Consider the following 144,179-nt stretch of genomic DNA (forward strand, 5'->3'; position numbering starts at 1 on the left):
TACTACTAGTAGGAGTACCAGGAGCCAGTTCTTTTAGGCTTCTAGATTAGTAATCCCGTAACTAATACCTCCGTCCTGGTTTATTGGTCCCTATTGTAATCTGTGTCAAATTTTGATCATAAATTTAACTAATGAAATGTTAGTGCATGTCACATGCACTACTCCATCCATCTAGGTGAGTAAGTCATCTTAGGTTGTGCACCGTGACCAAGGAGGAGAAGAAAACGAGAAACGTTAATGTTTATTTGCTAATTAATAGTATTGCATGCAATGAACTAACCACTACATGTCGTGTCTGATATCTCAAGTCACTAAAAGCATGCACACTCTTTATCTCTTATTGGTTGATATGTCAAGAAACAAGAAACGAGGTAGAAGTTAATGCACCACGCCTAAGTGTTTTGGGATTATTTGGTTCTTGTAAGATGACTTACACACCTAAATGCACCGCGCCTAAGTGTTTTGAGTAACATTTTATCAGTTAAATCTTCGGTCAAAATTTAGCACAAATTACAATGGTGAGGAATAAACCAGGACGGAGTAGTAGTTTAGAAGCCCAAATAAATGAGTGAGGCGCCTTATTGTTACTCTCCACTGTGACTAGTCTTGTGGGAAAAGCTGGGGAAGCCGCCAAAAGAACTGGCCCTAGGAGTAGTAGCTAGCGATGGAGTGTGGGAGATGAACCGGAGAAAGTAAATGCAGAGAGATGAAATGCAAAAAAGACGGAGGGATGTGATGCTTGCTTGTCCGTTTATTTTACCAGGCCATTTATTACTGGGAGTGGTTGGGTTTTGTGATATGACGGCTTTACTGTCGCGCCACGAGCGGGGTGAGAGGTGAGACTCCCGTGCAGCGCCGCCCTCTACACTTGTACTACATCGGTCGTGGTTTATTAGTCCCCCATTGAATTTGACTGAAGATTTAACTGACAAAATGTTAGTGCATGTCAACAAAAACTATATCGTTGGATTCGTATTTGAACATAGTTTTGAATGATATAATTTTAGGTGACATGCATCAGTATTTATCGTACTATATATAATGTTAGTTCAATTTTTGGTCGTACTAATCTATAGTAGTAAGGTGCCCGTGCGTTGCACCGAAGAGTGAAATGCATTGATCGGGGAGTTGTTTAATTTGACAAAGGATGTGGGGGTCATCTCATGTGTAACGGGTATCGATAGGTTTCTTCGGATATTATCTCATCTCTAGAGCTCACAAACATCCGGGTGAAATACATAAAAAGGTATCTTTTGCAAACAAAAGCATTCAACTGTTCATCCTGCATCCAAAACTTGTGAAGAAATAACACTTATTGTGCTTTGCAAGAAATGATCTTTAAGAATTAGTTTTTGAGTATCGATTGTTATACATGTTGGCTAGAGATGACATGGCACTTCTTATAGTCAACAGTTGGCTATACTATTAAGTAATATTAACCATGCCCTTATACACCTAGATGGAGGGATTAAATCAGGATGACTTGCAAGGGGGCAGAGGAGATGTAAGAAATGGCTCATCGTAAGTCTTTCACCAGTACTATAGTAAAAATTCATACATGGAAGATTCTAGACTAAACCATAAATGGATACACTTTTATTCATGCGCGATACTCCAATAGAGCAAGATCATGCATGGAAGTCTCCACATGCTTAGACAATGGATTACATTGAGCGAAGAATAATGATCAACATTTAACTTGATAATGCGTATTTTTTAAGAAGAACAGGGAGGCTCCTCCCCGGTTCCATTTTGTGATATGAAACCCAAAGTGTATTACATCAGCTCACTGAGAGGAGCAGTACAAAGGAAGGACTGCGGCGAAAGCCACTCAAGTTTAACAACAAGCTTACAGAATCAAAAGCGGCAAAGACACGGGCCATAAGCGCCCACACACACACACATTACATGTTTTCTAAGTGCACTTGATAATGCGTATGTCCAGGTGAACCTCCTTGGAGTCCCCATGCACCGAGTCGGCGGGTAAAGGATGGAACAGATGCCATGGGTTTTCCAAGTCCACATTGGCGGGATAGTCCCAGCTCCCCAGAGTCCAAGTCTGTCCGATGAGGCCGGTGTCGCCGCCCACGCGACCCGGAGGGGTAGTAACATTGACCACGCACTCGTACATATGCCTCGTGTCAGTGTAAGTGTTAGCGGCGACCCCCCTGACGCACATTACAGAGACGGGGCAGCGGCCTGCGCGGGCCTCGCCGGTGCCCACGATCAAGAGGAAGACGCTGCCGTCCTCCTCCGAGACTAGCAGGCGGTGGTGATCCTCCAGCGACTCTGGCATGGTGAACCGGTAGCACGTGTCGTACTTGATGTTCTCCGCCAAGGGCCAGCAGTGACCGCTGCATGCATCCGTGAGGTGATGCACCATGTCCGCCGGCGAGCCACAAAACGGCATCGGGCACTCATAGCAGTGGAGGAAGGGCTCCTTGGAGGCATCGACCAGGCCGTCCATGAAACGGGAGTGGCTGTAGGGGACGTTGCGCCAGTTGAATATATGAGCAAGTTACTACGAAATTTAATCCGAATAAGCACAAAATAAATCATGACGGCTATAACAGAGATGAAATTAATCATGTGGACTAGAATAGTAGTAGGATACAAAGTAGAAACATGAATTCTACCACGATTTCGAACAGGAAGGACAGAAACACATATGGTGCAACGGGAGCAGCACCGTTGGCGTTGAGGTTGTCGCCCATGTCGTTGAGGAAGAGGTTGCCGAGGTCGGGGAAGAAGTCGTCGTCGGTGAAGTCCTGGCTGCCAGCAGTCGCGAGAGTGCGCTCCCCAGATTTCAACAGTGCCCGCCGAATGGAGCGCAGGAGGGAGTGGCTGTCGGGGATGTTGCGGCCGCCGAATGGAGCGCAAGAGTAGCACACGAAGCAGTAGATGGTGTCCTTACTAGTACTCCCTAGTCTTTATCTATCTATATCTATATATATCTACTCTTATAGAAAACCGAGTTGGTGATGATGGTATGCCTGCCATCTTGTAATATAGACCATCCGATCTATATCTGACAGATAGAAAGCCAACTATGACAATTTTACAAAAGATACCCGCACCTCTCTCCACATTTACAGATAAGTCCTTACCTCGTGCTCCTCCCTATGTCTCTATCTCTACTACTTTTTTTATAACAAATCGAATAGTGCTGCGCCGTCCGCTGCACGCCCGGCTGAACACGCCTCCTGGCCTCCATCATCACCAGCCGAGTCTTTTATAGGAGTAGGAGTAGAGAAAAAACTGAGTTGGTGATGATGGTGTGTCTTGCAATGCACGGGCGTCTTGCTATTTTTTGCATATAAGTCCAAACACAACGTAGACACGGTCTTTGAGAATGGTTCGTAGTCGTTCCACGATTGGGCATTGAAGTTTGTAACTATTTTAGATTAGAATATACTACTCCTCCGGTGCTAGTAGTAGATCAGAGTCCTACTCTACTACTCTACTCTAGCAAGCTAGGGCCTAGTACTGTAGTAGGTACTGTAGGGAGTACCAGTACTGTGATCTCTCAAGCAAGTGGTCTGGCATCGATATGACCCTACGCAGCTGGTATGTCTCTCGTAAGTCAAGCGGCGTGCTGTAGTCATCATCACCTGTCCACTTCCCGCAGCACATATTCGCTTCTCCATCTTTGTCCGCACATAATCTCGTCCAAGCTTCCATCCCCGCTAAGGCGCCTCCCCCCCTCATCCGAAACCCAAGCACTAAAAACTGCAGAATCGAGCAGCGTCCACCGAAAGAGTAGCTGGAATTCGCTCCCCACAGAGGTAATCAAGCTCATTGTTTCGCGTCTGGACAATCTCAGTACCATGCCGCTCGCTGCGTGCTCGTCGGGGTTGTACCATTTACTCAAAGCCCTCGTGACGGAGCTTCTTAAGCCAGCTCCTTGCTTGTTGATGCCGCCTGATCTTCAGAAACGGCGTGTCACGCAACATAACAATCGTAGGGTGGCGAGCATCAACCCCCTTCAATGCGATCCGATCCCCGACAGCCTTAGCTACATTAATGGTATGTACCGGGTCGGCATGAACACGTCTTGGATGGTGCTCGTCGACGGTCGCGGCAGCTGGATGCTCGTGGAGGTCTACACCCAGCGATTGATCCCCCTTCCTTCGATTAACACTACACTGCTTTGGCACCACAGCCCAGAATACTCGGAATCTTAAAGTAGCCAACATGATACCAAGTTTGATTTGCTCAAGGTTGTAATCTGCCAAGTGCTCACAAGATCTGCGAATTATAAAGATTTCAGGCTAATTGCGTTCTTCAACCGCGGTCTCACATATCTGATAGGTCACTGCGGTAAGTGGATAAATCTGCACGTCCATCACAGGATCATACATCCTCCATGGTTCTGTGATGCCATTGAACACAAGGGCTTCATTTACGTTGTCGACTCCTTCTAGGGCTGGATGCATTGCTGGCCTACTCCAGTCATCGCTACAAATGGATGTTATAGCAGTATGTTACTTTCCTATGATATCATGATGGCTTGCTTATATTACTGTCAACATTTACTGAAAAATATCCATGCTCATAACATGTTGTTCATAAGATTGACTAAATCAAGAGCCCTTTTTTATTTGACTCCAACTTGATATGATGTTGTAGGCCGCCTGGTGTCCCTACCCTTCCTAATCCCGGAACCTTTCAAAGAAAAGTGGCATTTGAGTTGCAGGTGGTTCCTGGCTCGATAAGACGACAGCGAAAGATTGATGATCATTCGCACGCACCGGACGTGTTGTTTAGCGGAATACAATCACAGTCACTGCAAGGTCTTTGAGCAGGATCCTTGCTTCTCTGGGCCTTCAGGAATTTTTGACTGGAGGCTGGTAAGTAGCCGTGGTACACGCTCTCTGTTTGTCGGACTGAATTATCCGATTAACCAGGAGATAACCGATGGCAAGGATCATGATGGCAGTGCGGTTTCGTTCATTAGGCAAAACTGTGTGTACATAGTGTACCATGCATCTCTTCATGCACCATACCCTAATATGTGCCACCGCGCTCTGCAGCCCAAAGTAGGAGAGAGGGTCGCAAGTATCAGACTTCGACCTCCTAGCTGGAGTTTCCCCCGTCAGGCACCCATCTGGTTCAAGCCGTCAGCCAATCTCCACAGCTTAATAAATAGTAATGTCTAACTGAGCCTGTTAGTTAGATGCATACACTTGGTGTAGTAGGATCTTTATTTAGTTCGATGTATACACCTATTCTTTTTTGGTAGCCCTTTTGTAATGATGGTTGATGTTTGGTTTGGAAGAGAGAGCTGCGTCTTCACTCTTCTGGCCTGCTTACTGCTTCTATTGCACCCCCAGCCCTGGTTGCTGCTGCTGCTGCTATTTTCAATGTACAATTAGTAGTATATTTCGTATGTTGGTTGAATAAATGTGTTGTTAGAACGACAAACACAATGTTTTGGAAGTCGTTGCACGGTTCGATCCTTTAGTGCCCCGTACCGTACGTAGCTCATACTATTTTTCGTACGGAACACATTTTCCACCTGTTGATAACATGCAACCCACTGATGAAGGCCCAATAGAGAAGCCCATAATTAACTAGAAGGGAGGCTCTCACATGAATCCAGCACAGGTACATGCTCATGGTCCCCTAAACATAAATAAGTAAATAAATAAATAAAGCTAAATGCTCATGCACCAGTTCTTTGGGAAAATAGGTAGCCCAGTATTTCTTTTCGAAGAATACCCAAGGTAGACCTATTTGTTTTCTCTGAATTACTGGGCTGCAAATCTTTCAAGACGAGGAGGGATGCATTCTGTCCTGGACAAAGAGTATGGTCAATGTTTGTTAGAAGTAATATCAAAAGGGGTTGAAAATTCCAAAAAAATTATAGCAAATGGGATATTTTTTTTTTGAATTTTGTTCTTCACTGATATCTTATACGCATTTCATTGGATTTAACATGACATAGTACTAATTTATTTTTAAATTTGTTTTAGTATGGCTATTTATTTTTGGATTAAGAATATTTCGTTCCCTAGCAAAATTTTCCCACATATTTAGTTAATTTTTTGACCCTAGTACTGACCAGAAAATGGCCGACAATTCCAAAAATCTTTCAAGGCTTTGTCAGTGAACACACGATTCTAGCCGTCGTGCTTCTTCAATCTCTGATCTTCCTGCTCCAGCCGCCTAAACTAGCGCCGGCGGGACTGCCTACTCCCTCCTCTTGCGGCCCGCTGTGATGCTGCGCAGGCTTCCCCGGCCCACCCTACTCCCTCCGCTGGCCTGGCCGCACTTAATCAACTGCCTCCTTATTACGCGAAAAAAATGATTCCTCCCACTGACATCTGGGGTGCACCGGTTGGGAGGATGACCTGTGGGCCTACTATGTTGACGCGTACGCAGGGCTTGTCAACATAGTCAACAAACTATTCTAGCAGCAGTAACGGTTCGATTTGAATCGAATGGTCCTGTTGCTTCTTCAATCGCTGCTCTTCTTGCACCAACCGCCCAAACCAGTGCGGGGGAGACTGCCTGCTCCTGCCTCTAGTGGCCGGTTGTGCTGGCCTTGAGGCCTCATCGCCCCCTACTACTCCCACCGCTAGCCAGGCCCTACGGCGACAGCAGCCTCACACCGCAGCCGAACCAGTGAACCCTCGTACTCCTCTCCGCGTGGGCCTCCACTACCGCGTCTTCCCTGGCTCCACGTCGTCCCCTTCCTAGGCCTCGTTGTCGTCCACCTCCTTGGTGCTCTCGGTGCGGTGTGGTCAATATGGTCAATGACATTCCATCGGAAGAGTACTATACATGGAGAGGCTGACAGCTGGGTCCACGGCCATAGCCCAGTTTTTTTGTGATTTGCCAATTTAGTCGCTTTGTCAGGCCTGTTGGGATGCAAATCTTTCAAGACGAGGAGAGCTTTCATTCGGCTGGCCGAGAAAATGGCCCATCAGTAATGAGAAATGGGTTGTACATTTTTAAAACACATCAAACTGGCAATTAGTTTCAAATATCTTTTTTTTTTCATTTTGAGATTTTAAATTACATTAATTTTTATGCATGGAGAATTTGTTGGATTTTATATTGATATACATTTATTTTTAAAATTAGTTTGAATGTGAGTCGAAATTTCGGGATTAAAAATAGTTCGGACCGCACCGAAATATGCAAAATTTCGTATAAGTTTTTAACCGTGGCCACAATATGGGTTGTAATGCTAACAAAAAGAATATGAGATCCAAAAAAACCTTCAGAATTAACAAATGGGCTGTAAATTATTAGAAATAATGGCAGATGGGTTGTATGCTGTTTTCCATAGATTTGAGGCTTTCCTAAAAAATAGGTTGACGCACAAGCAGTGACTGTTGGATGGCCATCCAACGGCCGTCGTGCTTCCTCAATCTCTGCTCTTCCTGCTCCAGCCGCTCAAACAAGCACCGGCGGGACTGCCTGCTCCCTCCTCCCCGCGGTCGGCTCTGACAGCTCGGGCCCACCAGCTATATCTTTGTACGCAAGGAAGTGCCTCCTTATTACGCACAAAAAAATGAATACTCCCCCTGTTAGTTGGGACCCAGTATAGTGGCAGGCTGACCTGTGGGCCTACTAAGTTGACGGGGATGGAGGGCTTTGCCAACTTAGTCAATATGCATGATTCTAGCTCCAGTGACCGTACGATGTCCATCCAACGGCCGTAGTGCTTCTTCATCCTCTGGTCTTCTTGCTCCAGCCGCCCAAACCAGCGCCGGTCGTGCCTCATGCTCCTGCCTCCCGTGGCCGGATACGATGTGGCGGAGGCCTCACTGCCCCCTACTAGTCCCACCGCTGGCCAGACCATACCTCTATTCACCCACACCCCCTGTTATTCTACGGCGACGGCAGCCTCACACCGTAGCGAACCAGTGAACCCTCGTACTCCTCTACGCATGGGCATACACTGCCGCGTCTTCCCCAGCTCCGCGTCGTCCCCTTCCTAGGCCTCGCCATCATCCACCGCCCTGGTGCTCTCGGCGCGGCGTGGTTAACGTGGTCAAGGAACGGCTTCCATCGGACATGGACTATACGTGGAGAGGCTGACAGCTGGGTCCACGGCCGTAGCAAGGAAGTGCCTCCTTATTACGCGCAAAATAATTATTCCTCCACCTGACAGCGGGGACCCACCGGACGGGCCACCATATTTCATGAAAAAAACGTTTGCCCCCTAACTGTTGGGACCCAGCAGCTACACCTTCGCACGCAAGGAAGTGCGTCCAGGCAAAAAAAAATGATTCGCCCCCCTGACAGTTGGGACCCACCAGCTACATCTTCGCACGCAAGGAAGTGCGTCTGGGCAAAAAAAAAACATTCACCCCCCTTACTGCTACTACCCACTAGCTACATCTTCGCACGCAAGGAAGTGCCTGATAATCGGGACCCACCTGGTCGAAGTGTATGTAGCGTTGTCATTATGGTCGCGAACGTGTACGTACATATATACTGGTGGACGTAGAGGCGCACACGTGTCATAGTAGAGGCGCGCACGTAGCATGTACACGAACGTACAGTGGAAAGGTTGCAAGAAATAAAATACTGCCACGTATGTACATACGGGCAGGGTCTCGAACGCCTACTCGCCCATACGTACATGGCTGGGTCGGAACGGAGAAAAAGCGTCATCGTTGTGTTCATGGGGAGCCAACCGGCTGGGTCAGAACGGAATGCATTGTCGTGTTCATCGGGAGGGCTTGGACGGAATAGGTGATGGAAATGAGGCATGGCGTACCGCACAACAGAGGAAACGGCCTTGTGTTCGACCGGCCGCGTTCGGAACGGGGTCCTGTTGATCGGGAGGGGTGTGGCGTACCGCAAAACAGAGGAAACGGACCTCCTACGGTCGAAACGGGGGCCCTGTTGATCGGGAGGGGTGTGGCGTACCGCAAAACGGAGGAAACGGACCTCCTACGGTCGAAACGGGGGTCCTGTTGATCGGGAGGGGTTTGGCGTACCGCAAAACAAGGAAACGGACCTCCTACGGTCGAAATGGGGGTCCTGTTGATCAGGAGGGGTGTGGCGTATCACAAAATAGACGAAACGGACCTCCTACGGTCGAAACGGGGGTCCTGTTCATCGGGACGGGTGTGGCGTACCGCAAAACGGGACTCCACGGGATACTGTTCATCTCCACAATCGACCTCCTCGAGCCTCCACAGGCTCCTGTTCATCCAGCCTCCACCGCGCGCTACTCCACCGGCTACTGTTCAACCACCCCTCCATCGTCTACTGTTCATCCACCCCTCCACCGTCTACTGTTCATCCAGCCCTCCACACCACAGGGTCCTGTTCAACCACCCCTCCAAGGTCACCCCTCCATCGTCTACTGTTCATCCAGCCCTCCACAGCACGGGGTCCTGTTCATCCACCCCCCCCTCCCCGCAAGGCTCACTGTTCATCCAATCGATCGGCTTCTGTTAGCAGCAGTAGCGAAGGAATCGCTCCATCGGGTTCAGTTAATAGCCTTCGATCGATCACTCGGGTTCAGTAACGCGTAGCCTGCAGTGTAATCGCTCAGGTTCAGTTAGAGCCCAACGCCTCGCTCGGGTTCAGTTAGAGCCAACGCCTCGCACACACGCGCGTACGTGTACGAGAGAAATGCGCATCACTCGGCCCCCGACCTCCCACCGTAACCGGCAACTCCCTGGAATTTTCCTCCCCCTTGCTTCTACCACGGTTTTTTTCGTCATGGACGGCCCAAAGAATGTCATGCAGGTACGTCTCCGGCCCACCCAGCACGAAAAGCCCATTTTCTGTCATAATTTTTTGTCATAGAAGTAGGAGCCCACCACATCTATAATGATACCAGGTTTTGTCACAATTATCGTCATAGAAGTGTCATATGTATGACAGAATTTTTTTTCGTTCGGCCCAAAATGTCACGGATGTGTCTTTTTTTTGTAGTGCTAGCTCAAAGCTCCATTACAAAACTGCTTTGGGAGATTGTTGCTTGGTATGTGACTCCTCCATTGGTCCAATTAGTTTTTGTTCTAGTGCTTTATTCATAGCAAATCCTTGCTGCCTTGGTGACCCTGTTCTTGAGCTTGCATGTTAAATTTATGAGGTTCCAAGTAATTCTAAAGCCTGATGTAGGTTCTAGGCACTTGTAGGAGTAGTTGCTACCATTCTTGTTAAGTTTTATTCACTTTTATTTTGAAGTTACTAAAATTTCAGAAAATTTCAGAAAATGTTAAGGAGGCTTTTAAGGGGCTCTTCTAGCCAAGGCTCTCAGGAGAAACAAGCTAAAGAGAAGGAGAAAGCCAAAAACAATTCTCGTTACACCGGAGGCGGTGAACAATCATCGAGCTCAGGCTTTTACTCCAGAACCAGAACCTGAGCCGGAACCTGAACTAGACCCTTATCGTGCATCATCCGTCCAATGGGATCCATAGATGACTATCCAATGGTATCCTGATTACACCTCTCATTACACCGGGGAGAGTAGCGGCGATCCTTGGTATTAGACCAACTTAGGCCAAAAGCCTAAGCTTGGGGGAGTACATATTTCTCATTGACTTTACATTCATGTTCACACACTAGTCGTCAGTGCTCATACTCTATGTATTATCTATGCTTGGGGGAGTACGTATTTCTCATTCACTTTACATTCATGTATTATCTATGCTAGTATAAATTTATTTTTCTAGTTTTCTTCTTGTGTGTTTCATAAACCTTTATAAAAACCAAAAAAATAGTTAGTTTAATTGCCTTGCCTGTAGTAGAATTAAAATGAAAACCCAAAAAGATTTCTCATTCTTATTTTACTTGTTGGGAGCTTTCCCGTGTAAATAGTTTTATTTTCTTTTCTTTCCATTGGGGGTCGAGAAGACCATATTGAAAATGCTTAGTGGCTCTTATATGCATTATTGTTTATTTAATTTGGAGCCCATATTACTTGTCTTCTCTCTTGAGTTGAATGCTTGCAGATTCAGCTTAGTCCAATGCACGTACACTCTTATTATTATACACATCATTTAGTCATGCAAGTGAAAGGCAATAATGACAATATATGATGGACTTATTGAGATGAGAAAAACTGGTATGAACTCGACCTCTCTTGTTTTTGTAAATATGATGAGTTCATCGTTCCTGAGTCAGCTATTATGAAGTAAACATATTTGCAATGACATTTAGAGATTATAGTTACTTGTGCCATGCTTGATTAGCTATGAGTTATAATGGTTTATATGCGTGCCAACATGCTATTAGAATGATTATGATGTGATATGATGGGATGGTATCCTCCTTTGAATGAATTGAGTGACTCGACTTGGCACATGTTCACGCATGTAGTTGAATCAAATCAACTTAGCCTTCACAATATTTATGTTCATGGTGGATTATATCCTACTCATGCTTGTACTCGGTGTGAATTAATTTTAATGCATGCTTACGACTATTGTCACTCTCTCAGTTGGTCGCTTCCCAGTCTTTTGCTAGCCTTCACTTGTACTAAGTGGGAATACTGCTTGTGCATCCAAACTCCTTAAACCCCAAAGTTGTTCCATATAAGTCCACTATACCTACCTATATGCGGTATTTACCTGCCGTTCCAGGTAAATTTGTATGTGCCAAACTCCAAACCTTCAAATCAAATTCTGTTTTGTATGCTCGAGCAGCTCATGTTACAACTAGGGCTGCCTATATCTTCCATGCTATGTGGGTTATTCTCAAGAGGAGTGGACTCCGCTCCTCATTCACGAGAAAGGGTCGGTAACCGGGATGCCCAGTCCCATGATCCAAAAGATCAAAGCAAATCAAAATAATTAAACAGAACTCCCCCAGGGCAGTTGTATGTTGGAGGCACTCGTTGTTTCGAGCAAGCCATGGATTGATGCTTGTTGGTGGTTGGGGGAGTATAAACCTTTACCATTCTGTTTGGGAACTGCCTATAATGCATGTAGTATGGAAGATACAGCCATCTCATAGATGTTGCATTGACAGCAAAAGTATGCCGCCCAAAATGTTATTCAATCTCTATTTTAAAATCGAGCTCTGGCACCTCTACAAATCCTTGCTTCCCTCTGCGAAGGGCCTATCTATTTACTTTTATGTTGAGTCATCATCCTTCTTATTAAAAGCACCTGCTGGAGAGCACACTGCCATTTGCGTTCATTATTATTGGTTCATATTGTGTATGACTTGACTGGATCTCTTTTACCATGAATTACAATGTTTAGTCAGTCCTTGATCTTTAAAGGTGCTCTGCATTTATCTTTTGCGGTCTCATAAAGGGCTAGCGAGATACCATTTGTTATATCATGTCATGATTGTTTTAAGAAAGTGTTGTCATCTGAGCTTTATTATTATTGCTCGCTAGCTGATTATGCTATTGATATGAGTAATTGTGAGACCCAAGTGTTATTGTGAGTATGGTTAGTTCATAATATTTGCTGAAACTGGAATGTTGGCTTTTCATGTTTACAACAACAAGAGCAAACAGAGTTTGTAAAAGTTTTTCTTTATCACTTTCAGTTTATCAACTGAATTGCTTGAGAACAAGCAAAGGTTTAAGCTTGGGGGAGTTGATACGTCTCCAACGTATCTACTTTCCAAAAACTTTTGCCCTTGTTTTGGACTCTAACTTGCATGATTTGAATGAAACTAACCCGGAATGACGATGTTTTCAGCAGAACCGCCATGATGTTGTTTTATGTGTAGAAAAGAAAATTTCTTGGAATGACTTGCAAATCCACAGAGGCACTTTTTGGAATTTATAAGAATTTCTGGGCGAAAGAAATACACCAGGGGGCCCAGGGCCTATCCACGAGAAAGGGGGCACGCCCCCCTATAGGGCGCGCACCCCTATAGGGCGCGCCCCCTATCTCGTGGCCCCCCTGGACCTCCACCGACCTCAACTCCAACTCTATATCTTCTATCTCGCAGAGAAAAAATCAGAGAGAAAGTTTCATCGCATTTCACGACACGGAGCCGCCCCCAAGCCCTAATCTCTCTCAGGAGGGCTGATCCGGAGTCCGTTCGGGGCTCCGAAGAGGGGGATTCGTCGCCGTCGTCATCATCAACCATCCTTCATCACCAATTTCATGATGCTCACCGCCGTGCGTGAGTAATTCCATCGTAGGCTTGCTGGACGGTGATGGGTTGGATGAGATTTACCATGTAATCAAGTTCGTTTTGTTAGGGATTGATCCCTAGTATCCACTATGTTCTGATATTGATGTTTCTATGACTTTGCTATGCTTAATGCTTGTCACTAGGGCCCGAGTGCCATTATTTCAGATCTGAACCTATTATGTTTTAATCAATATATGTGTGTTCTTGATCCTATCTTGCAAGTCTATAGTCACCTATTATGTGTTATGATCCGACAACCCCGAAGTGACAATAATTGGGACACTTCTCGGTGATGACCGTAGTTTGAGGAGTTCATGTATTCACCATGTGTTAATGCTTTGGTCCGGTTCTCTATTAAAAGGAGGCCTTAATATCCCTTAGTTTCCACTAGGACCCCGCTGCCATGGGAGGGTAGGACAAAAGATGTCGTGCAAGTTCTTTTCCATAAGCACGTATGACTATTTACGGAATACATGCCTACATTACATTGATGAACTGGAGCTAGTTCTATATCACCCTATGTTATAACTATTGCATGAGGAATCGCATCCGACATAATTATCCATCACCGATCCATTGCCTACGAGCTTTTCATATATTGTTCTTCGCTTTTTACTTTTCCATTGCTACTGTTACAACTACTACAAAAACCCAAAAATAGTTATCTTTACTGTTGCTATTGTTACCATTATTATCATACTACTTTGCTACTAAATACCTTGCTGCAGATACTAAGTTAACCAGGTGTGGTTGAATTGACAACTCAACTGCTAATACTCAAGAATATTCTTTGGCTCCCCTTGTGTCGAATCAATAAATTTGGGTTGAATACTGTACCCTTGAAAGCTGTTGAGATCCCCTATACTTGTGGGTTATCAGGCTCTGCAAAAAAAATTCCACATACCACCGTAGAGAGTACAATATTCCACAAATCTAATCTGCTGACAACTTTTCACAGCGTGACATCACGCCACAGCCTGGTTATTATTCGAACCGTTTTTCTCAACCTTCTGCTTCACATATTGCGACGCGTTTCATTGGCACGTCTTGTCGAAGAAGAGACCGTGTCCCCTTATCACGAGATTCTCATCAATACGGGTGTGGGTAACCCAACCGCGCCATCAACACGGCGCTTGGGGAATAAGCGAGTTTACAGGACAAGTGGGGAGGCGCATGGTTTCTACCGCCTTTATAAAGAGATAAGGATTCCCCTTTTTCACCCACGCCTTCTTCCTCCTATGCTCATCCATTCTCCTTCGCTCGAGCTCTAGTGCCCAAGTTTTCACCTTCTCCGCAGAATCATCCCAAGCATGTCTGGAACGGGAGGCAAGTGGATGGTCTCCTCCGTTACGGAGGAGGACATCACGAAGCTTCGGGAGGCCGGATACTTGGCCGCAAACATCGCGCACCGGCTTCCGGCCGAAGGGCAGATCATCCCAACCCCAAAACCCCAGGAGAGGGTAGTGTTCCTCTCTCATTTCGTCCTTGGACTGGGATTCCCCCTCCACCCATTCGTCCGTGGGCTTATGTTCTACTATGGGCTGGACTTCCATGATCTGGCCCCTAACTTCATCCTCAACATCTCGGTGTTTATCGTCGTGTGCGAGGCCTTCCTCCGCATTACGCTCCACTTCGTCCTATGGCTGAAGACCTTCAATGTGAAGTCGAAGGTGGTGGTCGACCAGCAAGCCGAGTGTGGAGGCGCCATGGTGGCCAAGATGCCCAATGTCACCTAGCCCGAAGGCTCCTATCTGAAGACCGTGAAGGGGTGGAGATCGGGGTGGTTCTACATCACCAAGCCGCGCGACACCAACTGGGCGGCGCCCCCCGAATTTTGATCCGGCATCCCCATGCGGATCACCTCCTGGAAAGAGAAGGGCTTCACCTGGGGCTCATCGGTGGAGCTGACCGGAATTCAGACGTGCGTCAAAAATATGATAGGCAAGAAAATCAAGCTTGTTAATGTGGTCCAGGTCATGCTCATCCGCCTGATCCTTACGTGTCAGAGACGGGCTTATAATATGTGGGAGTTCGACCCGGCCAAACACCAGACGCTACGAGAGATCTTCGACATGATGCACGAAGACGTCTGGAAGGTGTTGTTCAAGGCCACCGAGGTACCACCGCCCATAGCTGAAGATCGCGGACTCAGCACAAAGTGCCCCGCCAATCCGGTAAACTTTCTATATTTTGCAAGATGTGTCTTTCCCCAGCGTATTCGCGGGAGTAATCTAAGTCTCCATGCTGATTTGACAGGACTGGGTAGCGATAGCGGACCGGATTGACTATCTAGCTCCACTACCCGAAGATCAAGCACCGCCTCTCTTAACAAAGATATTGTTTTCGGCGCCCTATAAGGTGCCGGAGAAGAAGGCCAAGAAGAAGGTCGCGGGGACGAGGAAAGGTCTCCGGTGCAGGGTTGTATCAGACTCATCGTCCGAAGACACTGATGCCCGCTCCTCCAACAAAGACAAGGAGGAGGAAGAGGAAATCCCCCCTCCAACCGGAGGGGAAAAGAAGAGAAAGGTCGCCCCGTCCGCTGAGGCCGAGGTGTCAAAGAAGGGAAAGACCTTCCTTCCGGACCACTACACCACAGCCACCTACAACGGCGAGGAGTGGTTGCCCAGGGACAAGGCCCTGGCTAAGTGTAACTATTCGGGCACTATAATACTTCCGTTATGTTTTGCTTTATTGCTTCTTATCATGCCGAACATGCATATGCAGTCCATCCAAATCCCACATCGGGGTATCCTCTTCGGATGGGTCTTTGAGCCAGTCGGCGATGAACAACGATTCACTCCTTACAGCCTCCTCCCCCAAGCCCATGGACGACACTGAGGTGTTGTCTCATAGCATACCAGACCAAGGGGAGACAGTTCTGGAGACGCCCCTAGGCGAAATCCCAGCCGCCAGGCACATGGGAGGGAAGACCCCCATGGATTCCGATAACGGGGGCCGCAGCAAGTCTACCCCCCAGCCGGATACTGCTTCGGAACACCCAGTGGTTCCGGATTCAGGCAGGCAGCTTCTCTCTAAGGGGGCGAGCCTCCTGTGCCGATGACCTCTGTCCATCCAGAGGCGTCAAACAACTTGCTGGAAGCGCTTCGAGGCGCTTCCCTTGATGAAGAACACCATACCATCATGGGTACGGTGATCGAGAAGGTCCGGTCTGCCAAAAGCGGATTGACTAAAGCATGCGCCAGCCTCCTAACAGGCTTTGAGGTAAGTAATAAAATTGTAAGAAAATATCATAGTATAGACATTAGACCATAATGCTCTGTTTGGTGTTCGAAAAGAAAGGTCGAACAAAGGATCAAATAACATTCGCAGGAGTCTAACAAAAAATTTCTATGTGAATAAGCAGGCGTCGCTGCTGGCCGCTGCCGCTCATACTGCAGAGGTCTCCGTACTGAAGCTGGACCTGGAGCAGACCGATGGAGAGCTCGGCCTCGTGAAGAGGCAGCTCGAGGAGAACAAAGGTACACAATACCCTGTCTGTATATGTATGAAGAAAAAATGGTTTCTGCTGATGGAAGCTTCATGAACTTTAATATGGGCCACGACTGAAGTAGCTGCCCTTAAGAAGGCACTGACCAAGGCCAAAGACAAAGCGGCCAAGGAATGCACCGAGCGCGAGAAGCAAGAGGCCCGGGTCGAGGAGGTCCAGCAAGAGCTCCAGGATTTTGTCAAAAAATACGAGTCCTTGGAGCATGACTCTAAGATGCAAGAGTCCGATCTTGGTGGGGCCCGCCAGAGCGCGCGAGACGCCAAAGACGAAGCCCAAAGGTCCCTCCAGGGGATTCAGGCGGCCAAGAAGATAGCGGCGGGTAAGGCATTCATTATGCAAAGCAAGCATGTGAAGGAGACTTTCCTTTTACTTACCCGAATTCGGAGCTCTCCAGGAGTGTTCGCAAATCTGCCGCACAGCATATCAGATGTCGCAGAGTTCTACTAGGACGAAGAAGGGAGCTCAACAGAGAAGTTGTTCTGGTCTCAGTACATTGGGACCGAACACCCGACGCCCTTGAGCGACCAGCTGAACCAACTAGTCAAACTGCACAAGGCGGCCGAGCTGGCCACGAAGGACCTCATAGTCCTGCCGAGCCCCTGCACAACAGCTACTTCGTCCTTGTAAAGCGGCTTGTGAGTGTCTGTCCGTGGCTTGAAGTTATAAAGCGGCCAGTTTGCATTGAAGGTGCGTGGATGGCCTTCACCCGCGCAAAAGTGCACTGGGCAAAGATGGATGTCGAGAAGCTGATGACGGAGGGGCCACCGAAGGGCAAGGAGCACCGCCACCACGAAAAGTATTATGACAGTGCCTTGAAGGGCTCCCACCTTGTGGTGGAGCAATGTGCTAAGGATTTAATATTTGAGTGAGTGTACTCATTTGATCCTGTAATATGAAAACAAGTTCATTTGTGCAATATAAGACTTGTTGATTTAAAATTTTACCTTTTGTGCGACCATTTATAAAATCTAAGAGTTGGCCAGTCGTCGTCTTCTGCCCCCATGTAACTAGTACCGTGGTGTTCGGGATAAATCTAAACTCTCTTTATCCAAATTTTTGGTCCTTTAAGGAGGTGTTTAGCGCGATGAACAAGGCAATCGTACTATACAACTTTATCACTCTCACTTAGCCATAGAAGTTCTATAATTCTAAATTTTTGCGTAGCCCCTGGTATTCGGAAGGCCGAACATGGGGAACTATACACACCAAATCGGACAAGGCTGATTCCTCTCCCAAAGCGTTAAAAATCTTTAAGGATTTGGGACCTCTATAACAGCGACCAGCTCTCGGCGCATCATGACAGTCAGTTTTCGGCTTTCTCTACTGAGGTGCTCCTCCGGAAGAACCGGGACACAATCGCAGTAGTTCTCCCTGTGCCACCTTAGCCCATGTAGCGGAACATAAGGCAACAAAACATGGGAGCCGGGCAAACCCAAGTATTGACCCAAGACATGATTCGGAGCTGATGCATATAATGCTATAAGTTCGGGGTGCCGCACGGTCGAAAGTGCTCGGACTTTTCTTGTCGTGTTATGGGGTACACTGAATCCCTGGCGAGCTGAACATACCAAAATGTACGGGTGCAATTTGCAATAAATAAGCAGTAAAGGAAAAAATATAAAGAAATGTAATAATAAGCTGACTCTGTATGTTATTTTCCATTGTTATTTGAATAATATGTCAAGGCGTATGTATACAAGTAGTGGGATAAGCAAAGTAGGACTATTTGACATGTCCTTAACCAAGAGCAAGCTGCATGTGGGTATGTAAAACATGTATAGCGATCGTTATCAGAGACCACATGGGGATTCCCTTATACGTCGAAGCTTCTTGCCTCCTTGGTGTTTCCGTCCTGTGATGGGTCCGATAATCAAATTATCGGAGAGCCTCAAAAAGGACCTGAAAGAAAGAAAACAGTGAAGGTGTACGGGTCCTGGGGCAATTGAGCAGCATTGTGGACCGCATTGTAGCCATGCCTCCGCCTATGCCCACGGTATTTTAAGTGCATAGTTATGTACGCACGGCACAGATTTCACCGCTTGACTGGGACTAGGATAGAGGCCGAATTGCTAGGCGAGCTCTAGACATGCCGGACGATCCTGTTGCAGAGTACTCCAGACTGGCTTGGCGTTGTCCGTGGGCTTTATTGCCGAATTGGAGGTCTGCCTAAGAAGGCTGCTCTGTACTTCTGCTGCGAGGGATGCAGTTTGCTCCTCTGTACGGAGGGAGCGCTCTGTGTTTCCATTGACTGTTATAACCCCGCAAGGTCCGGGCATCTTGAGCTTGAGATAGGTGTAGTGTGGCACTGAATTGAATCGAGCGAATGCGGCTCGTCCCAGTAGTGCATGATAACCACTACGGAAGGGGACGATATCGAAGATTAACTCCTAGCTTCAGAAGTTGTTTGGGGATCCGAAGACTACTTCCAGTGTGATTGAGCCCATGCAACAAGCCTCTACACCTGGTATCACACCTTTAAAGGTGGTTTTGGTGGGTTTGATCCTTGAGGGATCGATGCCCATTTTGCACACTGTATCCTGATAGAGCAGGTTCAGGCTGCTTCCACCGTCCATAAGGACTTGTGTGAGGTGGAATCCATCAATGACGGGGTCAAGGACCAGCGCGCGGCCGAACCGCCATGACGGATACTGGTCGGATGGTCCCTGCGATCGAAGGTGATCAGACAAGAAGACCATGGGTTGAACTTAGGGACGACTGGCTCCATCGCGTAGACGTCCCTTAGTGCACACTTCTATTCCCCCTTGGGAATATGGTCGCGTATATCATATTTACCGTTTTTATATGGGGAGGAAATTTCTTCTATCCTGTGTTTGGCAGCCGGGGCTCCTCATCGTCATCACTGTGCAGCCCCTTTTCCTTGTTTTCGGCATTCAAGTTGTTGGCCTGTTTGAACACCCAACATTCTCTATTGGTGTGGTTGGCTGGTTTATCGGGGGTGCCGTGAATTTGACATGAGCGATCAAGTATGCGGTCCAGACTGGACGGGCCCGGATTGTTTCTTTTCAATGGATTTTTCTGCTGAGCGGACTTAGAGCCGCTGAATCCGGCATTGACGGCCGTGTCTTCAGCATTATCGCCATTGTTGCGACGCTTGTGTCTGTTGCATTGGTGCTTGCCGTTGCTGTCTCTGGCATCTGAGGTGCTAGGATTTCTAGATGTGTTCTTGCTGCGAGCCAGCCAGCTATCCTCGCCCGCACAAAAGCGGGTTATGAGTGTCGTGAGAGTTGCCATGGACTTCGGCTTCTCTTGGCCGAGGTGTCGGGCAACCACTCGTCGCGGATGTTATGCTTAAAGGCCGCTAGGGCTTCAGCATCCGGACAATCGACAATTTGGTTCTTTTTAGTTAGGAACCGAGTCTAGAATTTCCTGGCTGACTCTCCGGGCTATTGGGTAATGTGACTTAAGTCATCAGCATCCGGTGGTCGCACATAAGTGCCTTGGAAGTTATCCAGGAATGCGTCTTCCAGACTCTCCCAAATTCCAATGGAGTTTGCCTGCAAACTATTCAGCCAATGTCGAGCCGGTCCCTTGTGTTTTAGTGGGAGATACTTGATGGCATGTAGATCATCTCCACGGTCCATGTGAATGTGGAGAAGGAAATCTTCTATCCACACTGCCGGGTCTGTAGTCCCATCGTAGGACTCGATATTCATGGGATTAAACCCTTCTGGGAATTCAGGCTCCATTATCTCGTCAATGAAGCATAGGGGGTGTGCGGCGCCTCTATGCCGGGCCACATCAAGGCGCAATTCAACTGAGTCTGGTCTGTTGTATTCGGCCCGGCCAGATTTGTATTTAGTATATCCAGTGTGGTGGTCATCACTACGCATTGGGGCGCGCCCCCGTGATCCGTAGATCGACCTTAACTGTCCTGCTTTGTTTTCCAATTCATCTCGCAGGTCATGCGTGTAGCCCAGGGCCTTCGTGTTTTTTTTCTTTGGCGATGGGGTGCGGGCTGGTGTTCGGGCCGATACGCCGCTTTTCTCGGCCACGAGGTGGCGGGTCAGCCACATCCTGCGCTGGTAGTGTAGGCTCTAGTGCCTCCTCCTCGAGTTGAGGTAACAACCCGCACTTTGCATAACTTTTGGTTGGGCGCTGGAGTCCGTATTCCTCAGCTACCAGGACGTCAGTCCATCTATAAGTTAGCATATCTTGATCAGATTGAAGCTGCTGCTGCTTTTTCTTCAGGCTTTTTGCAGTGGCTATAAGCCGGCGCTAGAAGCGCTCCTGCTCGACGGGATCCTCAGGCATGATGAATTCTTTGTCGCCGAGGCTCACCTCGTCTTCGGAGAGAGGCATGTAATTATTATCCTCTGAGTCTCCATCCAGTGCCTGTTTATCAGGGCTAGCTTGCCCATCCTCCTGTCTGGCTTGCCCGAAGCTTGGCTGGGCGGGATTGTTTTCATCTTTGGCATCATCCGGAGTGCTATTGTCTCTTGTGCCGGTATCGCTATTTTTGCTATGACGGGGCTTAGAGCGGCGCCGCTGACGCCGGTGCTTAGATTGCTTCCCAAGGGGATTATACTCCGTTGCCTCAACCCCATTGCTTTCTTTGGGTGTGTTCACCATATATATATATATCATATGATGAGGCGGCTATCTAGCGCCCTTTGGGCGGTGGTTCCTGTTCTTCTCCGGCATCGTCGTCCATACCGTTGATGTCTTCGGAGTCAAAATCAAGCATGTCGGTTAAGTCGTCGACAGTAGCTATTAAGTGGGTGGTGGGTGGGGAACGAATTTCTTCGTTGTCCAGTTCCCACTCAAGCCGGACATAGTTCGGCCAAGAGTCTCCTGTCAGGGAGAGGGATTTCAACGATTTTTGCATGTCACACAAGGGCGAGTGCTGGAAGATATCCGCAGAGGTAAACTCCATGACCGGTGCGCAATCAGGTTCGATAGGCACAGATGCACGCGGTTCAGAGCCTATGGCCGGAGACGAGTCCAAGGGTCCGATAACACATACCTCATTGGAGGTGAAGTCTGTGTTCGGCTCAATCGTCGCTGAGTGTGCGGCCTCCATGGTGGGGTCCATCCACCCGTCCTTGGATGGCACGATCTGCTCCGGATTAAGAGCCGGGGCAGCTGTAGGTGTGATCTCCTGAACACCGTCTGATGGCAGATCTAAGTCATACTTATCGTGACCGTTCGGCGCACCTGTCATGGGCTCGAATCCGTCGAAGATCAAGTCTCCGCGGATGTCGGCGGTGTAGTTCAGGCTTCCAAACCTGACCTGATGACCAGGGGGGTAGCTATCGATCTGCTCTAGATGGCCAAGCGAGTTGGTCCACAGTGTGAAGCCTCTGAATACGAAGATCTGTCCAGGGAGGAAAACTTCACCTTGGATAGCATCGTTGTCGATGATTGAAGGAGCCATCAAGCCTTACCGCGACAACACAGTGGAACTCTCAATGAAAGCACCAATGTCGGTGGCAAAACGAGCGGATCTAGGGTAGGGGGGTCCCGAACTATGCGTCTAAGGCTAATGGTAACAGGGGGCGTGCCACACAATGTTTACCCAGGTTCGGGCCCTCTCTATGGAGTATTCCAAGAGTTGATCTACCTCGAGATTGTCGAGGCTAAACCCTAGAAGCTAGCCTATGATTATTATTGTTCTTGTCCTACGGACTAAACCCTCCGGTTTATATAGACACCGTAGGGGGCTAGGGTTACACAGAGTCGGTTACAGAGAAGGAAACCTGCATATTCGAATAGCCAATTAGCTTGCCTTCCACGCAAAGGAGAGTCCCACCCGGACACGGGACGAAGTCTTCAATCTTGTATCTTCATAGTCCAACAATCCAACACAAGTACATAGTCCGGCTGTCCGAGGACCCCCTAATCCAGGACTCCCTACTATGTCATGAGCTTGCGTTGGTTTTCCTTGAAGAGGAAAGGGTGATGCAGCAATAGTAGCGTAAGTATTTCCCTCAGTTTTTGAGAACCAAGGTATCAATCCAGTAGGAGGCTCATCAAAAGTCCCATGCACCTACACAAACAAACAAAGAACTCGCAACCAACACAATAAAGGGGTTGTCAATCCCTTGACGGCCACTTGCGAAAGTGAGATCTGATAGAGATAATATGACAAGATAAATATATTTTTGGTATTTTATGATATAGATTGGAAAGGTAAAGATGGAAATAAAAGAAGATTGAAAGCTTATATGATAAAAGATAGACCTGGGGGCCACAGGTTTCACTAGTGGCTTCTCTCAAGATAGCATAAGTATTACGGTGGGTGAACAAATTACTGTCGAGCAATTGATAGAAAAGCGAATAATTATGAGATTATCTAGGCACGATCATGTATATAGGCATCACATCCGTGACAAGTAGACCGACTCCTGCCTACATCTACTACTATTACTCCACACATCAACCGCTATCCATCATGCATCTAGAGTATTAAGTTCATAAAGAACGGAGTAACGCATTAAGAAAGATGATTTGATGTAGAGGGATAAACTCATGCAATATGATATAAACCCCATCTTTTTATCCCCGATGGCAACAATACAATACGTGCCTTGCTACCCCTGTTGTCACTGGGATAGGACACCGCAAGATTGAACCCAAAGCTAAGCACTTCTTCCGTTGCAAGAAAGATCAATCTAGTGGGCCAAACCAAACTGATAATTTGAAGAGACTTGCAAAGATAACTTAATCACACATAAAAGAATTTAGAGGAGGTTCAAATATTTCTCATAGATAAACTTGATCATAAACCCACAATTCATCGGATCTCGACAAACACACCGCAAAAAGAGTTACATCGAATAGATCTCCAAGAAGATCGAGGAGAACATGGTATTGAGATCCAAAAAGAGATAAGAAGCCATCTTGCTAATAACTATGGCTCCGAAGGTCTGTGGTAAACTACTCACAACTCATCGGAGGGTCTATGGTGGTGATGTAGAAGCCCTCCATGGTCGATTACCCCTCCAGCGGAGCGCCGGCGAAGGCTCCAAGATGGGATCTCGTGGATACAGAAGGTTGCGGCGGTGGAATTAGGTTTTCGTGGCTTGTTCTGATGTTCTCGGGGTACGTGGGTATATATAGGATGAAGTAGTACGTCGGTGGCCGCTTGAGGGGCCCACGAGATAGGGGGGCGCGCCCTCCACCCTCGTGGCCTCCTCGACTGCTTCTTGACTTGCACTCCAAGTCCTCTGGATCATGTTCGTTCCAAAAATCACGCTTCCGAAGGTTTCATTCCGTTTGGACTCCGTTTGATATTCCTTTTCTTCGAAACACAGAAATAGGCAAAAAAACAGCAATACGGGCTGGGCCTCCGGTTAGTAGGTTAGTCCCAAAAATGATATAAATGTGTAAAGTAAAGCCCATAAACATCAAAACGGCTAATATAATAGCATGGAACAATAAAAAATTATAGATACATTGGAGACGTATCAAGCATCCCCAAGCTTAATTCCTGCTCCTCCTTGAGTAGGTAAATGATAAAAATAGAATTTTTGATGTGGAATGCTACCTAGCATAATTCTCAATGTAATTTTCTTTATTGTGGCATGAATGTTCAGATCCAAATGATTCAAAATAGAAGTTCATATTGACAGTTGAAATAATAATACTTCAAGCATATTATTCAAAGCAATCATGTCTTCTCAAAATAACATGGCTAAAGAAAGTTATCACACAAAGTATTTAATCATGCACAACCCCGATGACAAGCCAAGCTATTGTTTCATGCTTTAGTAATCTCAAACTTTTTCAACTTTCACGCAATACATGAGCGTGAGCCATGAACATAGCACTATATGTGGAATAGAATGGTGGTTGTGGAGAAGACAAAAAGGAAGAAGATAGTCTCACATCAACTAGGCATATCAACAGGCTATGGAGATGCCCATTAATAGATATCAATGTGAGTGAGTAGGGATTGCCATGCAACGGATGCACTATAGCTATAAATGTATGAAAGCTCAACAAAGGAAACTAAGTGGGTGTGCATCCAACTCGCTTGCTCACAAAGACCTAGGACATTTTGAGGAAGCCCATCATTGGAATATACAAGCCAAGTTCTATAATGAAAAATTCCCACTAGTATATGAAAGTGACAACATAGGAGACTCTCTATCATGAAGATCATGGTGCTACTTTGAAGCACAAGTGTGGTAAAAAGGGTAGTAGCATTGTCCCTTCTCTCTTTTTCTCCCATTTTTAGTTTTTTTCTTTCTTTTTTCTTTTTTTTCTGTTTGTGCCTCCTCTTTTTTTGGCCTTTCTTTTTTTTCTCTTTCTTATTTTTTTAAGTCCGAAGGCTCATCCCGACTTGTGGGGGAATCATAGTCTCCATCATCCTTTCCCCACTGGGACAATGCTCTAATAATGAAGATCATCACACTTTTATTTACTTACAACTCAAGATTACAACTAAATACTTAGAACAAGATATGACTCTATATGAATGCCTCCGGCGGTGTGCCGGATATGCAATGAATCAAGAGCGACATGTATGAAAATTATGAAGGTGGCCTAGCCACAAATATGATGTCAACTACATGATCATGCAAAGAGCAATATGACAATGATGATGCGTGTCATATAAACGGAACGGTGGAAGGTTGCATGGCAATATATCTCGGAATGGCTATGGAAATGCCATAATAGGTAAGTATGGTGGCTGTTTTGAGGAAGGTATATGGTGGGTGTATGGTACCGTCGAAACTTCCGCGGTACAAGAGAGGCAAGCAATGGTGGAAGGGTGAGAGTGCGTATAATCCATGGACTCAACATTAGTCAAAAAGAACTCATGTACTTATTGCAAAAATCTACAAGTCATCAAAAACAAAGCATTACGCGCACGCTCCTAGGGGGATAGATTGGTAGCAAAAGACCATCGCTCGTCCCCGACCGCCACTCATAAGGAAGACAATCATTAAATAAAATTGTGCTCCAACTTCATCACAAAGCAGTTCACCATACGTGCATGCTATGGGAATGACAAATTTCAACACAAGTATTCTTTGAATTCATAATCACCCAACTAGCATCCAATTCACTTCCTATGATAGTTTTTATTATACCCAACTTGGATGCCTACCATTCTAGGACCATTTTTATAACCATAGGAAATACCATGCTGTTCTAAGAGATTCTCAAAATAATATAAGTGAAGCATGAGAGACTAGAAATGTCTACAAAATTAAGCCACCGTCGTGCTCTAAAAGATATAAGTGAAGCACTAGAGCAAGAACTGTCAAGCTCAAAAAATATAAGTGAAGCACATAGCGTATTCTAATAAATTATAATCAAGTGGGCTTCTCCCAAAAGGTGTTTACAGCAAGGATGATTGTGGAAAACTAAAAGAAAAAACTAATATCATACATGACGCTCCAAGCAAAACACATATCATGTGGCGAATAAAAATATAGCTCCAAGTAAAGTTACCAATGAACGAAGACGAAAGAGGGGATGCCTTCCGGGGGCATCCCCGGGCTTAGACTTTTGGCTATTCTTAAATATATTGGGGTTCCATGGGCATCCCCAATCTTAGGATTTTGCCACTCCATATTTCATAGTCCATCAACTCTTTACCCAAAACTTGAAAACTTCACAACACAAAACTCAACAGGAAATCTCATAAGCTCTGTTAGTGAAAGAAAGCAAAACCACCACATAAGGTACTATAATGAACTCATTATTTATTTATATTGGTGTTAAACCTACTGTATTTCAAGTTCTCTTGGTTCATACTACTTAATACTAGCCATAGATTCATCAAAATATGCAAACAACACACAATAAACAGAATCTGTCAAAAACAGAACAGTCTGTAGAAATATGTAACCCTCGAATACTTATGAACTCTAAAAATACTACAAAAATCGGAAGTCCTGGGCAATTTATCTATTGATCTACAGCAAAAATAATCAAGGCAAAAGCACGTTTCTGTGAATTAACAAAACTAATTCCGTGTGTGCAAAGTTTCTGTTTTTCAGCAGAATCAAATTAACTATCACCATAGGTTATCCTATAGGTTCTACTTGGCACAAACACTAATTCAAACATAAAAACACATCTAAACAGAAGTTAGATGCAAAATTTAATACTAAAAAAACAAAAACAAAAAACACAAATAAAATTGGGTTGCGTCCCAACTAGCGCTATCGTTTAACGCCCCTAGCTAGGCATAAAAGCGAAGATAGATCTAAGTAGTGCCACCTTTGGCATCTAATTCATAAGTAGCTCGCATGATAGATTCATAAGGTAATTTAACTTTCTTTCTTGGAAAGTGCTCCATACCTTTCCTTAATGGAAATTGGAATCTAATATTCCCTGCCTTCATATCAATAATCGCGCCAATCGTTCTAAGGAAAGGTCTACCAAGAATAATAGGGCAAGAAAGATTGCAATCTATATCAAGAATGATAAAATCTACGGGTACCAAATTTCTATTTGCAACAATGAGAACATCATTGATTCTTCCCATTAGCTTTTTAATGGTGGAATCCGCAAGGTGCAAATTTAAAGAGCAATCATCAAGATCACGGAAACCTACAATATCACATAAAGTTTTTGGAATCGTGGAAACACTAGCACCCAAATCACATAAAGCATAACACTCATGATCTTTAATGTTAATCTTTATAGTAGGTTCCCACTCATCATTAAGTTTCTAGGTATAGAAACTTCCAACTTAAGTTTTTCATCAAAAGATTGCATCAAGGCATCAACAATATGTTTGGTAAAAGCTTTATTTTGACTATAAGCATGAGGAGAATTCACAACGGAATGCAACAAGGAAATACAACCTTCTAAAGAACAATTATCATAATTAAATTCCTTGAAATCCAAGATAGTGGGTTCAATGCTATTTAAAGTCTTCACCTCTCCAATCCCACTTTTACCAAATTTAGCATCAAGATCTAAAAACTCCGAATCATTGGGACGCCTTTTAACTAAAGTTGAATCATCTCCAGTCCCATCATTATTAAGATTCATATTACAAAACAAAGATCTAATAGGGGACACATCAATAACTTTAAGATCTTCATCATTATTTTCATGGAAACTAGAAGAACACGCCTTTATAAAGCAATCTTTCTTAGCACGCAATCTAGCAGTTCTTTCTTTGCACTCATCAATGGAAATTCTCATAGCTTTGAGAGACTCATTGATATCATGCTTAGGAGGAGTAGATCTACGTTTCAGAGAATCAACATCAAGCGAAAGTCTATCAACATTCCTAGGCAAATCATCAACTTTGAGCAATCTTTGTTCAAGCAAGGCATTAAAATTATTTTGGGAGATCATAAATTCTTCACGCTATTCTCAAAATCAGAGGGCATATTATTAAAATTACCATAAGAATTATTGTAGGAATTTCCATAATCAGAGGAATTACTAGGGAACGGTCTAGTATTAAAGTTTCCTCTATAAGCATTGTTTCCAAAACTATTCCTACCAACAAAATTCACATCCATAGATTCATTATTATTCTCAATCAAAGTAGACAAAGGCATATCATTAGGATCAATAGGAGCACTCTTAGTAGCAAACAATTTCATAAGTTCATCCATGTTCCCACTCAAAACATTAATTTCTTCTATAGCATGCACTTTTTTACTAGTAGATCTTTCGGTGTGCCATTGAGAATAATTAGCCATAATATTATCAAGAAGTTTTGTAGCATCTCCTAAAGTGATTTCCATAAACGTGCCTCCTGCGGCCGAATCTAAAAGATTTCTATAAGAAAAATTCAATCCGGCATAAATTTTTTGTATGATCATCCATAAATTCAAACCATGAGTAGGGCAATTGCGAATCATCAATTTCATTCTTTCCCAAGATTGGGAAACATGCTCATGATCAAGTTGTTTAAAATTCATAATATCGTCCCTAAGAGTGATGATCTTAGCGGCAGGAAAATATTTAGAGATAAAAGCATCTTTGCACTTGTTCCAAGAATCAATACTATTTTTAGGCAAAGACGAAAACCAAACTTTAGCACGATCTCTAAGTGAAAACGGAAATAACTTCAATTTAAGAATATCATTATCCATATCTTTCTTCTTTTGCATCTCACACAAATCAACAAAGTTGTTTCGATGGGTAGCGACATCTTCACTAGGAAGGCCAGCGAATTGATCTTTCATAACAAGATTCAGCAAAGCAGTATTGATTTCACAAGACTCAACATCATTAAGAGCAGCAATCAGAGTACTAAGGAAATCATTATTATTGGTATTGGAGAAATCACACAATTTGGTATTATCTTGCACCATGGCGACAAGTAATCCAACACACAAGCAAACAAAAAGGCAAACAAAAGAGAGAGGAGAAGATTGGGAAAGAGAGGGCGAATAAAACGGTAAGGGTGAAGTGGGGGAGAGGAAAACAAGAGGCAAATGGCAAATAATGTAAATGCGAGGGAGATGAGTTTGTGATGGGTACTTCATATGTCTTGACTTGAGCGAAGACCTCCCCGGCAACGGCGCTAGAAATCCTTCTTACTACATCTTGAGCTTGCGTTGGTTTTCCTTGAAGAGGAAAGGGTGATGCAGCAATAGTAGCATAAGTATTTCCCTCAGTTTTTGAGAACCAAGGTATCAATCTAGTAGGAGGCTCCTCAAAAGACCCACACACCTACAAAAACAAACAAAGAAATCGCAACCAACGCAATAAAGGGGTTATCAATCCCTTCACGGCCACTTGTGAAAGTGAGATCTGATAGAGATAATATGATAAGATAAATATATTTCTGGTATTTTATGATATAAATTGGAAAAGTAAAGATGCAAATAAAACTAGATTGACAGCTTATATGATAAAAGATAGATCCGGGGGCCATAGGTTTCACTAGTGCCTTCTCTCAAGATAGCATAAATATTACGGTGGGTGAACAAATTACTGTCGAGCAATTAATAGAAAAACGAATAATTATGAGATTATCTAGGCATGATCATGTATATAGGCATCACGTCCATGACAAGTAGACCGACTCCTGCTTGCATCTACTACTATTACTCCACACATCGATAGCTATCCAGCATGCATATAGAGTATTAAGTTCATAAGAACAGAGTAACGCATTAGGCAAGATGACATGATGTAGAGGGATAAACTCATGCAATATGATATAAACCCCATCTTTTTATCCTCGATGTCAACAATACAATACGTGCCTTGCTGCCCCTTCTGTCACTGGGAAAGGACACCGCAAGATTGAACCAAAAGCTAAGCACTTCTCCCATTGCAAGAAAGATCAATCTAGTAGGCCAAACCAAACTGATAATTCAAAGAGACTTGCAAAGATAACTTAATCACACATAAAAGAATTCAGAGGAGATTCAAATATTTCTCATAGATAAACTTGATCATAAACCCACAATTCATCGGATCTCGACAAACACACCGCAAAAAGAGTTATGTCGAATAGATCTCCAAGAAGATCGAGGAGAACATGGTATTGAGATCCAAAAAGAGATAAGAAGCCATCTAGCTAATAACTATGGACCCGACGGTCTATGGTAAACTACTCACAACTCATAGGAGGGGCTATGGTGTTGATGTAGAAGACCTCCATGGTCGATTCCCCCTCCGGCGGAGCGCCAGCGAAGGCTCCAAGATGGGATCTCGCAGATACAGAAGGTTAAGATGGTGGAATTAGGTTTTCGTGGCCTGTTCTGATGTTCTCGGGGTACGTGGGTATATATAGGAGGAAGAAGTAGGTCGGTGGCTGCCCGAGGGCCCACGAGATAGGGGGCGCGCCCAGTAGGGTTGAGCGCGCCCTCCACCCTCGTGGCCGCCTTGACTGCTTCTTGACTTGCACTCCAAGTCCTCTGGATCACGTTCGTTCCAAAAATCATGCTCCCGAAGGTTTCATTCCGTTTGGACTCCGTTTGATATTCCTTTTCTTCGAAACACTGAAATAGGCAAAAAAAACAGTAGTACGGGCTGGGCCTCCGGTTAGTAGGTTAGTCCCAAATATGATATAAATGTGTAAAGTAAAGCCCATAAGCATCCAGAACGGTTAATATAATAGCATGGAACAATTAAAAATTATAGATACGTTGCATACGTATCAAGCATCCCCAAGCTTAATTCCTGCACGTCCTTGAGTAGGTAAATGATAAAAACAAAATTTTTGATTTGGAATGCTACCTAGCATAATTCTCAATGTAATTTTCTTTATTGTGGCATGAATGTTCAGATCCAAATGATTCAAAATAAAAGTTCATATGTACATTTGAAATAATAATACTTCAAGCATACTAATCAAAGCAATCATGTCTTCTCAAAATAACATGGCTAAAGAAAGTTATCCCTACAAAATCATATAGTCTAGCTGTTGCTCTATCATCATCACACAAAGTATTTAATCATGCACAACCCCGATGACAAGCCAAGCAATTGTTTCATGATTTAGTAATCTCAAACTTTTTCAACTTTCACGCAATACATGAGCGTGAGCCATGGACATAGCACTATATGTGGAATAGGATGGTGGTTGTGGAGAAGACAAAAAGGAAGAAGATAGTCTCACATCAACTAGGCGTATCAACGGGCTATGGAGATGCCCATTAATAGATATCAATGTGGGTGAGTAGGGATTTCCATGCAATGGATGCACTAGAGCTATAAATGTATGAAAGCTCAACAAAGGAAACTAAGTGGGTGTGCATCCAACTCGCTTGCTCACAATGACCTAGGGCATTTTGAGGAAGCCCATCACTGGAATATACAAGCCAAGTTCTATAATGAAAAATTCCCACTAGTATATGAAAGTGACAACATAGGAAACTCTCTATCATGAAGATCATGGTGCTACTTTGAAGCACAAATGTGGTAACAAGGATAGTAGCATTGTCCCTTCTCTCTTTTTCTCTCATTTTTCTTTTTTTCTTTTTTTTCTTTTTGGGCCTCCACTTTTTTTGGCCTTTCTTTTTTTTCTCTTTCTTATGATTTTTAAAGTCTGAAGTCTCATCCCAACTTGTGGGCGAATCATAGTCTCCATCATCCTTTCCTCACTGGGACAATGCTCTGATAATGAAGATCATCACACTTTTATTTACTTACAACTCAAGATTACAACTCAATACTTAGAACAAGATATGACTCGATATGAATGCCTCCGATGGTGTACCGGGATATGCAATGAATCAAGAGCGACATGTATGAAAATTATGAAGGTGGCCTAGCCACAAATACGATGTCAACTACATGATCATGCAAAGAGCAATATGACAATGATGATGCGTGTCATATAAACGGAATGGTGGAAAGTTGCATGGCAATATATCTCGGAATGGCTATGGAAAGCCATAGTAGGTAGGTATGGTGGCTGTTTTGAGGAAGGTATATGGTGGGTGTATGGTGGGTGTATGGTATCTCAATGAAAGCACCAATGTTGATGTCAAAACCGGCGGATCTCGGGTAGGGGGTCCCCGACTATGCGTCTAAGGTTAATGGTAACAGGAGGCGGGGGACACAATGTTTACCCAGGTTCGGGCCCTCTCTATGGAGGTAATACCCTACTTCCTACTTGATTGATCTTGATGATATGAGTATTATAAGAGTTGATCTACCACGAGATCATAGAGGCTAAACCCTAGAAGCTAGCCTATGATTATGATTGTTGTCGTCCTACGGACTAAACCCTCCAGTTTATATAGACACCGGAGGGGGCTAGGGTTACACAGAGTTGGTTACAGAGAAGGAAACCTACATATCCTAATTGCCAAGCTTGCCTTCCACGCAAAGGAGAGTCCCACCCGGACATGGGACGAAGTCGTCAATCTTGTATCTTCATAGTCCAACAGTTCGGCATAAGCATATATTCCGGCTATCCGAGGACCCCCTAATCTAGGACTCCCTCAGCTGTCAATTTCGGCGCGTCAATGACCTTGATTTTTGTTGGACCTTCTAGATTCGATACAAGCAATCTCTCAAGGAAAGGCGCATTCTCAATGACCATAACATGGAACAGCTGGAGTGATCTCTTCCCAATTTATCTCTTGTTGTGGGGCTAGCAAGACCCATAAATCCATCGAAGATTCGTCGAGGCGATGTGGAGGATAATGAACCCATGGGTCTACTCAAGACGAAGGTACTCGAGGGTAGTACAGCTGTGGAGCAGGTGCTCTATAGCCTTGTTCGAGATGACAACGTCGAAGAGGTCAAGCTGCTTGAGTTGAGGGAGAAGAAGGATGGGCACGAAATTAATCTGGGGAAGATAGCAGGAGCTGAAGCTGGTGCAGCGCAACGTTGGTGTGAGGCGGAGCGTGGATGGCGGCAGAGAGCGACATCGTCCAGCTTCAAAGCTGAGCTCCTTGAGCTAATCTATGGTGGGGGATAAGAACCACGCGTCGAACTTGGGTTGGACCTTGCAGTTGGTACTAAACATGCGGATGTCAAGGCGTCTGGCTGGCCCAGGGTGCGATGAAAGGATCTTGGAGACTGCGGCCATGCGTCTGCAAGCCCCGTCGCAGAGGCAGCTGTCGACGGTGAGGTTGAGGGGGATGCGGCACCAGAGGGGGCGCCACCACCAGGAGAGCAGGGCGGTCCGCACGACAGATTTGGTGGGGAGGAGGCCGATGATGACGAGAAGCATGTCATCGGGGAGGCTGCTGATGAAGTCCAGGATCGCTGGATGCGGTTTTAGCTCGAGCGGCCTCCGCATGTTAGCTGCCTCGCCATCCATCTCAACTGGCGGCAACACCGGTGTACATGTGTGCTGGTGTGTGTTGTGTGCTAGGTGTGCGCGAGTGCGTCCTTCTGTGCATGCCGCCGCGCAGTGGTGAGTTGTGCGCGAGTGCATCCTTCACGCGGAAGAAGTGTGTCATCAATGCACCCTCAATTTACTAGCGTGCGAGTGGTTTCAACTTTGTTTACTTCACCGCGTGTCAGATGGGCCTCTAGTTTACTTATTTTCACCCACTGCCACATGGGCCAGCACACGAAGATATAGAGCACGAGCTGACAAGGTAGCATGTGGACTGGTTGACCGGTCAACTAAACAATATACAGAGCTATACGCTGACACAATGAGCGTATAATCCGTCGATATAGAGAGTTCGTGTGAGAGGGGAGGCCCGTGAGAGATAGCAGAGAGAGAGAGACAAAGAGCTACTCCCTCCGTTCGATAATGTAGTTCCACCATTTTTTTAAAGTCAAATTTTTGAAACTTTGACCAAGTTTATAAAGAAATTACTTATATCTACAATACCAAAGATAAATGATAGTATGAAGTAAGTACATGTTGTGATGAATCTAATTATCGTTCTAGATGTAAATGTTTTTCTCCACATATACCTGGTCAAACTTTTCAGAGGTTTGACTTTTCAAAACATCCATATGCTTATGGACGTGAGAGAGTCCCTAACTAGAGAGAGAGACACATACACACACACACACATAGAGAGAGAGAGAGAAATAGAAAGAGTGAGTGAAAAAAGTGTGTGTGCGTGTGTGAAAGAGACATGGACAACACACGATAGAAGTAGAGAAAAAGTGTGTGTGTCTTATGCAAACATATCACACATGCATCTTCGACAACAGAAGCAAGGTGAGGAGATAGTGTGTGGTTGTTTCCAACCGAGAGAGCAAGACCCCTAGCACGTGGCCAAGAGGGGTCTAACAAACAAGGGAGAGAGGTTGACAGAGACGTATAGAGAAAATGCAGACATGGGGAGGAGAGAGAGTATGCTTGTCATAGAGAGATCCCCTGGATATCGTGAGGGGACTACATGGGTGGGAGAGCGAGTGACAAGGTGTGTGCATGATATAAGATGCCCCAAGAGGTATCGAGATAGACGTATGGATGGAGTGAGACAATACGTGTGTTCCTGATGGCTAGTGAGAGATAATCATACTTAGGGGGGGAGTGCTTGCGCATATGATGGGAGTGAGGGATTATGGTACTTAGGGTGGTGTGTGTCACATAGAGAGAGAACAAGGGCGGAGAGTGTTGGATGGGTCTATATGTATAGCGCGAGCGAGACATGTGTATGTGTGAACCAGGGAGATATAAAGTTTGAGAGAGATTGAGGAGCCCCGATAAGGCTAAGTGGTGCGTCAGATAGCTGAGAGGGGGAAAGAGATATTCCATCCGTTCGATAATGCAGTGCATGTAAATTTTTTAGAAGTCAAACTTTGGAAACTTTGATCAGGTTTACGCAAATGTTATTTATATCTACAGTACCAAAGATACATCATACAAAACTACATATCATGGTGAATCTAATGGTATATGTTTGCCGTTCTAGATGTAATTGTTTTTCTCCATGTACATGGTCAAACTTTGTGATGTTTGACTTTTCAATAAATCTATATGATGCTATGGACCGAGGAGAGTGCCTAAGTCGAGAGAGATCAAGTGCGTGTGAAGGAGAATGAGTAAGTGTGCAAAAAGAGTATGTATGTGAAAGAGAAAGTAACAACAAACGATAAATTAGAGAGAGTGTGTGTTTTTTCGTTTCTTATGCGAACATATCACGCATGTATCTTCGAGATAGAAAAGCGAGGCGAGGAGATACACGAAGGTAGCTAGTGTGTGATTGTTTGCAATAGAGAGAGACACCCCTATAGCACATGTCCAATAGAGGTCTGGCCAACAAGGAACAAAGGTCGAGAGGGACACATGGAGAACATGGACGCATGGGGAGGGAGAGTGGGTGTGTTTGTGATAGAGAGATCCCCTCGAGATCGTGAGGGGACTATATGGGTGGGAGATCGAGGGAGGTGCGTGCGCGATAGAAAGATGGCCCGAGAGAAATCGAGATAGACCATGCACATGTTTGTGATGGAGACTAAGATTAGCTAGTCATATACATATGGGGGGGGACTACGTGTGCCTAAAATTGAGTGAGAGACCAAGATGGAGAGAGAATGAGGGAGAGAGATAGTTTTAGATGGGCCTATCGAGTGCGAGTGAGATATGCATGTGTATGTGTGACCCAAGTAGATGGAGAGTTTGAGAGAGAGAGAGCGAACTGCTCTGATACGACAGAGTGGTGCGTGAGAGAGTTACGGGAAACGAGCCAAGGAATTTGTGTGCATACGATGAGTGCACCCAAGATATCTAGCTTAGACTAGAGTATCATAAATAGTGTGCGAGAGAGACCTATAGATGGAGTATATATGCATGCGAACTAGAAATACCCCCCCCCCCACACACACACAAAGAGAGAGAGAGAGATGGAGAGAAAGGGAGAGGGACCAACAAGGTTTGTGTGTCGGATGCGTGCGACAAAATTGAAGATTGTCCGAGAGAGAGAGAGAGAGAGAGAGAAAGAGAGAGAGAGAGAGAGAGAGAGAGAGAGAGAGAGAGCAGGAGTCCGGGAGAGGGGGAGGTCGCGTTTTTTGCATCAAAGACTGATATAAACCATGTTTCGATATAAACTTGCATTCAAATATTTAAATTGGAGAACATGTTGTCTTCAATCCACACATGAACTAATATATGTGTATATCAAACAAGTTCATTAATTTGACATTCAACATGTTCATGGAGTACTATAATACTGTACAACATGCTACTCGATTGAGGTGTTCAATTTTGGATTTAGTTCACTATTTTGACCTAGTGAACGAGCTATTTCATTGAATCGAAATATTTCATTTTGGGTTTGATTCCCGTTTTTGAGTGGGTCAACTATTTTTCATATAGTAAATCGCTAGCAATGAGCATGTAAAAAACACATTACTCCCGAGCATCATCTCTCCATCCAAAAAAGAAGTGGCAAGCTAATATTTCAAAATTTGATTTGAATCGACTTGGTAAGGTAGACGTGGATGCTCGTTCTCCCAAAATTTGAATGAACTATTAAACATCCTCTGCTCGCTGCTCGATGGAATTCACCCGAGAAAATAAATGGGAGACGCGAAATTACTGCCCTATGTGGGACACGCATCAATTTACCCATTGTACATCGAGGGTAGGTTCGTAACTTCATCCAAGCGCGCGTTCTCCTCGGCTGAAATGACATGTGCCAAACAATTCATAAACCATGGTCGTAAAAACACACTCTCCTCGCCCGAAATAGCTCGTGCCCACTATTTCATAACACGCTCTCCTCGCCCGAAATCGCTCGCCCCCACTATATTTCAAAACACGCCCTCCTCGCCCGAAATCGCTCCCGCCCACTATTTGGGGAGAAGCAAAGTTACTCCACTATCCCCGACCCTTAGTACACAGACCCAAGTCGAGAAGCCTAAAGGCAGGGGTAGAACTGTAACCCCCCCTCACATTTCAGACAAATGTGTCCGTAAGACATGGTTCCACTCCCCTACCAATTCCCCCCCCCCCCCCTTCATACCTCATGGGCGCCAAATCACCTTCTCTCCGAAAGCTCCCTTCTCCCGAGCCGCAAAACCTCAGCCCCTCCTCCATTGAGCCCCCCACCACACCAATTTCACAGCCGCCCTCCTCCCTAATGCCGGAGACGCTGTCCATTTGCCGTCGTGCACTGGGCCATGTGCCCCTTACTCCGTGCTGCTGGAGCTTCCTCGATGACGGCCGCGTGAACGGTACCGGAGCCGATTCACCCCCGCCATTGTTCACAGCACTGGAGCGGCTCCAACTTCGGATCCGACTAGAATCCCAGTGCTGCTTGCCCGAAGCCGTCGACCGTCACGACATTGTTGTTTCCCTGCCGCCAGTTACCACCGCAACCGTGCCGGCCTCACCGACTCGGCAGCTAGACCTGCCTACTTCACCATGCCGCCAGATAGGTCGCACCCTCATCTCAAATCACTTTATTTATGCGTCAGTTGTCTGAATTTTTATTCTGGGCCAATCGATTCCCAATGGGAAGCAGCACCCCTCGAGGCGGAAGAGCTCCTAGGCTGCCGGTTGGCTGGTGTCTAACGTAAGGGTGCGGGGCGGCAAGTTCGCTGCAGAAGCAGCGCTTAGATGGCTATTTTAGAGTTGCGTGGGTTGAAGGTACTGCCGCCGCCGGATCCGGATGACAGGGACTCTTTGTGGATTGGCCCGGGGGCGGCGCAACCACAGCAATGCGGTGGGGCGGGGAGCGGGGTTTTGGCCGGGGCCACGGTCGGCGGAGGAAGCCTACTCTGCCGTTGGTTGCTGGCTCTTCGGGGAAGATTCTAAATAGTGTCAGCCGGGAGGCATAAGACGGCCATCAAGCCATCCGGCGTAGATCGGACAGTACCAAAATAAAATAAAATTGTGTGACCCCAATTTAGTCTTCAGTCAACAGACGTGTGACCACTCTCGTACCTTGCTATTGATCTCTTAGTGTATTTCTTCAGATCAAAGAGATGTGTCGTTCTTAACATTAGGCGTTATCTGCATCTTCAGCCACACCGTCTTCTGAGTCACCGCAGCTGCTCCAACAAGGGAAGCATACACCAGAAGGGAGCTATAGTCCCCACTCAACAGTTCCCTGCATCGAATGCGCGTGCCCGACATGGACAACCACAACAACTGCAAGGTCATCGACGAGTTAGCACATGATGCTCACTCCTACGGATGGTGGCAAGATAGGTTGTACCGTCATCTTACTTGTGTGCAACATTTATGGCTTTGTTATTCATCTAAGCATGGAAAATAGATTATCACATTTCACTATATATTCATGCTGATCTCTTACGGGTCTTGTTCAGGAGTTAACGCTATTCCATAGTTCAGCTAAGATACTTGTTCTTTAGGTAACGTTGTTCCATAGTTATCATCCATCAGCCAATGCTATCCCACAAGCTGGTGATTATAGTATTATACCACTTCTAGTATTACCTATGTTGTTATTTAATACTTTTGTGTGCCATCTAGTTAATCTCGAGTACAAACGACACATATTCTGTAGCTTTCATCCGTGTTCTCCCTTTAGTTTTTGAGACCTGTTGTTGCTAGTTAACCCCAGTCCTACTATTTATGTCGTCTCCTACAGGTACTCATTACATAAATCTAACTACTAGTTGTCTTCCATGCATGTCAGATATAATTGCACACAGTGATATATCCACAAGATCCTCACGGAGCAATGTAAAGGCCAATAAACTTGATGTCAATTATACCCAATATGATGGAACATGTAAAGGCAGTTCTTCAGAAGACTTGCAGAAAGATGATGAATCCTCTTCACACCACATGGTCCTTGCTCTAACATGGCCTGTGATATGGGTACAACATGCATATAATGTCCTGGAGTGTATCTACTATGTTGCAATGCCATGTGCTTAGCATGCTGATCATGCATGTAAATATGTCATGCCTTCCTGTTTTTTAGTACCTATTCCATTTATGATAACATGTTTTCAAATTCAAGTCCTGTCATTCTACTCTATCGCAATGCCATCTGCTTAATTTGGACATCATGCTTCTGAATATCTTATGCATTGTTATTCATCAGTATGTACTTCATCTGTCTACCATACCATGTTTTTTACATTGAAGTGATGTTCTAGTGCTCTGTTGCAATGCCATCTTAGTTTCCCAATCATACACGTGTATGTTGCCTTAGTTTTTTCTGTATGTATTCCGCTAGCATACAGTTTTGCATTCAACTAGTGTTTTTTTACTATGTTGTCCTATCGTATCCCTAGCTCTTACACCATACTCCCTCCGTCCGGATTACATGTTGCTGAAATGGATAAAAAGGATGTATCTAGAACTGAAATACGCCTAGACTCATCCATTTTTTCCGGATGGAGGGAATACATGTCAATATGCCATGCCTTTCTATTCTTCAGTACCTATTCCATCTCTCTGCTATAGCATGTTTTATAATTAAAGCACCATTCTTCTATACAAGGCATGCAAGGGGAAGACGACTATGTTAGAATCTAAAGGGTTACAAACAAGGCCTTTGCAAAAGATCCAAACGCCAGGAGATAATAAACCAACTCCAGCTTTTATAGATACTACTCCAGCACAAAGAAACCCAACTCCTACTGATAATAAGCAGATTCCAGTGTCCAAAGAACTAGTCCGCTCCAATCCAGCAAAAATATGTCAACTCCATTCTAATAAGCGTGTGTGTATCCTTGCATCATGAAATTTTATAGCATGCTGATCATATTTTCTACATGTTTCTTACCCATCTCTCTTTTAGAAAATAATCTTAATGGATAGAAGAATATCTGCATTGGTATCGTCTATGAGGAAAGATTCTTGCAGGAATTCTCTGTGCTCCAATGCAGATGTAAGTACCTGTTGTATATCACTATATTTTTACATCAGCATGTATTTTGTTTATCAGCGTGAATCCAACCTTTATTTGATCTAAATTTAGTTGTAGGAAAATGTATGATTAAAGGCCGCAATGTTGATTGTTGTAAGGAAAACTGCCTGGTAGTTTTGTATCCTGAGCTGCATGAGTGTACTATCTCATATCAGTGGGTTTGAATACTTTGGATCTGCAGTGGGTTTTCAATGTTTTTTTACTTTGTTGTCCTGTCGTATCCCTAGCTCTTACATCATACTCCCTCTGTCTGGATTACATGTCGTAGAAATGGATAAAAATAGATGTATCTAGAACCGAAATACGCCTAGACCCATCCATTTATTTCCGAATGGAGGGAATACATGTCAATATGTCATGCCTTTCTATTCTTCAGTACCTATTCCATCTCTGCTATAGCATGTTTTATAATTGAAGCACCATTCTTCTATATAAGGCATGCAAGGGGAAGACGGCTATGTTAGAATCTGAAGGGTTACAAACCAGGTCTTTGCAAAAGATCCAAATGCCAGGAGATAATAAACCAACTCCATTTTTCATAGATACTCTAGCACAGAGAAACCCAACTCCCACTGATAATAAGCAGATTCCAGTGGCCCAAGAACTAGTCCGCTCCAGTCCAGCAAAAGAATGTCAACTCCATTCTAAGAAGCGTGTGCGTATCCTCACATCATGAAATTTTATAGCATTCATATCATATTTTCTACATGTTTCTTACCCGTCTCTCTTTTAGAAAATAAGGTTAAATGATAGAAGACTTCCTTCATTGGGATTGTATTCAAAGATAATATCTTGCGGGGATTCTCTGTGCTCCAATGCTGATGTGAGTACCTATTCTATATCACTATATTGTTACATCAGCATGTATTTTGTTAATCGGTGTGAATCCAACCTTTATCTAATCTAAAATTAGTTGGAGCCAAATGTTAAAGGCGTGAATGTTGATTTTTGTAAAGAAAACTTCCTGGTAGTTTTGTATAATGAGCTGCATGAGTGTACTATCTCATATCGTGCACATTACTGAATTGTAGTGCTGCTCTGGTTGCCCATTCATTCATTGTGTCAATGTTGCTTTTGTATTACCTTACCTGGCTGATGATAGATGTGCCATATTGTGTTAATTTGGTGTAGGCTAGTTGCCCAAACATTCGTTGTGTCAATGTTGCTTTCCTATTATCTGACTTGGCCAATGATAGCAATGCTAGTGTGTTAATTCGGTGTAGGCTGCTGAAGATAAGAAGACAAACTCTGAAAATAGCAAGGCAACCCCATTCTTTCTTTCCAATAAATCTAGGCCACGTAATATGCCAATAACTCATGATTAATCTGTTTGGTTCCCCTCCTAATTTATGTTATGATGCAGTGGTCGAGACACTCTCCACTATCAATAATACAAGCCTGCCAAAATCGCCATTTGAATCTGTTCAGTATCCTCTGTCTTGAATGCAACTAAAAAATGTATGTTTTTGAACCAATTAATGGTTGAAGCAATGATGGAAATGGTGGAGGAATCAGAGTTGCAGAGTCGTGGGACACAACAACTGATCAATATTTTCAAAGACAGTGTAGCAAAGCATTAAGAACTTGCCCACATGCTTATGGGCATCATCCGTGCTGAGGTTGCAGATTGTGACTTTGTAGATCGTTAGGTTATGTTCATTTATTTGAACTGCCATCAATCTTTGATTGCCCAGTGGATCTAATTTCATGTAATATATGCTGGATGTGCAACATTTTTCCCCGTATGCCGTACCTTTGCTTGATCGGTTTTGGTCCTTGTGCATAATTGCTCGTTGTAATGGGCTCAAATTATCTAATTTGGCCTAAAGACATGTACAAACTTTAGTGGGCCCATTAAGTTAGTGGGCCTTTACTAGTTCGAAAGTTAATGGTCGGCCCTCTTACCTCCCGGGTCGTTAACAGGCCGACATCGAAGCGGGCAACAGGTGGGCCCAATTGATTTCATGGGTCGTTAACAGGCCGTTACTAAGTTCGGGATACATATGGCCCAACTATACTGTGGGACTTTAGCAGGCCGAAAGAGACAAATGGGCTTGTAGTGGACCATGAAGAGCATGGGCCGCTAAGAGGCCAAATGTCAGGTCATATTGTAAATGGCCCACCTGTGTTGTGGGCCTTTAGCAGGCCGAGAGAGAAACCGGGCAGGTATTGGACCATGAAGGGCATGGGCTGTTAAAAGGCCAAAACTCAGGTCTAACTACAAATGGCCCAACTCATTTATGGTACGTTAATAGGGTGAAAGGCACACAAGGCCGGGAATTGGCCCAACACTTAAATGTGTCGCTAAAAGGCCAAAACTCAGGTCCGACTACAAATGGCCCAACTGATTTATGGGTCGTCAACAGGCTAAAAGAGACACCGGGCCGGAAATTGGCCCAACACTTAAATGGGTCGCTAAAAGGCCGAAACTCAGGTCCGACTACAAATGGCCCAACTGATTTATGGGTCGTCAATAGGCTCAAAGACACACCGGGCCGGAAATTAGCCCAACATTTGGCCGAAAGATGTACGTCCTGAAAATTGGCCCATCCATTGAATGGGCCGTTAACAGGCCGAAATCTCATCGGGCCGATATTGAGCCCAAATATTTAGCGGGCTGTTAACGGGCTCGAACTGATGGTGGGCTACAATGGTGTCAAATCTATAACGGGCCGTTGATGGGCCGAATTGGCACATCTTGTATGGGCCGTGGGCTTAAATGGACCTGACACAAGTAGGCCTTATATGGGCCGGCCTGCTAATTTTTACTGGGCCGGCCTTTTTGACCGGAATGGGCCACTGTTGGGCCGTGCCATGTGTCGACCTATCATAGGCGCCTCCTGTCCAACAAGTGGATGACATCTGTCCAAATGGTGAGGCAACACGTGTTTCCTCCGGCCAATGATGATTTTACACGTGGAAAATCCCAATTGGTCCGGGCTGTTAATGGGTTATCAGATCCAAAACCGGACCCAATAGGTTAACGACGTTCCGTTACGGTGGATGCCACGTGTCGGTCACCCTTGACGAAAGCACTTCTGTGACGTGTGATTTATCGTCATGGAAGTGGACACTTTCATGATGATAATTTTGGTAATGTCATGGAACACTTCTACGACAGCACATGTATGACTATCTTGATTCTGTCATAAAATCGTCATGGATGTACATGCATGACAAAAAACGCGACCTACTATGACAAACATGTATCATCACAGAAGTGTATTTTTTTGTAGTGATATCTGCGGAGCTGAACTCCAAGACCGGCGCCCAATCAGATTGGGTGGACGCGGATGCATGCGGTCTGGAACCCATGGCCGGAGACAAGTCCGAGGTTCCGGTAACACAGGCGCAGCCAGATGTTGGGTCTGTGTGCGGCTCGAGCGCCGCTGAGTCTGCAGCCTCCGTAGCGGGGTTGAGCTTCCCGTCTTCGGACGACGCAGCCCGCTCCAGCTCTAGGGCCAAGGTGGTCACGGGCGCTATCTCCTGTGCGCGGCGAGATGACAGATTTAGGTCATGTTCATCATGGTGGCCGAGGACAGCCGTCATGGGCTCAAATCCGTCGAAGATAAAGTCTCCGCAGATATCGGCCACAAAATTTAGGCTTCCCAATCTGACCTGATGGCCAGGGGTATAGCTATCGATCTGCTCTATATGGCCAAGTGAATTGTCCCGCAGTGTGAAGCCGCCGAATATGAAGATATGTCCCGGGAGGAAGATCTCCCACTGGACTGTATTGTTGTAGATGATTGATGGAGCCATCAAGCCTATCTCCGACGTCATAGCAGAACTCTCAATGAAAGCACCAATTTCGGTGTCAAAACCGGCAAATCTCGGGTAGGGTGTCCTGAACTGTGCATTTAAGGCTAGTGGTAACAGGAGGCGGGGGACACAATGTTTACCCAGGTTTGGGCCCTCCCTATGGAGGCAATATCCTACTTCCTTCTTGATTGATCTTGATGAATATGAATATTACAAGAGTTGGTCTACCACGGGATCGTAATGGCTAAACCCTAGAAGTCTAGCCTATGAGATTATGATTGTTGTTGTCCTACGGACTAAACCCTCCGGTTTATATAGACACCAGAGGGGGCTAGGATTACATAAAGTCGGTTACAGAGAAAGGAATCTACATATCCGAATCGCCAAGCTTGCCTTCCACGCAAAGGAGAATCCCATCCGGACATGGGACAAAGTCTTCTATCTTGTATCTTCATAGTCCAACAGTCCGGCCAAAGTATATATAGTCTGGCTATCCGAGGACCCCTTAGTCCAAGACTCCCTCACCCACTTAGTTTTCTTTTTTGAGCTTTCATAAACTTATAGCTCTAGTGCATCCTTTGCATGGCAATTCCTACTCACTCATATTGATATCTATTAATGGGCATCTCCATAGCCCGTTGATACGCCTAGTTGATGTGAGAATATCTCCCTCTTTTTGTCTTCTCCACAACCACCGTCTATCCCACCTATATAGTGCTATGTCCATGGCTCACGCTCATGTATTGTGTGAATGTTGAAAAGGTTTGAGAATGTCAAAAGTATGAAACAATTGCTTGGCTTGTCATCAGGGTTGTGCATAATTTGAATATTTTGTGTGATGAAGATGGAGCATAGCCAGACTATATGATTTTTTAGGGATAAGCTTTCTTTGGCCATGTTATTTTGAGAAGACATAATTATTTTGTTAGTATGCTTGAAGTATTATTGTTTTTATGTCAATATAAATTTTTATTTTGAATCTTACGGATCTGAACGTTCATGCCACAATAAAGAGAATTACATGGATAAATATGATAGGTAGCATTCCACATCAAAAATTATGTTTTTATCATTTACCTACTCGAGGACGAGCAGGAATTAAGCTTGGGGATGCTTGATACGTCTCCAACGTATCTGTAATTTTTGATTGTTCCATGCTATTAAATTATCTGTTTTGAATGTTTTATATGCATTAATATGTTATTTTATATGATTTTTGGGACTAACCTATTAACCTAAAGCCCCGTGCCAGTTTCTGTTTTTTTTCTTGTTTTAGTATTTCACAGAAAAGGAATACCAAAAGGAGTCCAAACGGAATAAAACTTTCGCCATGCTTTTTCTTGGACCAAAAGACACCCAGGAGACTTGGAGTACAAGTCAGAGGAGCTTCGATATGGCCACAAGGGTGGAGGGCGCGCCCAAGGGGTGCCCCCCCGACCTTGTGGGCCCCTCGAGGGTCTCCTAACCTAATTCTTTCACCTATATATACTCTTATACCCCAAAAACATCCAGCGGAGCCACGAAACCACTTTTCCACTGCCGCAACCTTCTGTACCTGTGAGATCCCATCTCGGGGCCTTTTTTGGCATCCTGCCGGAGGGGGAATCGATCACGGAGGGCTTCTACATCAACACCATTTCTTCTCTGATGAAGCATGAGTAGTTTACTTCAGACCTACGGGTCCATAGCTAGTAGCTAGATGGCTTCTGCTCTCTCTTTGATTCTCAATACAAAGTTCTCCTCAATGTTCTTGGAGATCTATTCGATGTAATACTCTTTTGCAGTGTGTTTGCCGAGATTCGATGAATTGTGGATTTATGAGCAAGTTTATCTATGAATATTATTTGAATCTCCTCTTAATTCTTATATGCATGATTTGATATCTTTTCAAGTCTCTTCGAACTATCGATTCGGTTTGGCCAACTAGATTGGTTTTTCTTGCAATGGAAGAAGTGCTTAGCTTTGGGTTCAATCTTGCGGCATACTTTCCAAGTGACTGTAGGGGCAGCAAGGCACATATTGTATTTTTACCATCGAGGATAAAAAGATGGGGTTTTCATCATATTGCTTGTGTTAATCCCGCTACATCATGTCATCTTGCTTAATGTGTTACTCTATTTTTATGAACTTAATACTCTAGATGCAGGCAGGAGTCGGGTGATGTGTGGAGTAATAGTAGTAGATGCATGCAGGAGTCGGTCTACTTGACATGGACATGAAGCCTATACTCATGATCATTGCCTTAGATATCATCATAACTTTGTGCTTTTCTATCAATTGCTCGGCAGTAATTTGTTCACCCACCGTAATAATTTCTATCTTGAGAGAAGCCTCTAGTGAAACCTATGGCCCCCGGGTCTATTTTCCATCATATAAGTTTCCGATCTACAATCTTTAGTTTCCTATTTACTTTCTTTGCAATCTTTACTTTCCGTTCCATAAACCAAAAATACCAAAAATATTACTTTACCGTTTATATATCTCTATCAAATCTCACTTTATGAATAATCGTGAAGCGACTGACAACCCCTTTGTCACGCTGGTTGCAAGTTTGTGTTTGTTTGTGCAGGTATTTGGTGGTTTGTTGCATTATCTCCTACTGGATTGATACCTTGATTCACAAAACTGAGGGAAATACTTACGCTACTTTGCTGCATCACCCTTTCCTCTTCGAGGGAAAAACCAACGCAAGCTCAAGAGGTAGCAATCTCCATTGTCACCGGCTTGACTCCTTGATCTCTATCGTAGTGTCGTTGCATCGAGGTTGTCACACCAACTATTGCTTCTACAACTATCGCTAACGGATACTTATAAAATAAAGCAATTACATGGCATTTGCACTTCATACAATAAAGAGACAACCCTAAGGCTCCTGCCGGTTTTCGATATTACAAAACATGATCATCTCATACATCAACATATATCACATCATATCTTGACCATATTACATCACAACATGCGCTGCAAAAACAAGTTAGACGTCCACTACTTTGTTGTTGCAAGTTTTATGTGGCTGCTACGGGCTTCTAGCAAGAACCGGTTTTACCTACGGCAAAAACCACAACGGTGATTCATCAAGTTTGTTGTTTTAACCTTCTTCAAGGACGGGCCGTAGTCAAATTCGATTCAACTAAAGTAGGAGAAACAGACACCCGCCAGCCACCTTTATGCAAAACTAGTTGCATGTCTGTCGGTGGAATCGGTCTCATGTGCATGGACATGTAAGGTTGGTCTGGGCCGCTTCATCCCACAATACCGCCGAATCAAAATAAGACGTTGGTGGTAAGCAATATGACTATCACCGCCAGCAACTCTTTGTGTTCTACTCGTGCATATCATCTACGCATAGACCTGGCTCGGATGCCACTGTTGGGAAATGTTGCATGGAAAACAAAAAAAAATCTATGCACATGCAAGATCTATTAAGGAGATGCATATCAACGAGAGGGGAGAGGGTGTTCACAACGCGGTTGATGTAGTCGAACTTTCTTCGCGATCCAACCGACCTAGTACCGAACGTACGACACCTCCATGTTCAGCACACTGATATGTCTCCGTCGTATCTATAATTTTTGATTGTTCCATGCCAATATTCTTCAACTTTCATATACTTTTGGCAACTTTTTATACTATTTCTGGGAGTAACATATTGATCCAGTGCCTAGTGCCAATTCCTGTTTGTTGCATGTTTTATGTTTCGCAGAAAACCAATATCAACGGAAGTGCAAATGGGATAAAAACGGAGGGAGAATTATTTTGTAATATTTGGGATTTTCCAAAGGAAGAATCAACGCGAAATGGTGTCCGAGGTGGCCACGAGACAGGGGGCACGCCCACACCCTCTGGGCACGCCTAGCACTCTCGTGGGCCATCCGTAAGGCGGTTGGTGCCCCTCTTTTGCCTCAAGAAAGATAATTTTATGAGAAAAATTTGGGCGAAAGATTCACCCCAATCGGAGTTACGGATCTCCGGATATTAAAGAAACGGTGAAGGGGTAGAATCTGAGAACGCAGAAACAGAGTGATAGAATCAATCTCGGAGGGGCTCTCGCCCCTCCCATGCCATGGGAGCCAAGGACCAGAGGGGAAACCCTTCTCCCATCTAGGGAGAAGGTCAAGGAAGAAGAAGAAGAAGGGGGGCTCTCTCCCCCTTGCTTCTGATGGCGCCGGAACGCCGCTAGGGGCCATCATCATCACCGCGATCTTCACCAACACCTCTGCCATCTTCACCAACATCTCCATCACCTTCCCCAACTATATCCAGCGGACCACTCTCCCGCATCCCGCTGTACCCTCTACTTGAACATGGTGCTTTATGCTTCATATTATTTTCCAATGATGTGTTGTCATCCTATGATGTATGAGTAGATTTTTGTTGTCCTATCGGTGATTGATGAATTGCTATGGTTGGTTTGAGTTGCATGTTTTATCATTGGTGTTGTCCTATAGTGCTCTCCGTGTCACGCAAGCGTGAGGGATCCCTGCTGTAGGGTTTGCAATATGTTGTTGATTTGCTTATGGTGGGTGGCACGAGTGACAGAAGCACATACCCGAGTAAGTAGGTTGTTTGCGTATGGGATAAAGGGGACTTGATACTTTAATGCTATGGTTGGGTTTCACCTTAATGAATCTTCAGTAGTTGCGGATGCTTGCTAGAGTTCCAATCATAAGTGCATATGATCCATGTAGAGAAAATATGTTAGCTTATGCCTCTCTGTGGCGACCGATTCTCCGGGTATTAATTCCCAAAAAATGGCCCTTGTACTCATCAGCCCCAGGATAACTTGATACATAAATTACAAACAAATACAAAATATGTAGTACAAGACCATTCTGGTCTGTGAGTACAACAAATGGTTTCTAATGGTTAATGGAGGAAGCGGTTTGTGAATCATCAGTGTCTATGGGACTCCATTTCCCACGGGAACAGCTGACCAGGCTAGCTCCTATCTTCGCGCGGCTGCTATCACCGTTGCTTAGGTTCCGGGGCTGTCATCATGTTGCTCCTCTCCGTGCAAGAAATCTGGCCTAGACAATAGCCAGGGACAAGCCAGTGAGTACTTTGAATGTACTCGCAAACATTATGAACACAGGTATAATATGACAGTGATGTGCTGAAAATATTATATGAACATAACGTCAATCACCAATGATAAATAAAACTCTGATGCGTATGAGCATCTTAAAATATAAATATGCAATAACATAATATAAAATTTATAAAATAAATAACAAAAATGCCATAGTCGGGCGTACTGAGCGACACCACATAAAGGCTTTAAAAGAAATGCACAGTCGGGCGTCTAGCGACACCACAAAAAGGGCTTTAAAAGAAATGCCACAGTCGGGCGTTGAGCGATACCACATAAAGGCTTTAAAAGAAATGCCACAGTCGGGCGTCTGAGCGACACCACATAAAGGGCTTTAAAAGAAATGCCACAGTCGGGCGTCTGAGCGACACCACATAAAGGGCTTTAAAAGAAATGCCACAGTCGGGCGTCTGAGCGACACCACATAAAGGGCTTTAAAAGAAATGCCACAGTCGGGCGTCTGAGCGACACCACATAAAGGGCTTTAAAAGAAATGCCACAGTCGGGCGTCTGAGCGACACCACATAAAGGGCTTTAAAAGAAATGCCACAGTCGGGCGTCTGAGCGACACCACATAAAGGGCTTTAAAAGAAATGCCACAGTCGGGCGTCTGAGCGACACCACATAAAGGCTCTAAAAGAAATGCCACAGTCGGGCGTCTGAGCGACACCATATAAAGGGCTTTAAAAGAAATGCCACAGTCGGGCGTCTGAGCGACACCAATAAAGGGCTTTAAAAGAAATGCCACAGTCAGGGCGTCTGAGCGACACCACATAAAGGGCTTTAAAAGAATATGATCGTAGCGAATATCCGGAGGTAGAACCATCCCAGAGATATTCGATAATACCAAGAATATCACGCGTTAGTCCACAACAAAAATATACGCATTATTATCACATGTCACAAGTTTGCAATATCAGTTCTGAATTTAATAGTTTCACCTCCGAAGACCGACACTAAGACCGACACTTGACCCATCCCAGACAGTAGTCCTTAACCATGGACACGGCTATTCGAATAGGTTTAATCTCTGCAGAGGGTATACTCTTACCCACGAGTAACAGATTTCTTTAGTCCATCAGGACTAATTCCGTCTACGGTCTTTTTGTTGAAAACACACCTAACTTGCACACACCAGCTTAACTCACATGTGTCTGGAATCACCCACGACACCTGTCAAGCAAACTCTAAGTGGGGAGGCTACAACCTCGACGTAACATGGGATCACAAATTTATACCGCGCGCAAAACTGGGGAAGCTACCCCCTTCGGCTACAACCGAAACACCCAATGCTCCCGGACCAGGTGGCATGACTACCGGATGCCTCCAGTATCTTCCACCACGGCCTCTCTGTACGGTGTGTGCTAGGAAAGGGGTTGACAACTTACTGAACCGTACCCTACTAATTGTAGAGACGAGTGGTAGTACGAAGCATGTATGGGGTTACTGGCACAAGACTCGATCTACGGTCGACTCAGGAGGTTGTATTATATCCTGCATGATTAGCATAACAATGCATATATTTCAAAAAACAGATAGAAACATCACGCGACATACCCCTCATGCCATACCGGACACGACCGTCTCGACGGAGGACTAGGGACAAGACCGTGTCTACCCAAGACAGAGGCCTTCCCGGCTTCCCTTCCTGTATGCATGAAAGACGTATGGCGGTGATTTCCTTCGTTAGCATAATCTTATTAAAATGCACTCATAAGTAGGATCACTTCCTCACATAAAATAACGTATGCTCGTGTCGCGGTGGTGCTGTCACCGGTTCAACAACACACACATAATTTACACCAGGGTTCAGAATGATTGCCTTCAGGTCATGGGAAGGAAGGGTGCATCCAAAACATCTTGAAATCTTCAAAAATCCTATTTAAAAGAATATATATGAATTAACACACAAAAACAAAATAGCACAAAAATTTGTCTTGAAATTTTTTCAAATAAATCTTAAAATAAACTAGACAATATTTGAAAGAGGTAGGAAAAAGAATTAATTCATTTGGAGCTGTATTCAAAAAGATACAACCGGTCAAAGTTTGGTCAAAAATCTGATATTTAAAAAAATAAAACAGAAAGAAAACGTTTCGGAATATACATACACGTCGAAGGCGCATTTTGGAAAGGCGCTTTCACTTATCCAGCGTGGCTGCGCCTGAGTCACTAACAGTGGGCCCGCCTGGCCCACTGGTCAGGTTTGACTGGTCTCCCTCCCTCTTTCTTCCTCGGGCCGGGCAGAGGCGGGAATTCCGGAGATCGTTGCCGGCGAACGGCGGCTCCTCGTGGGCTCCAGATGACCGAGGTGGATCCGCAAGACCTAGACGGTCCCTCCGGTGGTCACTTTGCTCTCTGGGGTGGTCGGGGCTGCCGGCGGTGAGCTCCGCGGCGGACGGTGGTCGTCGGAGAAAGTGAGTTTGAGGTAGCAGTGGCTTTCGATCCAAATCGAGTAGGGGAACGTGCTCACAGGAGGAAGGGAAGGTTCCTGGCGGAGAGAGTGGAGAGGGGGAGGCCTTGATGGTGCTGGACTGGTCGGGTCAGTGGCGGCGGCTGGAGTTGCCGGAGAGGAAGGAGACGACCCTTTCCCAACGATTGACGGCTAGGGGGGCACGGGTGGGACGGTGTGAGGCTGCCTGTGTGCGTGTTTGAGCTCGGGGTCTCTTTATACAGGCGCTGGAGGTCGGTTCCAAGGCGGCCGGCGATAAGGATGACGGCGAACCGCCCTGCTGTAGCTAGGGCGATGTGGCGGCGACGAGCGCTAGTGGACACGATTGCGGATGAGCCCGCACTGTTCTAAGAGGCAGGTGGCAAGCGTTGGCGGCTTGGGCAGCGCTGCCACGGCCGGGCCTGCAAGCGGCCGTCAGCTAGCCACCACGACCATCCTGACGGCGGCGCTGTGGGGGTGCCAGGTTGGTCGGGGTGGTGTGGCGGTGCAAGGGGACACGGCGTGCTGGCTGGGGCCGGTCACAGGCCGGATTCGGGTGCGGGGTGCGATGCGGCGTCTCGGGCGCACGGGTGCCAAACGCACGCTCTGGGCGCGCCCAGAGCGCGCCCGGGACATGCTCGACGAAATGCCAGGGCATCCTAGAGGTTGCGGTTGAGGCTGGCAATTTACAGAACTAGTCTACGTTTAGCAAGGGGACTGAGGGACATGGTGGATTGGTAAGGGGCTCAAGTTCACCATGTAAACTTGAATTCATGCTATAACTGGCTATGCACTCAGGGTGTTTGACAAAATGCCAAAAGCACCTAGGTAGTTCTTGTAGTGGCCAAATTCTCCAGATTAGTGTCTCTATGGATGTAAGAGAGAGTGGTGAAGTTAGTTTGCAAAAAAGAGAAACTTGCTAATGCAAGTTTTGCAAAACTACACTTCTGGACAGGGAGTAGATGGCATCATTACATGGGCTAAGAGTGCTCCAAAGAGTGCATGCTCCTGGTCTTAGGGGTTTTGCAGGGTTGGCTACAAGCATGAGAGGACACAAGGTCACTTGAGCAAGGAAGAATGGGGTTGCAGTAGAAAACATAGGTCTGGTCTAGAATGAAAATGATGTTGATTCACTCAAAAATTTCAAACAACAACATTGGGTTTTGGCATAAAGTGGAATCATATGCTGCTACTGAAATCCCATAATTTTGGTGGAGGCTCTAGGGAATTATTTAAATGGGTTGCAGTGCAAAACTGTCCACTGGACCAGAGAAGAAAAACAGGCACAAAACTCATAATATGCAATAAAATAGATATATAATTGCACAGAAATGATTTAGAGACCTCACATGATGTCTCCAAATTTTGGTTGGATTTTTAGCTAATTTTATCAACTGGTTGAAGTAGAAAAAGATCTCCAAAACTCAAACAAGTCTTTTTAATGATTAAAGCTCAGGGTGAAATAATTTTATAAGTAAATCTACTGATCTTGAAATAGTTATACAGATAGCATAGAAGTTTAATATGTTTGGAAGGATCCACTTGGGAAAAATAAATCCTTAATACTAAAAGAGATGCTCTGAACTCCACAGAACTAATCCAAAAGGAAAAATTTTAAAACTCCTAGCAACATTTTAATTTCCAAAAATTTGGTTAAATTTTTGGGGTGTTACAATTACTAACCCCCTTAAAAAAATCTCGTCCTCGAGATTTGCTAAGGTTCGTAAAACAACAAAAAATACTTTTACTAGATCAAAAGATCATTTACACAAGCGGTAAAAAGAGGCTACAGTGAGAGGGCAGTAAGTGGTGAATAACTACAGTGTGGGCACTGGCGTTGTGTGGAGAAATTCCATGTTCTGGACAACGAGTGATTTCTATGCGGGGCGTAGTGAATTTAGAATAAATTCTAAATTCAACAATACGCTAGTCGTACCCGAGAGCACAGTGCTCCCTCTGGCTGACAGGTGGGACCAGGGCCCACTGTCAGTCTCTCCTTCCTCTGGCTCTCTCTTCTTCCTCTCTCCCGCGCGTTTTCCCGGCTTTCTCCACCAGCGACGACTAGCGCGTAGGGCGTCTAGGCCGTACTGCGGTAGTGTGCGGCGTGCTTGATGCCGGTGCAGTGTGCACTCACGTCGCGGGCCAGTGCGCTGTCGGCACTGCTCGAGGATTCGCCTCTGAACACCGGTGATCGGGCGATGAGCGGCGCTGGTGGACTTCGTCCACCGTACACCGATCCCGAGCTATAAAACGACCGCGGTGCTCCTTCTTCATCTTCGCACCTGGCCTCGCTTCTCCTCCTTCTCCTCCATTTCTGCTCACCGGAGCTCGAGACGAGGTTCCAATGGTGGAGACGGTGCCGGACTGGTACATGATCCTGGTGTGTGGAGGGCTGGCGGCAGTGCTGGGGCTCTCTATGCTCCTGTGCGCGATGATCTATGATGATCGTTGTGATGCTGCCGCTCGGGTGTTGGCTCTCCGCGGTGGCGGTGATCACGAGGATTAGGCGTAATCCCGAGTGTTTTACCGTTATCGATGTGTTGGAGGTGGATAGTGTCCGGATGATTATCTGCTAATCTATCCCTTGGCGACATGTGGAGTGCTTAGAAGGGGGGTTTGTGAGATGCAACATGGTTGCGTGTATATCAGGTAGTGTAAGAGTCCAAGTGGTTGTGGGTCTGCTGCCGTGGTGCTGCGCGAAATAAAACAGATAATCCATGCAGCGAGAGGATAAAAGATGCATCAATTCTGGAAGAAGAAAATCTCATTCCAGGATTTTTTCGCGGTTACACAGGTTGCTCACGAAGAAAACCACTCACAAACGTAAAAAAACAAAAACTAAATACTCGACTCGTCGCACAAATTCGAGGTACCATGCATAAGTTACAACATAATAGTAAATGCTGAAATAACAAATGCAGCAGTGGCGTCTAAAATGAGAATGGTAACTGGACAGGGTCTCGAGGAAAAGTCTCTGGTAGTGGAACACACTCCTCTTCTATCGGAGGAAGTGGATTGATCAGTCGATGTATGCAGTCTCTCCGGATCGGGCCTCAGTGGTCTGCCAATGGCAATCTGAGGATTTAAATCAGTGAGATTCTGGAGATAATCCATCACTCGCTGGTTCAAATGCTCTTGAGCGATGATGTACTGGATGAGGTTGGCCAGTACTGGGTCTCTCTCAATCCGCCCACCAGGAAAAGATGTTACTCCCCCGGGCATTGCACGGCTCGGAAAGTAATAATATCCTCGCTCGCGGGCATAGGGCACTGCGGATCGAAGACGAGCAATCGCTTCGTTCGCAGCAGCCTCTATGGCCAAACGTGGGGTTGGCATAGATTTCCCCATGAAGGAAACCTCCGTTGGATCTTGGTTGGGGTCTACGGGAGGAATGTGTACTGCTGCCCAATATACCGAGGTGGAAGGGGTGATTCTCGATTTGAACAGCTCGTACTGGGGTGGCTGGGTAGAACCCATTGTACTGCAGGTAAAGTCCCACAATATTTTGACAAAGCTACCTGGGGTTGCATCTGGGGTTCTCCGATAAATACTAGGGCTCGGCATGGCAAGAAATGGCTGTGAGAATGGTGTACGAGGTGAGGGTTGCTGGGTAAGGTCACAAGAGAGCCTTCTTATATAGCGTCTGGGCTGATCTATTTACCGTGGTGAAAGGTAATAAATATGCCAGATTAGCTCCAAAGGACGGGGTCAGTGTCAGGAGATATACATATCTCATAAAGAGACATGTTACTGTGCGTGTCGTCGGGGTTGGTTTTGGTAGCTGTGCCCGGAAAATGTGCACTATGTGCTGACAAAAATACGCGAGGCTACCATTAAAACAGGGGCACAACGACAGGCTGCGTTAATACACAAGATTACGTGATTACAAAGCGGGGATACACTAAGACTCGGCACTACTCGTGCAGCTTAGTCTACCTTGTTTACGTCTAAACGGGCGTGTCTGGTGGATGTCGAGGCTTCTCCACGTGTCCCACTGCTGGGATTAGTCGGAGATGGCGGAGGAACTGCAGGGTCGGGGTAGAGATGATGACCATCGCGGGGATTGTTGGCCACAATCCCGTTGGAGTGTGCTCCCAAAAGGTGACGAAGCACTTCTGGGGTCATCAAGACACCTTGGCCGCTGGTTGGAGCTGACCTCAGGGTCTCGATCGGGTGTCCAAACAGCACGACTGGGTTGTCGGCGTCGGACTCGGCTTCCCTGCTTGCCGGGGCTCGGCGAACCAACTCTCCTCAAGCTGTGATCAGATCAATAGTGATTTGATCAAACAATGCCTCTAGTGCACTTACATAGCGTACTAGGTGCAACAATGCGGGATCCGTCTCGTGGTCTCCGTTGGCAACTTGGGGTGGTCTACCATACCCTTCACGCCTGGGGTAGTAGTAGAACGAGCGACAGTTAACTCTAGGCGACAACTGCCGGAGTTGAACTATAGCTTCTCGAGCGGCTAGCTCGATGGCTTGTGGCTCGAAGGAATTTGTTCTTCCGGTGAACCTGTAGGGGCGTTCTGGCGACAAACCCCTACCGTAGATGTGCACAGTGGCCCAGAATTGGCGGTCTTCACCGCTCATGGGTCCTTGGTACACAACATATTCTGGGGGCTCTTCTAACGCGTAGGCACGACGGGTGAGGTTTGCGAGTATGGTCACGAAACCTCCAAGATTGGTTGCTGTGGTCTCATTGTGCACTATGGGACCAGGCATTGTGGCTAGGTTGGGGAAGAGGCTGTGCTGGGCCGGTTGAGGTTAGCGTGCCCTTTTTATAAAAAAGAGAATGGAGTCTTCCTTCGCACGCTTGCGAATGAGACATTTCTGCCATTGGTCATTGGCGTGTGATCGAGATGCTAGACTGATAGGTTGGGCACCGACAGCCAAAAGTGTCGGGGATCACTGTGTGGCTATCTTGCACGGGAAGCTTGGTTGGGGTTTTGGTTAGGGTCTGTTAGGTTGGTTTACCTAAGTTATCCGACTTGGCTAAGATAGGATTAGCCAATGGTCAGCCTGGCTCTGATACCAAGTCTGTGGCGACCGATTCTCCGGGTATTAATTCCCAGAAAATGGCCCTTGTACTCATCAGCCCCAGGATAACTGTTAGCTGATGAGGCACCAACTTGATACAGAAATTCCAAGCAAATACAAAATATGTAGTACAAGACCATTCTAGTCTGTGAGTACAACCAATGGTTTCTAATGGTTAATGGCGGAAGCGGTTTGTGAATCATCAGTGTCTATGGGACTCCATTTCCCACGGGAACAACTGACCAGGCTAGCTCCTATCTTCGCGCGGCTGCTATCACCGTTGCTTAGGTTCCGGGGCTGTCATCACGTCGCTCCTCTCCGTGCAAGAAATCTGTCCAAGACAATAGCCAGGGACAAGCCAATGAGTACTTTGAATGTACTCGCAAACATTATGAACACAGGTATAATATGACAGTGATGTGCTGAAAATATTATATGAACATAACGTCAATCACCAATGATAAATAAAACTCTGATGCGTACGAGCATGTTAAAATATAAATATGCAATAACATAAATATTGAAATTTATAAAATAAATAACAAAAATGCCATAGTCGGGCGTCTGAGCGACACCACATAAAGGGCTTTAAAAGAAATGCCACAGTCGGGCGTCTTAGCGACACCACAAAAAGGGCTTTAAAAGAAATGCCACAGTAGGGCGTCTGAGCGATACCACATAAAGGGCTTTAAAAGAAATGCCACAGTCGGGCGTCTGAGCGACACCACATAAAGGGCTTTAAAAGAAATGCCACAGTCGGGCGTCTGAGCGACACCACATAAAGGGCTTTAAAAGAAATGCCACAGTCGGGCGTCTGAGCGACACCACATAAAGGGCTTTAAAAGAAATGCCACAGTCGGGCGTCTGAGCGACACCACATAAAGGGCTTTAAAGAAATGCCACAGTCGGGCGTCTGAGCGACACCACATAAAGGGCTTTAAAAGAAATGCCACAGTCGGGCGTCTGAGCGACACCACATAAAGGGCTTTAAAAGAAATGCCACAGTCGGGCGTCTGAGCGACACCACATAAAGGGCTTTAAAAGAAATGCCACAGTCGGGCATCTGAGCGACACCACATAAAGGGCTTTAAAAGAAATGCCACAGTCGGGCGTCTGAGCGACACCACATAAAGGGCTTTAAAAGAAATGCCACAGTCGGGCGTCTGAGCGACACCACATAAAGGGCTTTAAAAGAAATGCCACAGTCGGGCGTCTGAGCGACACCACATAAAGGGCTTTAAAAGAAATAATCATAGTGAATATCCCGGAGGTAGAACCATCCCAGAGATATTCGATAATACCAAGAATATCACGGGTTAGTCCACAACAAAATAATACTCATTATTATCACATGTCGCAAGTTGCAATATCAGTTCTGATTTAATAGTTTCACCTCCGAAGACCGACACTAAGACCGACACTTGACCCATCCCAGACTGTAGTCCTTAACCATGGACACGGCTATTCGAATAGGTTTAATCTCTGCAGAGGGTGTACTCTTTACCCACGAGTAACGGATTCCTTTAGTCCATCGGGACTAATTCCGTCTACGGTCTTTTTGTTGAAAACACACCTAACTTGCACACACCAGCTTAACTCACATGTGTCTGGAATCACCCATGACACCTGTCAAGCAAACTCTAAGTGGGGAGGCTACAACCTCGACGTAACATGGGATCACAAATTTATACCGCGCGCAAAACTGGGGAAGCTACCCCCTTCGGCTACAACCGAAACACCCATGCTCCCGGACCAGGTGGCATGACTACCGGATGCCTCCAGTATCTTCCACCACGGCCTCTCTGTACGGTGTGTGCTAGGAAAGGGGTTGACAACTTACTGAACCGTACCATACTAATCATAGAGATGAGTGGTAGTACGAAGCAAGTATGGGGGTTACTGGCACAAGACTCGATCTATGGTCGACTCAGGAGGTTGTATTATATCCTGCATGATTAGCATAACAATGCACATATTTCAAATAACAGATAGAAACATCACGCGACATACCCCTCATGCCATACCGGACACGACCGTCTCGACGGAGGACTAGGGACAAGACCGTGTCTACCCAAGACAAAGGCCTTCCCGGCTTCCCTTCCGGTATGCATGAAAGACGTATGACAGTGATTTCCATCACAAATCATGATAACTTCATTAGCATAAACTTATGAAAAATGCACTCATAAGTAGGATCACTTCCTCACATAAAATGACGTATGCACGTGTCGCAGTGGTGCTATCACCGATTTAAACAACACACACATAAATTTCACCAGGGTTCAGAATGCTAGCCTTCAGGTCATGGGAAAGAAGGGTGCATCCAAAACATCTTGATATCTTCAAAAATCCTATTTAAAGGAATGTATATGAATTAACACACAAAAACAAAACAGCACAAAAAGTTGTCTGATTTTTTTTTTCAAATAAATCTTAAAATAAACTAGACAATATTTGAAAGAGGTAGGAAAAAGAATTAATTAATTTGGAGCTGTATTTAAAAGATACAGCCGGTCAAAGTTTGGTCAAAAATCTGATATTTAAATAAAAACAGAAAGAAAACGTTTCAAAATATACGTACACGTCGAAGGCGTATTTTGGAAATGCGCTTCCACTTATCCAGCGTGGCTGCGCCTGAGTCACTGTCAGTGGGCCCGCCTGGCCCACTGGTCAGGTTTGACTGGTCTCCCTCCCTCTTCTTCCTCGGGCCGGGGAGAGGCGGGGATTCCGGCGATCGTTGCCGGCGAACGGTGGCTCCTCGTGGGCTCCAGATGGTCGGGATGGAACCGCAAGACCGGGGTGGTCCTTCCGGTGGTCACTTTGCTCTCTAGGGTGGTCGGGGCTGCCGGCGGTGAGCTCCGCGGCGGACGGTGGTCATCGGAGAAAGTGAGTTTGAGGCAGAAGTGGCTTTCGACCAAAATCGAGTAGGGGAACGTGCTCACGGGTGGAAGGGAAAGTTCCTGGTGGAGACAGTGGAGAGGGGGAGGCCTTGGTGGCGCTGGACTGGTCGGGTCAGTGGCGGCGGCTGGAGTTGCCGAAGAGGAAGGAGACGACCCTTTCCCAATGATTGACGGCTAGGGGGGCACGGGTGGGACGGTGTGAGGCTGCCTGTGTGCGAGTTTGAGCTCGGGGCCTCTTTATATAGGCGCTGGAGGTCGGTTCCGAGGAGGCCGGCGATAAGGATGACGGCGAACCGCCCTGATGTAGCTAGGGCGATGTGGCGGCGACGAGCGCTAGTGGACACGATTGCGGATGAGCCCGCACTGTTCTAAGAGGCAGGTGGCAAGCATTGGCGGCTTGGGCGGCGCTGCCATGGCCGGGCCTGCAAGCGGCCGTCAGCTAGCCGCCACGGCCGTCCTGACGGTGGCGCTGTGGGGCTGCCAGGTTGGTCTGGGTGGTGTGGCGGTGCAAGGGGACACGGCGTGCTGGCTGGGGCCGGTCACGGGCCGGATTTGGGTGCAGGGTGCGACGCGGCGTCTCGGGTGCACGGGTGCCAAACGCACGCCCAGAGCACGCCTGGGACATGCTCGATGAAATTCCAGGGCATCCTAGAGGTTGCGGTTGAGGCTGGCAATTAACAGAACTAGTCTAGGTTTAGCAAGGGGACTGAGGGACATGGTGGATTGGTCAGGGGCTCAAGTTCACCATGTAAACTTAAATTCATGCTAAAACTGGTTGTGCACTCAGGGTGTTTGACAAAATGCCAAAATCACCTAGGTAGTTCTTGGAGTGGCCAAATTCTCCAGATTAGTGTCTCTATGGATGTAAGAGAGAGTGGTGAAGTTAGTTTGCAAAAAGGAGAAACTTCCTAATGCAAGTTTTGCAAAACTACACTTCTGGATAGGGAGTAGATGGCATCATTACATGGGCTAAGAGTGCTCCAAAGAGTGCATGCTCCTGGTCTTAGGGGTTTTACAGGGTTGGCTACAAGCATGAGAGGACACAAGGTCACTTGAGCAAGGAAGAATGGGGTTGCAGTAGAAAACACAGGTCTGGTCCAGAATGAAAATGATGTTGATTCACTCAAAAATTTCAAACAACAACACTGGGTTTTTGCATAAATTGGAATCATATGCTACTACTGACATCCCATAATTTTGGTGGAGGCTCTAGGGAATTATTTAAATGGGTTGCAGTGCAAAACTGTCCACTGGACCAGAGAAGAAAAACAGGCACAAAACTCATAATATGCAATGAAATAGATATATAATTGCACATAAATGATTTAGAGACCTCACATGATGTCTCCAAATTTTGGTTGGATTTTTAGCTAAGTTTATCAACTGGTTGAAGTAGAAAAAGAGCTCCAAAACTCAAACAAGTCATTTTAATGATTAAAGCTCAGGGTGAAATAATTTTATAAATAAATCTACTGATTTAGAAATAGTTATACAGAGAGCATAGAAGTTTAATATTTTGGAAAGCTCCACTAGGAAAAATAATTATCCTCAATATTAAAAGAGATGCTCTGAACTCCACAGAACTAATCCAAAAGGAAAAAATTTAAAACTCCTGGCAAAATTTTAATTTCCAAAAATTTGGTTAAATTTTTGGGGTGTTACACTCTCCCTCAAATATAATTGCAATAGTGATTACCAATCTAGTAACATAGTCAATTGCTTAGGGTCAATTCCACAACTCCTACCACCACTTTTCCACACTCGCTATATTTACTTTATTGCGTCTTTATCTAAACAGCCCCTAGTTTATATTTACATGTTCTTTATTATCTTGCAAAGCTATCCAACAACACCTACAAAGTACTTCTAGTTTCATACTTGTTCTAGGTAAAGCGAACGTCAAGCGTGCGTAGAGTTGTATCGGTGGTCAATAGAACTTGAGGGAATATTTATTCTACCTTTAGCTCCTCCTTGTGTTTGACACTCTTACTTATCGAAAATTGTTGCAATCCCCTACACTTGTGGGTTATCACACACGTTCAGCTCGGTGACATCCCTCGCCTTCTTAATCCAGAAAGTTTTCGAGGTAGTAGATGAGTTCCGTCATCACAACGACAAGGTAACAGTGATGGTGAAGTGATCTCTGCAGGGCTTCGCCTAAGCACTACGAAAAAATGACCAGGGGTGTAAAGGGTAGAGGGGGCACCGCACACAGCTAGGCAATTGTCTGGGGTGTGCTAGGCACCCCCTCCCACATATATATAGGTGGGAGGGGTGGGGAGGCAGCCTGGCGCACCACATAGGTGGCTAGCCGGCCCTAGGGCTCCTGCCCTGGCCACGCCCCCTGCCATGTTTGTACAAGAGGGAAGGAAAGGGGGGGAAGGAAGCGGGAATCCTAGTCCGCACTTTCCTTTCCCTTATCTCCTTTCCTTTTCCTCCTTAGGACGGCCCATATGGGGGTGCACCATCCCCTTGTGGCTGGTGCGTTTCCCCTCTTGGCCCATAAGGCCCATACCTTTCGCCGGGGGTGCCCGGAACCCCTTCCGGTGACCCGATAAGTACCCGATACCCCTTGAAACACTTTTAGTGTCTGAATAATATCGTCCTATATATAAATATTTACCTATCAACCATTTCGAGACTCCTCGCCATGTTGGTGATCTCATCTGGGACTTTGAACAACATTCAGTCACCAAATCACATAACTCATATAATATTATATCGTCAACGAACATTAAGCGTGCGGACCCTACGGGTTCGAGAATAATGTAGACATAACCGATACACATCTCTGGTCAATAACCAATAGCGAACCTGGATGCCCATATTGGTTCCTACATATTCTAAGAATATCTTTATCGGTTGAACCGTTATGACAACATACATAATTCCCTTCGTCCATCGGTATGTTACTTGCCTGAGATTCGATCCTCGGTATCTTCATACCTAGTTCAATCACGTTACCGACAAGTCTCTTTACTCATTCCGTAATACATCACCTCGTGACTAACTCCTTAGTCGTTTTCTTGCAAGCTTATGATGTGTATTACCGAGAGGGCCCAGAGATACCTCTTCGATACTCAAAGTGACAAATCCTAATCTCGATCTATGCCAACTCAAAAAACACCTTTGGTGATACCTGTAGAGCATCTTTATGATCACTCAATTACATTGTGATGTTTGATAGCACACAAGGTATTCCTCTGGTATTCGGGAGTTGCATAATCTCATAGTCGAAGGAATATGTGTTTCACATGTAGAAAGTAATAGCAATAAACTGAACGATCATTATGCTGAGCTAACGGATGGGTATTATCCATCACATCATTCTCCTAATGATGTGATCACGTTATCAAATGAGAACACATGTCTATGATTAGTAAACCTTAACCATCTTTGATCAATGAGCTAGTCTAGTAGAGGCTTACTAGGGACACGGTATTTGTTTATGTATTCACACATGTATTTAAGTTTCCGATCAATACGATTCTAGCATGAATAATAAACCTTTATCATGAATAAGGAAATATAAAATAACAACGTTATTATTGCCTCTAGGGCGTATTTCCTTCATCTAGAGCACATCAGGCAGTTGTCGTCTGTGTAGCATTGTCATGGTTCAGAGCATGTTGACCTCAATGGTTCACGATGACTTCCTCCATGATAACCTCCTGGTTGTCATCGAGCTTGAACTAGTTTTGCAACATCGCAATGATGCCAATAGGAACCTCGTCTTTGAATTGTTGAGCAAAGGAACCCAAGGTGGCCTCACTGACCTCTTCGCTGTCTTTTATAGTGTGGAGGTTGCGATAAACAAGCTTCCCAGCCGCCTTGGCAACTGGTATGGCCATTCCATGGCTACTAGGATGGAGCCACTCACTGGCTGGCTTAGGGATTAGTTGTTGTTTTGGTAGATGGGTACAACCGCAAGTGTTTGTGCTGCATTACTGGTGTCCTGGGAGGCGACGATGCCGGTGAAGCCAACATGGCCTCCTGGCACATTTGGAACATGGGCTTGATTTGGGAAGACACCATGTCTAGGACGTAGGCCGCAGAGGCATGTTGCATGCCAGATGTGGCTTGAGGGGTGATTTGAAGCCCGAAGGTGCACCACCGAGAGGCATGATGAGATTCGCCAGCGAGCAAAGATAACTTATACCAATCCTCTTCCATCATACCACCCTCCATCCGTCTCCCTCTCTGTGAGAGGAAAAGGAGCAAGAAGGGTTACATGTAGTGGTGAGTTCTGTTTTAATCCCTGCATGCAACGATTTATAAAAAACTAAGAATATTGAGATAGACTCTTTAAACTGTAAGGGAGGTGGTATGTTTCTATCCCCGCCATACAAGCCCCCATGTTTAGCGACCTAGTAAAATCCACATGGTTGGGTGGCCCTGTAGCTTTATAAACCCGGATTGGAGGAGTAGTTGGTAGCAAATCAACAAGGAAACAATATATGATTCATGCCTTATTGCAAATGCCATAGCAACTCGACCAAGATGCAATGATATTTCATAGATATACAATCATCAAAGCTACGGAGATAAGAAGCAACAAGTAAATCACATGTCTAAAGCCATACAATCTTAAAGTCCTGACAACAACAGAGGAAAGGTTCCTGTCTTCGGATATGTAGGATTTAGAACCGCTTGCAGAACACTCACATAATTGTTGTTTTTTTGTCTCTGATGGTACGTGTAGTGGTTCTAAGACTTACAGAAGAAAGGGGGGTAGGTATGGAGAGGCAAGATCTCGGCTATGGTGAAGATGTACACACAAGATTTACGAGTTCAGGCCCTTCTCAGAGGAAGTAATAGCCCTACGTCTCGGTGCCCGGAGGCGGTCGACTGGATTATATGTGTGTGATGTTACATGGGGTGCGAACCCTTGTCTCAGAAGAGGGGGTGGCTTATATAGAGTGCGCCAGGACCCCAGCCATCCTCCATTACAAGGGACTTAATGTACATAAAGTAGGGGCGTTACTGATAACGCCAGTCATAAGTGTTATTAATGACCTTAAAGACTACAGAGTGAATGTCCGGCCGTTGCAGTGCTGAGTGATTCCTAGTCTTTAGTAGGTCGAGTGATTCCTCATATGGTCGAGTGACAACAGGTAGGGGGACGCCCGAGTGATATGACTGGTCGAGTGGATTGCACTTGACATCTTTGACTAGGGGTTCTTCGTTGCCTCTTGGACTTCTTATCTTCTAGGGTAGTGACCTTGGGTAGGACATATAGGTGAGGCCTATGACCCTACCCCGGGTCTGTATCCTCATCAGTAGCCCCCGAATGGATTAAGGTTTGAGTGGAAAGTAGGTTGTTGTTGAACTTATTCCGAGCTTTGCACCTCGCGAGTGTTTTACGTAGGATGGAAGGCTTACGTTGGTACTTCAGCATCGATTCAGTCGCCTTGATCCATTCAGAAAGTTGTCGACTGAACTTGTAGCATCATGCCAAGTGTTGTATTGGGGTGCAGAATCTTTGGCGCGATTGATAGCAGTGTATCCTGGATTTCACGGGATACAAAATTTTGGGGAAGCGCGCAGGACGGGGCATGCCAAAGTAAGCGAGACAGATAAACAGTAGTGCCTCAGTTTCCAAGCCACCTTTCTTGCCGCGTATGTTGTGCGCGACTGTTGCGGGATTTGACAGGATCACCTGGTCCCACGCATCAGCCACTCGGAAGCGGCCCTTTATAAGGTGATGGAGCCAAGGAGCTTGCACTATGCGTGTCTATTTCTCTTTCTTCTTCCTCTGCTTCTTCACCACACCCAGCCATGGTGAAGGACAAGACGGTGGCGCTAGAGCACACGAAGAAGGCGACGAGGGCCACGAAAGTCAAGAAGCGGAACCGCGGGTCATCATCGCGCGCGGGGCTGCTGCCAGGCTGGATCCAGGGCGATTGGATCTGGTCTTTGCTCCGGCAAGAAGATCTGGATGAGCTGGTGGAGTCCGGGCTGATCGCAAAGGGCGCAACAAGGCTGCCTGAGGGGGAGAAGGAGCCGCAGCCTCGACCGGGTGAGTGTGTACTTCTCGCCACCCACGTCGATCGGGGTTTTTCGCTTCCTCCTCACCCCTTCTTCCGGGGCTTCCTGAACTTCTTCGGTGCCCAACTCAACCATTTTTCTCCCAATACCATCATGTACCTTGCCACATTATTGTCGATGTGTGAAAACTTTTTGGGGTGTCGATCGCGATGTGGCCTTTTCAAACATATTTTCATCATCCGTTCCCAGTCGGTGAAGAAAGCGAAAACGAGTGACTCGAGGACCCATGTCATTCAGATGTGTGGGGGTTTGGGTATCCAAAAGAGGCAAAGGAGTTCTTTCCCTTCCATGACTCTCCCTAAATCTGTTAGGGGCTGGCCGTCGACCTGGTTCTACTGCTAGGACGTGCCAACTCAAGGTCAGTCGACCGGCCTTCCCCACTTCACTTTTGACCATGTCCAGACTCCTTCCTCATTAAAAGTGACTGCTGCTGAGAACATGGAGACGAAGATGCTGGTTGAGAAATTGGTCCAACTAATTAATGAGGGTGTCACTGGCATGGACCTGTTGGAAGTATTCCTCAGTCAACGCATCCAGCCTCTTCAGGCCCGTGACCATCCCATGTGGCTGTACTCTGGGTCCGACAACACCGCTCGTGTTCATCCAGAGGAAGTGCCATCCAAGACCATGGCCATATGGTTGAAGAGCATTACAGGCAAACAGGACAACCCAGAGGAGCCAGGAGAGTCACCCCCTTCAGTGACGACAATCAGACCGACAAGGTATGTTCTTTATTCCGACTGTCTTTGCATACACGTTCCGACTGTACTTGAGCTCGACTGGCTTTTACTCGACTTCTTGTCATGTAGGTTTTTACTGACTTGTATTCGATGCCCAATGGTGAACAAGCTCTGGAGCAAGACCAGGAGGGAGAGGCTAGCGCGGAGGAGACGGTTAATGGGAATCTTCGGATGAAGATGAGGAGGAGGAGAGCGAGGAGTCACACGACGAGGAAGAGGTCGACTCGCCCCCGCGCTCTGAACACCGATCCAAGATACACCATGACCCGGCGAGCGGACGTGGAAAGAATGTGGCCCCAAGTACCCACACACAGAAACGCACTCGGACGTCGACTCCGGAGCCGATAGAGAAGTTCGCCAAGCATCCCAAGGTTGCTCCTCCAAATGCTCGCAAGACTTCGCCGAGGATCAAGATGGACGTCCCCATCCCTTTGGGGTGAGTATCTTTCTTGCATTTATCTAGGCCGACTGAAGATTTTGTTCTGACCAATCGGATCATGTATCTTTCTAGCCCAACCTCTGCTTCAACTGACATGGATATCAACAAAGCTCTAGGAGACGAGGAGACCGACGATGCGGCCACCTCCCGAGCTGGTAAGTCTGTTCGACCAGACTTCATTTAGTCGATTGGGTTGTCAGTCGGCTGAATTTCCGATATTTCTCTCTCTCCGCAGTTCCGCGAGATGTCATCGTGCTTCCTGATGAGGAAGAAGAAGAAGAAGTGCTTCTACAAGAGAGGAGGAAGAGAGGCGGGGGCTCAAGCAGGAGAAGGCTTGAAGTTCAAGTCCCTTAGTCGACACCGGTGCTTGAGGCGGTGGTCGAGCGTTCCGGAGATCCGGTTCAGACCAACGTCACATTCGCCAGCCCGCTGATGACTGATCATCTGTCTGGGTCAACTGCTCCGGCTCCTGCCGCTCCAGTGCAACTCCACGCATCTGTCCCAGTAGCTGCTTCGGCCGCCTAGGAGCCATCACTCTTTGCTGCATATCAGACCCCAGACGATTCACCAAGTTCTTCCAGGGAGGCTCTTCGCCAGGTGAACCTTGTCATGGAGCAGGTGAAGGTGATGCACGAGGCCAGTCAGGTGGCTTATAACGCCAACACCGCCCTGCAGACCAATGTTAAGGTCAGCAAACTCCGACTGAACTTTTGAATGTTGTTTTATATCCGATCACCCACTGGGGTGTGCCTGTGTTTAGAGTTTAGGAAGTCTTGCACTTCACTCGACTCATGTTGAGTCTTAGTATTCTGTCCGGACCAGTGGGGGCACGCCGCGTGCACCCACTGGGTGTAGTCCCCGAGACCACGATCGACTTCTGGCAGTCGGCTGAGGTCTTAGAATCTTATTTTTTACCTTGTTTTCTTGACTCACGCTAGGCAGACCATGGTGAGTGTCGATCTAGATCAGTCGGAGCACGCTAAGTGCACCCATGGGTGTAGTCCCCAAGACTACTATTGAATATTTGATTCGGCAGTAGTCTTAGAGTAACTTTCACTGTCATTGTCTTTTGTTTCTGTCGGCAGAAGTCTTGTGATCTTGGAGCTCGGCTTTCCGAGTTAAAGAAGAAGCATATCAGCCTTGAACTTGATCTTGAACTCGCAAAGATGAACCTCAAGACTGCTCAAGAAGAGACATCCATCATGGGAGGTAACCAATCGACTCTTGCAGACCTAGTAGCTCGCATCTTTCACCGTTTTTTCTTTCAGGCTCTTTGAACCGAGTGACTTCACACAAGCAGATGTGCGTAGTGAAAACTGTCAACTTCAGGCTCATCTAAAGAGTGTTGTTTCTTTAGAGAGAATGAAGGAAGCTTTGGAGAAGAAGGACCAGGACCTTGCTGCTGCTAAGAAGGAAGCACGTGAGAAGACAACGCTTGCGGGCAAGAAGATGGCTTCAGTCGGCAAGTTGGAAGAGGAGAATGCGAAGCTGAAGACCGCCATCTCAGAAGCCAATCAGGAAGTCGAGCAACTGAAGAAGGACAAGGAGAACCTGACCAATGAAGTTGGAGGTCTTAGAGCCAAAACATGCAAGCTAGAGTCCTATCTGGGACAACTTGCCGTGAAACTAGTTCTGAAGCTTGAAGGTACAGCCGCTCGACTGATTAATTGTCGTTGATTGAAGTATGTTGTAATATTGTCGACTCACTATTTTTCATGATGGTGCAGAACTTTGTCAGGATTTTGAAGCTGAAACCGGGTGGGTCGAGACAGGTCTCGCCCCAATCAATTGTCCTGTGAAAGATGATGTTGCGATGAACTTGCTGCGGTTGGAATCACGCTTGGACGGCGCCGTTGCCTTTCTGGCTCGACTCAAGGCAGCGATGACTCGGGTTGACGCCGAACTCTAGCCTCATGCGGAACTTTCTCAAGATCTCGATTCGTTGATGACTCGACTCAATCAGATTCCTGGTCGAGTGGAGGAGTGAAAGAAGTCATCCGCTCGTTGTGGCGCTGACGTCGCCCTGTCATTGATTCGAGTGCACTGCAAGGACGCTAAAGAAGACAAGTTGGCGGCCCTCAAGGTTGTGAATACTAAGAAGCACACCTTCCAGTCCTTCATGGACACCTTCCTTGAGGCTACCACTCGTATTGCAGACAACATTGACCTTGACAGCTTCTGTGGTCCAGCCAGCCCTTCTCCCGCCGAGTGATCGAAAAATCATTATGCTTCACCCTCATTTGCCTCGGAATGCCGAGTGATATTGTAATCGTTGAAACTACTTTGGGCCTGACGCCCGAGCACTTTAATCCGCAGTTAGGAACCTTTGGATTTATCTGAACTTGGCTTATCTTTGAATATGTTGTGTTTGTCTTCGAGCGGAACACGTTCTTCACTCGGATTGGTTTTTGTACTTTCGATGCAGCTTGCGAGGAAGAGGCCGCAGTCGACCTGTTGGACGAGCCTTGAGCAGCATTGATCAGCTCATCAGCGAGGCACTTAGCAATGGCCTTGACGTTCCTGAAAGTAGTTCGCCTTGGCACTAGCTGTTGGACGAGCCTTTGGCAGCATTTATCAGCTCATCAGCGAGGCATTTAGCAATGGTCTTGACGTTCCTGAAAGCAGCTCGCCTTGGCGTCAGCAGTTGGATGAGCCTTTGGAAGTGTGCACAATCTCATCCTTCTTCTCGACGGTGCAGCCCCGGGGGGAGGGGTCGTGGTCGACCCGTACCATTCGGTTGGGTTTTTCGAACTTAGGCGATTACTGGACTGCAGCTAAACCCCCGAGTGAGAGGATTCCTTGCCACTCGGTAGGATTTTTCAAACTTAGGTGAGTACTGGACTACAGCTAAGCCCCCGAGTGAGAGGATTGCTCGCCACTCGGTAGGATTTTTCAAACTTAGGCGAGTACTGGACTGCAGCTAAGCCCCCGAGTGAGAGGATTGCTCGCCACTCGGTAGGATTTTTCAAACTTAGGCGAGTACTGGACTGCAGCTAAGCCCCGAGTGAGAGGATTGCTCGCCGCTCGGTAGGATTTTTCAAACTTAGGCGAGTACTGGACTGTAGCTAAGCCCCGAGTGAGAGGATTGCTCGCCACTCGGTAAGATTTTTCAAACTTAGGCGACTACTTGAGTGCAGCTAAGCCTTCGAGTGTGCAGATCGCTCGCATAATCTCATCCTTCTTCTTGACGGTGTAGCCCCCCCCCCACCCTGGGGGAGGGGGGGTCGTGGTCGACCTGCACGGTTTGGTAGGATCTTTGAAACTTAGGCGAGTACTGGAATGCAGGTAAGCCCCCGAGTGAGAGGCTGGCTTACCACTCTGTAGGATTTTTTTACACTTAGGCAAGTACTGGACTGCAGCTCAGCCCCCGAGTGAGAGGCTGGCTCTCCACTTGGTCGGATTTTTTCTAATACTTAGCCGAGTACTGGACTACAGCTAAGCCCCCGATGAGAGGCTGGCTCACCACTCGGTAGGATTTTTCAAACTTAGGTGAAACGGATTCACGGCTAAGCCCCCGAGTGAGAGGCTGGCTCACCACTCGGTATGATTTTTTTTTCAACTTAGGCGAAACGGATTCGCAGCTAAGGCACCCACTGGGGGATTTAGAACATGTAAAAAATGAACAACAATCAATTGGAAGACTATAAAATCATGTCCTTGATAATCAAACTAAAAGGTATTTCTTATTACATCTCAATAGTCTGAATGCTTAAGAGTAAAAGGGGCGGATTAGTTCCGCATTCCAAGAGCGTGCTCATCTTTATTGTGCTCGACATTTAAAAGACGATATGCTCCGTTGTGGAGCACTTTGGTGACAATGAAGGGGCCTTCCCAAGTAGGAGTGAGCTTGTGTGGTTTCTGCTGGTCCACTCAAAGAACCAAGTCTCCCTCCTAAAATGCCCAACCCCTTACATTTCTGACGTGGAATCGATGTAGGTCTTGTTGATAAATGGTCGAACGAATCAAGGCCATCTCTCTTTCTTCTTCCAGGAGATCGGCTACATCTTGCCGAGCCTGTTCTACTTCCTCTTTTGAGAAGAGCTCGACTCGGGGCGCATTGTGAAGCAAATCACTCAGGAGTACAACTTCGGCTCCGTAGACTAAGAAGAATGGAGTTCGTCTAGTCGACCGATTGGGAGTTGTCTTCAATCCCCAAAGTACTGATAAAAGTTCGTCGACCCACGCACCTGCTGCATGCTTGAGGTCACGCATCAATCGGGGTTTAAATCCTTTGAGAATCAATCCATTTGCTCTTTCATCCTACCGATTCGACTGAGGATGGGCGACTGAAGCATAATCGGCCCTCGTTCCTTGGGAAGCACAAAAGGCTCTGAACTCGTCAGAGTCGAAGTTTGACCCATTAACCATCATGATGTTGTGCGGAACACCATATTTGAATGTCAATTCTCTGATGAAACTTACAGCTGTACTTGCTTCAAGGTTTTTAATGGGCTTGGCTTCAATCAATTTGGTAAACTTGTCGACTGCTACCAGCACATGGGTAAATCCACTCCTGCCAGTCCTCAGAGGTCCAACCATATCCAATCCCCAGACAGCGAAAGGCCAAACGAGTGGAATAGTCTTCAGAGCTGTCGCAGGCTTATGGGACATGTTGGAGTAAAACTGATAGCCTTCACATTTGTCTACTATTTCTTTTGCCATCTCGTTGGCATGTGGCTAGTAAAACCCAGCTCGGTATGCTTTGGGCACGATGGTCCGAGAGGACGCATGGTGACCACAGGTCCCCTAGTGAATATCATTGAGGGTCATTCGGCCTTCTTCTGGCATGATACATTTCTCGCAGACTCCAGTTACACTTTCTCTGAACAATCGACCTTTTATCACAGTAAAGGCTTTAGATCGTCGGACGATCTGTCGAGCCTCTTCTTCATCCTCTAGAAGTTCTTTCCTAAGAATGTATGCGACGTATGGCACTGTCCAGTCGGGAGTGACGACCAAAACCTCCATGACTAAGTCGACCACGGTTGGGATTTCGAGTTCAGTTGGATTTGTGGCGCTCTTAGGCTGTGGGGACTGTTCAGTGAAAGGATCTTCCTGAACTGAAGGTGAATGAATATGTTCCAAAAACACATCGCTGGGAATGGCCTCTCTCTTAGATCCTATCTTTGCCAATTCATTTGGAGCTTGATTTTTCAGTCGGGGTATATGGTGAAGCTCCAACCCTTCAAACTTCTTTTCCAGCTTTCTTACTGCATTGCAATAATTAGCCATGGCTGGGCTCCTGACATCCCATTCTTTCATCACTTGATTAACCACCAAATCTAAGTCACCATAGACCATAAGGCGATAGACGCCGAGTGAAATGGCCATACGCAACCCATATAAAAGTGCTTCATATTCAGCTTCATTGTTGGAAGAATCAAAATGAATCTGCAGAACGTAGCTAAGCTTGTCCCCACGGGGGGATACCAGCACTACCCCAGCACCGGAACCATTCAGCATCTTGGAGCCATCGAAGAACATGGTCCAATGCTCCGAGTGAACTTGAGTCGGCAGTTGCTGTTTGATCCACTCGGCAAGGAAACCTGCGATTGCTGGGGACTTGATAGCTTTCTTTGCCTCAAACTTAATATCCAATGGAAGGAGTTCAATCGCCCATTTTGCCACTCGAGCAGTTGCATCTCTGTTGTTCAGAATTTCAGATAATGGTGCGTCGTTGATGACTGTAATGGAGTGATCGGAGAAATAGTGTGCAACCTTCTTCATGGTCATGTAAATTCCATCGACAAGCTTTTGATAATGTGGATATCTCTGCTTGGATGGAGTCAAAACTTCAGAGAAATAATACACTGGGTTCTGAACTTTATTGGATTTTCCTTCTTCTTCCCGCTTGACCGTCAGTACTGTACTAACAACTTGTCCAGTGGCTGCAATGTAAAGCAGTAAAGGCTCTTTGCTGGTTGGCGCAGCAAGCACCGGCTGGGTGGAAAGCAGGGTTTTGAGCTCTGCAAACACTGCTTCAGCTTCATCAGTCCACTCGAACTTATCGGATTTTTTCATCAATCTGTAAAGAGGCAAGGCCTTTTAACCGAGACGTGAAATGAATCAACTCAAGGCGGCCAAACAACCAGTAAGTTTCTGAACGTCATGCACATGCACAGGGCGTTTCATTTGGAGGATGGTATCAACTTTTTCTAGATTTGCGTCGATCCCCCGTTCGGAAACGAGGAAACTGAGTAACTTTCCACCTGGAACTCCGAATGTGCACTTTGAAGGATTAAGCTTGATATCATACCTTCTTAGGTTGGCAAAGGTTTCTGCGAGGTCAGTCAGTAGGTCAGAACCTTTACGTGACTTGACCATAATGTCATCCATGTATGCTTCCACATTTTGACTGATTTGAGTGGGCAGGCACTTCTGAATCATCCTCATGAATGTGGCTCCGGTATTTTTAAGACCAAATGGCATGGTCACATAGCAAAAGCACCCAAATGGGGTGATGAAAGCCGTTTTTATTTCATCGGGGCCATATAGTCGGATCTGATGATACCCGGAATACGCATCTAAAAAAGACAAGCGCTCACACCCCGCAGTCGAGTCAACAATCGGATCAATGCGGGGGAGAGGGAAATGATCTTTCGGGAAGGCCCGGTTGATATGCTTGAAATCGATGCACATACGAAGTGAATCGTCCTTCTTAGGGACCATGACTACATTGGCAAGCCACTAAGAGTGGTAGATTTCTCAGATGAACTCTGCTGCTAGAAGCCAAGCTACTTCCTCGCTAATTGCTTTTCTCTTCTACACGGCGGACCGCCGAAGATGCTCTTTGACGGGGTTTGCCTTGGGATCTACATGCAAATGGTGCTCAGCCAGTTCTCTGGGTACACCCGTCATGTCAGAAGGTTTCCATGAGAAGATGTCCCAGTTCTCACGGAGGAACTGGATGAGCGCTTCTTCCTATTTGCAATTCATTGTTGTTGAGATATGAGTCGGTGCGGCATTGGGATCGGTCGGGTGAATATGAATCGGCTATGGAGAGGCAAGATCTCGGCTATAGTGAAGATGTACACACAAGATTTACGAGTTCAGGCCCTTCTCGGAGGAAGTAATAGCCCTATGTCTTGGTGCTCGGAGGCGGTCGACTGGATTATATGTGTGTGATGTTATAGGGGGTGCGAGCCCATGTCTTAGAAGAGGGGGGTGGCTTATATAGAGTGTGCCAGGACCCCAGCCATCCTCCATTACAAGGGACTTAATGTACATAAAGTAGGGGCGTTACTGATAACGCCAGTCATAAGTGTTATTAATGAACTTAAAGACTACAGAGTGAATGTCCGACCATTGCAGTGCTGAGTGACTCCTGGTCTTCAGTAGGTCGAGTGATTCCTCATATGGTCGAGTGACAACAGGTTGGGGGATGCCCGAGTGATATGACTGGTCGAGTGGGTTGCACTCGACATCTTTGACAGGGGGTTCTTCGTTGCCTCTTAGACTTCTTATCTTCTATGGTAGTGACCTTGGGTAGGACGTATAGGTCAAGCCTATGACCCTACCCCGGGTCTGTATCCTCATCAATAGCCCGCAAATGGATTAAGGTTCGAGTGGGAAGTAGGTTGAAGTTGAACTTATTCCGAGCTTTGCACCTCGCGAGTGTTTTACGGAGGACGGAAGGCTTACGTTGGTACTTCAGCATCGATTCAGTCACCTTGATCCATATAGAAAGTTGTCGACTGAACTTTTAGCATCATTGGCCGAGTGCTATCTTGGGGTGCAGAATCTTTGGCGTGATTGCTAGTAGTGTATCCAGGATTTCATGGGATACGAAATTTCAGGGAAGCGCACGGGACGGGGCGTGCCGAAGTAAGCGGGGCGGATAAACAGTAGTGCCTCAATTTCCATGCCACGTTCTTCACCATGTATGTTGCATGCGACTGTTGCGGGATTTGACAGGATCGCCTGGTCCCATGCGTCAGCCACTCGGAAGCGGACCTTTATAAGGCGATGGAGCTGAGGCGCTTACACTGTGCTCGTCTGTTTCTCTTTCTTTCTGCCTCTGCTTCTTCACTGCACCTAGCTCCTCTTCCCTCGATGCCGCCGCGCTGCCACCATGGTGAAGGACAAGATGGCGGCGCTGGAGTGCACGAAGAAGGAGACGGGGGCGGCGAAAGGCAAGAAGCTGAACCATGGGTCATCATCGCGCGCGGGGCTGCCGCCAGGCTGGATCCAAGGGGATTGGATCTGGTCTTCGCTCTAGCAAGAAGATCTGGATGAGCTGGTGGAGTCCGGGCTAATCGCCAAGGGTGCATCAAGGCTGCCTGAGGGGGAGAAGGAGCCGCAGCCTCGACCGGGTGAGTGTGTACTGCTCGCCACCCACGTCGACCAATTTTTTTTGCTTCCTCCGCACACCTTCTTCCGGGGCTTCCTTAACTTCTTCGGTGCCCAACTCCACTATTTTTCTGCCAATACCATCACATACCTTGCCGCGTTCATGTCGATGTGTGAAAACTTTTTGGGGTGTCGACCGCACTAGGGCCTTTTCAAACATATTTTCTCCGTCCGTTCCCAGTCGGTGAAGAAAGCGAAACGAGTGACTCGAAGACCCATGTCATTCAGATGTGTGGTGGTTTGGGTATCCAAAAGAGGCAGAGGAGTTCTTTCCCTTCCATGACTCTCCCTGAATTTGTTAGGGGCTGGCAGTCAACCTGGTTCTACTGCCAGGACCTCCGAACTCCAGGTCAGTCGACCGACCTTCCCCACTTCACTTTTGACCATGTCCAGACTTCTTCTTCACTGAAAGTGACTGCTACTGAGAACGTGGAGACGAAGATGCTGGTTGAGAAAGTGGTCCAACTGATTAATGAGGGTGTCACTCGCATGGACCTGGTGGAAGTATTCCTCATTCGACGCATCCAGCCTATTCAGGCCCGTGACCATCCCATGTTGTTGTACTCTAGGTCCGACGACACCGCTCGTGTTCATCCAGAGGAAGTGCCAGCCAAGACCGTGGCCATATGGTTGAAGAGCATTACAGGCAACCAGGACAACTCCAGAGGAGCCAGGAGAGTCATCCCCTTCAGTGACGACAATCAGCCCGACAAGGTATGTTCTTTATTCCGACTATCTTTGCATACACATTCCGACTGTACTTGAGCTCGACTGACTTTTACTCGACTTCTTGTCTTGTAGGTTTTTACTGACATGTATTCGATGCCCAACGGTGAACAAGCTCTGGAGCAGGACTAGGAGGGAGAGGCTAGCACGGAGGAGAGCGATGAATGGGAGTCTTTGGATGAAGAGGATGAGGAGGAGAGCGAGGAGTCAGACAAAGAGGAAGAGGTCGACTCGCCACCACGCTCTGAACACCGATCCAAGCAACACCATGACCCGGTGAGCGGGCGTGGAAAGAATGTGGCCCCAAGTACCCACACACAGAAATGCACTCGAACGTCGACTCCGGAGCCGACAGAGAAGGTCGCCAAGCAGCCCAAGGTTACTCCTCGAAAGGCTCAGAAGACTTTGCCGAGGATCAAGATGGACGTCACCGTCTCTTCAGGGTGTGTATCTTTCTTACATTTATCTAGGCCGACTGAAGCTTTTGTTCTGACCAAATGGACCATGTATCTTTCTAGCCCCACCTCTGCTGTAACTGACATGGATATTGACAAAGCTCCAGGAGAGGTGGAGACAGACGATACGGACACCTCCTGAGCTGGTAAATCCATTCGACCAGACTTCATTTAGTCGATTGGGTTGTCAGTCGGCTAAATTTCCGATATTCCTCTCTCTGCAGTTTTGCGAGATGTCTTCGTGCTTCCTTATGATGAAGAAGAAGAAGTGCTTCTACAGGAGAGGATGAAGAGAGGCGGGGGCTCAAGTAGGAGAAGGCTTGAAGTTCAAGTCCCTCAGTCGACGCCGGTGCTTGAGGCGGTGGTCGAGCGTTACAGAGATCCAGTTCGGACCAATGTCACATTCGCCAACCCGTTGACGATTGATCGTCCGTGAGAGTCAACTGCTCCGGCTCCTGCCACTCCAGTGCAACTCCACGCGTCTGACCCAGTAGCTGCTTCGGTCGCCTTGGAGCCATCACTCGTCACTGCATATCAGACCCCAGACGATTCGCCAAGTGCTGCCAGGGAGGCTCTTCGCTAGGTGAACCTTGTCATGGAGTAGGTGAAGGTGATGCACGAGGCTAGTCAGGTGGCTTATAATGACTTCACCGCCCTACAGACCAATGTTAAGGTCAGCGAACTCCGACTGAACTTTTGAATGTTGATTTATATCCGAACACCCACTGGGTGTGCCTGTGTTTAGAGTTTAGGAAGTCTTCCACTTCACTCGACTCGTGCTGAGTCTTAGTATTCTGTCCGCACCAGTGGGGGCATGCTGAGTGCACCCACTGGGTGTAGTCCCCGAGACCACGGTCAACCGCTGGCAGTCGGCTAAGGTCTTAGAATCTTCTTTTTTACCTTGTTTTTTATACTCACGCTGGGCAGACCATGCTGAGTGTTGATCTAGATCAGTGGGGGCATGCTAAGTGCACCCACTGGGTGTAATCCCCGAGACAAGTATTGAATATTTGATTCGGTAGTAGTCTTACAGTAACTTTCACTGTGATTGTCTTTTGTTTCTGTCGACTGATATATCTCTCTCACTGACTTCAGAAGCCTTGTGATCTTGGAGCTCGGCTTTCCGAGTTAAAGAAGAAGCATATCAGCCTTTAACTTGATCTTGAACTCGCAAAGAAGAACCTCAAGACTGCTCAAGAAGAAACGACCATCATGGGAGGTAACTAATCGACTCTTTCCCACCTAGTAGCTCGCGTCTTTCACTATTTTTCCTTTCAATCTCTTTGAACCGAGTGACTTCAGACTAGCAGATGTGCGTAGTGAAAACCGTCAACTTCAGCCTCGTTGGAAGAGTGTTGTTTCTTTAGAGAGAATGAAGGAATCTATGGAGAAGAAGGACCAGGACCTTGCTGCTGCTCAGAAGGAAGCACGTGAGAAGACAACGCTTGCGGACAAGAAGATGGCTTCAGTCGGCAAGTTGGAAGAGGAGAATGCAAAGCTGAAGACCGCCATCTCAGAAGACAATCGAGAAGTCGAGCAACTGAAGAAGGACAAGGAGAACCTGACCAATGAAGTTGGAGGCCTCACAGCCAAGACAGGCAAGCTAGAGTCCTATCTGGGACAACTTGCCGCGAAACTAGTTCAGAAGCTTGAAGGTACAACCACTCGACTGATTAATTGTCATCAATTGATGTATGTTGTAATATTGTCGACTCACTATTTTTCATGATGTTGCATAACTTTGTCAGGATTTTGAAGCTAAAACCGGGCGGGTCGAGACAGGTCTCGACCCCATCAATTGTCCTGTGAAAGATGATGTTGCGATGAACTTGCTGCAGTTGGAATCACGCTTGGACGATGCCGTTGCCTATCTGGCTCGACTGAAGGCGGCGACGACCCGGGTCGACACCAAACTTTGGCCTCTGGCGGAAATTTCTCAAGATCTCGAGTCGCTAATGACTCGAGTCAATCAGATTCCTAGTCGAGTGCAGGAGTGGAAGAAGTCATCCTCTCGCTGTGGCACTGACGTCGCCCTGTCATTGGTTCGAGTGCATTGCAAGGACGCCAGATAAGACAAGTTGGCGGCCCTCAAGGTTGTGAATACTAAGAAGCACACCTTCCAGTCCTTCGTGGACAGCTTCCTTGAGGCTGCCACTCGTATTGCAGACAGCATTGACCTTGACAGCTTCTGCGATCCAGCCAGCCCTTCTCCCACCGAGTGATCAAAAAAACATTATGCTTCACCCTCATTTGCCTCAAAATGCCGAGTGATTTTGTAATCGTTGAAACTCCTTCGGGCCTGACGCCCGAGCACTTTAATCCACAGTTAGGAACCTTTGGATTTATCTAAACTTGGCTTATCTTCGAATATGTTGTGTTTGTCTTCAAGCGGAACTCATTCTTCACTCGGATTGGTTTTTGTACTTTCGATGCAGCTTCTGAGGAAGAGGCCGCAGTCGACCTGTTGGACGAGCCTTGAGCATCATTGATCAGTGCATCAGCAAGGCACTCAGCAATGGCCTTGACATTCCTGAAAGTAGTTCGCCTTGGCACTAGCTGTTCGATGAGCCTTTGGCAGCATTGATCAGCTCATCAGCGGGGCATTCAGCAATGGCCTTGACGTTCCTGAAAGAAGCTCGCCTTGGCGTCAGCAGTTGGATGAGCCGTTGGAAGTGTGCACAATCTCATCCTTCTTCTTGACGGTGCAGCCCCGGGGGGAGGGGTCGTGGTCGACCCGTACCATTCGGTTGGGTTTTTCGAACTTAGGCGATTACTGGACTGCAGCTAAACCCCTGAGTGAGAGGATTCCTCGCCATTCGGTAGGATTTTTCAAACTTAGGCGAGTACTGGACTGCAGCTAAGTCCCCGAGTGAGAGGATTGCTCGCCACTCAGTAGGATTTTTCAAACTTAGGCGAGTACTGGACTGCAGCTAAGCCCCCGAGTGAGAGGATTGCTCGCCACTCGGTAGGATTTTTCAAACTTAGGCGAGTACTGGACTGCAGCTAAGCCCCCGAGTGAGAGGCTGGCTTACCACTTGGTAGGATTTTTTTACACTTAGGCGAGTACTGGACTGCAGCTAAGCCCCCGAGTGAGAGGCTGGATCTCCACTCAGTAGGATTTGTTTTACACTTAGGCGAGTACTGGACTGCAGCTAAGCCCCCAAGTGAGAGGTTGGCTCACCACTCGGTAGGATTTTTCAAACTTAGGCAAAACGGATTTGCAGCTAAGCCCCCGAGTGAGAGGCTGGCTCACCACTCGGTAGGATTTTTTTTCCAACTTAGGCGAAATGGATTCGCAGCTAAGGCACCCACTGGGGGATTTAGAACATGTAAAAAAATGAACAACAATCATTTGAAAGACTGTAAAATCATGTCTTTGATAATCAATCTAAAAGGTATTTCTTATTACATCTCAACAGTCTGAATGTTTAAGAGTAAAAGGGGCGGAGCAGTTCCGCATTCCAAGCGCGTGGCCCATCTTTATTGTGCTCGGCGTTTAAAAGACGATATGCTCCGTTGTGGAGCACTTTGTTGACGACAAAGGGGCCTTCCCAAGCAGGAGCGAGCTTGTGTGGTTTCTGTTGGTCCACTCGAAGAACCAAGTCTCCCTCCTGAAATGCCCAACACCTTACGTTTCTCGCGTGGAATCGACATAGGTCTTGTTGATAAATGGTCAACCGAATCAAGGCCATCTCTCTTTCTTCTTCCAAGAGATCGACTACATCTTGTCCAGCTTGTTCTGCTTCCTCTTCTGAGAAGAGCTCGACTCGGGGCGCATTGTGAAGCAAATGACTCAGGAGTACAACTTCAGCTCCGTAGACTAAGAAGAATGGAGTTCGTCCAGTCGACCGATTGGGAGTTGTCCTCAATCCCCAAAGTACTGATGAAAGTTCATCGACCCAGGCACCTACTGCATGCTTGAGGTCATGCATCAATCGGGGTTTCTATCCTTTGAGAATCAATCCATTTGCTCTTTCAGCCTGCCCATTCGACTAAGGATGGGCGACTAAAGCGCAATCGACCCTCGTGCCTTGGGAAGCACAAAAGGCTTTGAACTCATCTGAGTCGAAGTTCGACCCATCATCCATGATCTTGCTATGTGGAACACCATATCTGAATGTCAATTCTCTGATGAAACTTACAGCTGTACTTGCTTCAAGGTTTTTAATGGGCTTGGCTTCAATCCATTTGGTAAACTTGTCGACTGCTACCAGCACATGGGTAAATCCACTCATGCCAGTCGTCAGAGGTCAAACCATACCCAATCCCCAGACAACGGAAGGCCAAATGAGTGGAATAGTCTTCAGAGCTCACGCAGGCTTATGGGACATGTTGGAGTAAAACTAACAGCCTTCACATTTGTCTACTATTTCTTTTGCCATCTCGTTGGCATGTGGGTAGTAAAACCCGGCTCGGTATGCTTTGGCCACGATGGTCTGAGAGGACGCATGGTGACCACAGGTCCCCGAGTGAATATCATTGAGGATCATTCGGCCTTCTTCTAGCGTGATGCATTTCTGGTAGACTCCAGTTACACTTTCCCTAAATAACCGACCTTTTATCACAATAAAGGCTTTAGATCGTCGGACGATCTGTCGAGCCTCTTCTTCAACCTATGGAAGTTCTTTCCTAAGAATGTATGCAACTTATGGCACTGTCTAGTCAGGAGTGACGACCAAAACCTCCATGACTAAGTCGACCATGGCTGGGATTTCGACTTCAGTCGGATCTGTGGTGCTCCTAGGCTGTGGCACTCTTCAGTGAAAGGTTCTTCCTGAACTGAAGGTGAATGAATATGTTCCAAAAACACATTGCTGGGAATGGCCTCTCTCTTAGATCCTATCTTTGCCAATTCATTTGGAGCTTGATTTTTCAGTCGGGGTATATGGTGAAGCTCCAACCCTTCAAACTTCTTTTCCAGCTTTCTTACTGCATTGCAATAACCAGTCATGGCTGGGCTCCTGACATCCCATTCTTTCATCACTTGATTAACCACCAAATCTAAGTCACCATAGACCATAAGGCGATAGACGCCGAGTGAAATGGCCATACGCAACCCATATAAAAGTGCTTCATATTCAGCTTCATTGTTGGAAGAATCAAAATGAATCTGCAGAACGTAGCTAAGCTTGTCCCCACGGGGGGATACCAGCACTACCCTAGCACCGGAACCATTCAGCATCTTGGAGCCATCGAAGAACATGGTCCAATGCTCCGAGTGAACTTGAGTCGGCAGTTGCTGCTCGATCCACTCGGCAAGGAAACCTGCGATTGCTGGGGACTTGATAGCTTTCTTTGCCTCAAACTTAATATCCAATGGAAGGAGTTCAATCGCCCATTTTGCCACTTGACCAGTTGCATCTCTGTTGTTCAGAATTTCAGATAATGGTGCGTTGCTGATAACTGTAATGGAGTGATCGGAGAATAGTGTGCAACCTTCTTCATGGTCATGTAAATTCCATAGACAAGCTTCTGATAATGTGGATATCTCTGCTTGGATGGAGTCAAAACTTCAGAGAGATAATACACTTGGCGCTGAACTATATAAGCTTTTCCTTCTTCTTCCCGCTCGACCATGAGTACGGTACTGACAACTTGTCCAGTGGCTGCAATGTAAAGCAGTAAAGGCTCTTTGCTGATTGGCGCAACAAGCACCGGCTGGGTGGAAAGCAGAGTTTTAAGCTCTGCAAACGCTGCTTCAGCTTCATCAGTCCACTTGAACTTATCAGATTTTTTCATCAATCGGTAAAGAGGCAAGGCCTTTTCACCAAGACGAGAAATGAATCGACTCAAGGCGGCCAAACAATTAGTAAGTTTCTGAACGTCATGCACAAGCACAGGGCGTTTCATTCGGAGGATGGTATCGACTTTTTCTGGATTTGCGTTGATCCCCCGTTCGGAAATGAGGAAACCGAGTAACTTTCCACCTGGAACTCTGAATGTGCACTTGGATGGATTAAGCTTGATATCATACCTTCTTAGGTTGGCAAAGGTTTCTGCGAGTTAGTCAGTAGGTCAGAACCTTTATGTGACTTGACCACAATGTCATCCATGTATGCTTCCAGATTCCGACTGATTTGAGTGAGCAGGCACTTCTGAATCATCCTCATGAATGTGGCTCTGGCATTTTTAAGACCAAATGGCATGGTGACATAGCAAAATCACCCAAATGGGGTGATGAAAGCCGTTTTTATTTCATCAGGGCCATATAGTCGGATCTGATGATACCCGGAATACGCATCTAAAAAAGACAAGTGCTCACACCCCGCAGTCGAGTCAACAATCTGATCGATGCAGGGGAGAGGGAAATGATCTTTCGGGCAGGCCCGACTGATATTCTTGAAATCGATGCACATACGAAGTGAATCGTCCTTCTTAGGGACCATGACTACATTGGCAAGCCACTCGGAGTGGTAGATTTCTCGGATGAACTCTGCTGCTAGGAGCCGAGCCACTTCCTCGCCAATTGCTTTGCTCTTCTGCACGGCGGACTGCCGAAGATGTTCTTTGACGAGTTTTGCTTTGGGATCGACACGCAAACGATGCTCAACCAGTTCTCTAGATACACCAGGCATGTCAGAAGGTTTCCATGCGAAGATGTCCCAATTCTCATGGAGGAACTGGATGAGCACTTCTTCCTATTTTCTATCGAGTGTTGTTGAGATATGAGTCGGTGCGGCATTGGGATCGTTCAGGTGAATATGAATCGGCTTCATTTCACCAGGCGACTAAAATGCAGAATCCATGGCACGCTTCTTAGTTCGGAGCAAATCACTCGGATTTGCATTCTTCTGATATTCTTGAAATTCAACTGCTGCCATTTGCGCATCTCCAATTTTGGAACCTTTCTGGAAGCATTCCTCCACTTTTTGCCGATTGCTAATAATTGTGATCACACCTCTGGGCCAGGCATCTTCAACTTGAGGTACACGTAATATGGTCGAGCCATAAAACGTGTGTAGGCAGGCCTACCCAGAATGGCATGATAAGCACTCTGGAAATCCACAACTTCAAATGTCAACTTTTCTTTACGGTAATTCTTGGAATCACTGAAAACCACATCAAGGGTGATCTGGCCGAGTGATTCGGCTTTCTTTCCAGGGATTACGCCATGGAAACTCATATTGCTCTCGCTAAGTTTGGACATCGGAATGCCCATCCCCTTCAAGGTTTCAGCATAAAGGATATTCAGGCCACTACCACCATCCATTAGCACTTTGGCCAGTCGAGTGCCTTCGACCACTGGGTCGACCACCAACGCTTGCCTCCCAGGGGTGGCTATACGTGTAGGGTGATCAGACTGGTCGAATGTCATGGCTGTTTGAGACCATTTCAGGTATGTGGTCGTCGTTACAGGGGCAACCATATTCACTTCTCTGTTGATAACTTTCAACCGACTCTTGCTCTCAACATCAGCAAAAATCAACAGGGGAATTGACTTTGGGATAACCATCGTCTTCTTCTTCTTCCTCGTCTTTGTCCGACTCTTTCTCCTTCTCACTGGGCTGTTTCTCTCGGAACTGCTGGATCAGGAGTTGACATTGCCGAGTGGTGTGTTTAGGATAAATCAGATTACCATCTTCATCCTCCTTCGTATGAATGTGACATGGCAAATCCAACACATCATTTCCCGCTTGATCCTTTACCTTCTTAGGGGTCCAGGGCCCCTTAGGTTTCCATTTAAACTTTCCTTGAACCACTACCGCAATTTCACCGGGTGCTGCAGGCTCGGCCTTACATTTCTGTTTCCGATTGGAATTACCCCCGCCGGCGTCTTGGCCGACTGGTTTGCCCTTTCCGCTGCGGAGTCGATCCTCTTCTTCTCCGTTAGTGTACCAGGTGGCTATTTCCATCATCCGAGTCAGAGTCATATCACCAGTTCGACCAAACTTCAGGACCGGTTCTCGGTATTTAACGCCTTCCTTGAAGGCACACACTGCTTGATGTTTAGATACATTCTCCACTGTGTGATGCAAAGTGGTCCACCTCTGAATGAAATCCCTTAGTGTCTCACTTGATTTCTACACACAATGCTGCAACTCTGTTAACCCTGCTGGCTGCTTCCAAGTGCCCTCAAAAGTTCTGACGAACACTCGAGCAAGCTCTTCGCAACTGTATATACTGCCTGGGGCTAACTAGGTCAACCACGCTCTGGCTGATCCTTCCAACATCAAAGGAAGATGCTTCATTGCCAGTTCGTCATTCCCGCCACCGATGTGCACAGCCACTCGGTAACCCTCAAGCCATGTTTCAGGCTTGGACTCTCTAGTGAACTTGCTGACTCCAGTCGCCAACCTGAAGTTGGGAGGAATCACTGCAGCCCTGATGGCTCTGCTGAAACACTTTGGACCTGAAATATGAACTCTGCTGCTAGTTGGACGATCTTAGCCAAGGTCTTCCCTCTGCGCTCTGTTCCGATCGACCAGACCTTGAACAAGAATAGATCTTACATCAAAGCCTGGCTCTCTTGGGTAGACTGGTGCTCTGCGTTCGCCACTATGAAGGCGTCTATCATCGTACTGCCGAGGCACATATGATGCACTCCTCGGAGGAGGTGTGGGTACTCGATGGAGATTGTCACGGTCGAGTCAGTGATCATACTGTCCCCGGCCTTCACGCCGTAGGAGTGATCTTGGACTGTGGGCCAACTGGACAGTATCCGCTACCACGGACCTGCTATGAATCCTATTCTGCGACTGAGACACTGTTGTGTTCTGCTCACTTGCTGCCCGGAGCAAGGCCCAGATATGCATCAAACCTCTACCAGCCTCTGAGTGGGACGGCTAACTAGACTCTGCTATTCTGGCCAAAGCTGTGAGATTTTGAATCGGAGTGCGGTATACCTTAGGTGGAGGGGGGAAAAGCTGTCGTTGACTGGACTCAGGGATCCGATCTCGAGCGCGCTCGTTGAGAGCATGCTAGAGGTTCTCCAGTCGAGTGTGCTCAGCCAAATTAGCCAAGCGCACCTCTTCCAAGGCCCGAGGCTCGGGTTTTTTTTTCCAATGATGGGTGTGTGGAGTGCATCCATGTTGCAGCGACGAAGTTCTTCGCTCTGCTGTGAAGAGAGGGGTTCGGGATGGTACTCTTCGTGGACGCACGACGGATCGCCACCACCATCCCCGCTGTCTTCACGGCAGAACCCAGGTGGACTACATGGTTGAGGGAGTCCCGGATTAGGGGGTGTCCGGATGGCCGGACTATGACCTTTGGCCGGACTCCTGGACTATGAAGATACAAGGTTGAAGACTTCGTCCCGTGTCCGGATATGACTTTCCTTGGCGTGGAAGGCAAGCTTGGCGATACGGATATGTAGATCTCCTCCCATTGTAACCGACTCTGTGTAACCCTAGCCCTCTCCGGTGTCTATATAAACCGGAGGGTTTTAGTCTGTAGAAGGAACAACAATCATACCATAGGCTAGCTTCTAGGGTTTAGCCTCTTTGATCTCGTGGTAGATCTACTCTTGTACTACCCATATCATCAATATTAATCAAGCAGGAGTAGGGTTTTACCTCCATCGAGAGGGCCCGAACCTGGGTAAAAACATCGTGTCCCTTGTCTCCTGTTACCATCCGCCTAGACGCATAGTTTGGGACTCCCTACCTGAGATCCGCTGGTTTTGACACCGACAATGGTTCTTTCATTGAGAGTTCCTCTTTGTCGTCACCTTTAGGCCCGATGGCTCCTCCGATCATGAACCACGATGGGGTCCAGGATGAGACTTTTCTCCCCAGACGGATCTTCGTATTCGGCGGCTTTGCAGTGGGGGCCAATTCGCTTGGCCATCTGAGCAGATCGAAAGCTACGCCCCTGGCCATCAGGTCAGATTTGGGAGTTTGAACTACACGGCCGACATCCGCGGGGACTTGATCTTCGATGGATTCGAGCCACAACCAAGCGTGCCGCATGGTCATGGCGGGTACGATCTAGCTTTGTCGCCTTGCAGTGCCCCGGAGGCCGCCCCAGTGTCCGCTCCGACCTTTTGCTCGGAGCCGACTGCGCCAATCAAGGACGGATCGTTGGACATCGCCTCGGGGGTTGCAATCTCTACGGCGATCGAGCCGAACACCAGTCTTGTCCTTCGCGAAGCTCGTAACTCCATGGGGCTGGACTCCCTTCCGGACTCTGAGCCTCCCGCACCCCTGCCGATCGAACCCGATAGGGCGCCGATCATGGAGTTCACCGCCGCGGACATCTTTCAGCACTCGCCCTTTGGTGACATCCTGAAATCACTAAAGTCTCTCTCTTATCAGGAGAGCCCTGGTCGGACTACGGTCAGGAAGGTTGGGATGCGGACGACAAAGAAATTCGAAGCCCACCCACCACCCACTTCGTAGCCATTGTCGATGATTTAACCGACATGCTCGACTTTGACTCCGAAGACATCGACATTATGGATGCCGATGAAGGAGGTGACCAAGAACCAGCGCCTATAGGGCACTGGAAAGCCACCTCGTCATATGACATATACATGGTGGACACCCCAAAAGAAGGGAACGGCGATGGAACAACGGAGGATGACCCCTCCAAGAAGCAGCCTAAGCGCCGACGTCAGCGGCGCCGCTCTAAATCCTGCCAAAGCAAAAACGACGAATCCAGCACCGGAGACAATAACACCACGGATAGTGCCGAAGACAACCCCCTCCAGCAGGATTCAGCGCAGGAGGATGGAGAAGCCATCCCTCATGAGAGAGCGGCAGACAGAGAGGTCGAGGACGATAATTACATGCCTCCCTCTGAAGACGAAGCAAGCCTCGACGACGATGAATTTGTCGTGCCTGAGGATCCCGTCGAACAAGAGCATTTCAAACGCAGGCTTATGGCCACGGCAAGAAGCCTCAAGAAAAAACAATAGCAGCTTAGCGCTGACCAAGACTTGCTAGCCGACAGATGGACTGAAGTCCTCGCGGACGAAGAGTACAAACTCGAACGCCCCTCCAAGAGCTACCCAAAGCGCAGGCTGCTACCCCGATTAGACGAGGAAGCAACTAAACCTACATCACCAACGTATGACGCGGTCGACCGGCCACCCCGTGGCCGTGACAGAGAGGCCTCCCGGCCATCGATTCAAGCCGCACCCCGGCGCCGCTCAAAAAGTACCAAGGCACGGGGAAACGCGCCAGACCTGCGAGACATATTGGAGGACAAGGCAAGGCAAACAATATCGATCTACGGATCGCGTGGGCGCCCCACGACACGTGACGATATCCGTCACGTCGGATATGGCAAATACGGCCAGGCCGAACACATCAGACAAAGCTCATCTGGGCTACGTCGCGATATAGCCCAGTACAGAGGTGCCGCACACCCACAATGCTTCACAGATGAAGTAATGGATCATCAAATCCCCGAGGGGTTTAAACCCGTAAACATCGAATCATACGATGGCACAACAGATCCAGCGGTATGGATCGAGGATTATCTCCTTCATATCCACATGGCCCGCAGTGATGATCTCCATGCTATAAAATACCTCCCACTCATAATAGTACGGTGCTCCTCATCAATGGAGGCGCCGTTAAGCACCTCCAGCAAATTGTTCGGTGCCTCCGGTTGGACGGAGCCCACCAGTGTCGTAGGCTTGCCCTTCTTGCGAGGGGACTGCCTGCCGGCCTCCGGAACCACTGAAGGTTCCGGTGCGGTGTCCGGCCCAGGGCCAGACTTAGATCCCTTTGGGGTTTTATCCCCTTTGCGCCTGGAGTCCGGGAGGTCACCTTCCGGCTCCTCCAGGAGAACCTCCTCCTGGCTTAGCCCCTTTTGGGACTCCACCTCGGCATCATCCGTAGGGAGAGGGGAGGTAGCCGTCGGGAGTGAAAGACTATTCACATCCGACAAATCTAGGGAGCCACTCGACGAAGCGTCGAACTGGGCCTTGGGTAGACTGCGTGATTATGTTTGGCGTTAGAAGATATTGTGCACTAAAGGAACGCCATGAGTTATTCTAGTATCTGGATACTTACGATTTTGCCAGGGGCTTGGCCCTGGATGGCCACTCCTCTTTGTCGTCGTCGTCATCGGTGGCGTAGTCCGGAAGAAGGGTTTTCCCCTTCTTGGACCCTCCGGCCTCCCCAGTTGGGGCGGCCTTCCTTTTCTTTCCTCCCGCATAGAGTCAAACTATGAAAAACAAGTGTCCTGTAAAGGGGAAAAACAAGCTTACTGCGCTGGCTTGGCACATCGCGCAGAATCCGCGATCCTCGGTAATGGGTGGGGGAACCTCGGAGCTCTTGAATAGCACCTTCCAGGCGTCTTCGTGCGTTGTGTCGAAGAGCCTGGACAAAGTTTGGTGCTGGGCCGGGCCGAACTCCCACAAGTTGAACGCCTGTTGAGGGAGTCCAGGATTAGGGGGTGTCCGGATAGCCGGACTATGACCTTTGGCTGGAGTCCTGGACTATGAAGATACAAGATTAAAGACTTCGTCCCGTGTCCAGATAGGACTTTCCTTGGCGTGGAAGGCAAGCTTGACGATATGATATGTAGATCTCCTCCCATTGTAACCGACTCTGTGTAACCCTAGCCCTCTCCGGTGTCTATATTAACCAGAGAGGTTTAGTCCGTAGGATGAACAACAATCATACCATAGGCTAGCTTCAAGGGTTTAACCTCTCTGATCTCGTGGTAGATCAACTCTTGTACTACCCATATCATCAATATTAATCAAGCAGGAGTAGGGTTTTACCTCCATCAAGAGGGCCCGAACCTGGGTAAAAACATCGTGTCCCTTGTCTCCTATTACCATCCGCCTAGACGCACAGTTCGGGACCCCCTACCCGAGATCCGCCGGTTTCATTGGGAGTTCCACTGTCCCGTCGCCATCAGGAAGGATGCCATGTCCCGTCTTTAAAGACGGCACTCTTGCTAAAGGAGCTTTGGCTATCGGCCAAACTCTCCGGCTAGGCGGTTTTCGTATGACCGCCTGTTCGGCCACCGCACCGACGATGACTTCTCGGGTCATCAAAAGCAATCTCCACGTCAACTCGGAACTCACCGAGAAGTTAGATCTGATGGAGCTCTCTTCCTTAAACAAGCTCTTGGATCGCATCGCCACCCTGGGAGTCGCTACAGACTACGATCAGATTGGTCTTAAACCCTATCCAATAGAAATTGACTCTCCCCAGGTCACCCACCACGTCGCAGTGGTGGAGGAACAATGCGGCGAATCTATACCCATCTTAAGGACGAAATATGCCCGGATTCCCGATCCCCCCAAGCCGGATACCCGCGGAGGGGAGGACGTCACTCAAGCCCTGAACCTAAAGTCAGGCAGCAGGCCAGATTCATCGGACAACATCCAAGAACCCAAGCTTCCGAATTCGGAAACTCCTAGGCCCCTGAGCCTCAGATCGGGCGAGGTTCTGGATTTAACTCCACCCGCCCACCCTAACATAAGGGATCTATCCCAAGTTCGGCAAGAGCCAACGGAAACTATACATCATTACTGGGCCAGATTCCTCCTGGCTATGAACAGGATAGAGGACTGCCACGAGGAGGATGCAACTTCATCCTTCTGCAATAATTGTACAGACATCGGAATCCTCAACGCCATAAGTCGTCGTGATATTACATGCTTCACTGACTTGGCATCCATGGTACGAAAATTATGTGCGATGGAAAGCATCCGGAAAACCGAAATAAAATTCTGGGACGGTCCGGCCCTGAATACAACCCCAGTCCAAAATAAAAGGGCGCATTATCGCCATGCAGAGGGGTTAATCACCAAAAAATAAAAACCCTCTATAGGGTATGGAACCGTACTGGAGGGATGGCTCAATGGACCCTGTAAAATTCATAGTACAGAGGGCGTCACACCAACTCATAGCCTTAGAGCATGTTGGATACTCCGGCAGGTGGCCAGAAGTGGCGAGGAGCTTCTAACTCCAGAATCCTCAGAGCACCACCCCAGGAATACCAGTACGGTATCAACAGTCTTCGAGACTTTCGCATCAATGTGCGGAAACGAACACTCCGCAGCCTTACCGAAGTCTACCAGGTAGCAACAATAAACCCATGGAGTGACACGGCTATTACTTTAATGCCAGTGACGAACCTAAATTCCGAACAGCCCGAGCACCAGCCGCATTGGTCCTCAGTCCGATAGTGGACGGCTTTCGACTTACCAAGGTACTCATGGACGGTGGCAGCGGATTGAACCTCATTTATGAGGAAACCCTTCGAAAAATGGAAATAGACTGGAGCCGCATTGAGCGAAGCAACACAACCTTTAGAGGAATAATCCCCAGTCGGGAAGCGTGCTGTACAGGAAAAATCACACTGGATGTGGTGTTCGGCACGCCGGATAATTACAGGTCCGAGGAGGTCACATTTCAAGTGGCCCCGTTCAGCAGCGGATACCACGCTCTGTTAGGGCGAGAGGCATTCACAATTTTTCAAGCTATACCCCATTACGGGTACATGAAGCTCAAAATGCCCGGACCCAACGGAATCATCACTCTTGCTAGTGACCCGGACATAGCACTCCGCGCCGAAAACAAGACAGCCGCACTGGCCCTTGAGGCATTATCCGAAGCCCTAGCGGCCGAGGAACTAACTGCGCTGCGCTCCACGGTGGACAGGGACGACGTGATACTCGACAAAAGATCCAAGTCCACCTCCTTTAAACCGGCAGACGAAATAGTCAAATTCCAAGTCCATCCAACGGACCCTACAAAAACGGCCTCCATCGGGGCACAATTAAACCCTGATGTAGACGCCGCACTACGAGAATTCCTACGCGAAAATTGGGACATCTTTGCCTGGCACCCTTCAGACATGCCAGGAATCCCACGCAGGCTGGCCGAGCACAGCCTAAACATCCTAAAAGGATTCAAGCCTGTTAAGCAGGCTCTTCGGCGTTTCTCTGAACCTAAGAGACAAGCCATGGGAGAGGAGCTAGCCAAACTACTGGAAGCCGGATTCATCAGAGATATAAAACATCCGGACTGGCTAGCAAACCTGGTGATGGTACCAAAGAAGGACAAATCCTGGCGCCTATGCGTCGATTTCAAGGACCTCAACAAGGCTTGCCCAAAGGATCCCTTCCCCCTCCCCCGCATTGATCAAATCATCGACGCTACCGCAGGACACGATTCATTGTGTTTCCTCGACGCATACTCTGGCTACCATCAAATTAAGATGGCAGAGCCAGACCAAGCCGCAACGGCATTTATCACCCCATACGGCCCATTCTGCTTCAACACAATGCCCTTCGGGCTCAAAAACGCCGGCGCAACATATCAGCGCATGATTCAGACATGTCTGGCCAACCAGATCGGCAAAACAGTTGAAGCATACGTGGATGACGTGGTCGTCAAAACCAAGCATGTCGAAACTCTAATAGACGACTTGAGGCTCACGTTCGATAACCTCCGAACATATGACATCAAGCTTAACCCGGAAAAATGCGTTTTCGGCATACCAGCCGGAAAGCTCTTGGGCTTCATTGTATCCGGTAGAGGAATTGAAGCAAACCCAGCCAAGATCCGAGCTCTGTCACAATTGGATATTCCAAAGGACCTCAAACAAATACAAAAATTGACTGGATGCGTGGCGGCTCTAAGCCGCTTCATCTCCCGCTTGGGAGAAAAGGCATTACCCCTTTACCTCCTCCTCCGGTGCACCAAACACTTCGAGTGGACGGATGCTGCCACGGCCGGACTCGAAGAAATAAAAGCCATATTAGCAACAAACCCGGTCCTGGCCATGCCTAACATCGGCGAACCAATGCTATTATACATTGCGGCAACTCATCAAGTTGTAAGCGCAGTGCTCATCGTCGAACGAGAAACGGACGGACACAAATTCCCCCTTCAAAACCAGTCTACTACGTGTCCACTGTCCTCACTCCATGCAAGTCATGGTACCCGCATTACCAAAAGATAGCGTATGCAGTGTTCATGGCGTCTCGGAAGCTATGACACTACTTTCAAGAGTGTTCAATTACAGTAGCCTCCGAAGTGCCTCTTAATGATATTATAAACAACCGCGATGCGACGGCCGGATTGCCAAATGGGCCATTGAGCTCCTCCCATTCGACATAACCTATAAGCCACGGCGAGTTATCAATTCGCAAGTTTTGGCCAACTTTCTCGCTGAATGGACTGAAGCCGAACTCCCTAAAGAGTACGGCACATATTCCAACTGGATCATGCACTTCGACGGCTCCAAAATGCTAGCGGGTCTGGGGGCTGGCGTCGTTCTGACGTCCCCAACAGGAGATACAGTTCAATATGTCGTCCAGATAATGTATACGGACTCTAACAATGCAGCCGAATACGAGGCCCTTCTACATGGTCTCCGGATGGCAGTCTCCATGGGCATTCAACGCCTAGAGGTGCGTGGGGATTCGAACCTCGCGATATCCCAAATAAATGGAGACTTTGATGCCAAGGATCCAGAAATGGCAGCTTATCGCAATGTCGTCCTAACAATGTCAGCTCGGTTCGAGGGGCTCGACTTTCACTATATAGCTCGGGAAAATAATCAGGCAGCAGACGTCTTGGCACGCATCGGCGCAAAGCGTGATGCAGTCCCCCCCAAAATTTTATTGGAGAGGCTATTCAAGCCATCCATCCAATGGGAAGGGGAGTCCGGAAATAACAACCCGGACTCAGCCGCACCACCTGACACCGAACATTCTAACACAACGGGAGGCTCTGCCAATGAAGTAACATCCTCAGCCCACGAAATAATGGTAGTCATTGCCCCATGGACAGAACCATTCATAGCCTACCTAACTAGGCAAGAACTCCCCGACGACCAAAACGAGGCATGCTGCATAGTGCGGCAATCTAAAGCCTACAAAGTCCATGAAGGAGAGCTTTATAGGAAAAGCACCACCGGAGTCCTTCAAAGGTGTATCTCCGAAGAGGAAGGGCGGAACCTTCTGCCTGAAATTCATGCCGTACTAGGCGGGCACCACGCCGCAGCCCAGGCCCTCATAAGCAAGGCCTTCCGTACTGGATTTTATTGGCCTACGGCCCAGACAGATGCTCAGGACTTAGTCCAACGATGCGTCGGCTCCAATTATTCACTAACCAAAGCTATATGGCACCCATCGCCCTCCGAACTATACCCATCACCTGGCCCTTCGCGGTCTGGGGGCTTGACCTGGTTGGACCCCTTCAAGGGGGAACCCACAAGCAAAACTACTTATTGGTCATGGTTGACAAATTCACCAAATGGATAGAGGCCAAGCCTGTTAAGACGGCCAAATCCGGACCAGTGATAGACTTCATATCAGGGGTCGTACACCGTTACGGCGTCCCCCACAGCATCATCACTGATAACGACACGAACTTTATGGCCGACAAGGTAAAACTCTGGTGAAAAAACATGGGCATCAAGCTCGACTACGCTTCAGTCTATCACCAACAAACTAACGGTCAAGTCGAGCGGGCAAATGGTCTAATCATGAGCGGCATCAAACCCAGACTAGTGCGGTCCCTCCAGGAATTAACACGCACTGGGTAGAGGAGCTCGACTCCGTACTCTGGGGGCTGCGGACCACGCCGAACCGCACTACCGGATTCACACCATTTTTTATGGTATACAGCGCAGAGGCAGTTCTGCCCTGCGACATAATTCATGACTCACCTCGCGTGCGCATGTACGAAGAAAGAGAAGTCGAATTCGATCGGCAGGACAATTTGGATGCATTGGATGAGGAGCGCGACGTGGCAAAAGCTCGTCCCGCATTCTATCAATAGCAGGCTCGAAGATATCAAAGCAGAGAAGTACGGGCCAAAACTTACAATGTTGGCGAATTAGTTCTACGCCTGCCGGGCAAGAAAAAGGACGAACTCAAGCCCAAATGGGAAGGTCCCTTCATAATCGATCAAGTCCTGACTGGTGGAGCGTACCGTCTGCGAAATGCATCGGATAACCGACTCGAGCCAAACCCATGGAACACCGCGCGCCTACGAAGATTCTACGCCTACCTCCGGACTCTGTGTTTGTCTCCTTCCTCTGTCTATTTTTTACATATTAGCTGTCTTATATTTCTCTCCTTCTCCCTCCTTTTATCTTACAGCCTTTTAAGGGCTCATTTGCGCCTTGTTCGCACATAATTGACGCGCTACCCGCGCTCGTTATACCTGGGGGGCTTCTTTATCAGAAGCTTGTATATGCGGGCCTCATGCCCAACACATGTGTCACACTTCCGCATGTACCTTTAATTCACCATTATATGCATCGATATGACTTAAGTTTTGGCCAAGCTGGGTTGCCTGGCTCCTGTGCTTACCCCTACGTTCCTGATTGTTCGGCAAGGTGGTAAAGGGAGCACCTCTGCGATTGTTACTGCCGGGTCAGATGGATGTGTACCTCAGACTGGGTGAAGCCGAAAGCTAGCGTTCTTAAGGTAATATTCGGTTGGTGAACTAAAAGATGATTTTTCACTTGTTTAATTATCCGCCCCCAGATGCTTTTCTGCTTTTTTCGCAGTCCGGACATGCACTTTAGGGCATGCCTCCCAGGGAAAGGAACCCCTAACGGAACTATTCTCCCTGGAAGATGTTTCTTGCTAACCATGTAATATAACATAACTAGTCGGGCACTTGTCTGCTAAAGCACTAATGACCCCTACACCTGGTCTCCACTCATGCCCCGGTTCTTACGTAACCGAGAGGGTATTCAGACACACTCCGGACTATTGGGTCCAGAGGTTGAAGCGAAAAGGTCCGCAATGACAAATGATCTACAATCTGGCTAGAAGGCATTTTACATGTCATTTTAAATTACATAGTCAATTTAACTGGGTATATTCTTCTTCCATACCATCTGACAAGGTGTCCAATTTACAGTCCTGTTGGGAATATTTGGCGGCCAGCTCTAACTGGCCGTACACTAAACTGACAGGGATCTCCTTCCCATCGGGCCCCACAGGTCCGACATCGGCCATGTGGTTTGGGTCCGCCTTCATGTACCACGTCTTTAGCATGGCCCAGGCCCCCCTGGCGCCTTGACGGCAGGCCGATATCTTCCATAATCGGAAGCGGTGCCGCGCTCCCTTTAGCTTCTCTGCAAGCTCTCCAAGGCCTTCAGGCATGGAGACGGATGGCCACAAAGCCTGGACGACGCCTTGCATCGCCTGCCAAACTCGTTCGTGCAGTTGTGATAGCTCGGGAAGAAGGTCGCCCGTAGAACCGGGTATTTCCTCTGCAGGCCGACCTGTCAGCATACCTACAGACATAACTCTGTCAATCGACTTCCTCACCGAACTCTTTTTCGAAGGTTCGTTCAAGCACTTACTAAAAATTCTGCGTCGAAGCCGCCGATTCTCCTTTACGAAATTCGACAGCTGAGCACGAACATCCTTTAGTTCCTCGCCCAGCTGGGTGTTGGCATCTTGAAGCTTGTTCTTCTCGTGCCTCACCCTCGTAAGCATGCTCTCGCCAGCCTTTAACTGGCGCAAGAGTTGCTGCTTATCCGGATCCACTCCAGCGCCATCTGCACTATTATTGTCAGAATTGCACACATGCCGCACTTCACAACATACTCATCTTTCGAAGCATATATTACCATAGGGGGTCTCCTTGGCATTCCCTGTTGCGGCTAGTGCGGCCTCAAGTTGGGCCTTGCACTCTTCCAGCTCCTGGGACAGTTGAGTATTCTTTTCTGTAAGATCCTGCATAACAAATGAACCTTAAATCAGTTATTTTAACTGTTTCAAGTCTCGGGGGCTACTGACATATATAACAATTAGATTTTCTCACCCGTATGTCTTTTACATACTGCTCTGTGGCTCTGGCTAGACCATTTTGAGCGGCACGGAGGTACGCATCTCCCGTATTAAAGGCGTCCAACGCCTCTTGGGAAAAACAAGCGTCACGAAGAATAGTCCGGCGGCGCCTGTGGTTCATGGCACTCTCCACCTCGGAATTGGTGGCAGACAACATGTCCGCATCCTCTGTCGGATTAGCATCCGGTGCACGCCCCATGTTCGCCTCCGCTTCTGGACCCGGCCTTGAAGCCTGGCCGGTGGATATAGTCCGGCGGGCGCCCTTCTTCCTGAAGAGAACATGAGCGTTAGTATGCCTTGAGGGCATAAACCCTGGGCATTAAAATTGCACGTCGTACTGTTGTGCTGGCGTCTCGATCTGGTTCGCACTTCTTTTTAGCCCGCTGGGCCTCGATGGCCCTTGTTGGCTAGCCGCCGCGGGCTCGGCCCTCCGCCTCAAGGATTTCCCCTATGAAAGACGCCATTGGTATACGACGATTAAAAATAAGCACGGATGGATCCTCTTGAAAGTACTGGGACTTTGATCTCAGTTACCTTTGAGGCTGGAAGTAGTCCAGGATAATCGCTCGTAATGGCCACTAAGGTGTTCTCCTTACTCAATTGAAGAAACACCCCGTCAATCAGCTCCACAAATAAGTCCGGGTCCTCATGGGAGTCCGGGTCGAGGGACCGTTCCGGGTCCTAGGGTTGTGGAGGAGGGCTTTTTATCTCCTTTACAGTCGGGCGTAGCTCCTGCGTCAAAATTGCTAGACTAAGTACTTAACTATGGGAATATAAAAACGGATGGGTAAGTGAACGTGTTCGCTTACCCAGCTTGGAGGATTGTACATAGAAAATCCGCCCCGTGGGTTGACGTGGAGGAATTCCTCCTCTTCTCCCTTGTACAAAGCGGACAAGATCTTCGTTAGAGTGGCAGCCGAGTCCTGCCCCTTACGGCCGCACCGGGTGGCGTTGTCCTCCTCGTTTAAATCCCACATGGGGTGGCCTCGGTATTGAAGCGGATGCACCCCCCACGTAATGCATATGTCCATGACCTCGATCATGGTCAGTCCGGAATGAGCAAACAACCTTATCCGGTTCATCAGGTAAAGGACGTCCCTGTCATTTTCCTTCTGAGAGCTCCGTGGGCGCCAGCTCAGGCGTTTCTTCAAGGGAGCATTATCAAACTCAGGGAGGCCGATCCGTACAGGGTTCGGCAGAGGGACGCCTTCTATATAAAACCATTCTGAAGGCCAGTCTTCGGACGCCTTCTTTGGGGTTCCGGATAGATATCCGGTCCCGGCGATGCACCATAGTTCGGCTCCGCCCACTTGATATATCGACCCCTCCTGAGAACAGGGCACGAGGCCGAACAACTTCTTCCACAGCGTGAAATGGTCCTCGATACCCAAAAACAGCTCGCAAAGGGCTACGAAGCCCACAATATGCAATATGGAGGCAGGCGTAAGGTTGTATAATTGGAGGCCATAGAACTCCAGGAGCCCCCGGAGAAAGAGATGTACTGGAAATCCAAGCCCTCTTATTAAATAAGGGACAAGGCATACCCGCTCTCCTTTGGAGGGATTGGGGACGCTCTCCGCTTGCTCTCCGCCATTATAAGTGGCAATCCCGGCTCGAACTGGGACCATGTAAGCTGGGGGGAGAAGCCCCTTGGCTTGGAGCGCTACTAGCTCGCTGTGCGGGATGGAACACCTCTCCCAATCTCCAGCCTGAGGGCTAGGGGGGCGAGAGGAGGAGTTGCTTCGACCGGCCATGATGGAATGGATCTTTGTCGAATGCGCTCCGATGAATGCTCGTGGAGGGAAGATGGTGTGATTCGGATCTAAGTCCCCGCCTCTTTTATAGGCGACCCATTTTCGCAGCTAGGGGGGTAAATGAAAAAAAAACACCCTGTCTTTTCGCATTCTTTTGACACGTGGAAGATGGCCATTATTGGGCGCAGAAGCCAAGGAGCGCAACATTGATTGGAAGCCGGACACTATTCGACAGGTATACAGGAGAAGAACCCGCCTTGCAATGCCGAAGACAAATCTGCGCGCCGGACTCATCGTCATTGAAGCCTGGTTCAGGGGCTACTGAGGGAGTCCTGGATTAGGGGTGTCTGGATGGCCGGACTATGACCTTTGGCCGGACTCCCGGACTATGAAGATACAAGATTGAAGACTTCATCCCGTGTCCGGATAGGACTTTCCTTGGCGTGGAAGGCAAGCTTGGCGATACGATATGTAGATCTCCTCCCATTGTAACCGACTCTGTGTAACCCTAGCCCTCTCCGGTGTCTATATAAACTGGAGAGGTTTAGTCCGTAGGACGAACAACAATCATACCATAGGCTAGCTTCTAGGGTTTAGCCTCTCTGATCTCGTGGTAGATCAACTCTTGCACTACCCATATCATCAATATTAATCAACCAGGACTAGGGTTTTACCTCCATCGAGAGGCCCCGAACCTAGGTAAAAACATCGTGTCCCTTGTCTCCTGTTACCATCCGCCTAGACGCACAATTCGGGACCCCCTACTCGAGATCTGCCAGTTTTGACACCGACACCCGTCGTTGACACGGGAGGATCCGGCGGAAGAGCATGACCTGGACTACATTGACAAGTTTAACCTTCTTGTCCACCAGGTTTTGGATGCAGGTTTGGAGTCCGGTCGCCTCTTCCGGATTGCCCCATGATAGGCCCGTCTCTTTCCAGGAGGTGAGCCGTGTGGGGATGCCAGATTGGAATTCGGGGGCCGCTGCCCATTCAGGGTCACGCGGCTCGGTGATGTAGAACCACCCCGATTGCCACCCTTTGATGGTTTCCACAAAGGAGCCCTCGAGCCAGGTGACGTTGGGAATCTAACCCAACATGGCGCCTCCGCATTCCGCTTGTCGGCCGCCCACAACCTTCGGCTTGACATTGAAGGTCTTCAGCCATAAGCCGAAATGGGGCTGGATGCGGAGGAAGACCTCGCACACGACGATAAACGCCGAGATGTTGAGGATGAAGTTCGTGGCCAGATCATGGAAATCCAGGCCATAATAGAACATGAGCCCCCGGACAAACGGGTGGAGTGGGAAGCCCAGTCCGCGGACGAAATGGGTGAGGAACACCACCCTCTCATGGGGCCTGGTGGTGGGGATGAGCTGCCCCTCATCCGGGAGCTGGTGCGCAATGTCGTTGGACAAGTAGCCGGCTTTCCTCAACTTTTTTATGTGCCCCTCCGTGACGGTGGAGGCCATCCACCTGCCTCCCGCTCTGGACATGGCTGGAGAAGGTTGAGGTGGGAAGTGCGGACTTGGGCGCTGGAGCTCGAGTGCGCGGAAATGGTGATAAGCAAAGGAGGAAGAAGGCGTAGATGGAAAGGGTGGATCCTTATCCCCTTATATGGGCGGACGAACCTATGTACCCCCACCAGCCTGGTAAAACTCGCTTATCTCCCAAGCACCATCATTAAAGGCACGGTTGGGTTACCCACGCCCGTATTGATGAGAATCCCGGAATAAGGGGACATGCTAAAAGCGCTGAGGTGGGACAGTAAAACGACTCGAATAAAGGCTTGGCCGTGGCATGATGTCACGCTATGGAATACGTCAGCAGATTAGATTTGTACAAATATTATTCTCTCTAGGTGGTATGTGGAACTTATTTTGCAGAGCCGAACACTATCCTTGTGTTCAAAATCTTTTATGAAGTATTCGGATGTCACACCCTAGCTAGTCATGCATTAGAGTGTTGCATCATGTTTACTTTTTCATCATAAACTTGAAATGGGGATGACAGAACCCCCAGTCCCCTCTGAAACCAACTAGGGTTACTAAAATAATTTTTCAATGAACCTGAAATGCCCTTCTAAAATGTCCATCATTTTAGCCTTGGTTCAGAACCTCTGACAAAAGTGGTGCACATTTTTCTAGGCCATCATAGGGTCTTTGAATTAAATCATAGATATTTGAATTTGGGCATTTAAAATAATATAAAATATTTAAATGCTCAAATATCTCCAAACTAAAATGTTTCATGTTGGAAATAATCCAACTATGGACCAGGAGTAGTTTGGTGAATTTTGGAGTTGCCTAGGTATTTTAATTAATTCAACAAAGTTGCAGATATATTAAATAAAACAGAAAACAGAAAAGAAAGGGGAAGACTTACCTGTGCGGCCCAGCCAGCCGGCCGGCCCAGCCAGCAACCGACCCAGCCCAGCACTGTAGCTCCCCGTCGTCTTCCTCCCCACGCCCCGAAGCTGCTGCGTGCTCGCGCGCGCGCGGCCGCGCGGCCACCTCCTGCTTGCCGACGCCCTCTTGGCCGCGTGGACGACGCCCGCAGCCCGTCCCGATCCCCCCTGCTCTCGCTCACTCTCCCCCGTTTCTCCCTCGCTCTCTCTCACTCTCGGCCGAAGCACACCGTCGCCGCCGTTCGCCATAGCCACTGTCTCCGGCCACCCCTCGCTCCCCCGAGTAGCTCAGAAGCTCCGCCACAACTCCCTCTTCCTCCCCACCGCTCCACGAGTCCCCGGAAGCCCTGCATCGCCGCCACGTCGCCGTTCCCCTCTTCGGGCTCCGACCACCGTCGCCGACGAATTCGCCGTCTCCAGCGCGTCCCCGAGCCCGCTTCGACGCCCACTGCAACCGCGGTGAGCTACGCCACCGTTTCCCCCTCTTCTCCCCCTCGTTCCCTCACCGTAGCTTCATCTCCACCACGGCCGAACCTCCGCCGTCGCCGAGCTCGCCGTCGACGCAGCTCCGGTGACCATTTGGTCACCCCGGCGAGTCCAACGCGTTCACAGAACCCAGTAGAGCATCCCTAGCGCCTCACTTTGCTCGACTTCGAGCTCCAGCACCACTCCCGTGCACGACCGAACCCCGGCGGCCGCAGCCGAGCTCACTGCCGTCGACTCCGGCCACCCCGACCCCAACGGACTCCGCCAAGAGCCGCGGGTCGTCCTCAGCTTCACTCCGGTGATCTCCACGGTCCATTTGGTGGCCGAAACGACCAAAACCACTATCGCCGCCGCACTGTTGGTCGCCGCCGGCCAGAACTCCGGCGAGCTGACGTGGCCTAGTTGATTAACCACTAATCCACCACCTACTGACGCTGACAAGTGGGCCCCAGGGCTTAGTCAAAGCTAACCAGCCCGGGGTCAACGCGGGATTAGCCCCTGTGACACTGACGTGTGGACCCCACACGTCAGGTTTGACCCGAGCCAGCCCCGTTGACCTGCTGATGTCACTGTGATGTCAGGCTGACGCAGTAATTGAATTTCTGGATTTAAATTAAATCAGGAAATTCCAGAATATTATTTAAACTTCAAAAATTCATAACTTTTATTCTGTAACTCCAAATTGGACAAATTATATATGAAAAATGATCAGAAAAATCCAATCTATCCATCTGTACTATTTTCATGCATGATCAAACAAGTTAAATTGATGTTTTAAACAGAACAAGAAAAGGCACTTTAAAAGGCCATATTTGAATTTGGAATTTGAATCTTTGATTCAAATTTGCTCAAACACTTCTGGCTTTAGGTGCATTAGCCCAACACACTCATATTGCCATGTTTCATGCATGCATCATATTGTTTCACATTGTTTGGTGATGCCTGTGTATCGTTATCCTTTGCGACAGGATCTGTCCCCGAGGAGTACCGTGATTACCCTAACGAAGAATCGTATCCGTGCAACGAACCATCAGGCAAGCAACCAACCATTTGATCATATCGATACAATCCCATGCTCTCGCTCCTGCTCTCTTTTACTGCATTAAGACAACGCGATTGAAACTGCTGTGTGCTGCGGTAGTTGAACCCATTTCCTCTGCATGACCTGTCATTGCCACAGTAACTAGATGAAACCCACTAGCATGTGTAGGAGTTGATTGAGCCATATGTATGTGTTGTTCCTACCTTGCTATGCCTGCTATGCTTAGAGTTGTGTCAGGTCTGGTTCATCTGGGTGATGGGCTAGAGTGAAATGATTATGTCGGTAATAAGAGTGGTGTGGTGAACACGATTTGGTAAAGGTATCGATGAGAGGCCATGTAGGAGTACATGGTGGGTTGTTTCATTGAAGCCGACCTTAAGCACTGAGATCTGTATGCGTGATTTAAGAATCAGCTACTACCATACATTGGGCCCTGAAATATGACCCCGCTCGACTTCTTATTCACCCTAGCTCTCTGTCCAGGAGTTGCAAGTAGTTTCTGGTGTTTGTAGCCTACTGGAGGCCGTGGACAGCGCTGACCGTAGGGGTGGGCTGTGATGCGGTAGGTACGTGGCCGGGTGTACCGAATACCCGTTAGGTATCTCGGGAACCCTGTTCACATCGTTCGGGGCCGTATGGGAAACCTCGGCCGGACTCCCTGCGGATGGAACCTGAATAGGCGATAAACCTGGACTAGAGGCTTAAGTGTTTAGGTAGGTCGTGGTCTACACCCACGTCGGCTTTCGCTTGAAGTCTGCCGAGCACATGTCGTGTGCAGACGCTAAGTGGTGGAAACATGTATGAAGAAGTACACCCCTGCAGGGTTAACATGATCTATTCGAATAGCCGCGTCCGCGGTAAAGGACTACTTGGTTGCCTATACAGTTCATAGATAAGTAAATGGAAACTACTAAAAGCCTCAAGATAAGTGTGAGTGCCGAGGATGGCTCTTCCGTAGGAAGACGGAGGTGGATCCTCGGTAGTGTATTGAAGTGGTGAGTAGTGGACTCGTGTGCGCAAAACTGTTTCAATTGGAGTATCGTAGGACAGTCTAGCCAAGAGTCAAAGCTGGCTTGCTGCAATAACTCCACAAACCCTTCTTGATACTATGCATGTATGTAGGATCTGATGTAAGTCTTGCTGAGTACCTTTGTACTCATGTTGCTATAATCTACATTTTACAGAAGACGCTGCAACCCCTTCTGATGGGTTCTATGTAGACGTTGACATCAACGAGTAGGCTAAAGACCCAGGTGGTGACCCTGAGCTTGTGAAGGACCACATAGTATAGCCAGGCTTTCCAAGCCTCTTTTATTTTACCAGTTGTCTGTACTCAGACAAGTTACTTCCGCTGTTGGCTTGTATGATTGTATGACTTGTATGTTGGGTCGTGAGACCCGTACCTTTGTGTGTATGTTATGTATGGCTCACTGAGCCTTAAATAAAGTACTTGTGTCGTAGAGTCATGTTGTGATGCTTCGTTGTATTTGCACATATCGAGCATATTGTGTGTATGATTGAAATGCTTGGTATGTGTGGGATCTGACTATCTAGTTGTTTATCTTTAGTAGCCTCTCTTACCGGGAAATGTCTCCTAGTGTTACCGCTGAGCCATGGTAGCTTGCTACTGCTCTGGAACACTTAGGTTGGCCGGCATGTGTCCTTCTTCGTTCCTGTGTCTGTCCCTTCGGGGAAATGTCACGCTTTGAGTACCGGAGTCCTGTTAGCCCGCTACAGCCCGGTTTACCGGAGTCCTGCTAGCCCAGTGCTACAGCCCGGACCCACTTGCTGATGACCGACACGTTCGAAGCTGGGTCATGGATGCCTGTCCCTGTAAGTCTGTGCCACTTTGGGTTTACGACTAGTCATGTCAGCCCGGGCTCTTTATCATATGGATGCTAGCGACACTATCATATACGTGAGCCAAAAGGCGCAAACGGTCCCGGGAAAAAGGTAAGACGACACCCGTGGGGATACCGTGCGTGAGGCCGCAAAGTGATATGAGGTGTTACCAGCTAGATCGATGTGACATCGAGTCGGGGTCCTGACATCGGAGGAGGAACCCGCCTTGCAATGCCGAAGACAATCTGCGCGCCGGACTCATCGTCATTGAAGCCTGGTTCAGGGGCTACTGAGGGAGTCCTGGATTAGGGGGTGTCCGGATGGCCGGACTCCTGGACTATGAAGATACAAGATTGAAGACTTCATCCCATGTCCGGATGGGACTTTCCTTGGCGTGGAAGGCAAGCTTGGCGATACAGATATGTAGATCTCCTCCCATTGTAACCGACTCTGTGTAACCCTAGCCCTCTCCGGTGTCTATATAAACCGGAGGGTTTTAGTCCGTAGGACGGACAACAATTAAACCATAGGCTAGCTTCTAGGGTTTAGCCTCTCTGATCTCGTGGTAGATCTACTCTTGTACTACCCATATCATCAATATTAATCAAGTAGGAGTAGGGTTTTACCTCCATCAAGAGGGCCCGACCCTGGGTGAAAACATCGTGTCCCTTGTCTCCTGTTACCATCCGCCTAGACGCACAGTTCGGGACCCCCTACCAGAGATCCGCCGGTTTTGACACCGACACATTCTAAATCAAAAAAAATCAAATAAGATGCCAAAATGTTCGGGAAAACATCACATGTATGTCAATCTCACTTGCATTCATGACAAAAGTGTTGGTAAGTGCCCATCCGAGTTTTAGCTCTTATCACACCACCATGAAGAGTAAAATCTTAAAAAGTTCAAAACAATCCAAAAAAAATTGGTGTCAAAGAATGACAAATGTTTTCAGTGCTTGCCAAGTTTCATCAGGGAATGACATTTGTGGAAGTCATGGCAAAAAAAACAATCAACACTCCAAAATAGATTTTTTTCCATGACTTCCACAAATGGCATTCCCTGATCAAACTTGGCAAGCACTTAAAACATTTTTCATTCTTTGACACCAAATGTTTTTGGATTTTTTTTGAACTTTTTAAGATTTTACTATTCATGGTGGTGTGATAAGAGCTAAAACTCGGATGGGCACTTAGCAACACTTTTGTCATGAATGCAAGTTACATTGACATACAGGTGATGTTTTTCCAAACATTTTGGTATCTTATTTGCATTTTTTTGATTTTGTATGAATTAGTTATGAAGTTTTCCAAGTTAAAGTCAAACGGTCAAAGGGCAAAAGCACAAGACGACCAAAGTGGGTTGGACAGAACCACTGGCTTTTGGAAATTAGGGCAATCCTGTCGAGTGGGACACAATTAGGGGCATAAAACCAATTATCCCATAAAAATGACCTAATAATAGAAGTTCTCAGAATGCTCTGAAAACCTGATACGATTTTTCCCTGAATATTTATGAATTTCTGGTGCAAATAATACCTGAGGGAGGTGCACTTGGTGGGCACAACCCACCTGGGCACGCCAGCACCCCCAGGCGCGCCCTGGTGGGTGTTGCCCACCTGGTGGGCCCCCTCACTTACTTCTTCCTCCCACACCACTCCATTCACCCAGAAAAAAACCCACCAACACACTCTCTCACGTATTCTTGCTCCCGAGATCGCGGATTTTGATCTGTTTGCTTGAAGCTCCATTTCCGAAACTGTTTCAGGGATTTGTTGCTTGGTATGTGACTCCTCCATGTGTCCAATTAGTTTTTGTTTTAGTGGTTAATATTTATAATAATTACCTACTCTTGGTGCTGCTGTAGATGAGTTTGCATGTTGAATTCTTAGAGTTCTAAGTAGTTTGAATGCTTGCTATGGCCTCTATACATCCCTATGAGTAGTTGCTATCAACCTTGTGAAGTTTTGTTAATAAATTTTTTGCGACCAAAAATTTCCAGAAATTTGTATGCGAACATTATGAACTTATTTGGAAGGAGTTCTTTGAGGAGGAGATCCTTGTAGTCCTCTAGTAGAAGCTCCGTTCACCGGTCCTATGCTAAACCAAGCGAAAAATCCATTCGAAATGCCACAACCAAAACATGCTTATGGCCATGTGACGGTTACATGGCGAGAGTTGGTATTAAGGAATAATTTGAGCAACTAGTTCACAATGCCGAACTCGGTCCCTACATTTTAGATAAGTGCGACTAACGCCTCAGCCTCACTGAATCATTTGTCGAAGAATTTAAATTCTTCCCCCGGGAGTCTAGGGTGTGTTTTAACCTTTATGATAATCCATTTACCATTTCTCTAGAAAGTTGCTCACCTCTGCAAAATCCCATTCCGGGGTTTACTTGATGAGCCACCTGCTACCTCTTGAGCACTGCGTTGGTATTCCCTTGAAGAGAAAAGGGTGATGCAGCAAAGTAGCGTAAGTATTTCCCTCATTTTTGAGAACCAAGGTATCAATCCAGTAGGAGGCTCCACACAAGTCCCTCGTACCTACACAAACAAACAAGAACCTCGCAACCAACGCGATAAAGAGGTTGTCAATCCCTTCACGGCCACTTGCGAAAGTGAGATCTGATAGAGATAATAAGATAAGATAACTATTTTTGGTATTTTTATGATATAGATTGAAAATTAAAGATTGCAAAATAAAGTAGATCGGAGACTTATATGATGGAAGATAGACCCGGTGGACATAGGTTTCACTAGTGGCCTCTCTCAAGATAGCATAAGTATTATGGTGGGTGAATAAATTACTGTCGAGCAATTGATAGAAAAGTGCATAGTTATGAGATTATCTAGGCATGATGATGTATATAGGTATCACATCCGTGACAAGTAGACCGACTCCTGCTTGCATCTACTACTATTACTCCACACATCGACATCTATCCAACATACATATAGAGTATTAAGTTCATAAGAACAGAGTAACGCATTAGGCAAGATGACATGATGTAGAGGGACAAACTCAAACAATATGATATTAACCCCATCTTTTTATCCTCGATGGCAACAATACAATACGTGCCTTGCTGCCCCTGCTGTCACTGGGAAAGGACACCGCAAGATTGAACCCAAAGCTAAGCACTTCTCCCATTGCAAGAAAGATCAATCTAGTAGGCCAAACCAAACTGATAATTCAAAGATACTTGCAAAGATAACCAATCATACATAAAATAATTCAGAGGAGATTCAAATATTTCTCATAGATAAACTTGATCATAAACCCACAATTCATCAGATCTCGACAAACACACCGCAAAAAGAGTTACATCGAATAGATCTCCAAGAAGATCGAGGAGAACATTGTATTGAGATTCAAAGAGAGAGAAGAATCCATCTAGCTAATAACTATGGACCCGAAGTGTCGGTGGTAAACGACACCTATGGGATCACAGGAATCCCTACTACGGTTGCGGGGCATGGGGTTGTGAGAAGAGCAGGATTAGTAGTTGACACGGGGATCGTTTACCCAGGTTCGGGCCGCGAGGATGCGTAAAACCCTAGTCCTGCTTGCTGGATGTATTGGGTGTTCTTGAGATCTCGAACTAGCTATGGGTGCCGCATGGTTTGAAAGAGCCGAATCCTCTTCCTGTATGCCACGAGCCTCCTTTTATAGGCGAAGGGGCTGCCACAGTGGCATACAGGAGGTGGAAAGGCCTACAGTGTTACGAGCTTATCGCACGTATTATAGGACAACATGCATTTAATGCATGGCTTAGGTATCCCTCACTTTATCAGGGGACGGGAGTGAGGCCCATCCTATCCGTCGCTGCTCCTCCTCGCTTCAACACATGCCCCGGCTAGCAATGCGTGCGGTGCCATGTAGGCAAGCAAACAGCTGAGGTAGCGCGGTGGTGGAGCCTCCACGAAGATCTACATGCCACCACGCATGCATGCCGAGTTGGCCTGGAACGTGCATGTTGCCATGCAGGTGCCTGCCCAGCTGGTTGGGCTGGTAGCTACATATGGGCGGCGACGGGGAGTTGGTTGGTGCGGGCCTTGCAGTGGCCCTGCTGTCACCTCTGGCAAGAATCTTGTCGGGTGGCCGGACAAGGGTCTTGCCGTGGCGTGCTGGCGTCCCCGGCAAGGATCTTGTCGCGGTCTTGTGGGTTCCTTCGATAGGGAGTGTTGCTTTCCAATCCTCATCTGATCTTGAGCATTCTATGTCTTCACAAAGATCTGCATGCCACCATGGAGGTGCCTCCCGAGCCCTAGTCCAACGTGGTTGCCGACGTTGGAGACCGTGGCTCGAGGGTGGCCCGCTCCGCTGGTGTGGGCGAGATACCCCGGCAAGGGGCTTGCCGGGGCTGCAGAGGCCGCCCCCGGCAAGGGCCTTGCGGGGGAACCTGCTTCGCCCATCTGCACTTTGTGGCCTTGGTCCTGGATGTTGCCTTGTTCGTCTTGAGCCTTTGGCTTCATCTTCGGCTTCCCTCTTCTTCCCTGCTATGTGTGGCCGTGGCGTGTGGCTCTGACTGCCCGTGCACAAGTAAAGGGGTCAAAAGGAGAGCCCCTACTTTTCTACACCGATAAGAGCCCCTGGGCCTGGGCCATACATAAGCACGACACGTTGTTGGGCCAGGCCTAGAACGGTGCACAGGCAGCCGGGCAGATTTTACCGCGGTAACTGCTCCATCAGCTGTGCTTCCCCATGACATGCGTTGAACGCGCGGCGTGGGAGTCGTGCGCGTGCATGACGGAAGCCTGCTGGCGTCATCCCATGGTGGACAGTAAAGAGGCGGCTTGCATGTCTCTTTGAGACCGTAGGGCCGCCGCTCATTTACTGCCCTCACTTGGGAACCGTCGCTCCACGCGCCTTCAATGGAGCGGGGAGGGCGGTCGACAGCCCCGCTTGCTGTCACTTCAACGGGCCGGATTGGCCGAGAGGGGGCGGCCAAGCCTCGCCCCTGGCCTTTTGTAACGCCCCGGATTCAATGCGCCAAGTGTCATTCAGTTATTCACCATCGTTGCCATGTCATTTGCTTGTGTGTTGCATTTTATCATGTCATCATGTGCATTTCATTGTGCATACGTGTTCGTCTCATGCATTCGAGCATTTTCCCCGTTGTCCGTTTCGCAATCCGGCACTCCTATGCCCTCCGGCGTTCCCCTTTTGCCTCCTGTTGTGAGTGGGTGTTAAACGTTCTCGAGATGGCCCGAGGTTTGCCAAGCGGCCTTGGTATAGCACCGATAGACCGCCTGTCAAGTTTCGTGCCATTTGGAGGTCGTTTGATACTCCAACGGTTAACCGGGTAACCATAAAGCCTCCTTCTCTTTTCAGCCCAACACCCCCTCCAAAGTGGCCCAAAACCCATCTAACTCCCCTCCATGCTCTCGGTCGTTCGATCACGATCGCGTGGCCAAAAACCACTCCTCATTTGGACTCTCCTAGCTCCCTCTACCTATATATATGTGATCCCCTCTGATTTTTCGCGCAGTCCAACCCTAACTTCGTCCTCCTCCCACAGCCGGACACGTCCGGATTGGAATGGACATGTCCGCCGCCCGCAGCCACCTCACACCAACCAATAGAATCGTGCCACGTCAGCCCGCTGCCTCCCACAGCCAGTGGCGCGCCACCACCTGTCCTCCCCGCCGCCGTTCCCCACCGCGCGCCGCCGCAGGCCCGCGGGGCCCAGATCTGGCCCGCCCGGGCCCGGATCCCGCGCCCGTGCCGCCTGCGCGCCGCCGCCCGTCTCGCCGTGCCGACCTCCACTGCCGCTGCCCGGCCCGCGCCGCCGCCGAGCGCGCCCCGCCGACCCCTCGCCTCCCCTTCGCCGAGCTCCGCCAGCTCCGCCCCTGCCGCTCGCTCGCGCCTCCGGCCCCGGCGCCACCGGCCTGGGCAGCCGCGGAGCGCCGCCGCCGCCTCGCTGCTCCTCCGCCGCCGGCCGGACCTCGGCTTCCGCGCCGCCCCTCCGGTCCCCGTCGACCGCCGCCGCCTTGCGCGCCCCGTGCCGCTCGCCGGAGCCGCGCCTCCGTGCGCCGGCGCCGCCTCCCGTTGCCCTCGCCTCCAACTCCGGCCGGAGCCCTCGCCGGAGCTCTCGCCGGAGCCGCCGGACCCGTTGCCCCGGCCTGGATCAGATCCACCATCACCACCAACCAAATGTCGCCGTCCTCATCCCGGATCCCTCCGTCCTGGAACGCCTCCGTCCCGGGTTGACTTTTCCCGGAGGTAAATATGCCCAAGTCCCCGAATCTGTGTAATAATCATGCCATGTTCGTCATGCCGTATCTCTGCATCCGTAGCTCCGTTTCATGCGTGTAATATGTCGAATTGTTCGCCTCGACGAGTACATCATTTCATTGCATGGCATCATATTCATTTGAGGTCATCTAGATGCCTGAATCATCGTTGTAAGAGTGCTTCGTGATGTTTTCTGTTGTCTGTTATCAGAACGAGCTCATTTGTCATTTTTGCCATGATTGATGTGTGCATCCTATGAGGTTGATGTCTACATGTGTTTTGAACTATGTCATGTCTTCTTTACAGTGATGTATGCCATGAATTTTTGTGATCAATGTGGTGACTAGCACAAGCATGCAAACTAGGCATCGTGATGTTGCTGATTTTAGTCCATGTTCTGTTGTTATTTTGATGCCATGTAAACTTGATGCTACAGAGATATCCATGAACATTTTGAGATACTTTAGTAAGGGTATTTTGAACATGTGGTTATGCTCTATCCATCCCTGCCCTTGTTTGCATTTATGGAGTAGTCTAGCATGTCATTTTAGTGCTCTACTTTTGCTTCAAAATGTTTCCTGGCAGAATGTTTACTTGTTATTCAATTTAGCCAAGGTTGTTGTAGTTGATCCTTGCATGCTATGGACTTGTTCTTGACTTGGTTTGTCTCACAAACATGCCGTCTTGATGATGCTATGCTTATCTTGTCATGCAATGACTTGTGGTGAGTGAATCGAGCTTGTTAAGTAGTGTACATGATGTTGCTGTTTTGCTGGGCTGAATCTGTTATTTTGTGATGCCATGTAAACATGTTGCTACTAATCATTCTATGCATAATCTGGAGATGTTATATAAACATGTTTTGATCTACATGTCATGCTCTATCCATCCATGCCCCTGGTTGCAATTATAGATTGCTGTAGATTGTTCATATCTTGCTCCAAAGTTGCTTGATAATGTTGCTGTCAGCCTGTTAACATTAAGTTCAGTTGTTTCCATGTGTTTTCCTAGTGATCCATGCACCCTATGACCTTTCTCTTGCCATGATTAGCTTCACAAATATGTCTTCTTACTGTTGGTTGCCTTTCCATGCCATGTATTGCTCTGTGGTGAGTTGCACAAGCTCATTAACATGCCTTCATAATTCTGTTTTTGCCATGTTTGAATCTGTATTAGAACTTGCTATGTTTATGTGGGTGCCATCATATTTTCTGATCCCTTTTGGCTTATGGTCACTAAGGGACTTTTGATCTATGCTATTAGTAGATTCATGACATGCCTTTGTTTGCCATTATAAGTTCCTGTAACATGTTGTTTGATAGCTCTAAACATTGCATCGTGATGTTATTTTCTGCAAAGTCTGAAATTGTTATAACTTGCAATCTTAGCATGTGTGTTTGAGTATGTTCTAGTGATTTCTGGAGATAGCTCAGTGTTCATGTTTTGTAATGCTTTACCTGTACATCATGTCCATGCCTTCTGTTATCATGTTGGGGTGCTGTAGATTATTGTTTTGATGCTTGCAGTATGCATAGTTGCTGTTTTGGACAGCTTGTCCTTTAAACTTGTTTAGATTGTGTGTGTTGAACCGTTGCTCCGTTTTGAGTGTGCTCTATATGAAACCTTCTTGATTTTGCATATAGTTTCATATTATCATGTTGCATCCTTGTTTTGAGGTGTGTTCTTGATGTTTGTGTGCATTTTGCATCAATGCCATGTTTGACTTGTTTTGCTCATATCTTCTAGGCCGTAGCTCCGAACTAAATGAATTTTATATGTAACTAACTAGAATCTCGTGTAGATCATCTTTGTGCATCTTAACTTGCTGTTTAACAACTTGAACATAAGGTTTATTCAGATCTGGACCAACTTTGAAATATGCATATGAGGACTTACCGGAATTGTTATATGTTGTTCCCGGTCTGATTTAAACTTGCCTTGTTGTGGTGCTCTTGTTTGCATCATCTCTTGCCATGAGTAGCTTCATTTAGAATTGTCTTGCATCATGCTTGTTCGTGCATCATGCCTTGTTCATGTGTGGTGTTTACTATGTTGTGTGCTTCTTTTCGATAGTTCCTATTTCGTTGCGATCATGAGGATTCGTTCGTCTACGCTTGGTTCGTCTTCGTGGCTTCATCTTCTTCATGGACTCGTTCTTCTTCCTTGCGGGATTTCAGGCAAGATGACCGCTACCCTGGATCTCACTACTATCATTGCTATGCTAGTTGCTTCGTTCTATCGTTATGCTGCGTTACCTATCTGTTGCTCATCAAGCCTCCCATATTGCCATGAACCTCTAACCTTTGACACCTTTCCTATGCAAATCGTTGTTTGGCTATGTTACCACTTTTGCTCAACCCCTCTTATAGCGTTGCTAGTTGCAGGTGAAGTTGAAGATTTCTCCATGGTGGATAGGATTTTGGTTGGGATATCACAATATCTCTTATATTATTAACGCATATATATACTTCGTAAAGGGTGGTAGACTTGGCCTATTGCCTGGTGTTTTGTTCCAGTCTTGCCGCACTAGTTTCCGTCATACCGGTGTTATGTTCCCGGATTTTGCGTTCCTTACGCGGTCGGGTGATTTATGGGACCCCCTTGACAGTTCGCTTTGAATAAAACTCCTCCAGCAAGGCCCAACCTTGGTTTTACCATTTGCCTCACCACCACCTATCCCTTTCCCTTGGGTCGGCCAACCCGAGGGTCATCTTTATTTTAGCCCCCCCGGGCCAGTGCTTGTGTAAGTGTTGGTCCGAACCAAGCGATGTCCGGCGCCCCCTAGGCAACCAGGGTCTATGCCAACCCGACGTCTGGCTCATCCGGTGTGCCCTGAGAACGAGATATGTGCAGCTCCTATCGGTATTTGTCGGCACAGCGGGAGGCTTTGCTGGTCTTGTTTTACCATTGTTGAAATGTCTTCTAAACCGGGATTCCGAGTCTGATCGGGTCTTCCTGGGAGAAGGTCTATTCCTTCGTTGATCGCGAGAGCTTGTCATGGGCTAAGTTGGGACACCCCTGCAGGGTATAATCTTTCGAATGCCGTGCCTGTGGTTATAGATAACTTGACACCTGATCTGAATTAAAATGCATCAACCGCGTGTGTAGCCATGATGGTCTCTTTTCGGCGGAGTCCGGAAAGTGAACACGGTTTTTGGGTTATGATTGACGTAAGTAGGAGTTCAGGATCACTTCTTGATCATTGCTAGTTGACGACCGTTCTTCTTGCTCTCTTCTCGCTCTTATTTGCGTATGTTAGCCACCATATATGCTAAGTCGCTGCTGCAGCCTCACCACTTTACCCCTTCCTTTCCCTTTAAGCTTTGCTAGTCTTGATACCCATGGTAATGGGATTGCTGAGTCCTCGTGGCTCACAGATTACTACAACAACAGTTGCAGGTACAGGTTATCCGATGATCATGACGCGAGAGCGATGCTTGCATGCATTGAGTTCTTCTTCTGCTTCTTCGATCAGGGGATAGGTTCCAGGTCAGCAGCCTGGGCTAGCAGGGTGGATGTCGTTTGAGTTTCTGTTTGTGATTCTTCCGTAGTCGGATGATGCTATTGTGTATGATATATTCTTGTATTCGTGTGGCATTGTATGTCTTATGTATGTATCCCCATCTACTATGAAATGTTGATTTAATGATATCCACCTTGCAAAAGCGTTTCAATATGCGGGTCTATCCTTGGTGGGACCTTCGAGTTCCTTTTGGATAGGGCCGCATATTGGGTGTGACAAGTTGGTATCAGAGCCTCGACCGACCCTAGGAGCCCCCTTGATTGATCATGTATTTTGGCCGTTGTTGAGTCTAGAAGAAAACTATTTTCGGAGTCTAGTTATATCGGAGAGTAGGAATTCTTTTTACTCCTCAGCCCCTTCGTCGCTCTGGTAAGGAATCTTGATGTAGGTGTTTTGAATTACTCCTCTTCCCTTTCAAATTTTTCTTTAGGATCACGCAGTTGGTTTTCTGATCGTTGGTTATTAGCTCGTTTCATCCGGTGCATTTCTCGTCAAGTTGACTCGAGCCTCTTCATCTTTGCCAAGTTCAATCCTCAGTTATTTTCTTTTCCCACCCGCCCTCCCTTTTTCATCTCGGAAGCGGAGTCCGTAATCGAGTATCCGTCCTACTCATGCGAAGTCTTTGCTTTCTTTCCTCAATGTTTTCAACCGGTGTTTTCTCTTCAAGATATTTGTTGTTTCCCCTTCTAAGTTGTCTTTGTTTTCCGCCCTCCCACCCTCTTCTTCCCGGAGCCTCAGTCTCTTTCGAGCATCAATTTTCATTCGTACGGAGGTTCTTCAGTCTTCCCTCAATCATTTCAATCGGTGATTCTCGTCTCGTTTGACATTCTTCATCCCTTTCTTTTTCTAGTGGATTCAATTCTAATTTTCGGTAGTGATCGTATTCTTTTCCTTGGATCAAGTGTTCTCCTTGCTCGTTCGCCTCTCGCCAGTTTATCTTTCCGGAGTAATCAAGACATCTCAGGAGATTCATCTGTGTTCCAATTAATTCGAGGTTGTCACCTTATTCAAATATTTCAATTGTTCCAGTGCTTCATCTATCTGTTCATCATCCTTTCCGACGGTGTTTTCTCTCTAGTAGGCCCTAACCCACAGGTCTTTTTCCAGGATCTTACCTGACTCTTCTAATTCCCCCGGAGTGATTCTCAATTCTTTCAAGTGTGACGTAAGAATGGATTCCATCAGTCACATGCCTTTCAAGATCGATTCCAAATCATTTCATTGCTTGTTCAACCTCTCTGCTTTTCATCCTCCCAGATATCCCAGTTATTTTGGTGGTGTTTCCGGTCGTCTTTTGAAGATGGAAGAAGAGTTCCTTCTAAACCTTGTCTGTTCTCTCGAAGATTTGTGGTTCTAGCTTCATGTTATCCTCGCGAATTACCCTGTTTGTCGGAAGTTGTTTCTAGTTTCTTTTCTTCGGAGGCCTTCATTCTAGTTATCATTCTCTATTTATCCCGGTGCTTCCTTCAAGTGTTCTTTAATCAGCTCGTGATCTCTAAGTTCTCGTCTCTCTAAATCCCCTCTTGCTTATTTGTTCTTCTAATTCTTCCCGGTGATTCAGTCTCTTTCATCAGTCATTTTCGAATTCTTATGGTGGTTCATTCAAAATTCTTTTCCTTGATTATCATTTTAATTCATTCATTCTTTCCAGTCCTACCGGTGGTTCATGAAGACTTTCTCAAGTTTTGCGGCTTATCCCCCCTTTCTTCGGAGATTGTTCTTGTTGAATAATTTCTCGATTCCAAGTTGTTCACCTTTTCTTTTCCGGAGTCCATTTTTCCTCGACTATTTTGTCGAAACCTTCATCTAAATCATAGCAACGCTCATCTAGTTCGTTCATCCTTCATTCTATCTCATCATCCTTTCATTACCGGAGTTCTTCATGGTGGTTCTTCATGATTTAATTCATTCTCTCAAGAGTTCATCAAGATTCTTCTTGCCGGAGTTCAAGTATCTTTTATTCTCGCTTCTCAAAGTGCAATAAATTCTTCATTTTCTTTTGAAGTAGAGTTTTGCATTTCTTCGTTCCTCTCAGCTATCCAATCATTTCCATTTGTGGTCGGTTATCAGCTCATAAATTTTGAGATGTTACCATAAGTCCACATCAAGCTTATTCTTTCGTTGTTGATTTTCTCAACAACTCCGTTCAACCCTTCCTTCTAAGTTATTTTCATTCCTTTCTTCCAATTCTTCCAGAGGATTTTCGTTGTTCATCTCGTCAAGTGCCATCCCATCTTGTGAAGTTCATGTTCTTTTCCTTCCTTGTTTCAGCCGGAGTGATGCCTAAATCCTTTCGGTCTTATTTGTTTCTAATATGTTCTAACCGGAGTGGTTTCATAGTCTATCTGAGTCCGTGAGCTTTCGATTCTCGTCATTCTCGTCGTTCCTCTCTTCTTCTCGAGTGCTCTCGATTCTTTGATTCTTCTCTCGAGTTCTGGCTTCACCTCATCCTTTTCTCTTCCGTCTCGGTCCTAAGATCTCGGGACGAGATCTCTTGTTAGTGGAGGAGTGTTGTAACGCCCCGGATTGGATGCGCGAGGTGTCATTCAGTTATTCGTCATCGTTGCGATGTCATTTGCTTGCATGTTGCATTTTATCATGTCATCATGTGCATTTCATTTTGCATACTTGTTCGTCTCATGCATCCGAGCATTTTCCCCGTTGTCCGTTTCGCAATCTGGCACTCCTATGCCCTCCGGCGTTCCCCTTTTGCCTCCTGTTGTGAGTGGGTGTTAAATGTTCTCGGAATGGCCCGAGGTTTGCCAAGCGGCCTTGGTATAGCACTGGTAGACCGCCTGTCAAGTTTCGTGCCATTTGGAGGTCGTTTGATACTCCAACGGTTAACCCGGTAACCGTAAAGCCTCCTTCTCTTTGCAGCCCAACACCCCCTCCAAAGTGACCCAAAACCCATCTAACTCACCTCCATGCTCTCAGTCGTTCGATCATGATCGCGTGGCCGAAAACCGCTCCTCATTTGGACTCTCCTAGCTCCCTCTACCTATATATATGTGATCCCTTCCGATGTTTCGCGCAGTCCAACCCTAACTTCGTCCTCCTCCCGCAGCCGGACACGTCCGGATCGGAATTGACATGTCCGCCGCCCGCAGCCACCTCACTCCAACCAATAGAATCGTGCCACGTCATCCCGCTGCCTCCCACAGCCAGTGGCGCGCCGCCACCTGTCCTCCCCGCCGCCGTTCCCCACCGCGTGCCGCCGCAGGCCCGCGGGGCCCAGATCCGGCCCACCCGGGCCCGGATCCCGCGCCCGCGTAGCCCACGCGCCGCCGCCCGTCTCGCCGTGCCGGCCTCCGCCGCCGCTGCCCGGCCCGCGCCGCCGACGAGCGCGCCCCGCCGGCCCCTCGCCTCCCCTTCGCCGAGCTCCGCCAGCTCCGCCCCTGGCCGCTCGCCCGCGCCTCCGGCCCCGGCGCCGCCGCCTAGGCAGCCGCGGAGCGCCGCCGCCGCCTCGCTGCTCCTCCACCGCCGGCCAGACCTCGGCTTCCGCGCCGCCCCTCCGGTCCCCATCGACCGCCGCCGCCTTGCGCGCCCCGCAACGCTCGCCGGAGCCGCGCCTCCCGCGCCGGCGCCGCCTCCCGTTGCCCTCGCCACCAACTCCGGCCGTAGCCCTCGCCGGAGCTCTCGCCGGAGCCGCCGGACCCGTCGCCCCGGCCTGGATCAGATCCACCATCACCACCAACCAAATGGCGCCGTCCTCATCCCGGATCCCTCCGTCCCGGAATGCCTCCGTCCCGGGTTGACTTTTCCCGGAGGTAAATATGCCTAAGTCCCCGAATCTGTGTAATAATCATGCCATGTTCGTCATGCCGTATCTCTGCATCCGTAGCTTCGTTTCGTGCGTGTAATATGTCAAATTGTTCGTCTCGACGAGTACATCATTTCGTTACATTGCATCATATTCATTTGAGGTCATCTAGATGCCTGAATCATCATTGTAAGAGTGCTTCGTGATGTTTTCTGCTGTCTGTTATCAGAACGAGCTCATTTGTCATTTTTGCCATGATTGATGTGTGCATCCTATGAGGTTGATGTCTACATGTGTTTTGAACTATGCCATGTCTTCTTTACAGTGGTGTAAGCCATGCATTTTTGTGATCAATGTGGTGACTAGCACAAGCATGCAAACTAGGCATCGTGATGTTGCTGATTTTAGTCCCTCTTCTGCTGTTATTTTGATGCCATGTAAATTTGATGCTACAGAGATATCCATGCACATTTTGAGATACTTCAGTAAGGGTGTTTTGAACATGTGGTTATGCTCTATCCATCCCTGCCCTTGTTTGCATTTATGGAGTAGTCTAGCATGTCATTTTCGTGCTCTACTTTTGCTTCAAAATGTTTCCTGGCAGATTGTTTACTTGTTATTCAATTTAGCCAAGGTTGTTGTAGTTCATCCTTGCATGCTATGTACTTGTTCTTGACTTGGTTTGTTTCAAAAACATGCCTTCTTGATGATGCTATGCTTATCTTGTCATGCAATGACTTGTGGTGAGTGAATCGAGCTTGTTAAGTAGTGTACATGATGTTGCTGTTTTGCTAGGCTGAATCTGTTATTTCGTGATGCCATGTAAACATGTTGCTACTAATCATTCTATGCATAATCCGGAGATGTTATATAAACATGTTTTGATCTACATGTCATGCTCTATCCATCCATGCCCCTGGTTGAAATTATAGCTTGCTGTAGATTGTTCATATCTTGCTCCAAAGTTGCTTGATAATGTTGCTGTCACCCTGTTAACATTAAGTTCAGTTGTTTCCATGTGTTTTCCACCCTATGACCTTGCTCTTGCCATGCTTAGCTTCACAAATATGTCTTCTTACTGTTCGTTGCCTTGTCGTGCCATGTATTGCTCTATGGTGAGTTGCACAAGCTCATTAACATGCCTCCATAATTTTGTTTCTGCCATGTTTGAATCTGTATTATAACTTGCTATGTGTACGTGGGTGCCATCATATTTTCTGATCCCTTTTGGCTTATGGTCACTAAGGGACTTTTGATCTATGCTATTAGTAGATTCATTACGTGCCTTTGTTTGCCATTATAAGTTCCTGTAACATGTTGTTTGATAGCTCTAAACATTGCATCGTGATGTTATTTTCTGCAAAGTCTGAAATTGTTATAACTTGCAATCTTAGCATGTGTGTTTGAGTATGTTCTAGTGATTTCTGGAGATAGCTCAGTGTTCATGTTTTGTAATTCTTTACCTGTACATCATGTCCATGCCTTTTGTTATCATGTTGGGGGGCTGTAGATTATTGTTTTGATGCTTGCAGTATGCATAGTTGCTGTTTTGGACAGCTTGTCCTTTAAACTTGTTTAGATTGTGTGTGTTGAAGCGTTGCTCCGTTTTGAGTGTGCTCTATATGAAACTTGCTTGATTTTGCCTATAGTTTCATATTATCATGTTGCATCCTTGTTTTGAGGTGTTTGCTTGATGTTTGGGTGCATTTTGCATCAATGCCATGTTTGACTTGTTTTGCTCATATCTTCTAGACCGTAGCTCCGAACTAAATGAACTTTATATGCAACTGACTAGAATCTTGTGTAGATCATCTTTGTGCATCTTAACTTGCTGTTTAACAACTTGAACATAAGGTTTATTCAGATCTTGACCAACTTCGAAATATGCATATGAGGACTTACCGGAATTGTTATATGTTGTTCCCGGCCTCATTTAAACTTGCCTTGTTGTGGTGCTCTTGTTTGCATTATCTCTTGCCATGAGTAGCTTCATCTAGAATTGTCTTGCATCATGCTTGTTCATGCATCATGCCTTGTTCATGTGTGGTGTGTTTACTATGTTGTGTGCTTCTTTTCGATAGTTCCTATTTCGTTGCGATCGTGAGGATTCGTTCGTCTACGCTTGGTTCGTCTTCGTGGCTTCATCTTCTTCATGGACTCGTTCTTCTTCCTTGCGGGATTTCAGGCAAGATGACCGCTACCCTGGATCTCACTACTATCATTGCTATGCTAGTTGCTTCGTTCTATCGCTATGCTACGTTACCTATCTGTTGCTCATCAAGCCTCCCATATTGCCATGAACCTCTAACCTTTGACACCTTTCCTATGCAAATCATTGTTTGGCTATGTTACTGCTTTTGCTCAGCCCCTCTTATAGCGTTGCTAGTTGTAGGTGAAGTTGAAGATTTCTCCATGGTGGACAGGATTTTGGTTGGGATATCACAATATCTCTTATATTATTAATGCATCTAAATACTTGGTAAAGGGTGGAAGACTTGGCCTATTGCCTGGTGTTTTGTTCCACTCTTGCCGCCCTAGTTTCCGTCATACCGGTGTTATGTTCCTGGATTTTGCGTTCCTTACGCGGTCGGGTGATTTATGGGACCCCCTTGACAGTTCGCTTTGAATAAACCTCCTCCAGCAAGGCCCAACCTTGGTTTTACCATTTGGCTCAACACCACCTATCCCTTTCCCTTGGGTCGGCCAACCCAAGGGTCATCTTTATTTTAGCCCCCCCGGGCCAGTGCTTGTCTAAGTGTTGGTCCGAACCGAGCAATGTCCGGCGCCCCCTGGGCAGCTAGGGTCTATGCCAACCCGACGTCTGGCTCATCCGGTGTGCCCTGAGAACGAGATATGTGCAGCTCCTATCGGGATTTGTCGGCACAGCGGGAGGCTTTGCTGGTCTTGTTTTACCATTGTCGAAATGTCTTGTAAACCGGGATTCCGAGTCTGATCGGGTCTTCCTGGGAGAAGGTCTATTCCTTCGTTGATCGCGAGAGCTTGTCATGGGCTAAGTTGGGACACCCCTGCAGGGTATAATCTTTCGAAAGCCATGCCTGCGGTTATAGGCAGATGGGAATTTGTTAATGTTCGGTTGTACATAACTTGACACCAGATCCGAATTAAAACGCATCAACCGCGTGTGTAGCCGTGATGGTCTCTTTTCGGCGGAGTCCGGGAAGTGAACACGGTTTCTGGGTTATGTTTGATGTAAGTAGGAGTTTAGGATCACTTCTTGATCATTGCTAGTTGACGACCGTTCTGCTTGCACTCTTCTCGCTCTTATTTGCGTATGTTAGCCACCATATATGCTTAGTCGCTGCTGCAGCCTCACCACTTTACCCCTTCCTTTCCAGTAAGCTTTGCTAGTCTTGATACCCATGGTAATGGGATTGCTGAGTCCTCGTGGCTCACAGATTACTACAACAACAGTTGTAGGTACAAGTTATCCGATGATCATGACGCAAGAGCGATGCTTGCGTGCGTTGAGTTCTTCTTCTGCTTCTTCGATCAGGGGATAGGTTCCTGGTCGGCAGCCTGGGCTAGCAGGGTGGATGTCGTTTGAGTTTCTGTTTGTGATTCTTCCATAGTCGGATGATGCTATTGTGTATGATATATTGTTGTATTCGTGTGGCATTGTATGTCTTATGTATGTATCCCCATCTATTATGAAATGTTGATGTAATGATATCCACCTTGCAAAAGCGTTTCAATATGCGGGTCTATCCTTGGTGGGACCTTCGAGCTCCTTTCGGATAGGGTCGCATATTGGGCGTGACACCTTTATAAAGAGGGGAGCGGGAGGACGGTGCCTCTCAATCCTTTGCCATCTGCATCTCCCCATTCCTACTTCCTCCTTTCTTCTGCCATGGCGAGGGGCCGTGGCGACACTTCATCGGTGGCGGCGAGGGTCTCGGCTAGACAACGCATCGCCCCTCCCCAAGAGCTCGTAGCGGCGGAGACAACCGCGAGAGGGAGGGGGAGGGGGCAAGGTCGAGGCCGTCGTGGCGCTCGAGGGAGAGGAGGACGGGGCGGCAGATCGGCCTCCCCTCTGCCAGCGGCCTCTCCTCCGATGGAGGGCCACGTCAGGGACAACCCTTGCGAGTTCTTCGTCAGGCTACACCAGCCACCACATTGTCGTCTTTGCCTCCCGACTCCATTTGCGCGGGAGATGGAGCTGGATCCACCGCAGACGTTGCGACTGCATATGAGGGGTTGCGGGAACAGCGGCACATGGGCCGATGTCGAGTTCCCACCCCTCACGTCATGTATCTCCGCCGGGGGTGGAAGACCTTCACCCGCGTCGACATCTTGACGGAGGGGCTCACTCTTCATTTCAAACTAATGGAAGGTGGCCTCCTCTCCGTCAATATCTTCGGGCATCTCGGGACTCGCGTGAGGTGATGCGTGGAGAGCTCTTCTGACGATGATGATTCATCTCCAACCGAAGAGTGTAGAGGAACACAACGGCAGCAACGACGAGGGTAGCGGGCGGCAGGATGACGGGTCCGACTAGGCATCGGGCGCCACTCCGGGCGGCACCGGCGACCCCATCATCCGTGTTGTCGACTCCTTGAACTTCTCGGGGTCGTCTCCTTGGGCGGCTGGCTTTGGGAGGCTGCGGAAGAGGAAGAGGGCGGGTGGCTAGGCCGTCTATTCGGAGTATGAGGGCACCAATTCCTTCATCGCGTATTGACGTCCTGCCACCTCGTCTTCGAGCTCTTCCTTCGGTGCCGCCATCACCATCCAGCCTTGTAAGCCTTCGGGCCTTTGTTAACTTTAGAACTTGTAATCCCCTTGCTCATGTTTTTCATTTCGTATGAACTGTACCTGTACGGGATGTTTTTCAATGAAAAAGGGATGTTTGCCGGGTTTTTCATTCGCGGGTGGAACCCACGACAAGGAGTCAATCCTTGTTATTTTTTTAAGACAAAAGTTTTTCGCCCGGCAACAGGCGTTGCCATCCCGCAGTTTGCTTGACCTTTTTCACGCCCTCGGCGGAGGCAAGGATGAGGCAAGCTTAGGCTCCTCGTTTCATTTCCTTGCGGCCGCGACTACGACCAAATTCAGCCCCAGGAGATAATCCCTGGGTTCGAAAAAGGGTAGCACAGTAGCCTAGAAATAAAAAGAGGTTTCATATACCCCAGTCCATAATGAAATGCATGATGGAGGATAGAGAACTTATCTGGATCTGCAGCCCCCGACAACCTTGGCTTGCCGCGGATGGATCCTTGCCCTTGCAGCCCCCGGCAAGTTTGGCTTGCCGGGGCCCGGGCGCCGGTCCGTCCCCCTTCTCCCAAAATAGCTCGGCAAGAATAGTTATATGCCTTGTGAACCAAAGAAGATAGAGAAGAATAGAGAGACGCGCACTCGACCTCTAAACTAGGGGTTAGCTACCCTAAGCACTATCAACCCTAACCAAGGCAGAGACTCAACCTAGCATGCATGCTATAACTTAGGGCGCGAGCACTTCGTTTATTTATGCTCAGGGTCTACGCTTGGCTTCGTACAAAGGGTTACATGCCTTGTCGGCAAGGCTTGTACAAAAGGGTGGCTTGACGGGAGGCCCGGCAGCCGCGCCTTATGGGGAAAACTTGCGGAGAAGCTCGATGTTCCAGGAGTTGCTCACTGGAATGGCATCTTTGGTCTCCAGCGGGACTGCGCTAGGCCTGGTGACTCGAGTTACCCAATAAGGGCCTTCCCAATTCGGCGTAAACTTGTTGGAATTCTTGGCCGACTGAACATGCCGAAGAACAAGGTCGCCTTCCTCAAAGCTCTGGGCATGAACCTTTCGGCTATGGTAGCAGCGCAAGGCTTGCTGGTAGCATGCTGCTCTCACAGCCGCCCAGAGACGATCTTCCTCAAGGAGCGTCGCGTCATCTTGCCGCAATCGCTCATGCTCAAGCTCATCATAAGCGAGCACTCGAGGTGACCCGTATATGAGTTCTGTGGGGAGAAATGCTTCTACCCCGTAAACCAGGGCAAAGGGTGTCTGGCTGGTGGGTCAATTTGGCGTCGTTCTGATCGACCAAAGAACCGCCGGCAACTCATTAATCCAGCGCCTTCCACTCTTGTGCAGCTTGTCAACAGTCTTTGTTCTTAAGCCTCGTAGGACTTCAGCATTTGCTCTCTCCACTTGGCTATTGCTCCGTGGATGTGCCACGGAAGCAAAACAGACCTTGCTGCCGAGATCCTGAATGTATTGCATGAAGGCATGGCTTGTGAACTGTGTGCCATTGTCGGTGATGATCCTGTTGGGCACCCCAAAACGGCACACTAGTCCCTTGAAGAACTTGATGGCTGACTGCATAGTCACCTTCCTCACTGCTTCCACCTCTCGCCACTTTGAGAACTTGTCGATTGTGATGTACAAGTACTCAAAGCCCCCGACAGCATGGGGGAAGGGGCCCAATATGTCGAGCCCCCAGACCGAGAAGGGCCAGGAGAGATGAATAGTTTGAAGGGCTTGAGATGGTCGATGATGCTTCTTTGAATGGAACTAGCACGTTTCACACTTCGTTACTAGTGCCATCGCATCCTAGAGGGCGGTGGGCTAGAAGAAGCCTGGCCAGGAAGCTTTGCCAGCAAGGGCCCTCGACCCTATGTGGGAGCCACATATGCCTCCATGTATCTCCGCCAACAGCTTTAGTCCTTCCTCCCGAGAGATGCACTTTAATTTCACCCCATTCGGTCTTTTTTTGTACAATACGTTATCAACGAATTGGTACAGAGCAGACTGGCGGGCTACTCTTTCTGCCTCTTCCTGCTCCTCAAGAAGCTCTCCTTTTTGGAGGAAACCGACGGTGTGTTGTGCCCATGCCGGAGCCTGTGGCTCGACGACAAGGACCAAAGGCATCTCTTTTGCCACGGGAGCGGCCGTCTCTATGGCCATGACCTGAGGTCCTGCGGGAGTCGGTTGCCCTGCGGCAGGATCGACACCCACGTCAACATCTTCGCCGTCAGCTCCGGGGAGCTCGGCAGGGAACTACTTGCAGGAGCCTAGCTTCCTCCGTTTGTTCTGCCCGGTTGACGGCTCAACGGATGGTTGGGTTAACTGAAGCACAAAAGTACCTGGTTCCACAGGCAGCTTGAGGGCAGCGCGCTTTGACAGGTAGTCGGCGATGTTGTTCTCCGTCCGAGGGACATGCTCCGCTTGTATACCGTCAAAGCGCTCCTCCAGTTTCCTCACCTCATCTAGATAAGCTTCCATCAACGGGCTTTGATAATCTTTGTTGATCTGCCTAACGACTAGCTGTGAGTCGCCCCTGATGATGAGCTTTTTAACTCCGAGGTCTGCCGCGATCCAGAGACTGGCAAGCAAACCCTCGTACTTGGCAGTGTTGTTGGTTGACATCTCCGGGGGAAGTGCATCTGGATGACATACTTGAGGTGCTCTCCGGTGGGTGCGACAAGCAGCACACCAGCACCGGCGCCTTGCAGCTAGAAGGAACCATCAAAGTACATGATCCAGTTGCGGCTCGTTTCCCTGCCGGGGAGAGTGGTCTCCTGCACCTCTTCGTCAGGCGTCGAGGTTCATTCTGCAAAAAACTCCGCCAAGACTCTGCTCTGAATCGTCGAGGTTCTTTCGAACTTCAAACCGAAACTTGACAGCTCCATGGCCCATTCCACGATCCTCCCCGTTGCATCTGGGTTATGCAGTATCCGTTGCAATGGGAGGCGGGTGACCACTGTGATCTCGTGCGATTGGAAGTAGTGGCGCAGCTTCCTCGAAGCCATAAGAAGGCCAAAGAGCAGCTTTTGCACACCTGAGTACCTTGACCTAGCCCCCTGCAAGAGGGAGCTGACGAAGTAAACTGGGTGTTGTACCATTTTCTTCCTCTGCGCCTCTTCACCCGGTCGCGTGGGCCCTGTCGCACTGGCGTCAGCCTCTGCCGGGGACTCAGTCTTGCCCGGATCGAGCCCTGCCGGAGGGGGTTACGGCTTGCCATCTGTTGACTTTGCCGCTGCCGCTGCCTTCTCGTCGACCTCCCTCTGCGCCTCTAGTGCGGTGCTAACCACCTGATTCGTTGCCGCTAGATAAAGCAACAACGGTTCTTGTAGTTTGGGCAGAACCAGCACTTGGGTAGAGGAGAGGTATTTCTTCAAATCCTGTAGCACTGCCTCGGCCTCTGGGGTCCACTCCATGGGCTCTGCTTTCTTCAAGATCTTGAAAAAAAAGGAAGGGCATGCTCCGCGGACTTGGAGATGAATCAGCTCATGGAAGCAACGCAGCCAGTGAGCCGACGCACATCCTTGATCCATTTGGGTGCCTCAATCTGCTCGATGGCCTTGATCTTATCTGGGTTTGCTTCAATCCCGCGCTTGGACACAAAGAACCCGAGAAGCTTGCCAGACAGGATGCCGAAGACACACTTCTTAGGGTTCAATTTGAGGTTGATCTTGCGCAGGTTTGCAAATGTTTCCTCCAGATCTTGCACGAGTGTTGCTTTGTCCTTGGTTTTTACCACTATGTCATCCATATAAGCTTCCATATTTCTATGTAGCTGGGGCTCAAAACCAATTTGGACTGCTCTTGCAAAGGTTGTGCCAGCACTCTTCAACCCAAAAGGCATCCGTAAAAAGCAATACCTACCACATGGGGTGATGAATGTTGTCTTCTCCTCGTCCTCTTTTGTCATGAAGATCTGGTGGTATCCCGAATAGGCGTCGAGGAATGATAATAGGTCACACCCAGCCGTGGAGTCAACAATCTGGTCAATGCGTGGTAATGAGAAGGGATCCTTCGGAGAAGCCTTATTAATGTCTGTGTAATCAATACACAGTCTCCACTTCCCGTTTGCCTTGCGCACCACTACCGGATTGGCCAACCACGTCGGATGGAGTAGTCCTCTTACCAAGCCTCCCGCCTCTAATTTTCTAACCTTCGGCTTGACGGGCCGCGCATGAGGAGAGACAGCAAGATGGTGCTCAATCACTTCCCTGGGAACGCCGGGGATGTCGGAAGCTTGCCATGCAGACACATCAACATTTTCCTGCAAGAAAGTGACGAGCTCGCTTTCCTATTTGCTGTCGAGGGTGGAGCTTATGGTGAAAGCTCCCCCCGCGCCGTCCTCCTTGACAGGCACCTTCTTGGTCTATGCTGGTGCAGCTCTAGACTTCTTGCTCTTGCCGGCGGAGCTCCCTGGCACTTCCTCAATGGGAGTGCAACACCCCGAAGAGGTGCGCTTGCCGGAGTAGGTGCGAGGAGTCTTGCCGGTCTTCTTCCCTCCCGGGACTCCGTCGGTAGGAGCAGGTGCCTTGGCGGCAGCTGCTGCAACTGCTTCCTGGTAGAGTTGGTTGGCGCAAATCAACGCATCTTTCTTGTCGGAGGGGACGGTGATGATGTTCATCGGCCCGAGAATCTTCAACATGTTGTAGGCGTAATGTGAAGCCGCCATGAATTTGGCAAGCATCGGATGGCCGAGGATCTCGTTGTAGGGCAAGGGGATCTCGGCTACATCAAAGACAATCCTCTCCGTCATGTGGTTCAGCTCGCCTCCGAACGTCACGGGCAGCGTGACCTTTCCCTTTGGCTGGCTCCTCCCCGGGTTGACCCCTTGGAACGTGCCCGTCTCCTCGAGGTCTCCATCAGGGATTTGCAGCCTCTTGATCACAACGGGCGAGATCAAGTTCAGACCGGCCCAACCGTCAACCAGCATCTTCTTCACCTTGAGGTTGCGGATTGTTGGTGAGACCAACAACGGCAAGCACCCGACCGCGGTAGTGCGGTCAGGGTGGTCCTCGGTATCAAAGATGATGGGCGTGCTGGACCACCTCTGTCACATCCCTAATTCTGGTCTGACCTAGGCTAGCTTCATGTGTGCATCATGTTTAAATTCAAATGAAACTTTAATTGAGGAATTTTCAAAAGCCTCAGAAAACCTCTCAAAATAACCAACATTTAAATCTTCTCAAATGAGTCCAAGAAAATGTTCCTGTTATTCTATAGAAATATTGGTAAGAGGTAAAATTCAAACCAATATTTTTGGAGTCACAGAAATATTTATTTTGGCCATTTGAATTAATCCAATAACTATTTGCTTTGGATTTATATTTAATATATATTAAATATGACTCCAATAATTCTGGAAGTTTGTGAGTGGCTTTGTATATATTTTAGCAAGCCATATAATAACCTACAGAATTTATTAAAATGATTTAGTTGCTAAACTAAATCAAAATAGAGGAAGAAAAATAGATAACAGAAACAAATAAAAGAGAGAGAGAGAATCTTACCTGGCCTCACCTGTGCAGCCCACCAACCGGCCCAGCCCACTACCGCCACCTCCCCTATCGTCTTCCTCCTTTGCTAGGAGGACGGGCGCATGCCCGACGCGCACGCACCGCCGTGCGCCACCTCCTGCTTGCCGCCGATCGCCTGGAGCTGGCTAAGGGCGCCATGCAACCCCACTGGCCCTCTCTCACTCTCCCAGGACCTTTCCCCCTCCTCTGCTCTCTCTCTCTCTCTCTCTCTCTCTCTCTCTCTCTCTCTCTCTTTCTCGCAGCCCGAGCGGAGCTCATCGCCACTGCTCGCCGTTGCCGCACCCAGAGCCTCCCCCTCGACCCCTCGGCCTGCCCAGTAGCTCGTCTACCTCGTCCTCGACCTCCTCACCAGGCCAAGCGACGCCGGACGCACCCGAACGCCCTCACCGCTATCTTCTTCATCCTCGGGCCACCGAGATCACCAGCGAACGTGTGCCCGCTCCGTTGCTTCCCCGAGCTCCCCGAGACCATGCTGCACTCCCTGTGAGCTTCTCCTTCGATCCCCTCCTCCCCCTTGCTCGTTTGGGTCGTGTACTCGCCGCCCTCTTCGAGCCCGAGAGCGCTCCGCCTCCGGCCATGTCGCCGCCGCGGCCACAGCTGCTGCCACATGCATGCGTCCAAGCGCATCACCGCTTTCAGCTTGCTCCCAAGAGCCGAGCGCACGCATCCACTAGCCCTACCGTGCCCCCTAACGCCGAACCCGAGCTCGCCGTACTCCGGTCGCCGCCGCGAGCTTGTCTCCGGCGAGCTCAGTCCATCCTAGCTCCTCCCGTTTGCTCTATCAGCTGCGCGCGAGCCCCAGCTACTTGTAGGACCAAACCGCGGTCGATTTGGTCGACAGTGGGAAAAATCCGAGCACCTCCGCCGTCTATGGCGTCGCCGGCGACGAGCCGTGGACCAAGTCCGGCGAGGTTGACTCGTTTGACCAGGGATTTGACCCCCCTAGGGTCACTGACGCGTGGGCCATGCCCCTATTTACTTTAGGTGTGAGTTTATTTAGCACTAATTAACTTAGTTAACTAGTTGACTCACTGACAAGTGGGCCCAGGCTCTAATTAACCTAGGTTAGTGCTAACTAACGCTAACTAACTCTGTTAGTTAGTTGTTACACTGACATGTGGGTCCCAGCCGTCAGGTTTGACCTGGGCTGGCGCCTTTGACCTGCTGACGTCACCCTGACGCAATGCTGACGCATTAATTCAATTATTGGAATTATTCTTATTTAGGAAATTTCAGAAAATAATGCAAACTTCTAAAAATCATATAAAATCAACCGCAGCTCCAAATCAAATAAATTATATATGAAAAATCATCAGAAAAATCCAATCTATCCATCTGCACTGGTTTCATGCATGTTAGAACACATTAACCATGCTGTTTAGGTGAAACAAGTTAATGCACTATTATGACCTCTTAAAATGGGTTTGCATTTGAATCTTTGGTTCAAATGGACTCATCTCAATCTGTTGCAGCTTGCATTAGCCAAAACACATTCTTATTGCCATGTCATAGCATGCATCATATTGTGCATTGCATTGATCGTGTTTCTTCTCTGTTTGTCAGTCTCGTTCCCCCTCGGTAGACGTTGTATCGATGTTGTGATCGTTGACACTGATGAGGACTCAATGTTATCTTCAGAAGTGCCAGGCAAGCAAAACCCCCTTGTTCATTCTAATACAATCCTACTCTCTCGCTCTGGCTCTCTTTTATTGCATTAGGACAACAATGACTCATTTGTTACATGCTGCGGTAGCTGAACCCTTTATCCTCTGCATGACCTGTCATTGCCACAGTAAATAGATGAAACCCACTAGCATGAGTAGGAGTTGTTTGAGCCCTGTTGTGCCTACTCATCCATGCTTGTTTGTTGTCAGGACCCTGACTCGATGCCACATAGGTCTAGCATGTAACACCTCATATCACTTTGCGGCCTCACGCACGGTATTCCCACGGGTGTCGCCTTACCTTTGCCCGGGACCGTTTGCGCCTTTTGGCACACGTATATGATAGTGTTGCTAGCACCCATATGATAAGGAGCCCGGGCTGACATGGCTAGTGGTAAACCCAAAGTGGCACAGACTTACAGGGACAGGCATCCATGACCCAGCAACGAACGTGTCGGTCATCAGCAAGTGGGTCCGGGCTGTAGCACTGGGCTAGCAGGACTCCGGTAAACCGGGCTGTAGCGGGCTAACAGGACTCCGGTACATCAATGCGTGACATTTCCCCGAAGGGACAGACACAGGAACGAAGAAGGACACATGCCGGCCAGGCAAAGTGTTCCAGAGCAGTAGCAAGCTACCATGGCTCAGTGGTAACACTAGGAGACATTTCCCGGTAAGAGAGGCTACTAAAGATAAACAACTAGATAGTCAGATCCCACACATACCAAGCATTTCAATCATACACACAATATGCTCGATATGTGCAAATACAACAAGGCATCACAACATGACTCTACGACACAAGTACTTTATTTAAGGCTCAGAGAGCCATACATAACATACACATAGGTACGGGTCACACGACCCAGCATTCAAGTCATACAGTCATACAAACCAGCAGCGGAAGTAACTTGTCTGAGTACAGACAACTAGTAAAATAAAAGAGGCTTGGAAAGCCTAGCTATACTACGTGGTCCATTACAAGCTCAGGATCACCACCTGGGCCTTAGCCTACTCATTGATGTCAACTTCTACGAAGAACCCATCAGAAGGGGTTGGAGCGTCTTCTGTAAAAATGTAAATTATAGCAACATGAGTACAAAGGTACTCAGCAAGACTTACATCAGATCCTACATACATGCACATTATCAAGAAGGGTTGGTGGAGTTATTGCAGCAAGCCAGCTTTGACTCTTGGCTAGGCTATCCTACGAGACTCCAACTTGAAATGGTTTTGCGTACACGAGTCCACTACTCACCACTTCAATACACTACCGAGGATCCACCTCCGTCTTCCTACGGAAGAGCCATCCTCGGCACTCACACTTATCTTGAAGCTTTTAGTAGTTTCCATTTACTTGTCTATGAACTGTATAGGCAACCAAGTAGTCCTTTACCGCGGACGCGGCTATTCGAATAGATCATGTTAACCCTGCAGGGGTGTACTTCTTCATACATGTTTCCACCACTTAGCGTCTGCACACGACATGTGCTCAGCAGACTTCAAGCGAAAGCCGACGTGGGTGTAGACCACGACCTACCTAAACACCTAAGTCTCTAGTCCAGGTTTATCGCCTATTCGGGTTCCATCCATGAGGAGATCCGGCCGGAGTTTCGCTCACAGCCCCAAACGATGTGAACAGGGTTCTGTGACACCAAACGGGTGCCCGGTTTACCCGGCCACGTACCTACCGCATCACAGCCCACCCCTACGGTCAGCGCTGTCCACGGCCTCCAGTAGGCTACAAACACCAGAAACTACTTGCAACTCCTGGACAGAGGACTAGGGTGAATAAGAAGTCGAGCGGGGTCATATTTCAGGGCCCAATGCATGGTAGTAGCTGTATCTTAAATCACACATACAGATCTCAGTGCTTAAGGTCGGCTTCAATGAAACAACCCACCATGTACTCCTACATGGCCTTTCATCGATACCTTTACCAAATCGTGTTCACCACACCACTCTCATTACCGACATAAACATTTCACTCTAGTCCATCACCCAGATGAACCAGACCTGACACGACTCTAAGCATAGCAGGCATAGCAAGGTAGGAACAACACATACATATGGCTCAATCAACTCCTACACATGCTAGTGGGTTTCATCTAGTTACTGTGGCAATGACAGGTCATGCAGAGGAAATGGGTTCAACTACCGTAGCACACAGCAGTTTGAAACGCGTTGTCTTAATGCAATAAAAGAGAGCAGGAGCGAGAACATGGGATTGTATCAATATGATCAAATTGTTGGTTGCTTGCCTGATGGTTCGATGCACTGATACGGTTCTTCGTTAGGGTAATCACGGTACACCTCGGAGGCAGAACCTGCCGCAAAGAACACCGATACACAACCATCACCAAACAATGTGCAACAATATGATGCATGCATGAAACATGGCAATATGAGTGTGTTGGGCTAATGCAACTAAGACCAGAAGGGTTTGAACCAATTTGAACCAAAGATTCAAATTTCAAACTCATACATGGCCCTTTAAAGTGTTTTACCTTGCTCTGCATTAAACATCAAGTTAACTTGTTTAATCATGCATGAAAATAGTACAGATGGATAGATTGGATTTTTCTGATCATTTTTCATATATAACTTGTCTGATTTGGAGTTACAGATTAAAAGTTATGAATTTTTGAAGTTTAAACTATATTCTGGAATTTCCTATATTAGATTAAATCCAAAAATTAATTTATTGCGTCAGCCTAACGTCAGTGTGACATCAGCAGGTCAACGGGACACGGTCCGGTCAAACCTAACAGTGTGTCCCGCGTGTCAGTGTGATTAGATTAGTTAAAGTTTAGTTAAAACTAAACTTGTTTAATTAACAGGGCTGGGCCCCACCTGTCATTGACTCAGGAGAGTCAACCAGGGCCCACCCGTGGTCAAACCCGGGTCGGCTGCACCGGCGTTTAGCCGCCGGCGAGCCCGACGCGGCGACGGAAGTGATTTTTGCCGTTCCGGCAACCAAACAAGCCGCGGAAGCCACCGGAGAGGAGCTGAGGTCGAGCCGCAGCTCTTGGTGGAGTCCGTTGGGGTCGGGGTGGCCGGAGTTGGCGCCGGCGACGACTTTGGCGGCCATCGGAGTTTGGCCGAAGTCGAACTTGTCGCTAGGGGGGTCGGTGAGGTGCGGGGAGTAGGTAGTTAGGTGCTACGTGACGCGGTGAGCATGATGGACACCATGGAGTGGTCGGAGGGTGACCGGGAGCACGTCGGCGACGAGCTCCACGGTGGTGGGTGCGGTTGAGCTCCGGGAGGTCGCTACACGGCTCGGGAACGAGAGAGGGAGGGTAGGAGGGGTAGCTAGGCTCATAGCGCACCCGTAGAGGCCACCGGCGGGGTCGGGGACGAGCTGAGGCGGCGACGGTGTTGAAGGGGATCTCCGGCGACGGCGGTTCGGGCGAGGTCGTTGCGGTGGACTCGGGCGTTGCGAGCGCTCGGGGCTCGGCTTGCTTGATGAAGTGGATAGCGGCGGAGCTCCTGGACACGACGAGAAGACGCACGGGCGGCGGGGAGCGCGGCTACGACGTAGGCACGGCGGCGGTAGCATCGGCCATGGCTGGGGGGCGCGAGGGGGAGGAGCTAGAGAGGAGAGGGGGTGTCTAGGGGGTTCGGGGAAGAGAGAGGGAGCGATCCACGACGTCAGCGGGCGAGGGGAGCGGCGAGGCGGCGAGCAGGGGCGTGGCGCGCGCTGCGGTCGCCGTCGGGCACCTGCCTGCCTGCCTGGCCGGCAAACAGCTCGCTGGAGCAGCGCTGGGCTGGGCCGGCAGGTGGGCCGGGTGCTGGGCGCCAGGTAAGTTTTTCTATTTTTTTCATGTTTTGTGTTTTTTAATACTTCTGCAACTTTGTTGATTTATTAAAAATACTTAGGCAACTCCTAAAATCACCAAACTACTCCTGGTCCATAGTTGGATTATTTCCAACATGAAACATTTTAGTTTGGAGATATTTGAGCATTTAAATATTTTATATAATTTTAAATGCCCAAATTCAAATATTTATGATTTAATTCAAAAACCCTAAGATGGCCTAGGAAAATGTGCATCACTTTTGGCAGAGGTTCTGAACCAAGACAAAAATGATGGGCATTTTAGAAGGGCATTTCAGGTTCATTGAAAAAGTTTTTAGTAAACCCTAATTGGTTTCAGAGGGGGCTGGGGGTTCTGTCATCCCCATTTCAGGTTTCTGATGAAAGAATAAACATTATGCAACACTCTAATGCATGACTAGCTAGGGTGTGACAACTCACCCCCACTCAAAATAATTTCGTCCCGAGATTTGGGTTCCTCCGGGAAGAAGGCAGGATACTCAAGTCGAAGACGATCCTCCCTTTCCCAAGTTGCTTCATCCTCAGAATGGTGCGACCATTGAACTTTGAGAAACTTGATATTATGACGTCGAGTGGTACGCTCGGCCTGATTGAGGATACGAATGGGGTACTCTCGATACGTGAGATTATGTCAGGACCCCGACTCAATGCCACATCGATCTAGCATGTAACACCTCATATCAATTTGCGGCCTCACGCACGGTATTCCCACGGGTGTCGCCTTACCTTTACCCGGGACCGTTTGCGCCTTTTGGCACACGTATATGACAGTGTCGCTAGCATCTATATGATGAAGAGCCCGGGCTGACATGGCTAGTTGTAAACCCAAAGTGGCACAAACTTACAGGGACAGGCATCCATGACCCAGCATCGAACGTGTCGGTCATCAGCGAGTGAATCCAGGCTGTAGCACTGGGCTAGCAGGACTCCGGTGAACCAGGCTGTAGCGGGCTAACAGGACTCCGGTATTCATCGCGTGACATTTCCCCGAAGGGACAGACACAGGAACGAAGAAGGACACATGCCGGCCAGCCTAAGTGTTCCGGAGCAGTAGCAAGCTACCATGGCTCGGTGGAAACACTAGGAGACATTTCCCGGTAAGAGAGGCTACTAAAGATAAACAACTAGATGGTCAGATCCCACACATACCAAGCATTTCAATAACATACACACAATATGCTCGATATGTGCAAATACAACATGGCATCACAACATGACTCTACGACTCAAGTATTTATTCAATAGGCTCCGAGGAGCGAGATATTACAAACAGGGGTCTCACGACCCAACATTCAGAGCATACAAATCAAAGCACAAGCGGAAGCTATCATGTCTGAGTACAAACATCTATAAATGAAAAAGGCTCAGAAGCCTAACTATCTACCAGATCCTGCCGAGGCACAAGATCGTAGCTGAGGTAACAAGCTAAACGTCGAAGTCCACGCGAAACTACTAGTGAGACCGAAGTGTCTCTGCAAAACATAAAATAGGCAAACGTGAGTACAAATGTACCCAGCAAGACTTACATCAGAACTAACTACATATGCATCATTATCAACAAAGGGGATGGTGGGGTTTAACTGCAGCAAGCCAGCTTTGACTCGGTGGCTATCCTAAACTACGACTGCGAGTAACTCTTTTGAGGTGGCGCACACGAGTCGACATATTCACCAACCAATACACCACTATGGAACCGCTCCCGTCTCCCTACGAGAACGCCATCCATAGCACTCACGCTTATCTTGCGTATTTTAGAGTATCCACTTTCACTTGTCTATGAACTGATATAAGCAACCCAGAAGTCATTTTCCGCGGACACGGCTATTCGAATAGATGATGTTAACCCTGCAGGGGTGTACTTCTTCATACATGTTTCCACCACTTAGCGTCTGCACACGACATGTGCTCGGCAGACTTCAAGCGAAAGCCGATGTGGGTGTAGACCACGACCTACCTAAACACTCAAGTCTCTAGTCCAGGTTTATCGCCTATTCGGGTTCCACCCATGAGGAGATCCGGCCGGAGTTTCGCTCACAGCCCCAAACGATGTGAACAGGGTTGCCGAGATACCGAACGGGCATCCGGTACACCGTGCCACATACCTACCGCATCACAGCCCACCCCTACGGTCAGCGCTGTCCACGGCCTCCAGTAAGCTACAAACACCAGAAACTACTTGCAACTCCTGGACAGAGGACTAGGGTGAATAAGAAGTCGAGCGGGGTCATATTTCAGGGCCCAATGCATGGTAGTAGCTGAATCATGGATCACAAACACAGAACTCAGTTCCTAAGGACGGCTTCAATGAGACAACCCACCATGTACTCCTACACGGCCTCTCACCGACACCTTTACCAAATCGTGTTCACACACTTAGCTCACACACAGTAGGACATGTTCACACACCTCTGATTCATCCCCGATGAATCAGACCTGACTCAACTCTAAGCAGTAGCAGGCATGACAAACAAGCAAGAATGAGTAGGCACAACAGGGCTCAAACAACTCCTACTCATGCTAGTGGGTTTCATCTATTTACTATGGCAATGACAGGTCACGCAAAGGATAAAGGGGTTCAGCTACCGCAGCAAGTAACAGATGAATCGGTGTTGTCCTAATGCAGTAAAAGAGAGCAGGAGCGAGAGAGTAGGATTGTATCGGAATGAACAAGGGGGTTTTGCTTGCCTGGCACTTCTGAAGATAACATTGAGTCTTCATCAGTGTCAACGATCACATCATCGGTATCACGTCTATCGAGAGGGGACAAATACCGGCAACACAGAAGGGAACACAATCAATGCAATGCACAATATGATGCATGATCATGACATGGCAAAATGAATGTGTTTTGGGCTAATGCAACTAGCAACAGATTAAATGAAGTTGGTTTGAATACAAGATTCAAATTCAAACTCCATATGTGATTAATTAAATGCCCTTTATTTGTTTTGTCCAAAAAAGAGGACAAACATTGTTCAAACATGCATGAAAATGGTACAGATGGATTCCTTGAATTTTTCTGATAATTTTTCATATATAAATTATTTAATTTGGAGTTACGGTTGAATTTCTATGAATTTTAGAAGTTTTAGGCATTTTCGGGAATTTCCTGAATATTAATAAATCCAGAAAATGATTTAACTGCGTCAGCCTGAAGCCAGCATGACGTCAGCGAGTCAACGGCCAGGTCCAGGTCAAACCTGACGTGTGGAGTCCACACGTCAGTGACACAGGTTAGACAGGGGGGTTAGTTTAGTTTAATTAAAGATTAGGGGCACTAGGGCCCACATGTCAGTGGCTCTAGGCCTGGGTTAGCGGGGTGGTTAGGCCCTAATGACCGGCCACGTCAGCTCTCGCCGGAGTTTAGCCGGTGACGACCACAGAGCACGGCGGGGGACGCCGGACTTGCGCTAGGGGCATCGGATCGACGCACCAAGGGCACCAGGAGGTAGCCCGTGCCCGTGCGCATTTAGGGGGACCAACGGGAGGTGCGGGGTGGCCGGGGTTCACCGGAGTGGAGCCCGAGGCGGCGGCCGGAGCACGGGGTTGGGGCGAATTAGTGCTACGGTGCGCAAACGAGCGAGGTGAGAGGCTAGCGGGGCGCTACGCGGTGCGGGGAGCGAGTTAGGCATGCCAGGGTGACCAAATGGTCATCGGAGCTACGCCGGCGACGAGCTTAGGCGGCGGCGTGCTACGGCCAGCTATGAAATGGCGGCTACGGCGAGCGGCAAGCCACGGGGTTAGGGGCAAAACATGCAGGAGCTCACGGTGGTTCGGATGGTGTAGATGACGAGCTCGGGGAAGCGGAGACGGCGGCGAATCGACGGTGAAGATCCTCGGCGGCCGGCGATGGAAACGGCGATGGTGGCGGCATTGCAGCGTGTCCGGGACCTTGTGGCTCGGTGGGGAGAAAGAGGGGCTCGAGGCGGAGCCTTTGAGCGCATCGGCGAGGCTAGGGGGTGGCGGTGGCCGCGAGGGAGCTCGTCGGTGGCGGCGGCTCCGTTCGGGCGAGTGAGAGAGAGGTCCAGGGGAGAGGATGAGGATGCGGGAGAGTGAGGGAGAGAGGCAGGGAGGGGCGTGGCGTCTCCGGGGCGTCGAGGAGGAAGCAGGAGGTGGCCGAGGCCTCTCGGGCGCGCGCCACGCCTCGCCTCTGCCTACTGGCAGAGGAAGATGACAGGGGGGGGAGTGGAGATGGGCTGGGCCGTGCTGGGCCAGGTAAGTGGGCGCCAGGTAACTTCCTTCTCTCTCTCTCTTTTATTTCTTTCCTATTTCTGTTATTTTGTTTTTGATTTGATTTAAAATACCAAATCATTTAATAAAATCCTGGAAACGATTATGGGTGCTTTCTGAATTATTTCAGTGACCCTTAACAATTTCCAACATTTATTTGAACATTTAAATTATTTATAGTATTTAAATGCCCAAAGTCAAATACAATATGATTTAATTCAAAAATCCAAAAATGACCTAAGAATATATTCATCATTTTTGGCAGAGGTTTCCACCTTAACCAGAAATCATGAACTTTTCTTAGGAACCTTTTGGGTTTATTGAAAAGATTTTAATTCACCCTAGTTGAGTTGATTTAATGCTAGGGTTTGAACATCCCCATTTCAATTTTAGGCAAAATTTAAACATGATGCAACACATGACTAGCTAGCTCAGAGCAAACCAGAAGCTAGGGATGTGACAACTCGCCCCCACTAAACAAGAATCTCGTCTCGAGATTCAAGCGTAGGGTAAGGTGAAGGGGTAACGCAGACTAGTATAATCTTCACGATCCAGGTTGCACTTCATAGGAACGTTGATTCGATCACCATCATTGTCTTGAAGTCTTGCTCTGAGAAATCCTGTCAACATGACATGGAGGGAAGAAGGAGACTCTAGAAGGGTCGATCTTCTCGAAGATCGAACAACTCACGGAATGAGACATAGGACCATCTCTCGGGTTGAGACACGAGATACACATCAAGAGGGGTGGAAAGAAACGGATGACGAAGGTTCACTAGGTAGACAACAATTTCACGCTTAAGAAGGTGGTAATCGATTGTCAACGTAGCGAGGAGTTGAGTTGCCATGATACCCCAACGAGGCATCCTAGGGATGGTGACTCGTAGATATATCCCCTTAAGTGGCAAGAAGAATTACCTTTGATTCAGAGATCATTGAAACTCTTTAAACCAGCCTAAGGCAATTCTCGAGCGATCGTTTGGAGGGGGTCGGTAGAATGGCATACTCGGACTTGGATGATGTGGATTACCTTGTTGAAGACAACGTAATGGATGAATTTGCTTGCCACCGGAAATGGAAGAGACCCATGGTAGAATGGCACATTGGCAGTGCAAGCTAGGAACAAAATGCAAATGCTGGGAATGATTCTGGTAACTGGGGAGAGGCTCATCAATAGAGAGTTATTCCACTATTGGAATGGTTATAGCATAACCGAGGAAACTGAGAGCGCTATACAGTTAATGCCGACGATCAAACCTAGCACTTGCGCGTGCTCTCAAGAACTTGAGCAATTCCATAATCATCAAGGTTTTACCAACATCCGTGTCAAGGGTCCGGTAACACAACTTACTACCATGATGAATGGTGATGGAGGATGCAGATGCAAAGGAAGATAACACCTTCTCAGATTTCACCCTTGGCGGGGCCAAGGAAATAAAATCTGGATGATCGACCGAGAGACATTTAGCACTCCACTTCTAATGTTCTCCTTGATGTGCTAGTGTAACCCATTCATAGATATGGTTTGATATCTAGAACATCAAGTAAAAAGGTCGGACTTCGGAACACAGAAATCCATAGGGGCAACTAGGGAGTAAATCCTATGAAATCCCTATGGGGAGGTGGCCAACTTCCTCAAATCAAGATACTACAACAGGAGGTCTTTCGGCTGGGTGTGTTGGCCACGACATCCACCTTACCGGTTATCGAGACACCAATATTATAGTTCTTGGGGAAATGTTCCAACCATCATATCTGCCTGAGATTCAGATCTGGTTGGTGTCAGGATATTCCAGGCTCATCGAGTCTAGGAAGAAAAATGAAAGTTTGCAACACAAATCGATGAGATAACGTTGCGAGAATCTCGGAAAATGAACTACGATAGCAAACTCCAAAACATGAGCTGGTTCTGCTACACACGTGTGAACACGATGTCCTAGACAAGCATGACCACGTGGTGGTCTTACAATAAAACACTACCGAGTTCTGGTTGGGAACCATCAGCGAAGATATCGAAGTTCTTTCATAAGTCCGGATTAGCTCTTATGAAGATACTCCTTCTCCTTGAACAAATCAATCAGTGGCTTGGTGTGCTCGGGACACATATGGAATGAAGGTTGCAAGTCTCCATACCACAGAATTCTTCGCACGTGTGCATGACTGATTTGGAATGATTCCAAAGAAAGCAACATTGACTTTCTCGAATCCACGGCGGCAACTTGCATCAGATGCACATGAATTAAAGGAAGTCACTCCTTTCATCAAACACATACCCCATGAGCTAGCATGAGGAAAATGCTTTCAAAAGTTTTCCAACACTAGCTTAATGTTCAGCAAAATTATGGAGAAGACAAGGATGTTGTCAATGGGATCAACAACAATTCATCTGGGTTTCCTTTTAAAAGGAATTCCATAGCTAAGTGGACACGGTGATAGCATTGGTCAGACCAAAGAATATAATGGTGTATGTTCGAGGGATCAACCACGAGTAAGACAACATTACGAGCATCGTTGGTACTGATTTGACTTGACGATGGCCCACACTCAAATCAAAGGATTGATAAGACAATAGGTCCAACAACTGATCACAGGGACCAATCGATGAAAATATCACCTTTCTTCAACACACACTACACAAGAATATCCCTTTGGAACGGACTAAGTCAGGCAAGCTTTTATCTTCCAACTCTCCAAGTTGTTGTCTAGCTTAACCAACTAGCTCAGGGGTATCCAACACAGATTCTTGGAGAAAGGGTGGTTTATAAGAAAACCAACTTGATCACGAGCTCAACATAGCGGTCAGGTGACAACCTGGTAATACTTCCGAGAAGATCTTCGGAAAATCACGAACCACTGGTATGTTACTAAGCTTGAGAACAATCTTGCTGTTCAGGGCAAGACGATATAATCAAACAAGCAAGGATTGACACTATCCTAACTCATTGATTGAAAAGTGCACCAGGAATAAGGACTAGGTAGCACGATCAATCTTAGAATGATGACTCAATAATCAACACGCTAAGAATGAGGTTGTTGTCCATTTAACTACCAAGCAACGGAGTTGCTAGCAGTATTGATTTCATACACCACGATTCACTTGTCGACATTCCGGTTGCATCAACACGAAGACCGAGGAATGACTAATGATGGTGAGAAGTATCACTGTGTCAAGAGTTCATAGGATGGTGTGCAATTCCCATGACATTCTTGATATAAAGATGGTAATACTCCAAGGTAGAACAGAGCAAAAGCTGGATTGGCATTTTGATCTGCGGAGTACAATTGTTTTGACCCAATCCTAGATATGGATGAGGTACTGGAGTTTGTTTCTCCTAGTCATTCCGGAATAGAATGGCTTGACGGACCAAAAGAGTAATAGGTATCGATGAACGATTGCACGCATACTCTTGACTATCAATTGATAAACGAGGGTCAGAAGACAACTAAAGAGGGACAACTCAAAGGAACATATGATTTTCTGAGTTGTGGATGCATGGTTTAGCATGTTGAACCAAGTTCAACATGTTTCTTCCGGATAACCCATGCAGAAAGGTAGAACTGGCAGAGCCACAATATATAATGGAGAACTCATCAAGAATAATCCTGTTGTGATATTTCAGTTCAACGAGGAACTTCTGCCATAAGTAGTTCATGGTATTTGGAAGAAGAAGATACCACGGACTTCAAGGACTATCGCAAAGGTTACTAATATCCTAAAGGCACTAGCAATTACTATCAACATGAAGTAGGTAGAGTGAATCTCGGGTTCAGAACCCAGGAGTAGAATACCTACTACTAAGTAGCATCACGGGATGCTTCCGAGAATAAAGGCTAGAATCATCACACTGGGAACACAGATCATGGCTAGACCACTAGATGATCCCCTAAGACACCTAGGGTCATAATAATATCTCCAACATATATGTCAGGGTAACGGAGTACCTCAACTCACTGATTAGTGTGGTTAATCTGGCCCAAAGGAACATTGAAACGGGAAGAAAGGATTTGCAAATGCATCAGACTACTTAGAGACCTGAGATGACTCGGACAGCATAACGGCTGTAAATGCTCAGAAAAGACTTGAGACATTCACAAAAATGGTGGCATAACCACTCAGAAGCAGAATATCAAGGTCTCGAGATCAATAATTAACATACAGAAGTAGTAGGAACTGAACTCAAGCTTAAATCCAACAATTCTATAGGTCCACGGATTAGTAACACGTGATCCTGATAGCAAGAAGAGATAGCCTAGTTCTTAATCACGTAGAAAAGATAAGATGACTCAGATCAGAAGGGCATAAGGTATAAGGAGTAAAAAGAGCCTTACGTTCCATCCCACAATCAATTCCCTTATATAACTAAAGAATTTCTAGACTCAACTTCGACCAGTTTGGCTTGGTAATCCTACAGGCAGTCAAGCTCTGATACCAACGCTGTCAGGACCCCGACTCAATGCCACATCGATCTAGCATGTAACACCTCATATCACTTTGCGGCCTCACGCACGGTATTCCCACGGGTGTCGCCTTACCTTTACCCGGGACCGTTTGCGCCTTTTGGCACACGTATATGACAGTGTCGCTAGCATCTATATGATAAAGAGCCCGGGCTGACATGGCTAGTTGTAAACCCAAATTGGCACAAACTTACAGGGACAGGCATCCATGACCCAGCATCGAACGTGTCGGTCATCAGCGAGTGAATCCAGGCTATAGCACTGGGCTAGCAGGACTCCGGTGAACCGGGCTGTAGCGGGCTAACAGGACTCCGGTATTCATCGCGTGACATTTCCCTGAAGGGACAGACACAGGAACGAAGAAGGACACATGCCGGCCAGCCTATGTGTTCCGGAGCAGTAGCAAGCTACCATGGCTCGGTGGAAACACTAGGAGACATTTCCCGGTAATAGAGGCTACCAAGGATAAACAACTAGATAGTCCGTTCCCACACATACCAAGCATTTCAATCACATACACACAATATGCTCGATATGTGCAATACAACATGGCATCACAACATGACTCTACAACTCAAGTATTTATTCATTAGGCTCCGAGGAGCAAGATATTACAAACATGGGTCTCACGACCCAACATTCAGAGCATACAAGTCAAACACATGCGAAAGCTTAACATGTCTGAGTACAGACAACTACAAATGAAAAAGGCTGAGAAGCCTGACTGTCTACCAGATCCTGCCGAGGCACAAGATCGTAGCTGAGGTAACAAGCTAAACGTCGAAGTCCACGCGGAACTACTAGTGAGACGGAAGTCTCTGCAAAAACGTAAAATAGGAAAACGTGAGTACAAATGTACCCAGCAAGACTTACATCAGAACTAACTACATATGCATCATTATCAACAAAGGGGATGGTGGGGTTTAACTGCAGTAAGCCAGCTTTGACTCGGTGGCTATCCTAAACTACAACTGCGAGTAACTCTTTTGAGGTGGCGCACACGAGTCCACATATTCACCAACCAATACACCACTATGGAACCGCTCCCGTCTCCCTACGAGAACGCCATCCATAGCACTCACGCTTATCTTGCATATTTTAGAGTATCCACTTTCACTTGTCTATGAACTGATATAGGCAACCCAGAAGTCCTTTTCCGTGGACACCGCTATTCGAATAGATGATGTTAACCCTGCAGGGGTGTACATCTTCATACATGTTTCCACCACTTAGCATCTGCACATGACATGTGCTCGGCAGACTTCAAGCGAAAGCCGACGTGGGTGTAGACCACGACCTACCTAAACACTCAAGTCTCTAGTCCAGGTTTATCACCTATTCGGGTTCCACCCATGAGGAGATCCGGCCGGAGTTTCGCTCACAGCCCCAAACGATGTGAACAGGGTTCCCGAGATACCAAACGGGCATCCGGTACACCGTGCCACGTACCTACCGCATCACAGCCCACCCCTACGGTCAGCGCTGTCCACGGCCTCCAGTAAGCTACAAACACCAGAAACTACTTGCAACTCCTGGACAGAGGACTAGGGTGAATAAGAAGTCGAGCGGGGTCATATTTCAGGGCCCAATGCATGGTAGTAGCTGAATCATGGATCACAAACACAGAACTCAGTTCCTAAGGACGGCTTCAATGAGACAACCCACCATGTACTCCTACATGGCCTCTCACCGACACCTTTACCAAATCGTGTTCACACACTTAGCTCACACACAGTAGGACATGTTCACACACCTCTGATTCATCCCCGATGAATCAGACCTGACTCAACTCTAAGCAGTAGCAGGCATGACAAACAAGCAAGAATGAGTAGGCACAACAGGTCTCAAACAACTCCTACTCATGCTAGTGGGTTTCATCTATTTACTATGGCAATGACAGGTCATGCAAAGGATAAAGGGGTTCAGCTACCGCAGCAAGTAACAGATGAATCGGTGTTGTCCTAATGCAGTAAAAGAGAGCAGGAGCGAGAGAGTAGGATTGTATCGGAATGAACAAGGGGGTTTTGCTTTCCTGGCACTTCTGAAGATAACATTGAGTCTTCATCAGTGTCAACGATCACATCATCGTTATCACGTCTATCGAGAGGGGACAAATACCGGCAACACAGAAGGGAACACAATCAATGCAATGCACAATATGATGCATGATCATGACATGGCAAAATGAATGTGTTTTGGGCTAATGCAACTAGCAACAGATTAAATGAAGTTGGTTTGAATACAAGATTCAAATTCAAACTCCATATGTGATTAATTAAATGCCCTTTATTTGTTTTGTCCAAAAAAGAGGACAAACATTGTTCAAACATGCATGAAAATGGTACAGATGGATTCCTTGAATTTTTCTGATAATTTTTCATATATAAATTATTTAATTTGGAGTTACGGTTGAATTTCTATGAATTTTAGAAGTTTTAGGCATTTTTTGGAATTTCCTGAATATTAATAAATCCAGAAAATGATTTAACTGCGTCAGCCTGAAGCCAGCATGACGTCAGCGAGTCAACGGCCAGGTCCAGGTCACAGGTTAGACAGGGGGGTTAGTTTAGTTTAATTAAAGATTAGGGGCACTAGGGCCCACATGTTAGTGGCTCTAGGCCTGGGTTAGCGGGGTGGTTAGGCCCTAATGACCGGCCACGTCAGCTCTCGCCGGAGTTTAGCCGGCGACGACTACAGAGCACGGCGGGGGACGCCGGACTTGTGCTAGGGGCATCGGATCGACGCACCAAGGGCACCAGGAGGTAGCCCGTGCCCGTGCGCATCTAGGGGGACCAACGGGAGGTGCGGGGGTGGCCGGGGTTCGCCGGAGTGGAGCCCGAGGCGGCGGCCGGAGCTCGGGGTTGGGGCGAGTTAGTGCTACGGTGCGCAAACGAGCGAGGTGAGAGGCTAGCGGGGCGCTACGCGGTGCGGGGAGCGAGTTAGGCATGCCAGGGTGACCAAATGGTCACCGGAGCTATGCCGGCGACGAGCTCAGGCGGCGGCGTGCTACGGCCAGCTATGAAATGGCGGCTACGGCGAGCGGCAAGCCACGGGGTTAGGGGCAAAACGTGCAGGAGCTCACGGTGGTTCGGATGGGGTAGATGACGAGCTCGGGGAAGCGGAGACAGCGGCGAATCGACGGTGAAGATCCTCGGCGGCCGGTGATGGAAACGGCGATGGTGGCGGCGTTGCAGTG

This window comes from Triticum aestivum, chromosome 2B, assembly GCF_018294505.1.
Source record: "Triticum aestivum cultivar Chinese Spring chromosome 2B, IWGSC CS RefSeq v2.1, whole genome shotgun sequence".
NCBI lineage: Eukaryota > Viridiplantae > Streptophyta > Magnoliopsida > Poales > Poaceae > Triticum > Triticum aestivum.